At 44.0% G+C, this 127,618-nt stretch overlaps 1 protein-coding gene across 1 annotated transcript; it reads right to left on the minus strand.

Moving 5' to 3' along the window:
* Positions 1 to 52,324: 52,324 nt before the first annotated feature.
* On the minus strand, positions 52,325 to 113,256 carry NAT16 (N-acetyltransferase 16 (putative)). Its single transcript, XM_077470553.1, has 4 exons — positions 113,179 to 113,256; positions 62,579 to 62,923; positions 60,149 to 60,373; positions 52,325 to 59,976 (listed from the first exon to the last, which is right to left on the minus strand). The coding sequence occupies exons 2-4, from the start codon at positions 62,774 to 62,776 to the stop codon at positions 59,425 to 59,427; spliced, it is 975 nt and encodes a 324-aa protein (XP_077326679.1). The 5' UTR covers positions 62,777 to 62,923; positions 113,179 to 113,256; the 3' UTR covers positions 52,325 to 59,424.
* Between the last annotated feature and the right edge of the window lie 14,362 nt (positions 113,257 to 127,618).

Raw genomic sequence — 127,618 nt, forward strand, 5'->3', positions numbered from 1 at the left:
CTGCATCTTGTTTTTTTTAAACATTTTGACACTTTTTTGTGAAATGGAAGGGGTACAATGTACCCGTTACCATTTCACACGGGGGGGGTCTAGGATCTGGGGTCCCCTTGTTAAAGGGGGCTTCTAGATTCCGATAAGCCCCCCGCTCGCAGATCCCCACAACCACCAGGCAATTCATTACATCCGCGAGCAGTTTTAAATTACAATTTTTCCTTTAGAAAAGTCATTTTGCTGCAGTACTGTTCTAAACACTGAGAAAATGCGCTACTTTACAGGCATACTATAGACACCCCCCAGGCACGATATTTAAAGGAATATTTCATTTTTATTGTTTCACTTTAAGCATTAAAAAAGTCACTGCTCCCGAAAAAAACGTCCATTTAAAAAAAAAGATTTTGCATTGATACATATCCCCTGGGGCAGGGCCCAGGTCCCCAAACACTTTTTATGACAATAACTTGCATATAAGCCTTTAAAATTAGCACTTTTGATTATTCATGTTTGTGTCCCATAGACTTTAACGGTGTTTGTGTGTTCTGCCAAATTTTTTGCCTGTTCGTTATGTTCTGGTGCGAACCGAAATGGGGTGTTTGGCCCAACTCTAATACAGAGGTGGGGCAGATGTGCAGAGGGGTGCAGAGGAGAAATTAGGTACATTAGTGGAACACATGAGCAGGGGGTTACAGTGGTGGGACAGATGTGCAGGAGGTACAGTGGTGGGGCAGATGAGCAGAGGGTTACAGTGGTGGGACAGAAGAGCAGGGTGGTACAGAGGTGGGGCAGATGTGCAGGGGGTTGCAGTGGTGGGGTAGATGTGCAGGGGGTTACATTGATGGAGCAGATAAGAAAGGGAGTACATTGGTGGGGCAGATGAGCAGGGTGGTACAGTGGTGGGGCAGATGTACAGGGGGTTACAGTGGTGGGGCAGATGCGCAGGGAGTTACAGTGGTGGGGCAGATGAGCAGGAGGGTACAGTGGTGGGCAGATGTGCAGGGTAGTACAGTGGTGGGGCAGATGAGCAGAGGGTTACAGTGATGAAACAGATTTGCAAGGGGGACAGTGATCTGTGATGGGGAGTTGCAGGAATTGGGGCTGATCTGAGGCATGAGAGTGCAGGATGTTAAGTACTCACTGCTAAAGTACTTTACAACATTTACTTTATAAAAAATCCTTTTCGTGATTGAGAGTGTGAAGTTGAAATTTTTTTTGTTATAAAATCGGCACTCTGAATTTCTTTGAAAACATTAGAGGTTGCCTACCCCTGCCCTAGAGAATTTAAATAACAATTGTTGCACTTTTTTTTGTATGTCACATGGTATTTGCGCAGTAGTTTTTAAAGCACATTAAAAAAAAATTCACTTTATTGAATGAAAAAAACAAAACACAACATATAACTCAATGTTTTTGTAAAATATGAAAGATGATGTTAAGCCGAGTAAATAGATACCCAACAGGTCATGCTTTAAAATTGCGCACACTTGTGGAATGGCGGCAAACTCCGGTAATTAAACATTTCCATAGGCGACTCTTTAAAAACTTCTACAGGTTACCAGTTTAGAGGTACAGAGAAGGTCTTGTGCTAGAATTATTGCTCTCGCTCTGATGTTCACGGCGATACCTCACATGTGTGATTTGAACACTGTTTTATGTGGGCTGACCTACGAATGTGTTCACCACTACGCGCGAGTCCGGGGAGATGGGGTGCTTTAAAACATTTTTTTGTTTTTATTTATTTTATGACTTTTTTTTATTTTTACACTTTCTATTTAAACATTTTTTTTTGATTGTTATTGTTATTGACTGTTATTCCTATCACAAGGAATGTAAGCATAACGAAATAAGCATGAAAGGCCCTCTTTATGGAGAGATCTGGGTTCAATAATACCCCACACCTCTCCTCTACAATGTAAAGCATTAGATTTAAAAAAATAAAATAAAAAATAAAATAAAATTAATTTTGTGCTTAAAAAACAAAACAAATGGCCATGTTTACATTGGGCCGGAACCAGAAGTAGGGTTGCCACCTCATTCCTTTAATTTGATTACGCAGGTTCTGTGGCTAATTTAATGCAGATAAGGCACTAAGGGAGTTTAATTACCACCTTAATCGGCCATAGAACCTGGTGTTTGGTTTTAAAGGGATAAGGTGGTAACCCTAACCAGAAGTGACATCATGACATTGCTCCTGTCCTCCTAGACCATAGAGATGAGTGGAGGCCATCTTATCTCCACTCATCTCTGTTATAACTGCCAGATAGGTTCCCGGAGTTACCGATTACCCAGGTAGGCCCAGAAACCAACAGGAAGCGGTGGGAGGGGGCTAGGGTCGCCACCTGTCCAGGATTCACTCGGACAGTCTGGGATTTGAATCGTGTGTCTGGGTTTCAGTCTGCCTGAAACCCGGACACATTTTTCTGACAGGACTGTGGCTCCCCAAGTAACCGAGATTATGATACACACATAAATCTGTTTCAGTCCGGGAGCTGTGGGCAGCTGTCTGAGGGCAGGTTCGGTATCACTGGGGGGGCAGGCCAATGATGTCAGCAAATACAGTTTGGCCACAACCACTGTTCACCGTGCTATGAGTGTCACATTACTACTCTTCTTGGGGCACCCAAAGGTGTCCCAGGTCTTTTGTAATCCTATAGTGCACACTATAAAAATGCCCTGTGCTGCTAAAGTGTTCGGATTTGGCTTGGAGAAAAGGTGGCAACCCTATAGGGGGCGTTCCCTTCCACCGCTTCTAAAAGCGATCCAGTGGCAAATCCACTGCTGAGACCACTTTAGAGTTAGAGAATCGCTGGCTGAAAAAAACAATACCAAGGATTTGGCATATTGCTGCAACCATAACCCTGGTATTCCACTGCTGACAGAGGACTTGTCTATGGCCCAGTCAGAAAACGGTCATTAATTATGCTACCAAAATGAGTGTGTGTTGTAAATTGCCTCTGGCATTGTTCTTGATTCTTCTTGCTGGAGGCTGCCATTTTTCTGAAGCCCAGAGCCCCTGAACAGCAGTAAATCCTTAGGCTGTTCAGTATCCTGTCACATTTGGCTACCCATCACATTTTGCTATCCGCTGGAGTACGCATGCGCGCCGCCGCCACACAGGGCCCCTTGTGGGCTCGCTTCGCTCGCCACGCTTCGCTCGCCACGCTTCGGGCACGGCTTCGCTTCGCTCTGCATAAATATACTCTAACTCTATGTCCACTTGGAGGGTGGGGCTTGAACCTGGACTCAGGGTTGGAACACATATGACGGCGTTGCTCATGCGGGTCCAGCGGGTAGCCAAATGTGATGGGTCGCCATATGTGACGAAAAACAACGGCACAGTGCTGAAATATAGAGAGAAAGTGAGCATGTGCAGAGCAGGGAGGAACAGTGTATTACCTGGATTTTAATCAGTACATTTCTGCCTCTCAGATAAGTTCCCACTGACACCATTGATCTTTTTGGCTATCTGTAAGGGGTAATTCTTCCCAATGACCACAAGTGTAAGGACCATTCTTCTCACTGACCATCACACTAATGTATCATGAGTTGTAGACTTCTAATTTTTAGCAGGGATTCTCCCGAGACAGGAGAACTATTTCAAGGGTTCCTCTGTGTTGAAAAGGTTGAGAAAGGCTAGACACTTAATTTTAATGTTTTACATAGCTATACCTGCAAAAGGGGCCAGCCTCAAATCATCTAGCAGGGTTTAATTTTCTGACTAAAGTTCCACTTTAAGCTACATAGAGATTAATCTAAAATGACATTCGTTGTAGAACGTGGCCTCCAACCGTAAGACATTATCAGCTGAGATAATTAAATGAACGGCTGAACTAGTCATATCTTTTTTCACTGCTAGGAGCCCTTTATTGCTGTCACCCGCACCGTTTATGGGGCTCCCAGTACCTCTGACGTCATGGCGCCACATGACGTGGTAGAACCTAATTCAGAAGCAATGGTGCCAGAAAAAAGAGATCTCTATAGACTCTATAGTATAGAGTCCTTCAGATGGAGCCACAAACAGCTCCTCAGGAATAATGGCAGCCTAGTGTTGCAAATAAAGCATCTGATTGCTCCCAGACTGATCTCGAGAGCGCACAGATGTCTTCTGAAAAAAAGACGGCACGCAAACAGCTGATCTCCTGGGAGCCAGGCTGATTCCCAGAATCCGAACCTATCTCTACCTGAAAAGCTGAATTTGGAATAGGATTAAAGTTGTTTCCTTCCTCCCTGGGAGACACTAGACACACCTAAATGTATCTAAACATGTCTAAACATAGGAGAAATGCTGCCTAAAAAAAACGTTGTAAAAGCCTCATATTGCACGCTTCAAACGTTTGGCTGTTAATACATTCCATTGGTCAGAATAAATTAATATTTTGACCAATCGTATCCATTAACACTCAAATGCTTGAAGCAGCTAAATGTGCAATACAAGGCTTTTACCATTTTTTTTAAGCAGCTTTTATCCTGCCAGGAGAAAAGGCGTTCAAAGGGGCTAAACAGACACACTGTGGGCATGAGACCTAAAAGTCCTATTTAAAGTGGAAGTAAAAGTTTAACCAGTTCCCGCCCAGACGTCAACACTACTCCTTCCGGGTGAACATCATGTGACATCCTCCCGGTCACGCCGGTTGTGTGTGCCCCTGGGGGCGCGCAGCGCATCACTTGCAAAATGTGTGCATGGTCTAGGGCAGAGGTTGGTGCCAGAAGGGCAGTGGACAGTGTTAGTAGGGCAGTGGATGTGTTAGTAGGGGAGAGGTTGGTGTTAATAGGGCAGTGGACAGTGTTAGTAGGGCAGTGAATGTGTTAGTAGGGTAGAGGTTGGTGTTAGTAGGTCAGTGGATTTTGTCAGTGGGGCAAAGGTTGGTGTCAGTTTTCTGACAGGTGCGTGCTAGCATGAGCACTGGCAACAATTGCCTTGCATCACCTGCGAGTGCCCAGGGTTCCAGTAGCCACAATTGCCCCCTCTATGGCATCTCTTTAATTGGGTGGTAAGAGGACATGTGCTAGTTGGTAATTTGAAAGGGGAGAGAGGGGTCAGACTTTAAATCTGACCCCCCTTCTAGCACAAGTCCTTTTCCCCTCCAAATCCCCCTTAGCATACATCCTCTTACCCCCCGTCAGGGCTGGACTGGGACAAAAATTTGGCCCTGCACTTCATCATGACCGGCCCACTTTAATTTTGAGTGTCCCCACCAGCAGCCCCCTTCACATCAGAGTCCCCATCAGAAACCCCTTCACATCAGAGTCCCCATCAGAAGCCTCCTTCACATCAGAGTCCCCATCAGAAGCTCCCTTCACATCAGAGTCCCCATCAGAAGCCCCCTTCACATCAGAGTCCCCATCAGCAGCCCCCTTCACATCAGAGTCCCCATCAGAAGCTCCCTTCACATCAGAGTCCCCATCAGAAGCCCCCTTCACATCAGAGTCCCCATCAGCAGCCCCCTTCACATCAGAGTCCCCATCAGAAGCCCCCTTCACATCAGAGTCCCCATCAGAAGCTCCCTTAACATCAGAGTCCCCTACAGAAGACCCTTCACATCAGAGTCCCCACCAGCAGCCCCCTTCACATCAGAGTCCCCTACAGAAGCCCCCTTCACATCAATCCCCATCAGAAGCCCCCTTCACATCAGTCCCGATCAGTAGCCCCCTTCACATCAGTGTGTTCTCCCCCCCCCCCCCCCCCCCCCAGTGGCTCCTGTACTGGGTTCTAGGAGATGGAGGATCGCCTGTATTTTCCTCCTGCTGCAGCTGAATGCTGGTGGTGGAGGAGGAGAAGCCGGAAATAAGCTGCTACAGAAGGAAAATATAAGGAATAATTTTCTAGAAAATGCCACCCCTCCTGTTCAGTGTTGCAAGGAGGTACCATGGGAGCATGGGTGGGGTTGCCATTATGACCCCTGACCATATGCCCATGGATAGTGGCTTCTCCAGCATTTAGCAACTTGGCAGTGTAAGGCCTCTTTCACACAGGCGGACCAATTGGGTCTGCCTGTCAGTTTTTTAGACGAACCCTCCGCTTCCCTCTATGGAGTGGCAGATGTAAATAGACATGTGTCCATTGACACCTGCCAACATCTGAACCGATCCTAAAATAGACAGATGGGGGATCCGTTCTCCATCCATCTGGTGGATCAAATGACAGTTGGATTTAAACAGGCAGGGTGTCCGTTTACATCTGACCACCCATAGGGGAAAGCAGGCTGTGTCTGTGTCTGCTTTGCAAAGGTGGAGTGGGTACAGACCTGTCATCTGCCTGCTCTCATTTGCAGAGAAATCCCATGCTGAGCAGGCGGTTCGGCTGGCGGAGTCTGCCCACCTGTGTAGAAGAAATAATGCAAGCAGGGCAGCTTATACAATAGACAGGGGGAATAGGCAGGAAAGTCAGAAAATCCCAGGCCATAGCTGTTGAGACAGCTGTCTGTCCCTGCCCCCCGTGCTCCTCTGGTTCCCCTCCATGCTCCCATCCCCCATGCTTTTCTGTTCCCCCCATGATCCTCTGGTCCCCTGTTCCCCCCATGCTCTTCTGCCCCCCCATGCTCCTCTGGTCCCCCATGCTCTTCTGTTCCCTCCCATGATCCTCTGCCCCCCCCCCCATGCTCCTCTGTTCCTCCCCATGCTCCTCTGTCTCCCCCCTGATCCTCTGGTCCTCTGTTCCCCCCATGCTCCTCTGTTCCCCCCATGCTCCCCTGTTCCCCCCATGCTCCTCTGTCCCCCTCATGCTCCTCTGTTCCCCCCCATGTTCCTCTGTCCCCCCCATGTTTCTCTGTTCCCCCCCATGTTTCTCTGTCCCCCCCATGCTCCTCTGTCCCCCTCATGCTCCTCTGTTCCCCCCATGTTCCTCTGTCCCCCCCATGTTTCTCTGTTCCCCCCTGCTCCTCTAATCCCACCCCCCCCCCCCTTAGCTCTCACCTCCTCTACCCGGCTAACGGTGCGGGTGCGGTAAGCAGACGGGCTGAACAAAAGGTATTATCCTCAGCACTGAAAAGCTCATCATAGGATCGGAAAGACAGCTACACAAAGTTGTAACATAATCTTCCTCGGCACTCAAGATCCTGGTCTTTCCTCCCCCTGCTCTTCCATCCTGTTTGCTGCCACTGAGAATATAGATGGAGAGTGAGGGAAGGAAAAACCAGGAGAACTATTGCTGAGGAAGATTATGTTACAATTTTGTGTGACTTTCAGATGGTATGATGAGCTTTCAGATGGTATGACAAGGACTATGCCTTTATTCAGGCATCTGCTTACTGCACAGCTAGCCAGGGAGAAGAGGTGAGCTCTGCGGGGGGACCAGAGGAGCATGGGGGGGGGGCAGAGGAATGGGGTAGGAGGTCAGCTGAAGAAGGGGCATGAACAGGAGTGGCAGCTGAGTTGGCATTTACAGATACCAACCCCTGTATTCTCCTGCAGCAGCTGAATGCTATCATGGGGTAGAGGAGGAGAAGTGGCCTTTCAGCTGCTGCAGGAGGATCGGTACCAGCTGCGGCGCCCCTCTCAATGCTGCACTCAGGGCACATGCCTGCCTCCCCCCCTCCCCCAGTTTCAGCCCCGAATCTGACTATACAAACTTTGCACAATTTTCTCTACACTTACCAAAACTAGGTAATACAAGGAGTGATCAGCACCTCCCAAACAAAAAGAAATTGTCTATATTCTATCATGTATCCATACATTAACACAATCTTTCTCACAAAGGAACCCTTGAAATAAATTTCAAGCCTCGAGGGATCCCTACTAATTATTTTATACTTACAGATCATCGGATGATAGTGTGAACAGTAAATTACAGAGAATAAATAAAAAATATGGAATGTGTTATTTGTAGCGTTATTGACACTTCTCTTCTAAATATGCTTTTCTGTACAACACAATTAATTCAGTTATAATAAGGAAGCTGAAATTCGAAAACTTTGGCCACCTAATGCGAAGAGAGGACTCATTGGAAAAGTGAGGCCCGGAGTACAGCCCCAAAGTCATAACGGAGGGCCAGCATGACAGGGGTTAATGGGGCTTTAGGTACCTCAAGTTAGGGAAGCAGTGATTAGGTGGGCGGAGCCCTGGAGGGGGAAGGGAGGTAGGATGAGGAAGGGGGGCAGCATCAGTCTACATGGGAAGAGAGAGGAACAGTTTCTCACCCTCCCACCCTACATGTTGTGGTATTTTTCTGTTGGTTTTGGGGACTGGTGCGTCCCTGAGCAAAAGTGGTGCACCTGGCGTGGTGCAAGGTCCTTTTAGGTCATAAGGACACTTAAAAGTTATGGTGCAGGTCAACCGATATGGGTTTTTCTCTGGCCGATGCCAATATTTAGAAATCACGGAGGCTGATGGCCGATATATGATGCAGATTTTTTTGGGCCGATATGTTAGTCAGAAAGTCCAAGAGTATTTTCTGATAACATGCTGCCATCATCTTACCATCAATTTTCACAAGATCCCCTGTGCATTTAGAGCTAAAACACCCCCACAACACCAGTGAGCCACCACCATGCTTCACAGTTGGGATGGTATTCTTGTCGCTATATGCCTTTTTGACCCCTCTTCAAACACAGTGCTTATGGTTGAGACCATAAAGCTCTATTTTGGTCTAACCACTCCAAATTACAATGTGTCTGAAGCTGTATAGTGTAAGTGGCCTTTTTTGTGTGGCATTAGTGCAGTAAAGGCTTCTTTCTGGAAACCGGACCAAGCAGCTCATTTATGTTCAAGTGTTGTTGTATCGTGGTCCTTGAAACAACCACACCATCTTTTTTCAGAGCAGCCTGTATTTCTCCTGAGGTTACCTGTGAGTTTTTCCATATACAACAATACTGTAGCGGGTGCTCCGCCCCCCCCCCCCCACCCCTGCTAATTCCGCTGCTGCTGGGCTGAGGCAGTGACTCCAAGACACTAAAAGGCTGGGAGAGAGCGAGCCTGTCAGCAACTCCCTCTCCTCTTCACACACAGCGGTGCTCACAAGGACAGGGCTGCCCACTCTGCTCCCGCCCCTGCATCTGCATTGGCCGGAAGAACAGACCAATCCAGGGAGGACAGCAGAAGGCAAAGGATTCAGGGACATGTAGTTCTGAAGACAGGAGGCCCTATGCTAATCCCCTGGGGCAGACTACAGCCCCCAGCATGCCAGGAGGGGGAAGAAATGAAACGACACCACAAGGCTGGCAGGGAGCAGGGGGATATCAAATATATGTGCTTGTGTTACATTCTTGTCAGTTTTTATTCGTTGACTGTTTCTGCTGTCAGGTTTACGGCATATGCGCCGTAGACAGCGGTGCCTGTGTTTTGGCAAATATCTCCTAAACCGTGTAGGTTTAGGAGATATTTCTTGGACCTACAGGTAAGCCTTAATCTAGGCTTACCTGTAGGTCAAAGTGGTTTGTAAGGGTTTACAACCACTTTAAGCGGTTAATTGAATCAGCTGAAGTTAGAAGCTGATTGGTTTCTATGCAGAGCTGCACCAGATTTTGCACGCTCTGGTTTTAGTAAATCAATCCCACTATGCAACAAGCGAATCTTGCCTTTTAATGCAAGATCCAATCCAAGGCTTTGAGCAGTTAAATATTTAAGCTTAATGTACACGGGACATTTTTACAACCTCTCTTGAACGATTTAGCGTGACAGGTAATAACCCACGTTGAGCAGCGTTTTGCTGCATTTTGCCGCATTTTCGTTTAGAAGCGTTTGAAGAAAAAATTTATCTTTTTTTTTTTCAAAATAGCCAAAAATGAAAAACACATGTAAACGAAACATGCGTTTCGTTTTCCCCTTTTCGCCTGCGCGTTTAGCCGTTTAGAAGCATTTGGCGCACGTCGATAGAGGCGCCGGTGCCGGAGCGGGGCTTAGTGCCGTGTGCCACTCTACCTGCTGCCCCTTTGCGGAGATTTCTCCCTTAGGGTCTTCAGGAATGCAGTCTGATTTCAGACTGCCTTTGATTCGGGCCCTCCTGGCTCAGGAGGCTCGAGGTGGGCTCTGCCATTCCAGACCCACCACAGAAGGATCCGAGCTTTCCCGTTCTCGAGTCCTTCACCTTCTCCCCCCCCCCCCTCCTTCCCTCCCCCACTTTCCCTCCTCCTCTTACTCTTTTCTTCTCTATTTTCTTCTCTTTTCAGGAGCCCTCGGGGAGATCCCGCCTCTCAGTCTACGACGCATTTCAGCACATGTATCCTGCACCTTGGAACAGCAAACAAGTTCTCCTACCCAGGGTAAGATTGCCATTCCCTACCCTGTTCCCACACTCTGATAACCATGGCTGATCCGCATATTGATAAGACGACGCTCAAGATAGCGTCACATAATACTCAAGGCCTAAACTCCCCTTCTAAAAGACGTAAAGCTCTTCACAGCTACTACATTAGGGGCCTTAATATTGTTATGCTTCAAGAAACCCACTTCCCCAAAAATTATAACCCCACGTTCTTACACCGGAATTTCCCTACCTTCTTCTTAGCAAACGCTGAGGACAAGACGAAGGGGGTCGCCATTTTATTCTCTAAACATACCCCGTTCACCCACATTCAAACCATCAGAGATATCAAAGGGAGATATCTTCTGGTTAAGGGTCTTATTAACGATGTCCTTTTTTCCTTTGTTTCCTATTATGCGCCCAATAAAAACCAAGCTCCTTTCTTTTCGTCCATGCTGACTGCCTTGTCCTCCCACCTGGAGGGTAAGGTGGTCATGGGTGGTGATTCAAACATCGCGTTTGACCACCTTATGGATAAGAGTTCCAATGGTAGATCCCACTTGAAACGTCCCCCTAAACAGAGTCTAAAAATTGCTAAACTTTTTCATTCTCTGGGGATGATAGACTCCTGGAGAGAGCTCCACCCTGATGCTAGGGACTTCACTCACTTTTCAGCTCCACACAGGACATTCTCCCGCATAGATCACATCTTTGTCCACACGGCGGATATCACCTTTTTATCTCGGGCTTGCATTAAAGAGGTTCCATGGTCTGATCATTCAGTCATTTACATTCAGCTCGTGGGCTTTCTAGCTCCGGCGGGCCCCCCCCAATGGCGCCTCAAGGAGTCCCTCCTTGCCAACCAAATACACTGTACGCAACTGGAGAGAGACCTGAAAGAGTTCTTTCAACTTAATGACACTCCTGAAATTTCCCCGGGCACATTGTGGGGGGCTCATAAAGCGGTCATGAGAGGCAAAATTATTCAGCTGACCTCCCAGCTCAAGAAGGAAAAAGCCCAAAGCGTAGTCAATCTGGAACGGGACTTCCAGGTACTGAGTACTGCGCACAAGAAAAATCCATCACCCACTTCATTAGCCAAAATGGATACCGCTAGAATTGCTTTGAATTTGGCCCTGACTTCCAGTGCAGAGAGCCACCTTAAATGGACAAGTGGAAGATTCTATCTTCACACTGATAAATTTGGCCCTCAGCTGGCTGCGAGGCTTTCCCCCCGGCACAGGATCCAGGCCCTCCCCAAAGTAAAGTCCCTATCCGGTAAACTGACCCAAAACCCTAAACAGATTCTAGAGGCCTTCAATAAATTCTATTCTAATCTATACTCGGACACCAACCCCGCTGGTACTCCACAGTTGGAGGCCTTCCTGGACGGTATCGCACTCCCCAGAATCTCAGACTCCCATAGGGAGCTTATGGAATCATCTTTCACGGAGGAGGAGGTTAGAGAAGTCATTAAAGGACTTAAACTTGGCTCGGCCCCTGGCCCTGACGGGTTTTCTACTAAGTACTATAAACAGTTTATAGAAGTCCTGGCTCCTTACCTGGCCCGATTCTTCAACTCCCTCAACAATAAGTCTTCCCTGGATCCGACAGCCAACCTGGCATTTATCTCAGTAATACCTAAACCTGATAAAGACCTAAGCCTAGTGAGCAATTATAGACCTATTTCCCTAATTAATAACGATCTGAAAATAATGACCAAGATTCTTTCAAACAGACTGGGCTCTTTCATAGGTTCATATGTCCATGGGGACCAGGTTGGCTTCATTCCAGGCAGGCAGGGGCCGGACCAGGTGAGGAGAGCTATAGACATAATATCCATCCTCCAGTCGGGCTGGGATGGCGGTCCTCTCCAGGAGGGTTTCCTATTATCCATCGACCTCCAAAAGGCCTTCGATACCGTTACCTGGCCATATTTGTTCCGCACACTAGAGCGATGGGGTTTTGGCCACAAATTTGTCAATACTCTATCCGCCCTTTATTCCCATCCTAGTGCCCGGATCAAACTTCAAGGCCATCTATCAGACCCTTTCCCCATTGCCAAGGGTACTAGGCAGGGTTGCCCGTTATCCCCCCTATTATTCGCGATAGCTATAGAAACGCTAGCAATCTCCTTTAGGACTCATCCTGATATCCACGGCGTGCGCTGTGGCCCCTCCTCGCACAAATGCGCGTTATTCGCGGACGATGTCCTTCTATTCATTACATCACCACTCATCTCCACTCCCAACGTCTTAAGGGTGCTTCATGAGTTTGGGCAAGCCTCTGGCTTGCAAGTCAACATGACCAAGTCAGTAGCTCTCAACGTTTCCGTTAACTCGGATTCGGTAGCAAAACTCCAATCCCAGTTTCCCTTTTCGTGGAACCCAACGTCCATTCCCTACTTGGGGATCCACCTCACCCCGAACATTGGTTTACTCTATAAGCACAATTTCCCCCCGATGTTTAACAAATTGAAGGCGGATCTGGATCAGTGGTCCCTTTATAAGCTCTCCTGGCTAGGCAGAGTTAATGCCATTAAAATGACCCTACTCCCCCGAATCCTCTATCTTTTCCGCTCGCTCCCTATCTCAGTTCCCAAATCCCAAATCAACAGTTTGCATTCTGCTATACTCCGCTTTGTGTGGGGCGGCTCTTCCCATAGACTACCCAAATCGGTTCTCTTCAGACCAAGACGCAAAGGAGGACTTGGACTACCTAATCTATGGTGGTATTTTCAAGCGGCACAGTTGAGCCAGATCTCCTGCATATACTCTAACGGTAAGAAACCGGATTGGGTGGAAATGGAAAGACAAGCCATTCCCAACTTTACCATAGATTTTCTCATGTGGCGACCCCCCAAGTCCAGGCCTCCGATTATGTCACCCACTCTGTCTCACTCAATGGCCCTCTGCGATTCGGTTCACTCCAGGAACTCCCTGACTTCCCCGTGGCGCCCTCTAGCACACATTTTTAACAATCCTCAGTTTCCACCTGGACTTAACGTCAAAACATTTCAATGGTGGCTCAACAAGGGTCTCATTAGAATTGGGAACTACGTCAACTCTAATGGTCCCCTCACATTAGACCAGTGTATCTCAAAATTAGAGATGCCTCTGACCGAGAGATTTCGCTTCCGCCAAATCTCTCACTTTCTACACTCACTTTCCTCTCGTACATTAGGTCCACTGACAGTCACTCTCTATGAACAATGGTGCACATCAGCTGAGGTTATGAGAGGTGGTATCTCCCTGATTTATGCAGCTCTAGCAGATCCACAGGTTAAGACAGGATACATGCTGAAATGGGAGCGGGATCTGGACTTCGACTGGGACCTGGATACTTGGCATTGCAACTTTATGAGAGGGTTCAAGGGGATCATCAACGTCTCTCTAATGGAGGCCAGCCTCAAGGTGATTTCCAGATGGTATTTAGTCCCGCAACGACTTGCATCTATATTCCCCCAATCTTCCCCACTTTGCTTTAGGGGCTGTGGCCACCTAGGATCCCTGATCCATACTTTTTGGGAATGCCCCAGAATCAGAAGTTATTCAAATGGTGTTTTTCACCTCATCCGCAAAGTCACGGGGCTTGGAATTCCCCAGGACCCCAAAATCGCTCTCCTCAATCAAGATATCCCTCGTGCGAAGAAATTCTCTCGAATTTTGGCCCAATTTATCCTTATTGGGGCAAAATTGTCCATTGCCAGGGCCTGGAAATCGCCTAGAGTCTCCCTCCACTATACTAAACGAAAGATTACTTGGATCATGCTCCAAGAACAGACTTCCGGTATAATTCTTGACAAAGTTGACCGTTTCAAGAGCATATGGGAACCCTGGGCGAGTCATGTGGGGATCTCACTTGGTTATAACCTGTTCTCTTTTCCCCCCACTAGGGGTACTCCCTCAGACAGGTCGGGCCCTTCCTGAGGTCTCCTCTCTACTCCCCTTTTTCTTCATGTTATTCTTCTCATTCCTCCCTCCTCCCTCTAACTCTTTCTCTAACCCTTCCTCCCCTCTACCTTTTTTTCCTTATCTGCTTTTGTCCCAACTAACAGAGGCTGAAAATTTGGACCTTGCTCAGAGCGGGCCCCTGCTAACAGTGTTTTGCCTTAGTTTGGGAGGGCTCTGAGTTCCTGACACAGCAAGATCCCGGAAGGGGTGTTGGGGGCTCGGGGCAACTCCTGCCTCAAGTTGACTTTGGAGCCTTGCTCAATGTTGTAATTGAGAAAATTTCAGATATGAGCAGGCTGAGGGGTTTGGTTCCATTCACTCTGCGCTCCACTTTGCAAACTATAGAACTTTTGCCAGTTATGATTGTACCTCTGTTGTGTAAACTCCTTCTTCACGACTCCCCTGCGTGGGAGACCCTCTGTTACATTTTTTATTATGTTTCAATAAAGCTCTTTTGAAACTCAAAAAAAAAAAAAAAAAAAAAAAGAAGCATTTGGCGCTTGAAATGCCTCTAAACTCGACGTCCGAACCCATTTTTTTTTTGTTCCAAAAAAAGCCTCTAAACTTTACCGCTCAGAAAGGACTATAAACGCCCCCTATGTACATGTACTGAGAAGATAACATAGAGGAGAGTTCAGGGGCAACTGAAAAAAATGCCCAACTGCTCCTAAACTCCATTTAGCAGCAGCAGTGCACATGAGGCCTTATAATGTGAAAGAATAATGATTCCCAGTGATACACTTACTGTATGTTTGTGAACTATACACCTCAACAAAAGATATTCCAATACAAAATAACAAATGCTATTAAAATATTTGCTGTGTGGTGGTTGACTTGACACCAATGGGACAATTTTTCAATAATACATACCAACCACTAGGTGGCTCTGCACCACCACCAAGTCATTTTTGGATTTTGACTGCCACCCTTTTTACATGCAGATAATGTTCAGCATGATATTGATAATACACGTCACTTGAGAATTAATTAGCAGATTTGTAAGGAAAAAAATTTGATACTTGTACTTGATGTACCAAAATGTTATTAATAACTAATAAATAATAATAAGTAATAATAATAAATAATAATTAATAAATAACAAGTAATAATAATAAGTAATAATAATAATACATAATAATAAATAAATAATAAATAATAAGGGGTAAAATCTGTCACTATGATGCCAATCTGGCAGATCTATACTTGCTACGTACATCATTCCACTATACAATTAAGCTTTATTTTTCATTTTAATTTTAATCTACAATGGAAATAAATTCTTACATTTTCAAGTTAAAAAGTTAGTGTAGGCAAACAGATACACAACTGCAATCCTTAGATCTGGACCGTCTTACCTGCCAATCAATATGTGATTCTGTTCAGAGAATTTTCAAAACCAACCTGAATATAGGACTATGGAGAAGACCAAACAGAGGTTACATTTTTTTTTCCTTTCCGCAAGCAATATATCATGGATGGTGCTGTGACCAATTGGCAGAAATCCATATCACCAGCACATCATCTTCTCCTATATACTGTGTATATTCATCCCTCCCAACTGTCCCTGATTTCGAGGGACTGTCCCTGATTTGGAGCAATGTACCCCTTTCCCCCTCATTTGTCCCTCATTTTGGGTTGATCCGTATAGGTGTATATAAAATACTTTTTTTATCTTTCGAAAAGTGTTTCCCAGCGCTAAACCTTCCATCCAAATTCTAAATTGCTGCATCTGTCAACTTTAAAAGCCAATATAAAAGAATAGTAGTGGTACAAAAAAAAAAAAGCCCTTGTGGATTTCATTAACCTTTTTTCTTTTCTTTTTTTTGTTATTTCCCCTTTAATAAGGTGTGGCAGGGGGCGTGTCCTATGCCTACATCCGTTTGTTAGTAGGTGTCCCTCGTTCCCATCTCAAAATGTTGGGAGGAATGTATATTACATTATTGGTCACAATAATATATTATTATATTTATTATAACTCCAATCCAGATCCTTCATCAGGTGACAGTGACAACAATATCTAAAAACCCAGTCTTCTTAACCACTTCAGCCCCGGAAGAATTTACCCGCTTCCTGGCCAGAGCACTTTTTGTGATTCTGCACAGAGTGGCTTTAACTGACAATTGCGCGGTCGTGCGACATGACTCCCGAACAAAATTGACGTCCTTTTTTTCTCACAAATAGAGCTTTCTTTTGGTGGTATTTGATCACCTCTGCAGTTTTTATTTTTTGCACTATAAACAAAAAATAGAGACAATTTTGAAAAAAAATGCAACATTTTTTACTTTTTGCTATAATAAATATCCCCCAAAAATATATAAAAAAACATTTTTTTTTCCTCAGTTTAGGCCGATACGTATTCTTCTACAGATTTTTGGTAAAAAAAATTGCAATAAGTGTTTATTGATTGGTTTGCGCAAAAGTTATAGCGTCTATAACAGGGATATGCAATTAGCGGACCTCCAGCTGTTACAAAATTACAAGTCCCATCATGCCTCTGAATCTGGGTGTCATGCTTGTGCTGTCAGACTCTTGCTATGCCTCATGGGACTTGTAGTTCTGCAACAGTTGATTACTGTGTAAATGTGACTGGCAGTGAATTGGGTTAACCACTAGGTGGCGCTGTAGGGGTTAAGTGTGTCCTAGGGAGTGATACTAACTGTGGGGGGAGGGGCTGTGTGTGACATGTCACTGATAACCACTGCCGATTACAGGGAACTGTGATCAGTGACAGTGTCACTAGGCAGAACGGGGAGATGCTTCTTTACATCAGCATTTCCCTGTTCTTCCTCACCGGGAAACGATTGGAGGTATCCCCGCGATCACGGTCATGGATCTCCCGGTAGGCCTCTTAAAGGGCAATATATATATATATATATATGTAGCACTAATCCCCGAAGGAGCTGCTGCTTATTTTTGGGCTTACCGTTACCTTCTGTTCTCCATGTGGCACTTGAATGGATTTTATTTGCAAAACTCAGTCAATTGAACAGTCTTTCAACTTGGGATCAGAGGGTTGGAAAGGAAGTTCAGGTACTCTTAGCGTTAAAAGTCAAAAATGTTGAAGAACTTGCTTACTTTGACTGCATCCAGAGAATAGCCATTCGCAACTGGGTGGTCACTCAGGTTGGACAGTCCCTCTCTCACAAGGCCTAGCAACCAACAAGGTGCTTACTCAGGAACAAGTCTCTGCAACAGACGCTGTTGTAGAACACTTAGGGAAACTAAACTTGAAACACTCTTAGGATACCTGGATCTTTCAGCCAGCTTGGCGATATCCACAAGACCGGATTCTCTCGGTTACTTCAGCCCTTCTAGCCTCTTGTTAAGAAAACCAACCCGTACGTGGTATTCTTCTAAAGCAGGGATCCTCAAACTATGGCCCTCCAGCTGTTGCGGAACTATGCATCCCATGAGGCATTGTAAAACTCTGACATTCACATACATGACCAGGCATGATGGGAATTGTAGTTCCTGAACAACTGGAGGGCCATAGTTTGAAGACCCCTGTTCTAAAGAGTCCTCCCCTGGAATGCTCGAAGTACACTGGGTCTCTCCCGAACCGGAGACGGCACCCAACCACCTAAGAATCCTCCTTTAGTTTCCTTGCCTCGGGCTAGCCAACCCCGAGACATTAAAGTCGGGTGGATCCGCACCCCAGGCCATAGCCTTCCTGGGGGCTGGTAAGGAGGACCAGGACCATGAAGTCAGCACATAATACTGGACCGTAACTCCGAACCACATGACGTCTGTATCTTAAATACCCTGACCTTGCCCTAATAAAGAGTAACTTAAGCACCTAACCAGACCATAGTTCCACACTTGCCACCAGAGACAGTGCCCCCTGTGGCCAGGCTGAACATCTCACAGTCCAGTCAGACTGATGCAGAGGTCCAATTTAGACAAATAAACCTAAACCAAACTGCAGTTTAGGCAAAGTTTAACTTTGAATAATGCATAGCGTGTGCTCTTCAGGAGCCGCCGCTACATATATATATATTAATCTGCCTGTATGTGCTGTTCTGCCGCAGTATATCTGCGTCAGGCGGTTAAATAGTCCCAATAGCCAATCAGCTACAGACCCACCCCCCTCATAGAGTTACCACCCCTAAAAAAAATAAACAACCTACCCAATTATACAAAAACATTGTCTAAAGCTGGCCATACATAATAAGATTTTTTGATCGAACATGCGAAATTCTGAAAAACCATTTGGCACAGTATTTGATGCTGCCATCATTGGGATAAATTTACAAAAGCCAAATAGACTGAGCACTTTGCAGTTGCTTCAGAGCTTTGTAAATGAGGGGGAGCTCTGCTGATTTCCATCATCCAATCATGTGCAAGCAAAAATGCTGTTTTTTTTTTAAGCTTTCCTTGCATGTGATTGGGTACTCTTTGCAAAGTGGAGCTTTACCTCATTTTCTAAGCTCTGGAGGCGTTGTACTTGCCCTTAGTAATGCAACCCCATTGAGTCAACTGATTTTGTTTGGATCTTTTCATCCAGACCTGCTACTTGACTGGATTTCCAAATGTACAGTATTTAATAATGCAAAGAAAACTTTATTTATAATGTACATTTTTTTTCATACCGCATTTTTAGAAGAATACTAATATTTTCATCCGCCAGCATGGTTGTAGTAGATATTTATATATACAGTATCTCACAAAAGTGAGTACACCCCTCACATTTTTGTAAATATTTTAATATAAAAATAAAAAAGTATGTACAAACACGCAATAATATCAGGACCTTTTTTATATATATATGTATATATATATATATATATATATATATATATATATATATATATATATATATAGTATAATTTTAATGGCTGGTTTATTTCCAAGTGAGAGACAGAATAACAACAAAAATATTCAGAAAAATGCATTTCAAAAAGTAAAAAATTGATTTGCATTTTAATGAGCAAAATAAGTATTTATCACTCAGCATGATTTCTGGCTCTTAGGTGTCTTCTATACAGGTAACAAGCTGAGATTAGGTGCACTCCCCTAAAGACAGTGCTCCTAATCTCAGCTTGTTACCTGTATAAAAGACACCTATCCACAGAAGCAATCAGTCATTAATATCTACACCGCTGGCAACAAAAGTGAGTAAACCCCTAAGTGAAATATATCCAAATTGGGTCCAATTAGCTATTTTCCCTCCCCGGTGTCATGTGACTCATTAGTGTTACAAGGTCTCAGATGTGAATGGGGAGCAGGGGTGTTAAATTTGGTGTTATCACTCTCATTCTCTTATACTGGCCACTGGAAGTTCAACATGGCACCTCATGGCAAAGAACTCTCTGAGGATCTGAAAAAAAAAAGAATTGTTGCTCTACATAAAGATGGTCTATAAGAAGATTGCCAAGACCCTGAAACTGAGCTGCAGCAGGTGGCCAAGACCATACAGCGGTTTAACAGGACAGGTTCCACTCAGAACAGGCCTCGCCATGGTCGACCAAACAAGTTGAGCGCACATGCTCAGCGTCATATCCAAGGGTTGTCTTTGGGAAATAGATGTATGAATGCTGCCAGCATTGCTGCAGAGGTTGAAGGGTTGGGGGGTCAACCTGTCAGTGCTCAGACCATACACAAGGAAGTCTCTTCTAAAGATGATGCGCAAGAAAGCCCGCAAACAATTTTCTGAAGACAAGCAGACTAAGGGCATGGATTACTGGAACCATGTCCTGTGGTCTGATGAGACCAAGATAAACTTATTGGGTTCAGATGGTGTCAAGTGTGTGTGGCGGCAACCAGGTGAGGAGTACAAAGACAAGTGTGTCTTGTCTACAGTCAAGCGTGGTGGTGGGGGTGTCATGGTCTGAGGCTGCATGAGTGCTGCTGGCACAGGGGAGCTACAGTTCATTGAGGGAACCATGAATGCCAACATGTACTGTGACATACTGAAGCAGAGCATGATCTCCTCTCTTCAGAGACTGAACTGTAGGGCAGTATTCCAGCATGATAACGACCCCAAATACACCTCCAGGATGACCAGTGCCTTGCTAAAGAAGCTGAGGGTAAAGGTGATGGACTGGCCAAGCATGTCTCCAGACATAAACCCTATTGAGCATCTGTGGGGCATCCTCATAGGAATGTAGAAGAGCGCAAGGTCTCTAACATCCACCAGCTCCTTGATGTCATCATGAAGGAGTGGAAGGGGTTTCCAGTGACAACCTGTGAAGCTCTGGTGAACTCCATGCCCAAGAGGGTTAAGGCAGTGCTGGGAAATAATGGTGGCCACACAAAATATTGACACCTTGGGCCCAATTTGGACATTTTCACTTAGGGGTGTACTCACTTTTGTTGTCAGCGGTTTAGACAATAATGGCTGTGCGTTGGGTTATTTTGAGAGGACAGCAAATTTACACTGTCATACAAGCTGTACACTCACTACTTTACATTGTAGCAAAGTGTCATTTCTTCAGTGTTGTCACATGAAAAGATAGAAGAAAGTATTTACATAAATGTGAGGGGTGTACTTACTTTTGTGAGATACTGTATACAGGCATACCCCATATTTAAGTACACAATGGGGTTTATTTACTAAAGCTGGAAAGTGCAAAATCAGGCTCACTTCTGCATAGAAACCAATGAGCTTTTAACCCCAGCTTGTTCAATTAAGCTTTGGTAATAAAACCTGGAAGCTCATTGGTTTCTATGTAGAAGTAAACCTGATTTTGCACTTTCCAACTTTAGTAAATAAACCCCATTGTGTACTTAAAAGTGGGGTATGTCTGTAGATAGATAGATGATAGCTATACAGTGGGTATAGAAAAAAACATCACCTCCCTTTAAAATAATCACATTTTGTTGCTTTGCAGCCTGAAATTAAGACAGACAGTTTTTGTTTTATCCAGCTGTATTTATTAATTCAACTTATAACATCCAAGTGAAATATAGTACTCCAACATGTCAGAATTTTATTTTCAAAAACAGAATCACTGAGTTACAAAAAGGATTTCAGAATTTTGTTGAACCACCTTTTGCTTTAATTCCAGCCTTTAGTCAGGAGCCATCCCCAAGACAACGTCACCTTATGACAAAACGCGTCGATAGGGGGACGTGTTGACATCACCACGCAGTTCGTAACCCAGAGGATGGGTATTTTTTGTTAGCCGGTTGGCTTTTCTTATCCATGCAAGTTTTAAACTAATTTATGTAAGTGCAATACTTTTTTTTTTTACTCATTAAAGTGCAGACAATATTACACTATGGCCAATTTTTCATTCCGGGTCCTTTATTGAATGGGACGTGATTGAACTCCACAGTGATTGCTAGGAGTATAAGATCCAGTGCAGCGATCCATCCTGTGGTCAACTCTCCATACAAGCATCCGTGCAAGTAAGAGGCCTTGGCAGGGTGCCACTCCTGTCAGCTAAGAACAGGAAACTGGGGCTACAATTCGCACAGGCTCGCCAAAATTGGACAATAGAAGTTTGGAAAAACATAACCTGATCTGATGAGTCTCAATTTCAGCTGCGACATTCAGATGATGGGGTCAGAATTTTGCATAAACAACATGAAAACATGGATCCCTCCTGCCTTGTATCAATGGTTCAGGGTGGTGGTGTAATGGTGTGGGGGGATATTTTCTTGGCACACTTTGGGCCCCTTAGTACCAATTGAGCATCGTTTAAACGCCACGACCATGTTCATCCCTTTATGACTACAGTGTCCCCATCTTCTGATGGCTCCTTCCAGCAGGATAATGCACCATGTCACAAACCTCCAATCATCTCACCACTGGACAATGAGATCCCTGTACTCCAATGGTCTCCACACTCACCAGATCTCATCCAATAGAGCACCTTTGGGACGTGGTGGAACGGGATCATAGATGTGCAGCTGACAAATCTGCAGCAACTGTGTGATGCTATTATATCACTATGGAGAAAAATCTCTCAGGAATGTTTCCAACACCTTGTTGAATCTATACCACGAAGAATGAAGGCAAAAGAGGATCCAACCCGATACTAGAGAGGTGGACCTAATAAAGTGGGATGGTGAGTGTATATATTGTGTTTATCAACCTTTTTTCAGTCAAGGCACCCTTTAGAACTGTGCACAGTCCTGGGGCACACCAGTCTGAGGGCTCGTTTACACCAGGAGGTGCATCCGCGCACGCGCTTTTTTGATTGTGTACGCACATCACATTTTTTAATGAGCGCAAACATACATGCAGATTTTTGTGCAGGAAGGGAAAACGTGCAATTTCGCACGTTACCTCACTCCACCTGGTGTGAAGAAACCCCCTCTCCTAGCACCCCCCAAAATTTCCCCTTCTAGCACAAATCCTTCACCAATTCCCCCCCTCCTAGCACAGCCCCACCTCCAATTCCTTCTCCTAGCACAACCCCCCGCCCCTCCAATTCCCCCTCCCAGCACAAACCCCCCTGCTCCCAAATCCCGACTCCTAGCACAAACCCCCAAATCCCCTCTCCTAGCACACCACCCCCCCCCAGCAGAAACCCCCAAATCCCTTCTCCTAGAACAAACCCCCAAATCCCCCCTCCTAGAACAAACCCCCTAAATACCCCATCCTAGCACAACCCCCCCAAATCCCCCCTCCTAGCACAAACCCCCCAAATACCCCATCCTAGCACAAACCCCCCAAATACCCCCTCCTAGCACAAACCCCCCAAATACCCTGTTCTAGCACAACCCCCCTCCTAGCACAAATCCCCCCTCCAAGCACAAATCCCCCCTCCTAGTACAAACCCCCCAAATCTCCTGTTCTAGAAAAAAAAACCCTCCTAGCACCACCCCCCCCAAATACCCCTTCCAAACAAAATCCTCTCAAATACCCCCTCCTAGCACAAACCTCCCCCAAATTCCATCTCCTAGCACAAACCCCCAAATACCCCTTTCTTAGCACAAACCCCCCAAATACCCCATCCTAGCACAAACCCCCCAAATCCCCCCTCCTAGCACAAACCCCCCAAATCCCCCCTCCTAGCACAAACCCCCCAAATATCCCTTCCAAACACAATCCTCTCAAATCCCCCCTCCTAGCACAAACCTCCCCCAAATTCCATGTCCTAGCACCTCAAATCCCCCACCCCCTAATCCCCCTTCCTAGCTCAATGACCCTCCCCCCAATCCCCTTCCTAGCACAAATGTGGGCTTTGCCCTCTGCTCACTCCCACCCTCCCCCACACACACTCCTCTCCCACCCACAATTTCTGCTACCTTTACTGGAGCGGTGTGGGGAGAAGATAGGGGCAGTAGTCAAATCCTGTACATTGGGAGGAGAGTGTTACTTTGTGTTAAGTCCTGTGTGCAGTGACTCTGCAAGGAGAGAGGGGGCACAGCCCGGGATGTGGCCGCGGGACCCCCAAGGACTCTTTGCAGCACCCCAGGGCTCTGCAGCACCCAGGTTGAAAAACCCTGATAAATCGCGTTTTTAAAGGAATGTTTATATATAAAAATTAAATGTTTATCAGGTAACAACGTTTTAGTGGGTATATAGTTTTATATTTAGAAGAATATTTAAATATACTTCATATGTTCAGCAACCAATGAGGCTGTGGAGGAGATACAGCACATATGGTACTAAAGAGATGGAACTACTTATTAACCCTTAGTCCTTGTACACACGGTCGGACATTCCGACAACCAAATCCGTCGGATTTTGTCTGTCGGATTTTGTCCGACGGATTTTGTCCGACGGATTTTGTCCGACAGATTTTGTCCGAAACTGTTGCATAAACACGGTCGGACAAAGTTGTCAGAAAATCCAATCGTTCAGAACGTGATGACGTTATTTCGTTACGACGGGACTACGTTCAGGCTAGTAGCCAATAGCTTTGATGTAGGAATTTGATCTGAGCATGCGTGGCACTTTGTCCGATTGGAATTCTCTACACATGACCGGAGTATGTCCGATGGGAGCATTTTGTCTGAAAATTTTACCAACAAGTTGGAAAACTTGGTCCGTCGGATACTCAGACGGAAACAGTCTGATGGAGCCCACACACAGTCGGAATATCCAACAAAAACGGTCCGATCGGACACATTCCGTCTGAATCTCCGACCGTGTGTACAAGGGCTAATATATTCTTATTCATAGGAAACCTTTGCACACTTTTTCAATTCTCAAACCTTTTATAAAAAGGAAGATTCGTAGTTCACATATATTGCAATACATCCAGCATGTCCAAAGTCCGGCCCACGGGCCAATTGCGGCCCTTGTTCCGGTTTAATGTGGCCCCCCTGGTAATTTGGATATATATAAATCTTTTGTGGCCCCAAGGGCCACAAAAGATATATACTGTATTTTTTGTCAGCTCTGCCTCAAAGGGGACGGGGAGGGGGCAGGACAAGCGTCGACAGATTACATACAGGAGAATCTCCTGTTTACTTGGTGGCATCTGTAATAGGAAGTGCCGTCTCCTGGGCTGCCATTGGACAACTGTTCTGTCTATCATAGGAGGTGGGACTTTGCATTAAAGAGGCCGATGAGTAAACAGAAGAGTCTCCTGTATGTAATCTGTTGGTGCTCGTCACGCCCCCTCCCTGTCCCCTTCGAGGCTGCAGATGGGCATCGATCAGGCTGCACTTATGGCAATGGTGAGGCTGCATTCAGAGGCTGCATTCATGGCAATAGTAAGGCTGCATTCATGGCACATGTGAGGCTGCATTCATGGCCCATGTGAGGCTGCATTCATGGCCCATTTGAGGCTGCATTTGGGCACATGTGAGGCTGCATTCATGGCATTGTTAAGGCTGCATTCATGGCAATGGTGAGTCTGCATTCATGGCAATGGTGAGTCTGCATTCATGGCAATGGTGAGGCTGCATTCATGGCAATGGTGAGGCTGCATTCATGTAAATGGTGAGGCTGCATTCATGGCAATGGCGAGGCTACATTCATGGCAATGGTAAGGCTGCATTCATGGCAATGGTGAGGCTGCATTCATGGCAATGGTAAGGCTGCATTCATGGCAATGGTGAGGCTGCATTCATGTAAATGGTGAGGCTGCATTCATGGCAATGGTGAGGCTGCATTCATGGCAATGGTGAGGCTGCATTGATTGCAATGGTAAGGCTGCATTCATGGCGATGGTAAAGCTGCATTCATGGCAATGTGAGGCTGCATTCACATCAATGGGGAGGCTGAAGATGGGCACTAATTAGGCTACATTGATGGGCACCGACCCTTATTTTGCTTCACAGTTCTTTATTTAAAATAAAACTGTTTTACTGAAACCTCCCTCTTAACCGCTTCACGCCTCACGCCGATGTACGTCGGCAGAATGGCACGGCTGGGCACAAGCACGTACAGGTATGTTGCCCTTTAAGTGCCACGCCGTGGGTCACGAGCGCGCCGCCAGCGGTGCACTCACGACCCGGTCCTGAGCTCCGTGACCATGGCACCCGTGGACCCATCCCCGCCGGTGTCCCGCGATCGGGTCACAGAGCTGAAGAACGAGGAGAGATAACTGTAAACAAACCTCTCCTCGTGCTTCCTAGTGAGGCTGTCACGATTGTCTGTTCCCTGTTATAGGGAAAGACGATCAGTGACGTCAGACGCCAAGCCACGCCCCCCCCTACAGTTAAAAAACACACACACTTAACCCCTACACTGCCCCCTAGGGGTTAACTCCTTCACTGCCAGTGACATTTTTACAGTAATCAGTGCATTTTTAATTGCACTGATTGCTGTATTAATGCCAATGGTCCCAAAAATGTGTCAAAATTGTCCTACGTATCCGCCATAATGACGCAGTCACAATAAAAATTGCTGATCGCCGCCATTACTAATAAAAAAAAATTATTAATAAAAATGCTTAAAGCTATCCCCTATTTTGTAGACACTATAACTTTTGCGCAAACCAATCAATAAACGCTTATTGCAATTTTTTTTACCAAAAATATGTAGAAGAATACATATCGGCCTAAAATGAGGAAAAAAATGCTTTTTTATATATTTTTGGGGGATATTTATTATATCAAAATGTAAAAAATAATGCATTTTATTCAAAATTGTTGCATTTTTTTGTTTATAGCGCAAAAAATAAAAACCGCAGGGGTGATCAAATACCACCAAAAGAAAGCTCTATTTGAGGGAAAAAAAGGACGTCAATTTTGTTTCGGAGCCACATCGCACGACCGAGCAACAGTTAAAGTGATGCAGTGCCGAATCGCAAAAAGGGGCTTGGTCCTTTAGCTGGAAAATGGTCCGGGGCTTAAGTGGTTAAAGTGAAGGTGCGTTTTATACACCGATAAATACAGTATATCCAAATAACACACCCAAGCTCATCCTTAGTCCTAAGTGGGGCTCAGGGATTCGTTGGGAGCCACAAAAGATATATATATATATATATATATATATATATATATATATATATATATACAAATAATACGCCCAAGCTCATCTCTTCACCACACACAAAGGCAAGAGAATTCTTGTTGGGCAGTGTATAAGTGCTCAGACGAACACACCAAATTTTAATGGTTTAAAGAATGTCAGGCAAAATGGTCAGCCCTCACGCATTTTCACTTCATCAAATCTGGCCCTCTTTGAAAAAAGTTTGGACACCCCTGCAATACATGTTCAAGCTAGCTAACTGCATCAAAGTGATCCCTCTCTGACCACTCCCTACTCTATTATGCAAATTGCCAACGTCTTATTTGCTAAAATAGCATAAGGTTAAGAGCATGGGCATATAGTGCCAATATGGGGCACACACACACAGCTGGAAACATATATCACATATCAGCCTTTAAAAAAAAAACTACAAAAAAAAACATAGTATATAAAAACAATACACACTTAAAAATCAACCATAGCACATTATCCTAATTACTGTGTATAAAAGGAAAATACAAGACCAAGAATCACTCGAAAACATACAGGTGTAAAATTGTTGTGCTAGAATATGGTAATGTTACATACCGTATTCAAAAACACGGTATTTTAAAGCTTTAACCTGAACAAGGGATTTGGACCAAATTTTTTTGCATCAAATTTTATACTGAGGTCTTAATTTTTCATGATTATATATTGTATTTATTTATTTGGTCACATTATGGTTTATATTAATGTGTCACATTTTTAAATATGAAACATTATCATATTCTAGCGCAACACTTTTAAACTCATACATTATTCTAATTATTTAACTTACTTGATTTAAAAGCTGCACCATCTGTAGTAAAAATATTTTTAATCTATTTGTAAGAGCTCCAATACTCCCATAAGTCTTCCATGAAGGTTGTATCTCGAAATACTCAAAACTCAAAATCTCAAAATACTTAAAAATATCTCTTAAAATGTTGTGTGCCCTACGAAGGCATCTCAGCTCTCCGATGACCTTAATACCCGGCAATTTTATACTACCAGTACCTATAATATTTTGCCTAGTCTTTATTACCCTCTGCACTTCACTAATGTCCTAGACCATGCTCATGTTGTGCCACAGGGTGAGGTGATATGTGACAATACACTCTATTGCGCCCCCTCTAGAATGCAAGCAGTATTTCTTGTTGAAGCCCAGCTTTCCTAAGTCGCCTCAGAAAGTACAAATGATGCTGTGCCTTTCCCACCAAACCTGATACATGTGCAGATCATAAAAATTAATCTGTATTAATTGTACCCCAAAACTTAAAATTACTCACCTACTCAACATCTTCTCCATCTTTAATCATTGGGATATGCCCACTAACCACCAACCTCCTCTCCATCTGTAACCCCTTGAATATGTGGCCCAACCCTCAACCTCCTCTCAATCTATAAGCACAGGGATATGCCCCCCATCCTTCACCTTTTTCCACTTCTATAACCACTGGGATATAACCCCCAATCCTCAATCTCCTCTCCATCAAGAACCAATGGCAAAGGCCCCTGAAACTTCAACCTCCTCTCCTTCTATAATCACTGGGCTATGCCCCCCCAACCCTCAACTTCCTCTCCATCTATAACCACTGGGCTATGCCCCCAACCCTCAAGCCCCTCTCTATTTATAACCACAGGGATATGTCACCCATCCTTCAATTTCCTCTCCTTCTATAGCCACTGGGATATTACCTCTCAACCCTCAAACGCCTCTCCATTTCTAACCACTGGAATATGCCCCCCAAACCTCAAGCTCCTTTCCATCTATAACCACTGGGATTTTCCCTCAAACCTCAGCCTCCTTTCCATCTATAGCCACTGGAATCTGCCCCCAACCCTCAACCGCCTCTCCATCTATAACCACTGGGCTATGCCCCCCAAACCTTCATCTCCTTCCCAATTATAACCGCTGGAATATGCCCCCAACCCTTAACCTCCTCTCCTTCTATAACCACTGGGCTATGCCCTCCAAACCTCAACCTCCTCTCCATGTATAAACCACTGGAATATGCCCCCAAACCTTATCCTCATTTCCATCTATAACCAGCAGCACAATTAGTGGTATACAAGGTAAATAATATTGTGCTTAACACACATCTCGATGTAGTACCTATACTTAAAAATATCACAGAAAACTACTCACCAATTCTAACCACATGCAGTCTATTGATTAAAATTCCAAAATCGAATTGCAGATTTAGGATCCCAAGCCCAAAAAAACAAGCTTCATTGGAAAAGTAGCCTAACAAACAGAGGTGAAGTCCACAATCTGACATCATTCGTTTTTCCTCAGGGTGGGAGGGCAGTATGAAGGTCTACAACAGAGGTGTCCAAACTTTTGACCTTCCTGGGCCACATTGGAAGAAAAGTAATTGTCTTGGGCCTCACATAAAATACACAAATAATAAGGAGAGCTGATGAGCAGAAAAAGTCGGGCAGATCACAAGTTAACATTCATTGATATAGATAATGTACCTATCTGAGTAATAAAACAAAATTTTTGTGTAATATTTTTTATTATAAAAGGAAAAGAGGGCAACATAACACGTATCAATATCTGATTCCATGGATGGAGTAGCAATTCCCAATAAATTCTCAAGGTGCTCATCAGATATTTTGGTTCTGATTTTGCATAGCTGCCAACTGTCCCATATTTCCCAGAACATTCAGACCTCTGTCCCGGTTTTACCGTATCCCGGGAAATGTCCCAGGAAATCAATGTTTTCCCAATTTTTCGCTGCTGCCGCTAGAGGTCCACGGCCGGCACTGGTGAATCGTCTCCGCCACCTGCCATTTTACAGAAGACCTGCTATCGTGAGGAAGAAACAAGAGGCGGAATCCAGGCTCTCCCTCTTGGTTCTTCCCTTCAGCCTCCACAAGCTGGTCTTCTGTAAATGGCGCCGAGACCAAATTACCAGTGTCGTCGCTATCGGGGTGTGGCTGATGTAAGGAGGGACTCTGCTGGGGACACCTGATGTAAGGAGGGACTCCGCTGGATACCTGATGTAAGGAGGGACTCTGCTGGGGACACCTGATGTAAGGAGGGACTCCGCTGGGGACACCTGATGTAAGGAGAGACTCTACTAGGGCACCTGATGTAAGGAGGGACTCTGCCTTCAGGGATATAATGACAGTCTGTAGTCTAAAATACGGAAAAATATATCATAGGAATAATATTCATTATGAAACTCCCACGAGCTGATCTTCTGTAAATAGCGCAGAGACCAAATCACTAGTGGCGTCACTATTGGGGTGTGGCTGACGTAAGAAAAGACTCTGCTGGGGACATCTGATGTAAGGAGGGACTCCACTGGATACCTGATGTAAGGAGGGACTCTGCTGGGGACACCTGATGTAAGGAGGGACTCCGTTGGGGACACCTGATGTAAGGAGGGACTCTGCCTTCAGGGATATAATGACAGTCTGTAGTCTTAAATATAGAAAAATATATCATAGGAATAATATTCATTATGAAACTTCCACAAGCTGATCTTCTGTAAATAGCGCAGAGACCAAATCACCAGTGGCGTCGCTATCGGGGTGTGACTGATGTAAGGAGAGACTCTGCTGGGGACACCTGATGTAAGGAGGGACTCCGCTGGACACCTGATGTAAGGAGGGACTCTGCTGGGGACACCTGATGTAAGGAGGGACTCTGCTGGGGACACCTGATGTAAGGAGGGACTCAGCTGGGGGACACCTGATGTAAGGAGGGACTCTGCTGGGGACACACGATGTAAAGAGGCACTCCGCTGGGGACACCTGATGTAAGGAGAGACTCCGCTGGGAACACCTGGTGTAAGGAAGGACCCTGCTGGGGCACCTGATGGGCACCACTTGCTGGGAATTCAGATTTTTAAAATACATTACTGTGTACATTGCTACTGTGGGGGGGGGGGCGTGATGTGAGGGGAGATACAGGACACTGCTATGGGGTGGCAGTGTCCTCTGCCCCTTCAAATCACCTAACCTCAAAGAAGTGTACTCTGCCCCCCAGTATCAGTGTCCTCTGCCCTTCTTCACATCACCCCCCAGTAGTGTCCTCTCCCGCCCCCATGGCAGAATCCTCTAATTCCCTTCACATCACCCCTCCCCCCACGGTAGTGTCCTATGCCCCCCTCCCCCACATCAATGACCTCTGGCCCCCTTTCCCCCCTGGCAGTGTCCTCTGCCCTGCCCCTTCCTTTCCATAGCAGTGTCTGCTGCCCTCCCCCCCCCCCCCCCAATAGCAGTGTCTTTTGCGTCTATAACATCACCACCTCACACATAAGCAGTATCCTACCTGTGTGAGAGTAGAAGGCAGCACAGTTCTGGATGGAGGGCAGGAATGAGGGTTGCCAGAGTGACTTTTCATATTAACAAGCTGGTGATTAGTTGCCGGGACTGCCCTGTGTTCTAGTAACTAATCACCTGCCGGTTAACTTGAAAAGTTATTTTGGCCAGCTCCTCCCGCCCTCCTTCTTGAGCTGTGACGGCGCAGGTGGGGGGAGGGGGAGAAGAACTGGCACCTACTGTAAAAGGTGGGGGTCAGCGGCACAGGGACCTGTTCGCAGTCTACCTGTCACCTGCCCACAATCAATGGGTTGCGCTCCCTCCTCTCTGGAATGTGTATCCCCTGTTTCCATATTCTCTTGCAGTCTCCTCTTCCCATATCCCTCTAGGTTGTGCAGCCACCCTTCCCAGATCCCTCTAGGCTGTGCAGCCCCCCCCCCCTTCTACTATATGTCACTGTAGAATGTGCAGCCCTCTGCCAAATTCCATATCTACATTGTGCAGCCTCTCATTCCCATATACTTCAAGGTTGTGGAGCCCCTCCCTTCCCATATTCCTCCAGGATGTGCAGCCTCTCCTTCCCATATCCTTCTCAATAGTGTATCCACTCCTCCTATATCCCTTTAGGTTGTACTACCCCCCCAATCTTCCCATGCTGTATATCTCCAGGATTTGCACCCCTTCTTGTATGTTTTTAGCATGTACATCCCCACACACACTTCCTGTATCAATGTAGCACTCACCACTCCCATATCTCTCTAGAATGTTTAGCCTCCCCCTCCCATTACAATGTTCCTCTATGATGTGCAACCCCTCTTTCCCTCACCCCTTCCATATTTGCAGCCTTCTACATCATTTAGAGTCTAGGATGTCTAGCCCTTCTAGAATGCACAACCCCCACCAATTGCCAGACCATATCTATGTTGTGCAGCCCCATCTTCCCATATCCCTCTAGGTTGTGCATTCTCCCCTTCCCATATTCCTCCAGGATTTGCAGCCCCCTTCCTGTATCCCTCTAGGTTGTGCATTTTTCCCTTCCCATATTCTTCTAGGATTTGTAGCCCCCTTCCTGTATCCCTCTAGGTTGTGCATTTTTCCCTTACCATATTCCTCTAGGATTTGAAGCCCCTTTCCTGTATCCCTCTAGGTTGTGCAGCCCCCTCTTCCTATATCCTCCCAGGATGTGCATTCTCCCCTTGCCATATTCCTCTAGGTTTTGAAGCCCCCTTCCTGTATCCCGGATGTGCAGCCCCCCTCTTCCTATATCCCCCCAGAATGTACATTCTCCCCTTCCCATATTCCTCTAGGTTTTGCAGCCCCCTTCCTGTATCCCTCTAGGTAGTGCAGTCCCCCTCTTCCTGTATCCCTCCAGGGTGTGAATTCTTCCCTTGCCATATTGCTCTGAGTTTTGCAGCCCCCTTCCTATATCACTCTAGGTTGTGCAGCCCCCTTCTTCCTATATCCCCCCAGGATGTGAATTCTCCCCTTCCCATATTCTTCTGGGTTTTGCAGCCCCCTTACTGTATTCCTCTAGGTAGTGCAGCCCCCCTCTTCCTATATTCCCCCAGGATGTGCATTCTCCCCTTCCCATATTCCTCTGGGTTTTGCACCCCCCCCTTCCTGTATCCCTCTAGGCTATGCTGCCACCCTTCCCATATCCCGCTTGGTTCATCCCAACACCTTTCCATATACTGTATGTCCAGGATGTGCACCCCCTTTCTATATCTCTCACACACACACCTTTTTGTATCCCTGTGGGATGTTCATAATTTCCCTTTCCCATATCCCTCTAGCATTTTTAGCCATCCCCTCCCTTTACCATGCCCCTCTAGGATATGCAGCCCCCTTTCCTGTATTCATCTAGGGCTGTGTAGCCCCCTTGCTCATATCTTTTTAGGATGCCCTATGTCTCTTGGTAAGTACAGTATTTGATCACTAAAACTTACTGCAGTTAATTGAGAGACATTTCTGGGGATACCTGAATATTTAGTTGAAGTTATGTGTAGGGTACAGAAGATAGCAGTGATCTGACCGCATGAGCAGAGGGGGTAAGCATTCTGGGCACATATGCCCACAAATTAAAGTAGAACTATAGGCAAAACTTTTTTTATTTTCATTTTGGATAGAGCGAGGAAGTGTTGTTTTTTTCACTATCTCTGTCCCATTGCAGAGATTTCCCTTCACTTCCTGTCCCATAGCCAATCAGGAAGGGAGAGGGAGCCCCCAAAAGTTAAAGGAATTCCTTGGGGACCCCCCAGGTCACCCGAACTAGTGTCCCCATTTGGAAGATTTCCCCTTTATTATTTTTCTGGGGACAACCCAAAATGTGGGGTTTTCTTTTACTTTCACTTTCACTAATAATGGTAAACAGGACAAACAGAGAGGGTGAGTCTCCCTAATGGGGCACAGACAGCAATAAAAACCGACGTGTGTTCTAATCCCTCTCCACACTATCCAAATCTAAAAAAAAAAGGTTTTGTCTTTAGTTACACTTTAAGTACCATTACTATAGTTCAGAAAAGGGGAATTAGAATTGTATCCAGTTTTTATCGTAATCTCATATTTTAGATGTTAAATGAAATAGAAAGGTAAAATGTATTAACATTAAGCTTTAAAATGGCTTTTATACCAATTATTTATGTTATATTATGTCTTAAATTGTAAATGTGAATGCTGTAATGGTACAGATGGCCCATTTTGAAATTCAGGGACATTTACATAGAGGAAGAAATTACAGGAACAAATCTTCAAAGCCAGGAAACCGATTACAGATGGCATCTGTGAATTTGCTGTGGGCTGATTTATGTGTTAAAAGGAACCTGCCTATATACGGTATATGGGAGCTGCTATTGCTGGGGCACTTGTGAGTAGAAAATCGACTCGAGTATGCCAGCTGCCTGAGGTCAAGGTGCCATTGTCAGATTTCAAGTGACGCTGCAGTTTTATTATTATTATTATACAGGATTTATATAGCGCCAACAGTTTATGCTGCACTTTACAATGTAGAGGGGGGCAGTACAATTACAATATAGGAGGACCCTGCTCATGGAGCCTACAAACTAAAATGGGGGACAGAGTGATACAAAAGGTAATAGCTGGGGGGAATGACCTGATGGAGGTGACTTAGGTACAGTTCTTAGGTGGAGGTAGGGTAGGCTTCCCTGAATAAGTGAGTTTTTAGGGATCGCCTAAAGGTAGGCAGGGTAGGGGCTGGCAGGGCATACTGGGGCAGTGAGTTCTGGAGGATGGCAGAGGCTCTTGAGAAGTCCTGGAGGTGAGCATGGGAGGAGGTAACAAGGGAGCTAGAGAACAGGTCTTGGGAGGAATGGAGAGGACAATTTGGCCGATATCTGCAGATCAGGTTGGTGATGTAGCTGGGAGCGATGTTGTGTATGGCCTTGTATGTTGTGGTTAGTATTTTGAAATTGATATGATGGGTTGGAGAAGCCAGTGAAGAGATTGGCAGAGAGGAGCAGCAGTCATGGATCGGTTAGTAAGGCGTATTAGTCTAGCAGAAGAATTCATAATAGACTGAAGGGGGCATAGCAGGTGTAAAGGTAGGCCAGTGAGGAGTGAATAAGATGTTTTGTGGTGTCTTTAGTCAGGAAGGGGCGAATTCTGGAAATGTTGCAGAGGTTAAGGAGGCAAGATGTAGCCAATGATTTGTTATGGACCTGAGGAAGAGAATTGAACTTAACACCTTGGCGTGTGAGGAGGGACCAATAGTTGTGTCGTTTATCTCAATGGTGAAGTCATGGGGAGGGATCGGGGAGGAGGAAATATTACAAGATCAGTTTTAGAAAGATTGCTTTGAGAAAGTGATGTGACATCCATACTTATATTTTGCTCAGTAAGTTTGTGATGCGTGAGGAGATTGAGGGGATGAGTTGCGGAGTCGAGAGATAGATCTGTGTATCATCAGCATTGAGGTGGTATTGGATGCCATGGGAGGTTATCAACTGACCCAGGGAAGCCTGGGGTACCCCAACAGAAAGAGGACGAGGAGCCGGGGAGATGGTTTTGTATGGTAGGAGGAGAACCAGGAAAGAGCAGAGTCGCAGAGGCCAAGGGAGTGGATTTTGTTGAGGAGGAGTGGGTGGTCAACTGTGTCGAAGGCAGCAGAAAGATCCAAGAGTATGAGTATGGAGTACTGGCAGTTGCTTTTATCAGTTAGTAGGTCTTGGGTGGGTTTTAGTAGGGCAGTTTCAGTGGAATGTTGTAGGCGGAAGCCTGACTGTAGGGGATCGCAAAGGTTGCTGTCAGTGAGGTAGGAGTTCATATGGTTGGGGACAAGGCATTCAGAAAGCTTGGAGGCTTAAAGCAGTGTTCCGGCAAAAAATAATTAAAATTAAAAGCCAACAGCTACGCATACTGCAGCTGCTGGCTTTTAATATTAGGACACTTACCTGTCCTGGAGTCCCGCAATGTCGTTCCTCTCTCCTACTAGCCCGGCAACAGGGAGAGGAGGAGGGAGTCCCGCGATGGAATCATGGGCCGCTGCCGGACTCCCGGGAGTGGGAACAGGATATCTGTGTAAGATAGGTATCCTGTCCCCCCATTGTGGCACTGGAAGGGGGGAGGAATCAGATGAGCGGAAGTTCTACTTTTGGGTGGAACTCCACTTTAAGTTATTCAAACAGTTGGTGTCTAGTGAGGTTTTTTTTTAGTATGGGGTAACCAGTATATGTTTGAGTGGGGAGGGAAAGGTGCTGGAGGAGAGGGAGGGGTTTAAGATGTGGGTTAGAGAGTTTAGAATATAGCAGGAAGGTGGTCACAGTAATTTTGAGGGGACAGGTGATGCTGTGGGCCGTGGAAAGGAGTTTGGCAATGGCAACTTCTGTGGTAACAGGACTGAAGGAGGAATATATCGAGTGTGGTGTTTGACCTGATGTATTGGTATGGGGAGGAAGCTGTGCGCTGGATATCTTATCAGAAAAAATAAATAAAGCCAAAAAGGAGTGAAATAAACATTGCATGCCTGCACCATTTTTAATGATGTTTTGTTAAAGTATCCCTGGGTGGTAATTGTCAAGATTAGGAATATCTGTGTAGCCAGTTGCTGGAATACAGAAACATGGAGATATTTCCCTCTTTACAATCACTTTACTTTTACTTTCTATTGAGATACTGATTTTGTGCAGCATCATTATCCTCTGACCAGCAGGAGGAGAGCTATAGCAGGGTTTCTCCCAGGGTTCCATGGAACCCTAGGGTTCCTCCAGTGGTTGCTAGGGGTTCCTCAAGCAATGAGCAATTTCTTCCTCTCAGATAACTTCACATTGACCTTTTTAATTGTCTTTAAATGGGTAATTCTTACCAAACACCACAAGTTTAAGGAGCATTCTTCCCACTGACCATCACACTAATGTACCATGAGTTGTGGATATAATAATATTTAGCAGGTGTTCCCTGAGAGCAGAATGTTATTTCAAGGGTTCCTCTGTGTTGAAAAGGTTGAGAAACACTGCCCTATAGACTTCAATGCATGGTACTTATAATCCTGGGAATTGTAGTCTGAAACAGCAGCCATGCATTGCAGGAACTGACTTTCTGAACTACAGATTCCAGTGTGCCCTGGGCAGCAGGAGTTAGCAGAGGATTTTTGTTTAAGCGGTAGTTAAATTTGCTTTATGACTTGTACCTACAGGTAAGCCTATAATAAGGCTTACCTGTAGGTAAAATAAATATCTCCTAAACCTGTACGGTTTGCGTGCAGCCACTGACATCAATGGTGCATGTGCTGCGAATGCCCAGGTGAAAGTCTGGTAGGCGCTGCCGGACCTTACCAGGAAGAAGTCTCCCACACGCATGCACGGAAGTGATGTCATCGCGGCTCCGATGCTGCATTTGTCCCCCGCCGCCTCTGCACTGTGAACCGAGCGATCGAACACCACCAATGGCTCCCTTCTCACAGCGCCCCGAGCAGAGTGTCACTGACAGTCAGCAGCTTTCCTACTCTTCTTCGCCACACTGATTGGAGCGCTGAGCTGTGGAGGGGCGGGGAGCGGCCGCCTCAGTGGCTCGCTGAGAGGGCCATCAGTCCAGGTACCTGGCGGATCCAGACTTCATTGTGGTGATGACGTAGTGCCTGGACTGACATTGGGGACGTCAGCATAGAGCGGACTTCCGACTGCTCTCTGCTGAAAACGGGTCACAGGAGTGCAAAACGAATTGCACTCCTGTGACTAGGGTGCCCACAAGTCTCCGCTTGCCCGGGATGGTCCCACAGTTGGCATGTATGTTCCAGGTCCCAGGCACCTTCATTCCCGGGACAATACAGTGTCCTGGAATGAAATAGAGGACACGGCCAGTCCAGCGACCCTACTAACTACATTTCCAGAACTGGTTGCTAGGGCCGCCCCCACCCCCACCTGGCGTCACCTGATGTCACAGACTATCAGACAGGCCGAGAGCGAGGCTCGTGTCTAGTGCTGCACTACTCTCTCCACCCACCTCGGCAATCGGCACCCCTTCCGGGAACCCAGCGGCATTTAGTAGGGACTGATGTGATCTTCACTCTCTAGACCCCCTGGTGCTCACTGTGTTGTCAGCCAAGACCCGGAAAAAAAAATTGAATAATTTGGGAAACAAAAAACTTTTTTTTTCTTTTTTTTTCCTGAAGGCTTTTTTGTTTTTTTCCCAAAAATTGGAAAAATGTAAAAAAGAAAAAAAAATGTGGAATATTTTATTTTAACATGATGAATAAAATATTTTAAGACAAAAAATCATAAAAAAAATGTATGATATGAGATTATTCTAATTTCTGTGCACTGAGTGAGGACAAGCAAGTCCTAGGTAACAAATGCAAGAACAGTATGCATTTTTCCTTTAGGAGGTGCTGTGCTGCTATTGTAACAAGAAAAAGGTTTCAGTTTTGCTTTTGCATGTTAGTGAGTGTGTTTGCTTTGTTCTGTCCTCTTCACTAGGCCTCAAAAGCATTGGAAGAAAATATAGAGCAACAAAAAGGACCTGAAAGTATATACTTAATTAAAAAAGGCAAGAGTTTACATTTATGTGATTCTGAATCCAGAAAATGGAATCATTTAGCTACATTCGTTTTATAAAATTTTGTATATATAATAATTTAATTACCAGTAATCTGGTTCTTCCCCCACTCCCACACACAACCATAGATTATTGTCTTCTTATAAGGTAGTAATTTTTTCTTGTTTTTAATTCCTACTCCCCTCAGAAAAATGGTGAGACCAACATCTAGCATCTGGAGGCTAGAATTTCCATATTACAAGTTCTTCTGAAAAGAAAAATGTGATTTGCAAATATTGTCAGATGAAATATGCATTTCCAAATGCTACCGGGAAGAGAAAACACATTCTTGTATGTAACAATGTATGTGTCCTGTAGATATTAAAAAATTCTTCATGGATCGAAGTGAAGAGGACAACAATGATGACAATGCACATAGTTTTTCTCAACATTCTCGTAACAGAATGACTTTCAATCTTAAAAAAGACAAAAAAGTGCTAATGTAGCATTTTTTTCAATTTTTCCAAAAATTTCATTTTTTTACCCCCCCCCCCCCCCCCAAATTACAGAAAAAAAACAGGGTTTTTTTCCGAGCTTCAAAATTTCCGGAAATTTTACATCTCTAGTCAGCCAGCCCTCTGTGTTGTCAGCCTGCCCGCTGTCAGCTAGGAACGGAAGTGCCCGACTGCTGCTACTTCTTAAGTGGCAGGTGGAGGGTCCAGCGTTGGCATGAGAAAGCAGAAGTGGCAGAGGCTGTCAGGTGTACCCAAGAGGAGCATGCAGTGTCCAGACTCCAGTCCCGAATCTGCTCCTCCCTGCACTTCACCGCAAAGACCGAGGACAAGTGCTTCAGGAAGTTAGTGACACCTACAAGGAACTGCAGTAATCCACACAGGTACAGATAACACGGGACATACACCACAGGCTGGACAGGGCTAATGTCCGGGCTGTGGCAGGGAGAGGGCAAGCAGGACTGGAATAGGGCAGCCGTGAGATGGGTGGTGTGCTCTGCTTCTCCTAACATTGACATGGCATGGATTAATGGCTATCACTCCTCAGGAGGCACCCTGGAGGTACTATCTTAGTGTCTCCAGAGTGCCCCCTTACATCCTCCTGAGTACCCCTTAGTACAGTAGTACTAATGGTGCACTCTGGAGGAGGATGTAAGGGGGCACTCTGGAGGAGGATGTAAGGGGGCACTTCAGAGGATGTAAGGGGGCTCTGGCTAAGTTAGTACCCCCAGAGAGCCCCCTTATACCCCCTAACATCATCCAGGATGCCACCTTAGTGCCACCAGAGTGTCCCTTTACTTCTTCCAGAGTGCCCCTTACATCCTTCGGAGTGCCCCACTACCAAGGTGGTATAGCAGCGGCTGATAGGCTATCAGGGGGTGGTACTGCACTCCTCTCCCTGCACTAACTACCCCCCGCCATACACTCCACACTGCTCTCCCGTACATACTACCCACCTTCATACACTCCGCACTCCTCTCCTGTACATGCTACCCACCTTCATACACTCCACACTCCTCTCCTGTACATACTACCCACCTTAATACACTCCACACTCCTCTCCTGTACATACTACCCACCTTCATACACTCCACACTCCTCTCCTCTACATATTACCCACCTCCATACACTCCGCACTCCTCTCCTCTACATACTCTGCACTCCTCTCCTGCACATACTACCCACCTCTATACACTCCACACTCCTCTCCTCTACATACTCTGTACTCCTCTCCTGCACATACTACCAACCTCTATACATTCCGCACTCCTCTCCTGTACTTACTACCAACCTCTATACACTCTGCACTCCTCTCCTGTACATACTACCCACCACCATACACTCCGCACTCCTCTCTTGTACATACTACCCCCCACCATACACTTCACACTCCTGTCCTGTACATACTACCCACCTCTATACACTCTGTACACCTCTCCTGTACATTCCAACCCCCACCATACACACCACAATTCTCTCCTGTACATACTCTGCACTCCTCTCCTGTACATACTCGGCATTCCTCTCCTGTACATACGCTGCATTCCTCTCCTGTACATACTACCCACCAACATACACTCAGCACTTCTCTCTTGTCCATACCAGCCACCTCCATACACTCCACACTCTTCTCCTGTACATACTACCCACCTCTATACACTACGCACTCCTCTCCTGTACATACTAACCACCACCATACACTGCGCACTCCTCTCCTGCACATACTCCGCACTCCTCTCCTGTACATACTACTCGCCACCATAAACTCTGCACCCCCCCCCCCGTACATACTACCCACCTCCATATACTCCGCACTCCTCTCCTGTACATACTCTGCACTCCTCTCCTGTACATACTACCCACCTCTATACACTTTACACACCTCTCCTGTGTAAACTACCCACCAACATACACTCAACACTGCACTCTTGTACATACTACCCACCTCTATACACTCTGCACTCCTCCCCTGCACATTCTACCCACCTCCATACACTCCGCACTCCTCTCCTGTGCATACTACCCACCAACATACACTCAACACTGCACTCTTGTACATTCTACCCACCACCATACACTCCACCCTCCTCACCTGCACATTCTACCCACCTCCATACGCTCCACACTCCTCTCCTGTACATACTCCACATTTCTCTCCTGTACATACTACCCACCACCATACACTCCGCACTCCTCTCCTGTACATACTCCGCATTTCTCTCCTGTACATACTACCCACCACCATACACTCAGTATTCCCTATTTAACATTACCACATGCTGCACTATATAAGTCATCTCAGTATCAGTATGTATAAGTTGTTTCATGTTACACCCTGCCCGAAAAATTGTCACGAAAAGGTATCAAAAATCCTCTTTTTTGTTTTGGGGTGGGGAGGTGCCCCTGAATGGCAATTTGGAAATGTGGCCATCCTACCTGTGACCCATAGGAGAAGCCCAGCCAAATGAGCCCAGGCTGCACTTCTCCTTTAAGCTTGCTTCCCTCAATTGTGTCCATGAGTAACAGAACAACATAGTGAGGGAGACTGAAAAAAAATCAAAGACCATCAAAATGAATCTATTGAAATTTTTTATGATCATCGTTGATCGAGAAAAAGGCAGAAGGCACTGCTGCAAATTGTCAGTTGCTGGATTTGTTGATCTGTCTTTCTTTGCTCTTAGCTTGTTGGGCTAGTTGAGCTTGTTCTGTAATTTCAATCACTCTTTCAAGGGTTCCTTCAGGTAGTTTTGATGCCAAGCCAATAAGTGCCTATACTGTTTAAAATTCAGTAATACACTGTCTCACCCTGCTCTGCACATGCTCAGTTGCTCTCTATTTGTAGGCACAGTGCTGAATTTGTAGAAGCTAATATGCTGACAGTCTAATGATTTACTGCTGCTCAGGGGCTCTGGGCTTCAGCAAAATGGCAGACTTCAGCAGGAACAAACAGGAACAATGCTGGAGGCAATTTACAGCACACACTAATTTTGGTAGCATAATTAATAATGCAAAATGTATGTCCCTTGCTAAAGAACATTATTTGTATTATTTGGGAAAAGTAAGGATTGATCAGAGAGGGATCACTTTGACACAGTTGGCCATCTTGAACATATATTGCAATGCAGGGGGTGAATACATACACACTGAAAAATAATTTTATGTATATGTTTTTCTAATTTTACTTCACCAACTTAGACTATTGTATTCTGATCCATCACATATAAGTCAGATTAAAAAAAACATTGAACTAAAGGCTTTAATGTAACAAAATAGGTAAAAAGCCAAGGGGGTGAATAATTTAGCTACTTTTGCACATATATATATATATATATATATATATATATATATATATATAGAGAGAGAGAGAGAGAGAGAGAGAGAGAGTATATATTATGATATATTGCAATGCATTCTTTTTTGCATTTCCATTTTCGGTCAGTAGGTGGTGCTCTTGGCATCTCTTCACTTATTTTCTGGACTAGTCACTCCTGCTTTGGTAAAAAAAAAAGTCTGTTGTTTGTAGAGCTTATTATTAGCTACAATATGATTTACACACAAAAAGTGTTGAGATAGAACTCCCACAATCCACAATCCTCCCACAATGTAGAGAATGTTTTTGAAATCTGGGTAGAAAGACACAGCGATGATTCACTCCTGCAACGTCAGAAGCTCAGGCAAGATGATAGAACAGCACATTTAAAAAAATATCAATACAGGAAAAAAAATATTATTAGAAATAAGACGTGACCCCCTCACCCCCCCCCCCCCCACATTTATTTGATTATTATATCTTATCATATCATATTACTATATTATATTATTACTCTGATTAACTGTGAGCTTCTAACAATGTGCATTAGAACCTACAAATGTCACTGCCTCAATGTCACTGCCTAAAAACGCATGGCTGCTGAGAGGAGTAATGAGGCAGAGTGCTGTGATGTTTTCAGGAAGCTATGTACAGCACCCTGTCGTAGAGTGGCCACGTGTTTCGGATTGTCTGGGACAGTCCCGTATTTTGTAGGTTGGTCCCGGGTACCTTTCTTCCGGGACACGGTATTGTCAGTGGGGATCCGAGCTGTCACTGGAGATGAGGCTGAGGGGCCGCCCGTTGTGTGTCAGTGGAACTATTATTTCCCTACACAATACATGTAACTGACACCCGAGCAGCCGCATAGCCCTGCCCAGGATATGCCCTCTGCTCATGCCCCCTCTGGCCATAGCAGGTCCACCGTCACGCTGTATGATACATCACAGCTCATGGCTCTCATCCTTGACCCACCAGGCTTCGATGCCATCCACCCCGGTGTGTGTGTGTGTGTGTGTGTGTGTGTGTATCGGTGCAGCACAGCCCAGCCCTCTGTTTCCACAGGACTTCCTGAAATGGGGGGAGACTCTGGGGGAGCAGCCCCTGATTCGCTACCAGAAATAGGCATGGCTAGATGGCCAGTTGTCACTCCAGATGGAACAGAACTTAGACGAGAATAGAGAATTCTTTCAAATTTCAAAACCTCCATTTCAGGGAGAATAGAGACACTGGGACACTTAGTCCTTCACTTTTGAGGAATGTGACCCACCTCAAAAGTGAAGGATCTCAGGGGTTCATGCTGGGACTTATAGTCTTTCAATTTTGGGGAGGAGCCACCCCCGCCCCAAACGTTGGCAAAAAAAGGTATCAAAAATCATCTTTTTTTGGGGGGTTCTTGAATGGTAGTTCGGAAATGTTGTCACCCAACCCTGCCAGCCCTTCCCACCAGCCTGCTTTGCAAAAAAAAGCACAGAGACCCACTGACGACACCATGGGGTTTAAAATAAGATATGTAAAGAAAATGGAAATGTTTTATTTAAAAATGTAATCTGCATGTTGATGAGGGAGGGAAAAAAAGGAACCAGAGATGGCAAAATATTCAGCTTAGGGGTGTACAAGCATGGTATGGGTCATAGTCCTCCAGCCATGTGGACTTAAATCTACACCCTTGCTGTATTGGACTGGTGTTAATCCTTGGAGGAACTTTAGATTAGATATAAGAAATAAGGAACACCTTATTTCTTATATCTAATCACAAGAACAAAAATGTAAGATATTACAGTTCACCAGTCAATTGTGGTGGGAGCATTTGTTTTTTTTCTTTTTGGATAAAGTACATTTCCTGCAAGTACAGAACATACCTTTTGATCTCACCAAAAGTTGTGTGTCCTTGTAACTTCCTAAAAACTCAACTTAAATATCAAACAATATCAACATGAATAAATCTGTGAATCAGCAATAGTCTGATTTGGCTATACCCTATACAGCAATTAATTACAACTTGGTGAGTTGTACCATTTTGAGCCCTTAAACCAATTGGGGTTGATTTACTAAAACTTGTGAAAGATAATTAGTGTAGCGCTAAATATTAAATATTCCAATATGTGAAATAATGTAATAAAACACACCACAAAACGATGTACAAAAGGTGAGTAGCAAAAATCTAATAAACGTAATTTACATTAAAAAACTTGACTCCAATTTGTCATATGAAAATAGTCTGTGTAAACATAAATGTACACATATAAGTGTCCAATAGAATAATGCCAGACACAGAAAAATCTGGGAATACAAATGGTGGAGGCTGTAACAGGTTGTCTGAAGTCACATCAACACCAACTTGCTATCCAGAATCGCATCAACATCAACCACTCAAGGATGAAAGGATGGATACTCTTACCGATATAGTTGGACACACCTGTCTTACGACAGTGGGTCAACAAGGCTTGTGATTGCAATCTGGTTACCGTGTGTGAACAACCATTGGGTAGATCCTGGTGAGGGGTCCTCGATTTTCTATCTCCAGATTCCCAAAATGCGGACCCTCCAAAATGGATGTTTCAAGGACAGGTTCTCCTTTTTCTCCTCCTCTCCTTTCTCCTCCAATGCTTACGGTAAAAAATATGAGAAAAACAAAAACAGAGGGGCTCCGAATGGTGCAGGTCAAAAAAAACAATACATTTATTATATTGTATCATAGGCTACATATGACACACCAAGAGATTTTTTTAATATTTAAGAAGTGATCACGAAATATAAAAAAATATAAAATCTAAAACGAAATATAAAATGCGGTTGTTCACACACAGTAAACCAGATTGCAACCACAAGCCTTGTTGACCCACTGTCGTAAGACAGGTGTGTCCAACTATATCGGTAAGAGTACCCATCCTTTTATCCTTGAGTGGTTGATGTTGATGCGATTCCAGATAGCAAGTTGGTGTTGATGTGACTTCAGACAACCTGTTACAACCTCCACCATTTGTATTCCCAGATTTTCCTGTGTCTGGCATTATTCTATTGGACACTTATATGTGCACATTTATGTTTACACTGGCTTTTTTCATATGACAAATTGGAGTCAAGTTTTTTAATGTGAATTACATTTATTCTATTTTTGCTACTCACCTATTGTACATTGTTTTTTGGTGTGTTTTATTACATTATTTCACATATTGGAATATTTAATATTTAGCGCTGTACTAATTATCTTTCACTTTATCCAACTTTGTTTGTTTGAGTGCCAGCCGCTCATCACGTTTTTATATTGTAGCGCAGTGTTTTTCCTTTTACTAAAACTTGTGACTGCAAAATCTGGTACAGCTCTGCATAGAAACCAATCAGCTTCCAGGTTTTTCTTTTTTTTATCAAAGCTTAAGCCCTTGGCGCCAGCTGCATGCAAATATGAAGTCTCTCAGATGGGCAGGCCTTGCCACTGAGCGGCCGCATATTTGCATGCAATAGTGGCACAGTTATTGGAAAGTTAGCAGCAATCTTGAGTTTTCTGATCATGTGACTGCCATAACAGCCAATCACGGTGGTCACATGACCTTAAGCCCCACCATGCCTCCTGGGATTCTAAGGCGGCTCCAAGGTGTTAATTGAACAACCTGCAGTTAGAAGCTGATTGGCCACCATGCACAGCTACAACAGATTTTGCTCCTTCCAGTTCTAGTGATTCAACCCCAATACAATTAAGCCCAAAAGGAGGAGATCTTTGAGCCTCTAAAATTTGTTGACCATTCTATGTTATAATTTGTGAACTAATACTAATATTAAATGTTTTTTCGACTCTCACACTGTTTGGTGCTCTCATTAGACGTTATACACCTGAATCTTCAAATCTGGGGGACACCCCATTTTTGTTGATATCATCCTTAGCCAATGCAATGTGCCTGATCCCAATTTGATTATTTTTTTTGAAAAACGTACTCTACATGGCGACACATTTGGAATCTATTCATGCAGACTTCTAAACCGATTGAAAGGTTTACTTTAACCATGAATACAACATTGAATTATATGACTTCTGGGCTACTAAGTCCTCAAACATAACTGATGCTAAAGGACCCGGTATTCCATAAGCAAATGTGTTATTAAATTCTGTGCTCACAGTGGATAAGGAAACCTCTAATGGACAACAGCCAATATGGTGGTTCATCTGCCAACAACATTCACCATGAACAGTGACTAAATAAGCACACAAAGATAATTACACAGCATTTTTTTTTTTTTTGAACGTTATTCAATCTTTTTAAAATCAACATTTAATGGGTATTATTGATATTACTCAGGTTCTAATTTTACCGAACTCAGAGAAGCAAAGACAAAACTTTTGGATGAACAAAAAGTACTACATATAAATACCAAATGTGGGGAAGAGAACAGGAAGCCAACAAGAAGCCAAGTGACTATAATAATAACCTGGGGGGTCATCCCCCCAAAAAAAAACTTTACAACAAAAAAAAAATTAAAAGAAGAAAAAAGGATGACCACAAGGTAAGTATCTATCCATATAAAAAACACAATTTATTTTGTTACAAAGTGATTAAAAATATCAAAAGATAATTATCAAATAAAAGTTAACGTTAAAAATATTTCACAAAATGCTTTGTCCTGATATGTCTACGTGTTTCACAATTTGTCTGCTTCTTCAGGACTATGTTCAGGAACATAGGTATATTGGGTGCTTTTCTTTATCTATACTCAGAAAAGAATTTATAAATATAAATAAAATACCAAAAGTACATAGTAATAGATATACCACAAGTTTCTATATCTCATACATCATCACAGTTTTTTCTGTCCAATGAGGAAGTAGAAACAAAGAAAACAAATTATATTAATATACTGTATAAAACACAACATATAACTTGCATATCACTCATTTGATATGCAGGTTATATGTTACGTTTGATATAATTAATATCTTTTTTCTCTTGTTTCTACTTCTCCTTTGGACAGAAAAAAGCATTTATTTTTTTCAATGGTGATGTATGAGATATAGAAAAATTTGGCGTATTTATTAGTATATGCTTTTGGTATTGTTCTGTTATAAATGGAATTTCTTTCTGATTGTAGATTAAGAAAAGCACACAATATACATATGTTTCATGATACAGTCCTGAAGAAGCAGCCAATCCAGGAAATGCGTAGACTTATCAGGGCAAAGCATTTGGTGAAATATTTTTAATCTTAACTTATATGGTCTCATTATATTTTTAATCACTCTGTAACAATAAAAATTGTGTATTTGCATATGGTTGGATACTTTTATGGTGGTCATCCATGAAGTCCCGTATTTCCTCAGGTCTGTATTGTTGGTAATTAGTAGATCCAGTAACGCTTTTTTTCTAGTTGGTGCGTCTACCATCTGACCCATGAAATTGTCCTGCAAGACATTTGGGAACTGGCAAGCCTTAGATGAATGCGTGGTTCCCTCTCCACCCAGTCTATGTCTGGATAATTAAAATCCCCCATTATGATAACACTTCCCATCCTTGCGGCTAATCCAACTTGCGATAGGAGATCCGTCTCCCCATCCTCCCTCAGGTCAGGGGGCCTATAGCATTAGGGGTATGACTTAGGGAGTTGTCAACCTAAAACAAGTGCACAGTAACTGAGCTGCATTTTGACACATTAGGTAGTTAACCTGGATCAGCATGTTGGTCCTGGAATTCACATCTTAAAAAAGTAATTGGCACCAACTCATATTTTTCTCCTCAAAGGTTGCTTTAAAAGGGGACCTCCAAGCTATTGTCTTCATTGTGTCAATAGTGGACGCGTTAAAGAAGTTAGTAGTTAGTAGTAGTAGTTAGTAGTACGCAGGCGCTACCTCTCTGGGTGTTAAACTGACCTCTGATATTACAACGTTGTACAGGGTTAACTATACTCCCCTCTATAACTTTATTGAACGGGAGCTGAAAAATTGGCAAGCCCATGATCTTTCCTGGATGGGTAGAATAGCAGCAGTTAAGATGATAGTTCTACCTTGCATACTATACTACTTTTGGTCTCTCCCGATCCCAGTTCCCTCTGTTTTTTTCCAAAAGTTGCAATCTTTAATCCATAAATTTTTTGGGAAAAATGGGGGTAGCTGGATGGCTCTCTCCACTCTATATATATCCAAGTGGGAGTCCCCCACTTTCTGCGCTATTATAGAGCGGCCCAACTGGTCCAGCTGTATCAAATTTATGCTGAGATGTACCAGCCTGGCTGGGTTCAGCTGGAAGCACAGGCTAACCCGACTCTCCCCCTGAATCTCTTAAAGTGACTTCCAACAAGGGAGCGTTGGATGGTTTTAAGCCCCTCTCTATCACACTTCTTACGTTTGTTGAACATGCAAGGTGCATAGGCATGCAAATTATACCCTTTAAAATCCCCCCACACTCCAGTGGCCCCCCTCTTTAATAATCCTCACTTCCCCCCAGGGCAGCAGATCCAGCAATTTACCCGGTGGGTCAACAAAGGCCTCTACAGGATAGTGCACCTCATAAGGGGTAGAGACAACTCACCTATTTTATGGAAACACTAAAGATGGCCCCATCATAGACTTACCACCTATGCCAAATAACACATTTCCTGCAGTCCCTAAACAAGGATAAATCTGACATAACCAGAAGGACCCTATTTGTGAAAAGGTATATACATGGCACTGATTCATGGGGAGGAATAACAGACTTATACACCCTGTTCAATGGCCAAGGTAATAGGCCTTCCTACTAAAGGGCGTGGGAATTAGACCTGGGTTAAACACTTGAGGAGGAGATGTAGATAAAGTGGTCGACCATGGTGCATAAGGGCATACTCAATGCTTCCCCTGTGGAAGCAAACTACAAAGTCTTATCTCATTGGTGCGTCGTCCCAACAAGGTTGGCAAAAATATAATAATATATCCTGGATCATGGTGAAGGAAAAATTGATCAGTATCTATAAAGATAAACAAGCTAAGTTTGAAAAAGTATGGAACCCCTGTATTGCGTACCTCCAGTCCCCCTAGCTGCTGGACCACCCTGGGGATTGGGGCCCGGGATGAGGGGCCTTTCTCTTTCCTTTTCTTTCTTTTATTTCCTCTTTCTCTCATTTCTCTACCTACTTTACTTTTTATGGTTTCTATTATAAACTAATGAGTCTGTTAGGTTGCTGATGAGGGACCACAAAGCCTCCCTAAACCTCTTACTTCTTCATAAGTGAAGTGGCCTGCTATGAGACTTCAGGGTTATTTCCTGACAATGGGGTATACCTACCTCACCATGTATATGGATGTGAGTGCCCTACAGCTTATTAGAATGTTACTTAACAATTATTTCCAGTTATACCCTTTTTTATCTTACTTTAGTAACCAGTTACTTCTGGGCTCGCAGTCTTAAATTTGTGGTTGCTCTTTTAGACAGAGCCTGAATGTTAGGCCAAGTTCCTTATAACTTTGCTGTTCCTTGGTCACTACATTATGGCTCATAGGGGGATGCTCTTTGACATTTATTTGACAATGTATATGCTTTTGTAGACTGTGTAAACTTTGCAATAATAATTATTGGAAAATAAAAATTTGTCTTCTTGGCATTGTACTGTCATTCTACATGGTGTCATATTGGAAATTTTTTCATGGAGACCTAAAAGGTATTGAAAGGCCTACTTTATCCATGAATACAGCAACATATAACATGAATTCTGGCCTGCCAAGTCCCCAGCCCTATCCAATAAAAAAAAAAAAACACCCGGTAGTCATTAAGAATAAGTATTATTAACTGTTATGCTCAAAATGGCTAAGGACATTTCTTAAGCGGTGGCTATTCTACCAACAACATTCACATGAACAGCAACTGGACAAGCACACACAAACAAAAAAAAACACACACACACACACACACACACACACACAGGAAATGTTTCTGGAATCTTATTCAATCTTTTTTTTAAATCAATAATTTCTAGATATTCTTGACATTACTCAGTTTCTAATGTAATCCAACGCAGAAAAGGAGGGAAAATTATTTTGGCTGAACTAAAAAGACTTAAAGATTTGACAATGTGTGGACACAAGTCAGAAAGAAGGTTCATTTTGAGGACAGATTGCAACGACTTGTTTCAGTGCATAGGCAAGGGATGGAAATATAAGGTGTATAGCAAGTTTGGGGGAGGAGGGAGACACAATTCATATGCCAAGTACTTATTTAGGAATGCTTAATTTAACAAAACAGACAAGTAAACTCAAGCCACCTAATGTAAATGGATGAAGATAGAAGCTTCTGAGATGTCAGTACCAACTAGTTTTCTATAAGTGCAGATTCCAGAGCTGGCATCCTCGTCTTTTCTTCATGACTATAGCTGGCCATACATTATACAATTTTCATATTTAATTTCCTTTAGATATACCTTTAACTATGTAGTGCAAGGGCCTGCCTGATAGCATACAAATTCAAAGTGTTTGACCTCATATTATATGGTTTTGGTTAATCTAAAGGAAAATTGTACCAGACAATTGTATAATGTGTTGCCAGCCTTAATAATTTGTCTACCCAAAAGAAGTGTACAATCAGAACACCTGAGCTGCATTCAGACACATTAGGTAGTTAAGCCAGGGTCGGCTTGTTGACCCTAAAATTTGAACCTTAATAAAAGTCATCAAGCCCATATTTTTATGCTTAAACGTTACCTTTAAAATAGACCTAAACTCCAAGCTTCAGTCTGCTGTGTATTGTTACAGAGGTATGAGGCTGAATAAAAGAATGTTGATTAATTTGCCTTCCTGGCATGAGACTGTCATCAGATTACATGGTGCATCTTAGGAATGTATTCATAAAGGCTTGCAAACCCAGTGAAATGTCTACTTTATCCAATGGGTACAACAATGCATAATGCATTTTGGGCTACCAATTACTCATCCATAACAACTGCAAAAGTATCCGATAGCCCATAAGCATTATTAAGCCCTATGCTCACAATAGATAAGAACACTTTTATGTAACTGATGGCCATAGCAGTGGCTCTTCTACCAAAAAAATTCAAAATTAGGGAGTAATTAAGGAAGATGAGTAGAAAAATTACATTTTGATAAACTAGCCCTCCTGCCATTATACTGTCTCTCCACATGTTGATGTTTTAGGAATTTATTCATGAAGACTTGTAAACCTATTAAAATATCTACTTTAATTATTGGTACATCAATGCAAAACATGAATTTTGGACGGCCAAGAGTCCTCAGCCATAACCAATGCAAAAGGACCTGGAAATCCAAAACCAGTGTCGGAACAAGGCCATTCAGCACCCAGGGCAAAGATGCCAAACTGCCCTGATGAGCAAGCTTGGGTGATCCTAGGCCAAGAAGTCACTTGCTTGTCAAAATCAATGCTGCTGTCACTACTCCTGTCAGCCTTGTAACAGAAGGAAGGTGCCCACATCCCTACAATAAACCCAGGGAAGCCGCCCCTCCTGCCCACTCCTTGTCCCGGCCCTGTCCCTAAGCATACGAATGATTAACTGCTTTTCTCACAATGGATAAAGACACCACCTATAAATTACTGACAGGCTATAGAGGGGACTCTTCTACCAACGGCATTCGACTAAGCAACTGGAGACGCACACAAAGAAAACCACACCAGAATTTTTTTTGGAATCTTATTCAATCTTTTTAAAATCAACATTTTCTGCATAATATTAACATTACTAATGTTATCCAACGCAGAAAGGCAAGGACAACAATTTCGGTTCAACTAAAAGGACTTCAAGATTCCATAAGGTATGGACAATATTTAGAGAAGAGGTTAATTCAAGGACAGCAAAGACTTGTTTAAGTGCATAGGCAAGGTATGGAAACACAAGGTGTGTAGCAAGTTTGTAGGAAAGGGACACACTGAATTTGTATGGCAAGTGCTTAACTAGGAATGCTTAATTCAACAAAATAAAAAAGTAATCCCAAGCCCCCAAATGTAAACCAATGAGGATAAAAGCACCTGAGATGTCAATGCTGACTGGTTTCCTAAAGGTATTGGTTCAAAAGTCATCATCTCTTTGTTTCTTTGTGACTCGTCTTTATGACTCGTCAACCCAAAAAGAAGTGTGCAATCAGAATATCTAAGCTACATTAAGTTGTTATGCCAGGATCCGCATGTTAGCCTTAGAATTTGCACCTAAAACAGTCATCAATGGCATTGACCCATATATTATCCTCAAAGGTTGCCTTCAAAGGGGACCTAAACTCCAAGCTTATGCTGGGCATCATGAGGGAAGTGTTAAAGAGGTTGAGTAGAGTAATGGAATGTTAATGGACTGGCATGACCAGGAGATCCCGCTAAACACCAGTTCTGAGTCATGTGATGTTAAGCCACAATGAATCTGATGTCAACAGAGACTTTATCCAAATGGCTGTCAGGTAGCATGGCCTAGTGATGGGTTTAAGTCATATGACCCAGAAGTGGAGTGTTACAGGATCCAAATGTAGACCAAACGGGTAAGTTGATCAACTTTCTAAAATACTTCCACCCCTAAAATGAATCCCTGATTATTTATAAACCTGGAGATCAGGTCCACAACCTTTCTAAGATATGTTACATTTTCATTTCATTCAACTGTAACAAATTATTCCTCACCCTCTTTATCATCCCATGCAAGAAAAAGAGGAATGCTGAGAAACTACTTATGTAACCAGTTTCCAACAAAATGGAGGTGTTTAACGAAAAATAAAGCATATATACAACAGAGCATTGCTGGATACAAGCCTGCACCTAGAGAAAGCAAAATTCACATGGACCATATCCCCATTAATTTTTAATCATTTCCTTTTTTTTTTTTTTTTTTTTTAATGTGATGGGAATTTTCAGATACAGTTGGGAATATTTTTTTTTACTGTGCCACATAAGTTTGCTTTTTTTTCCAAGGATGATCCAAATTCATGCTGGCCACATCCCGATCAAATTTTTATTTTTATTTTTTCTTAAATGAAAGGGGACTTTTTTCAGACAAATCTGGGAGTGTTTTTTTTTATGAATGTGCCACATACGTTTACTTTTTTTTTTCTCCCAAAGATGATCCAAATGAATGCTGTCCAGTCCCCCATCAATTTATAATCATTTTTTTTTTTTTTTTCAAACGTGATAGGAATTTTCAGACATATTTGGGAGTATTTTTTTCAATGTCACATATGTTTGCTTTTATTTCCAAGGAAGATCCAAATTCATGCTGGCCACCTCCACATCAAATTTTTAATTTTAATTTTTTTTTTTAATGTGATGGACATTTTTCAGACACTTTTTTTTTAACCTGTGGATGTGGATATGTTTACTTTTTTTTTTTTTTTCAAAGATGTCCCAAATTTAATACTGGCCACTACCCCATCATTTTATAATCATTTTCTTTTCTTTTTTGTAATGTGATGAAAATTTTTAGGCAGAATTTGAGGATTTTTTTTTTTTTTTAAGAGCCAAGCACATTTACTGCGTTTTTTTCCCAAGATGATCCAGACATTGTGATTACAATGAAAGTTACATTCGCTTCTTACAAAACTTCACACAAGTGATTTTCCTTCTTCGTGAAACAAACATAATTTCATTACACTACACACGCTACAACCCCGTCGCTTCTCTTTTTTAAAACAACCTGAAAAAAAAAAAAAGGATTTAACGTGATGGCAAAATGCCCACATGGCATTTAATTTTCTGTAGATGCAATTGGAATTTTGAATCAATTAGCACTGTGGGTGCCGCAAGGTTTTTTTAGTTTTTTTTGTGCTTTTTATTGGCAGCTGTGGGCTCTAATAATGTGCTTAGAATGAAGTGCTTGTGTTCACTGCTAAGTGCTTTTACAGTTGTGTGTGCTAGTCTTGAGCCAGGGATTGTGTGTTTGAAGGGAATCTATTAAAGACTTTGTCTATATACCTGTGAAAGAGACCAGCGTCATAAATAATCTTACTAGTATGTACTATTGTTTTTGTTTTTTTCTTTAAACTCTATGCATAATTTGTAAATACAGTATATACAGGTATATATATATATGCATAAAGTCAGGTTCTGCTTACTGCTACAGTGTAGGAACAGTTCATTGCTGATCCTCATATCAAGTATAGCAGACTATTTGCTAATAGACTCTATGTAGGCTCTAATGACCTGAAAGCACTACAATGCTCATGGCAGCCAAAGACCGTATGATCTAGGCTTTCGAGGCCTTAGATCCCATAAGGTAGATCAGAAGCAGCTTTATGTTTATGGCAAGTGAGAGGTAATTTTTAACTTAAAATAAGGATGTGGTTTGGCGATGCTGACATGTATACATGTACTCTTTTGTGTGAACTTTAAATTTTGGTGCAAAATTCCAACAGTTGTGCCCCTACAAGCTGTGAAAGTGTGTTTCTAGTTGCATGTCTGTAGGCTTTGGTCATCTGCTTATTTTTGGGAGTGTATGGGTGATAGTTTTGTGTTTAAGGTAGCTGTAGGCTTTGTCCATAGGTTCCCATAATAAGCCAACGGCATGTACCTACAGTATTATACCTAGGTTGCTTGTCTGAAGTTTCTAGAAAGGTAGTCCAAGTTCTGGGAGACTGATGTTAGAAGAGATTAAGTTAAATGAAAGATATAGGTGGAAAGATACATTTTTACATGAGAGACAGAGTGACAAAATCCCTTCAAAAAGGGCTAAACCCCTGTACACACGGTCGGAGATTTCGACAACCAAATCCGTCGGATTTTGTCCATCGGATTTTGTCCGTCGGATCTTGTCCGAAACTGTTGCATACACACGGTCGGACAAAGTTGTCGAAAAATCCGATCATTCAGAACGTGATGACGTAATTTCGTTACGATGGGACTACGTTCAGGCTAGTAGCCAATAGCTTTGATGTAGGAATTTGATCTGAGCATGGGTGGCACTTTGTCCGATCAAAATTCTCTACACATGATCGGAGTATGTCCTATCGGACCAGTTTGTCGGAAAATATTTCCAACAAGTTGGAAAATTGGGTCCGTCGGATATTCCGACGGAAACAGTCCGATACATACCACACACAGTCGGATTACCCGACAAACCGGTCCGATAGGACACATTCTGTCGGAATCTCCGACCGTGTGTACAAGGGCTAACTAAGCAAGAACATTCATCATTCCAAATTGTATTACTTGGTTTTCTAAAAAATCTATCTCCAATCTTGCTTTTTTTCTATTTTTGGATATATCGGGAAGGGTTAGAACCTTTCTCGTGTATTTAATTTCTACTTGTACAAAGTGTAATGAGTTTGGCAAAGCAAAGGTCCAGGAGTCCAACATTTTTTAATATTGGTATCAAGTCATACCAAGAAAACATAAAACAACCAGTGTGGTTCAGGACCTCTCCCTTTCTTCAGGGCTATAAAACACATACAGAAATATTTTAATGCCTTGAAGAAGAGTGAGATCTTTGAGCACCTGAAATGCATTGGCTGCTTTATGTTTTCGTTTATGAACTATAAAAATACTTTGATATTAAAGAACTTGGACACCTAGACCTTTGGTTTGGTGTTCTCATTAGACTTTTTACATGTTGTTCTTCAACACTTGGTCCCCTCTTTATTAAAGAGTACCTGTTTTTGTTAAGAGCAGACACACTGGAGCCACTGTTCCCCCAGTATGAATGTGATTAACCTACTGATAAGTAGAATCCAGCTCCTCATTTTCGCATGTTTAGGTTTTTGACTTCTGTCTTGGGTCTTGTTGGGGAGATGTCCCGTCTCTTTCTGTCTTGGTGAATTGGGGAAAATCTCAAGCTGTGGCACAGGCAGCTACAACAACATGAAGAATGTTCTAATCTTCCTCTACTATACTAAGAAAAAGAGTGCTTTGCTCCCCCGTGTCCCTCTAGGAGGTCTTTCTTACTTCTTGACCTGCTAATATATTGTAACAGGGGCTGGAAGTGAAGGACAAAGTCAAATTGGACAGAGAACAGTGAAAAAGATGCTTACCCTTTATCATTCTATCAAAAAAAAAAACGTGTTTTGAGATACAATTGAGATGGCTTGAGATACCAGCCTCAATGTACCCCCAACAGGTCATAATTTTAACATTTCTCTAAACAGTGGTTGGGCAATGATCCTGTTCATGTTCTTCTGGTGATACTTGAACTTGGGTCTGTCAAGGTTTATCGCTGTCTATCTCCCCACTAACGCTTCCTTATTTGAAGCTGAACTAAGAAAAACACTTTGATGAGAAGTAGGATTTAACTTCCAATGGCTTCCAAATATGCCTGAATATTGGAAGTTTGGTCAAGATGGAATCAGACACGTCATGTTTTATTGAGTATTCAACAAGTAAGCAAATAAATTGCACTGGTTGGATGTCTTTTGAGTTATGGGACAAATCCGTGCTAATCAATTAAGCAAACACCAAGGTAGTGTGTGTGGGGAGGAAAGGCATGTAGCCTGTAAATTATACTTTAAATATATGTACCGCAACACTAAATTGTAAGTGCATTTGTACTTACAATTTACTCTTAGCCATCTGGCAAAGTCCTGCCAGTGACTGGAGCTTCCTGTGATGGTGTGAGAACAATGCTGCACTGCTCTTCAACTCAGAGCAGAGTTGCCACACTCATGGAGGCTGTACCTACTTTTCACTACAGTGGGATGAAAAAAATGTTGCAGAGGGCTTGGTTATCAGCATTATCACAGCTGATTCACAAGTGCGTATCTTCTCAATCATTACCTAGTCAAACCCACTGCTTTCTAGTTTGACAGCACTCCGTGTTTTGATGCAACCCCCCCACTGCATGCTGCAGTGTCTGGAAGGGGGAGCTTGTGTGACACAAATGAAGGAGGATTTGGCTCCGTCAGGGAAGGTAAAGGAAGATTTTTTACTTTATGAGGCTTGTGAATCAATACTTGGATTTGGGACTTTTGGGACTGTCATACCGGAGCATTGAAATGTACTTTAGCTATTGGTTGAATTAGATGAACTTGTGTCTTTTTTCAACCAGACTAACTACTAACTATGTATGTAATTCTTCCAACTCACCTCTTAAAATTCTTAGTTTGAAGCAGAGAGGAGAATAAAGGGACAACATGTAGTCTAGAGGTCCAAAAGGTCATTCAGACTACAATTAGATTGAAGGGTTGAAACCAGGAGTGAGTACTCGCTAGATATGGCACCAAAACAGAAGATGGTCAACCAAGTTTTATGCCTTTTGAGTACGTTTTGTTACCATTTAGGAAATTATAAGCTAGTTATTTTTCATATAATAACTTTTCTGTCATTATTTATCTTTTTTAAGAACTTGTTCTATCACTATCATCTGTTCATGTGCCTATATAATATCAATAGCTATCCTTTATATTATTTTCTTTGTTTTTTGGTTGCATTTGTGAAAAAAAAACTCAAAACTGTACAGACACCGTAAATCCACCCAGACTGGATTCTTATATTTTGTGGTTGCTACGGTGGTATTGTTATACACCAATATTGCCATCTATGACCCCTCCCTCAGACCCCCACCCAACTAGGGTTAATGCTTTAAATGTTTTATACATGACAATGGCACTAATCAATCCGAGTGACTGAGTTGTTTCTTTCGAAATTCCTGTTTCCTGCATGAGGATTGATCCTGTAAGAGAGAAAAAAAAAAAAAAAGGAGTATAACTTAATAATTATAGGACAGACTGTTCTATCTTTATGGGCAAAGATCTACAGTAGTGACCTCAGGAGCTGACTACATGATAGTCCAGTGTTTCTATGTAATGTAGTGCTGGTATTATTTTAAAGCAGGATTACAAGCAGGATTTTAGTGACTATCCTATGGTCAATAAATATTAAAACCTATTCATATTTTGAAATGTTCTAGGCACATTTTCAAAGGAGAGGAAGCCAAGTTACGGTCTAGCTTTAATGGGTATGCAAACCAGTGATATCAGAGGCACTTTATAATCATGAAAATGCAACCTGTCCCTTCTCTAGAGACCATTGTCATTACTGGAACTTCATAGTCATTAGAACACAGCCCTTCTGTTCTCTAGAGATCAGTGACATCACCGAAACGTCATATTCATAAGAACACAGCCCATCCAATTGCTAGAGACCAGTGACATCACAGAAACGTCATATTCATAAGAACACAGCCCGTCCAATCTCTAGAGACTAGTGACATCACAACACTTTATGTTCACGAGAGAACAGCCCTTCCAATCACTAAAGACCAGTGACATCACTGACACTTCATAATTATGAGAGCACAGCCTGTCCAATCACTAGAGACCAGTGACATCCCCGAAAACGTCATATTCATGAGAACACAGCCCTTCCAATCACTAGAGACCAGTGGCATCACAGCACTTCATATTCATGAGAACACAGCCCTTCCAATCACTAGAGACCAGTGGCATCACAACCATGAGAACCCAGGACATCCAAACACGAGAGACCTGTGATATAACTGACACTTCATATTCATGAGAACACAACCCGTCCAATCACGAGAGACCAGTAACATCATTGACACTCCATATTATCGAGAACACAGACTGACCAATCACTAGAGACCAGTGATATCATTGACACTTCATATTCATGAGAACACAGCCCTTCCAATCACTCGAGACCAGTGGCATCATAACACTTCATATTCATGAAAACCCAGCACATCCAATCACGAGAGACCTGTGACATCACTGACACTTCATAATGATGAGAACACAACCCGTCCAATCATGAGAGACCATTAACATCATTGACCCTCCATATTATCGAGAACACAGACTGACCAATAACTAGAGACCAGGGACATCACAGAAACTTCATATTCATGAGAACACAGGCCGTCCAATCACTAGAGACCAGTGGCATCACTGAGACTTTATATTAATGAGAACATATCCCATCCAAGTACTAGAGACCAGAGACATCACCAACACTACATTTTCATGAGAATATAGCCTATGCATTTAGTAATGATCAAAAAGACCACATATTCAGGAGAATATGGAGAATTGCTTCATGAGCAATGGTTAAGTCCACAACCTGGCTTCCTCTTCTCTCTAGGTAACCACCACATGTTAAAATCAGTATGTGTAGTGCAAATTATTGCATACTTCTAAATATTTCTCCTCTACAGGTAATTATTGCACATAGCTACCTGATGATATATCTCAGGTACCTATCTACATGTATTCTACAAAAGGTGTATGTGTATGTATATATACATACATTACAGTGCATTTTTCTTACCCTCCCTTGCTCTTTTTAAAAGTGCAATAAATATATAAATATTTTATCACACACCCAGTTATCTCAGTACAGAGTACAAAACCCCCAACCCACCCTTATTTTGTTTCAAACTCCCCTACTTATACTGCGTATAAATAAATATATTATATATACACACACAAACACTCATATATACCCTCACATGTATAGTGCAATGTTAGCAACATAGTACAAAAGGGAAGGCCTCCTTCTTGTTGTATATATACAGCTGAAGGCAATGGTATCTTAAAAGCGATTGCTAATTTTGTATGTTACCATTATTTAATCCTCTCAGGAACTAAGGAAAATAGATTTAACGCACCTCCCAGTATGTAAAAATAAGTGCCACAAATTACCTTATTTTGGTGCAAAAATTGTTAACTGTTAGAAAAAAAAATATTAGGTAAAAAAAAAAGCTGGGGTTTCATCAGGGACGACATGAAATATTACTTTGAATTACTGTTATCTGTACAGGGAAGCATACTGGTTATTGAGCATAATCTATGGTTTTGTTCTGTAGGAGAATGACATATGTACAGTAGCGGCAAAAAGTGTATAAGGGGGTGTAGTATCATGGGTCAACATGTACAGTATGTTTGATGTGTAGGCTCAGCTAAAGAAGGCTGTTAGCATTACTGAGATGGGGTCATTCCTGCCCCCTTGCTGTAAGTAGGGTATGAATCCCCTCTATATATCTGCTTCTAGGAGATATTGCTCTGTGTACCCTTTGTCCAGCTTTAAACCTAATACATTAGTGCAAAAATCAGCCATGGGCCTCCACATGTTAGGTGGCAGGAACAGCTGGCATTTTACATCTGCTGGTAACAATGGCACATGTGCTGCTAGGTGAGACAGCAACTGCTCTTGTGCCCCCCTTAAACCAGAGCCAAAGACATCAATGTTGAGGTAGAAGCAGAGAGGCCCTGCCGGTACAGGGAATGGTGCGGTGCACAGAGAAGCCACCCTTGGCCGAATGCTGTCATCTGCCATCCAGCGAATAGATTTGCGGCGGAGCAGGTCATGATTGCCAGGCAAGGCTTGGAAGGGCTGCCAGTCCTGGATGAGTGTTTGATTGGGCAGAAGATCCTTCAGTAGGCCCCCACGCTCCAGGAAGACTCCTTGGACCTCTTCAGGAGACAAGAGGATGGGTGGAGAAGGACGTGATGGCCCAGGGGGTAGTGGAATGGAAGATAATCGGGAGGAGAGTTCAGGTGCATTCAAATGAACAAGTAGTATGCCCTGGTAAGGAAGGTAATGAAAAGAAAGCATAAGAGGGGAATAGTTTGATGGAAAATGGGACATGAGGAAAGGACAGGGAGACAGAGAGAAAAAACATATTTCAAAATAAAGCTGGAATAATGTAATGTCCTGTTCCACCACAGTTTTCTACTGTTGTTCCATGCAACTTTACCTGTTTAGAAATTACTTTGTATTTGTTAAGTTCCTTTGGAGTCAGCTTGTCATCCCTGGTCAACCTAATTACTTTGACACTTGGGTATCGATGTTTCACCAGCTGGCAACCAAACCTCTGAAGCACTCCAGCTATTCCTCTGCCTCTCTCCCAGGGTGCCACACGGAGCCCTTCTAGAAGAGCTGTTTCCCCTCCATCCACCACAAACATAGAGATGAGGCCAATCTAAAGCAGGGGGGAGAACAAAAACATCAGGGTTCCATATGTGAACACTCTACTCACATTTACCTTAACTCCAGTATCCACCTTTATTATCAAATTGGACACTGCAGGTCAAGGGCCAAAATAAACAACAGCCTGATTTTTTCATTTGTAGCTATGCCTATCCCTAATCAAAGTCCCTTACCTGATGTTATCAACCTGTAGCCAACATTTTGGATCATGTATTAACCTCAGTTCTGATCAGGGTAACAATTCCTATGGGTTGTAGTGATTGCACCCCAATAACATGATATTTGCACCTCTGCCTTTACATTTCCCCATGTAGGCTGATAGACAGCATAGCAACCCGTTATATCACGCCTAATGAGTATTTTGCAGAGCAAATCTCCTCCCAGTATTACAGCATGCATCTACATTTGCTTACTATCGACTGTCTCTTAAAGTGAAGCTCCAGTCTCCTAAGCAATTCTTTAACAAAAGCATCCCATGAATCTTAGTACTCAACTATATAATTTGCATATTGTCATAACTGTCTTCATACTTTTTTAATTATAAATTTGTTATTTCTTATATCATCCTGGCAGGTAGTGGCCATCACAAATGTGGGCATCTGAATCTCGCTCCTGTGTATTTCCAGGATTCTGTGTAGCTGACTACCCACCATGCACCTCCCAATCTCACGCCTGCGCAGTGATGACACTGAGTGGCACACTTTCTTGATTACAGGTTGCCATAGCATCAGTGGCGTCGGCTGAAGTTATTGGCCAATTGTTATGGCAACCTGTCAATCAAAAAAGAACTTGGATGGCAAGTGTGGCCAGGAGGACTTCCGAAGACTCCTGGGATAGAGGACGCTGATATCCCAGGAGTCCAAGGGAATTGCCTAATGCCAAAATTGCCTAGACGACCAATACCGAAAGTGCCGCCTAAATACATTTAAAAAAAAATAGTATATTAATTTACGACTGTACTGTGGGTGGGCATTATGATCTGAGGAACATGTCAAAATGAGTGGAACTCCGCTTTAGGCGATTTCTCTTCCTAGGCTACATCTCTTGAACTTGAAAGAGGAAGTGAAATCGGTGAAAACATTTTATAAGATGATCTTGCTACTTTTACCAATTAGTTCTATAAGTCAACATTTTCGGGGGACTTCCTATCTTGTGTCCTCTGCTTTAAGACCCCTGAGTAATAAAAATGTTGTCATAACTGTCTTCATACTTTTTAATTATACATTTGTTATTTCTTATATCATCCTGGCAGGTAGCGGCCATCAGAAATGTGGGCATCTGAATCCCGCTCCTGTGTATTTCCAGGATTCTGTGTAGCTGACTACCATGCACCTCCCAATCTCACGCCTGCGCAGTGATGACACTCAGTGGCACACTTTCTTGATTACAGGTCGCCATAGCATCGGTGGCATCAGCTGAAGTTATTGGCCAATTGTTATGGCAACCTGTCAATCAAAAGAGAACTTGGCAAGTGCGGTCAGGAGGGCTTCCTAAGACTCCTGGGATAGAGGACGCTGATGTCCCAGGAGTCCAAGGGAATTGCCTAATACCAAAATTGCCTAGACGACCAATACCGAAAGTGCTGCCTAAATACATTTTAAAAAAATAGTATATTAATTTACGACTGTACTGCGGGTGGGCATTATGATCTGAGGAACATGTCAAAATGGGTGGAACTCAGCTTTAAGCGATTTCTCTTCTTAGGCTACATCTCTTGGATTTTGAAAGAGGAAGTGAAATCGGTGAAAACATTTTAGAAGATGATCTTGGTACTTTTACCAATTAGTTCTATAAGTCAACATTTTCGGGGGACTGCCTATCTTGTGTCCTCTGCTTTAAGACCCCTGAGTATATTATTATTACTGCACATAAAATAGTCAGGATGCCTACAGATACTTTTTTCTATCAGAGAAAATGCAATGAAGATTTTGACAATAAGGTTGATAATCATTGATCTAGATGCTTGAGAGAAACCTGTGGCCAATCTTAAAAAGGCTAAACATTGGTGGTTTAACATTTTTCCCCTAAACATATAAAGCTGCAACATCAAGTTAGGCTGTGTGTAATTGTTTCATTTGTTCCCTATTGCTGGGGAATTGACTTTCTTCATTCTCAACATTACTTAGCACTAAACACTAAACAGAAAACCTGTAGGAGGAGCAAGTTCATATGTCTGTTGGTGATGACACATCCTTACAACATCTCCTTTTTTCTTGGCCAGTACCACCATCCGGTCCTTCTCGTTCACCCAGCTGTGATAGCGACTTGGCAGATAATCCAATCCTCCATATATCCCATGAGACATGGACACAATTTCTTCAAATTCCTTCTCTGTGGCCAGCACAAATTCTAGGTCCCCATCTTGGGGGGCACCAGGAATCGCTTCAAGCTTCATGTGGGAGCCACTGGAGCAGGGGAAATTATGGAAGAAAGTGAGGAAGCCACCAAAACCTCAGCAGAAATTATGGACCAACCAAGTGGCAGGAAGGCTCAAAATCTTGTCAAAAAATATAAATCCAGGGAGTGAGTCGTTACAGGGAATCTAAAAAACAAAAGGCCCAGTCATAAAGAGAGACAGAAAAATAATAAGCAGACCTACGATCTATAAAGTGGATCTAAGCTCTACTTTCAAATTATTTCAGCCAACATAAGATTTTGGTCACGTGACCAACAAAGTAACTTTGAGCTGTATTGTGTCATGAAAAGGTAAGTATTTCAGATCTTTTATTAGTATTACTGGATAATGATTAGATAATTCATTGATTTGGCTTCTTTTGAGACTCTTGGACTGCAGTAGTAAGATCTCCATGATGAAGTTCCAACATCTGCCAACACCCTCTCCACGGTCTCACCCCAATATAAAAAATCTTTCAGCACAAGCAAGACCCTCTCAAATGACCATGGCAGGTGGGCAGTCAGGAAGGACAATATAGTAGTCTCACTTTAATATCCAAATAGACAAAAGAAACCAATTGTTAGTTTAGTGCCTCACAATATATCCAAAATGGAAGTATTGCCATTTTTTGTTCAAGCTAAGAAGATTTACCCTCTCTATTTGTCCTGATAACCATTGTCACATTGTGTCAAGTTGTTATCGGAACAAGAGGCGAGGGGAAATCTTCTAATGGTGACATATATGAATTTGAGTTACTCACTGTTGTGTCTCTGGGACAGAAATTGAAGGGAAATCTCACCATAAAATAAACTGACAGGAGTCTACACCTTTCCCTGCTCTATCCAAAACTAACAAACAACTTTTAGCTATAAATACACATTAAAGGCACTACTGAATAGTTGTTTGTGGTCCAAAATTTCTGCCGCAGTCCACAATTTAGACAGTTATAAGTGGGGAGAAGTGGAAAATTCTAATGGACAACGGCCTGACCAATATCGCTTCATCCCCTGTTGTATCAGAAACATTTGGTGTTTTTCCATTTCATTATCCAGTCTCTGGTCATTAGTTTACACTCTTCTCACTCACACATCTAAATGTCAATTATTCAATAGACCTCATCATTTTCTTCTACTGCCTGTCACATGCTAATAGGAACATAGGCACGTGAGTGAACGAATCAATTCTACAACATAAAATGACACACAGGCACAAAAATGTATCATATGAACCCTGCAGGGTGGAAAGTCACCGGTAATTGTCCTTCCGATAGGGTACTGGAAATTATATTGACTTAAGGTAGATGTAAACTCAATTACTAATATATCTCATGTAAGGTTTAATATGTTAGGCCACGTACACACGAGCGGACTGTATGGCCTACTTAGTCCGTCATACAATCCGACGGACAGTCCGTCATACTTTCGAATGAACGGACTTGACCACACACGGATGCACAAACAGTCCGTCGAAAGCTTGCGCGATGACGTGTACAGCACGTACGACGGGACTAGAAATAGGAAGTCCAATACACAGCAATGCACCCTTCCGCCGTGTAAATCCTTTCTGAGCATGCGCCATTCTTAGTCCGTCGAACTAGCCTACTGACGAGCGGATTGTCCACTGAAACCAAAGTATGACGGACAGAATTACGGAAATTCCGAAATACTTAGTACGCCAGACTGCACGCTGAAAAAGTCCGCTGAAGCCCACACACGAGCGGACTGTCCGCTGAAATGTGTTTCGACGGACTAAGTACGCCATACAGTCGGCCCGTGTGTACGCGGCCTTAATGTAACTTCAAAAGTTGTTTCCAGTCATTTTAAAACTTCAGTGTTAATAAAATAATCCCTGGTGATCCTCCCATGAAGATTCTTGTTTGGGGACTTCCTGTTATAGAATGACAACTGTCTCTCAGTTGGGCTCCTGTATGGTCATCCTGTCACATTTCCTCCCACAAATGGGTAACATGCAATTGTTCAATTACTGTACTGTGTAAAAATTCCCATTGCCTACCATGACTTTCCTGGAGGCGCTAGTTTCACAATATCTTACCATCAGCACAAGTGATGGGGCCCTTTCCCCTGACCTTTTCGACTGTATTTTAAAGGCACAGTCTAGTGCTCTGCCCAATTTACCCCCTGGAAAGCTGTTTGTTCCCCTCTACCTTTGGCTTTAAGTGCTTTCAGAAGCACATGATGCTAAGACAGCTGGGCACCCGGGGATTACTAAAGCTTTTTCTTTGGTTTCTTGTGGGCTTTGGTAGCCCTCTCTCCAAAAGGACTTCTGTTCCTATGTAAAAGCTTGCAAAACCTGTCCTGAAAAGTCAGGCCCTCTGGCTTATCCCTACCTTTGCCTGTCCCTAAACGTCCCTGGACGCACATCCAGACTAACTTGTCCCAAAGTTCTGCTGTCTATACACCTGTCAATGCTGTCCAGTCTGTCTCTACACCTGCCGATGTGGTCCAGTCTGCCTCTCCACCAGTTATTCTGGTCCAGCCCATGCCAATTGAGCCTCCTGCTTTTTCATATTCTGGACTTTATGTAACCTTGCCTCACCCTACTGCAACTACCCTCTGCTCAAACCTAAGAAGTTCCAATTATCCTTTGGATAGACTGTCTCATGCAGCCAGGTGGTGCCCTCAACCTTTTCTCTAAGCCACATTCAGCCTGTGTTCCAGCTATCGTGCTTGACTCCAGTGGCATATCACCTGCTATCCAGCCTGACGTTACTAGTTCTCTGTCTACCGTCTAGTTTGGCTGCATAGACTTTCTGCTAACCAACCTGACCTTGCTGATCCCCTGACCGATGCCTAGCCTGATGGTCTGGTGCTGGATGCCCAGCCTAATGATCCTGTTCTGGATGCCCAGCTTGATAGTCCTGTGCCAGATGCCCTGCCTGATGATCTTGTGCTAGATGCCCAGGCTGAAGTTCCTGTTCCGGGTGCCCAGCCTGATGGTCCTGTGCCAGATGCTCCTGATGGTCTGGTGTCTAATGCCTGATCTGCCTCTAAGGGTCTGAGGGGCTCTCCTCAGAGGGGGATAATCTAAGCAGGGTTTAACACTCCAGTTCCAAGACAGCTGTTGGTCTTATTCCAGCATCCTGGTTTTGGATGTAATTTATGCTCCCTGTCTGTCCACCTGCAAGGTTATTGATGCAAACCACTTTGCCTGTCTGCCAAGTGCAAGTATCGGTTTACTGTGCTCAGTTTGCACCTGCCCTGGCATGGTAGCCAGGAACTTTTGCATTGTGTATAAGACCTGGGGTCAATCAAGTACCGGTAGACCTGCTTGCCTTATGGGAACGGGGCTGCTATGGGTGAAGAACACAAAAGCCGAACACAAAAGCCAACTATAGTGCCTGACCACCTGCGCTAGGCGTGTGACATTATAATGGAAAGACACACCTCCAGTAAATAGTTGGAATTACTGTAGTTATTGGTGTATAACACTCACTTTTTCACCATGAAAATCGGGTGCAAACAGCGTGTGCGTGTTATACGCCAGTACTTCAATTTTAGCTGCCTCGGAGTGGACAGGGAAGGGGGTGGAGTGAGCGTCATCAGATTACATACAGTGAAAATCTCCTGTTTACTTGGCGGCCTCTGTAATAGGAAGTCCCGTCTCCTGGGCTGCCATTGGACCACTGTTCTGTCTATCATAGGAGATTCTCACTGTATGTAATCTGTCGACACTCATCCCGCCTCCCTCCCTGTCCCCTCTAGGCTGCAGATGGGCAATGATCAGGCTGCACTGATGGCAAAGGTAAGGCTTCTGCATTGATGGCAATGGTGAGGCTGCTGCAATGATGGCAATGGAGAGGCTGCATTGATGGCACTTGTGAGGCTGCAGGTGGGCATTGATCAGGCTGCATTGATGGCAATGGTGAGGCTGCAGATGGGCACTGACCCTTATTTTACTTCCTTATTTAAAATTTAAATTTTTTTCCTGAAACTTCCCTCTTAAAATTAATGTGCGTGTTATACGCCTGTGTATGTTATATGCCGATAAATACGGTAGATCTTCTAAATTCGGATGCTATATGTTGACTATGTGGATAACAGTTTCTTCTCAAAGAATGACTATACCAAGGGCTACCTCTCCATAATAAACTGTACAACAACACATTAGTCCTTGCCCAAAGGAATAGTCGGGGTCCTCAATATAAATACATGTTGGCCAATGGCCATATATATTCATGGATAAACTGTACCATTCAATGGCCAAAAAAACCCCTGTAAGCAGCGCAGTGTTCCTCCATTTTAAATCGCAGTTCAGGCCTCAAAAAATTTTTTTTTAAAGTCAGCAGCTACAAATACTGTAGCTGCTGACTTTTAATAAGGACACTAACCTGTCCTGGGATCCATTAATGTTGCCTCCCTGAAGCTGATTCCATCGGCTTGGGTGCAGGCGCCACCATTGCAACTAAGGGAAACTGGCATTGGAGCCTTCAGGCTTCACAGCCGGTTATCTACTGCACATGCACGAGTTGTGCGGCGCTTTCTGAATGGCCCTGTCATCTTCTGGGACACACAAAGGTCCCAGAAGGCAGTGGTGGGGGGGGGGGGAGGGCTCGAGGCAGAAGAGGAAATTACGTACCTGGACGCGGACCTTTGTACGTAACGTACCTTACCGCTAGGACCGTTATACTTAAAAAAAGGTAAGAAAAAAATAGAGAAGAAAAAATATATCCTAGAAAGATGACAAGTTTACTGCATTATAAACCACTATGGCAGTTAAAGAGGAGTTCAGCCGATTTTTTTTTTTTAAGGTCAGCAGATACAAATACTGCAGCTGCTGACTTTTAAAATAAGGACACTTACCTGTCCAGGGCGCCTGCTGATCTTGTTGGCTCTCGGGTGCTGCTGGCGCCATCTTCAGTAAAGGGAATCAGGAAGTCAAGCCTTGCGGCTTCATTTCCTGGTTCCCTACTGCGCATACGTGACTCATGCTGCTCGATACCACTGGTCCCTGCTGTCTTCTGGGACCTGTGTGTCTCCCAGAAGACAGCGGGGGGGGGGGGGGGGTCGGAGAAGGTGCCGCAAGTAGCGTAGATACCCATGGGTGTCTCAGGTATCTATGCCAAGAAGTGGGCACAAAATACCTGTATTAGACAGGTATCTGCTCCCCCCCTCTCCCCTGAAAGGTGCCAAATGTGACACTGGAGGGGGGGGGGTTCCGAAAAGCGTAAGTTCCATTTTTGGGTGGAACTCCACTTTATACAGTAGATTGAGGAGGATTAAAGGGATTGTAAAGTAAAACATTTTATTTTTTTTAAATAATAAACATGTTATACTTACCTCCACTGTGCAGCTCGTTTTGCACAGAGTGGCCCCGAACTTGCTCTTCTAGGGTCCCTCAGCTGCTGTCTCTGCTTCCTCCCGCAGGTACTTCTCACGTTCATGCGAGCTCCCTCGCATGGTGAGAAGCACCTGCGGGCACGCTCCCGTGATACAGCCGGCGGCTATAGCCACTCGCTGTATCACACGGCCCCGCCCCCCCGGCGTGCTGCGTCATTGGATGTGATTGACAGCAGCGCGAGCCAATGGCCGCGCTGCTTTCAATCCATCCACTCCAGCCAATCAGCGGCCAGGCTAAGCGGCGAAGAGGACAGCAGGGGCGAGCGCGGGATTTTCGAGGGGTCAGGTAAGTAAAACGGAGGGACTGGGGCGCCGGCAGTGTGAGATGTTTTTCACCTTAATGCATAGAATGCATTAAGGTGAAAAAACATTTACCTTTACAACCCCTTTAAGGAACAAGGGGATTTGATTCCAAAAAAAGCCCATCCTTTTAAAAGCAGAAGTAAAGTTAACTAAAAAAATATATAAATCTTCTTCCTGCAAGCTAAAGTCATAATTTTCTAGTATGCAACACATACTAGCACATTATGAAAGACTTATTTTGAAACGAAGCCCTCTAGATTAACATTTTCACCGCTGACAGGGCTTCCATTTCCAGGTTTGCGGGCTCTGGTCCTTTAAATGGCCGAGCCATGATGACGTAACTCCCACACATGAGCGAGGGAGTCAATGTTTACAACACAGGGCTCTGAAGGAACCGCATGCGCACACCATTCCTTCAGAACACATGTGCCAGTAACGTCACCGGCTGCACGTTTAGGAGATATTCCTTGTACCTACAGGTAAGCTTCATCATAAGCTTACCTGTAGGTACAAGTGTCCAATGGGGCTTTAATGCCACTTTAGGTGAGGATAGTTAAAAATATTTCCACCAGTCATCAGATTGCTAGTCATCATGAAGCAGCTCTGACATGAGGAGGCAAAGCTCCTTCATGCTCCTCTACCAAGCTGGCTGCCTCCACACAGTGCAGAACAAGGCATGGTCAGTAATGGAGAAAGATCAGCCGCGGGGGGGTCTAAAGAAGCCTCTCTCAACCAAGGCTCCATGGAAACCTAGGTTTTCTCCAGAGGTTGCTAGGGGTTCCTTGAGCAATTTCTGCCTTTCAGATAAATGACCACGGTCTCCAATGATCTTTTTTTAGCTATTTGTTAGGGGAATTCTTCCCACCAAGAACCAGTATAAAGGGACCATTCTGCAAAGGACCACTAAGAGAAGGGGCCCTTTCTACCGGTCACTAACAAAAGGAAGCAATTCACCGACCACCAATGTGAGGGAGCACTACGATTTTTAGTGTTTGCATTTCTTTTTTTGGCCCATTGTTATTATGATCAGTGTTGTCATTTTTATGGCATTCGTCATTTTTATTCTTGCTGATAATAATTTATTAACAAGCGTTTCTTGAGACCTGAAAGTTATTTTAAGGGTCCCTCCTTGTTAAAAAAAAAAGGTTGAAAAAGGCTGACCTAAAGGCAATAATGGTGATTTGTCTTTTGCCCTCTGCTTTTCCTTTTTTGGTCACGGTTTCCGCAATAATTCCTCTTTGACTGATAGGGAATCTAAGCCTTCTTACACTGAGAGCTGAAAGTGTTTAATTCTCTACACCCCTCTCCGGCCACTTTATTAGGTACACCTTGCTAATACCGGCTTGGACCCCCCTTTGCCTTCAGAACTGCCTTAAATCTTCGTGGCATAGAATTAACAAGGCGTTTTAAACATTCCTCTGGGATTTTGGTTCATAGTGACATGATAGCATCGCACGGTTGCTGCAGATTTTTCGGCTGCACTTACATGATGCGAATCTCCCTTTCCACCATATCCCAAAGGTGATCTATTGGATTGAGATCTGGTGAGTGTGGAGACCATTGGAGTACAGTGACCTCATTGTCCAGTGGTGAGATGACTGGAGCTTTGTGACATGGTGCATTATCCTGCTGGAAGGAGTCATCAGAAGATGGGGACACTGTAATCATAAAGGGATGGACATGGTCAGCAACAATACTCAGGTAGGTTGTAGTGTATGCTCAATTGGTACTATGATAGGGTGACCAGACATGTCCCCAGACATCGGTTTCCGGGGACAGTCCCCGGATTGAGGACACTGTCCCCGAACCAAGTCTGTCCCCGGTTTGGATTTGAACAGGGGCTGGGGCAATTTCGAAGAAGGTCAGTGCAGAATTAAAAAAAAAAAAATCACAATTACTCCCCCCCCCCCCGCTCTGCCTCTCCTACCAGCTTAGGGGGTGGGGGTGGATTTTTTTCATTATCTGTGCTGGCCGGAGCGGAGGGAATATTTCTTGAGTTTCAGGTGCATACTCGTTCCGCTCCTGCTCGCTTGTTCTTCTGCCTTGGCTCAAGTCCCGACCAGCCACCTGCCCATCTCCTTGCCTTCCCTGGCTGGAGTGATCTTCTTCTGCTCCCCACCCAGTAGTAGCCGGGGCCCGGAGATTAAGACTTGACAGGCTTCAAGGCAACGGGCAGAGAGTCGCTTATTGCCGCCATTACTAGTTGAACAAAAATATGTCCCCAGATTTCATTTAAAAAATCTGGTCACCTTATACTAAGGGGCCCAAAATGTGCCATGAAAATATCCTGCACACCATTACACCACCACCAGCCTGAAGAGTTGATCCAGGCTTTCAAGTTGTTTATGCCAAATTCTGACCCTACCATCTAAATCATGGGTCTTCAAACTACGGCCCTCCAGTTGTTCAGGAACTACAATTCCCATCATGCCCAGTCATGTCTGTGAATGTCAGAGTTTTACAAGGCCTCATGGGATGTGTAGTTTTGCAACAGCTGGAGGGCCGTAGTTTGAGGATCCCTGATCTAAATGTTGCAGCTGAAATCAAAAGTCATCAGACCAAGAAACGTTTTTCCAGTCTTCTATTGTCCAATTTTGGGGAGCTTGTGCAAATTGTAGCCTCTGTTTCCTGTTCTTAGCTGACAGGACTGGCACCCGGTGGGGTCTTCTGCTGCTGTAGCCCACCTGCTTCAAGGTTCGATGTGTTGTGCGTTCAGAGATGGTATTCTGTATACATTGGTTTTAACGAGTGGTTATTTGAGTTACTGTTGCCTTTCTATCATCTCAAACCAGTCTGCCCATTCTCCTCTGACATCAACAAGGCCTTTTCCTCCACACAACTGTCAATCACTGGATATTTTTTATTTTTTGGACCATTCTCTGTAAACCCGAGAGATAGTTGTCCGTGAAAATCCTAGTAGATCAGCAATTTTTGAAATACTCAGACCAGCCCGTCTGGCACCAACAACCATGCCACGTTCAAAGTCACTTAAATGCCCTTTCTTCCCCATTCTGATGCTCTATTTGAACTTCAGCAAGTCGTCTCCATCAACCACATCCGGATGCCTAAATGCATTGAGTTGCTGCCATGTGATTGGCTGATTTGCAATTTGTATTATCTAGCACTTGAACAGGTGTACCCAATAAAATGTCCGGTGAGTCTATATTAGCGGTTTGTGTGTATGTAAACCTTTTTTTGAAGATTTGAATATTCATGTCATTGCAGCTGCTGCTGATTGATTGAACTTTACTGGTTTATATCAGCAATAATCTACCCGGGGACCCCTTTAAACTTTCCATAGGCTCATGTTGAAAGGGAGCTCACCATGTTTGCCAGCTGCACAAAATGCAAAAAGTAAAAAAAATCAGGACAAAATGTTCCTTTTCTAAGAGACACTTGGATAAATTTAGAGTCAGAGGGAAGTAGTGTCTCATGAGCATCTCATAGCCAAATTGTATCCATTGTATTAAAGTGGAGCTAGACTCAAACTTTTAGCCCTTTCCCTGCCGGAGCCATTTTTTCATTTTTTTGCACACATGTTAAAATGCACATTTTATGCCTGAAGATTATATAAAAACCCCCAAAAAACATCATATATTTTCTGAAAGCATAGACCCTGGAGAATAAAATAATGGCAGTTGCCATTTTTTATGTGACATAATTAATACCATACTATCCATTAAGGGAGTTGCTAGGTCTACAAAAGATCTGGGGCTAGAGCCCATAGCAGGGTAAAAACAGAAAGTCATACGCTTGGGTGAGCATACACAGGTATATAATATACGTGTGTGTGTGTATATATCCCCAGAGAGCCCCCCACTTACACCAGGGTCCCAAGAGAGCCCCCCTTACATCAGGATCCCCAGAGAGCACCACCTCCCCTTGGGGACCCCTGCAGAGACTCGGGGCTATAGCCCCAAAAGCCACCCCCTAGCAACACCACTGCTGTCCATTGCATCTACTTTCAGTAAAAAATGCACTCAAATTGGTTTTAATGCATGTAAACACAAAATAATACCAAACTTTTGGGGTAAAATATAAAAAAAATGAGGTTGCCCTGAGTAAGCAGATACCAGATATGTAAAGCCTCAAAACTGTACGCACCTGTAAAAAACTACAGTGGCAAAAATTGTTCATGGGCAATGCTTAAAAAAAAAGAGTTAACAGAAAATGATGACCTTGGAAAGATTGCTTTCATTTTCATAATGTGTGGCGCAGACATCTTTTTCATACGTATGCGCGTCCATTGCAGCTTCTCTTCATATTTGCAGGGGCATAGAGTATGGGGCTTTTAACATTATTTGGGGGGGGTGTTCTTGATTTTAATTTAGTTTATTAACGTGATTTTTTTTCAAGCATTTTTTTTACTATATTGCTATCACAGCATAGTACAGGTGACAGGTTCTTACTTAAACTAGAAATCAGAGTTCTGTCAGACCTCTAGTGTCACCTCTGTACTCAGTTGAAGCTGATCAAGCACAGATTGTACCATAATGACCAGGGTTGACAGCTCTGAACCTGGAAATGCTCAGAGTTGAGCACTTCCAAGTTCATACTTCATAAGAAAGATCAGCAAGTAGCTATTCCCTTCCCTCCCATCGTTCTCTATCCTGACAACCACCATGATGGTCCTGGGTGACCAGAAGAGACAGGTAAGCCTGGAACTCATGTCAGGGGAAAGGCACGGAGGTCGAGGCAAGGGATGTTCTCTGTAAAAATGCTCACACCAACTACATAGGACAGTAGCCTGCAGAGAAAAGGTAAACCAATCCCCTGCTGCTATAGGAGCTGAGAATTTGTTTATATGCCGTAGCTGCTGCTGATATAATAATTACATTGCTGGCAGTAGTGAAAAGGTTGAAGGATCCCTTAAAAAACAGGCCTTTGTTAAAGCCCAAGTCAAAAACGATATTGTTTCCACCCCTAACCCGTCCTACTAGGTTTTGTGAAGCCAGATATACTCACCTAAACCCCCCTCTTGCTGCTGTTTCTGGATCTGAGGGGCTGTAAATCCAGAGCAGGTCCACAAGACAGTGGGAGTGGGTCTCTGCACCCATCTGTCCCACATCTAGTATAAATGGGCCCTTAAGTCCCAAAGGGTAAGCTTTATCTGTAGGTCTGCTTTATAAGTACCCCGTGACACAATTGCACCTATTCTAAGGGCACCCCAATATAAACCTGTTCAATAGATTCCCTTATGCCTTTTTAGAACTAAAATTCTTATGTAGAATAATGTAATATATCATTTGTTATTTGTTCAACTCAAAACTGTTTTAATGAGTTTAATTTAAAAAGCAAACATACCCCCTGAGCCCATCAGAGGTACCACCTGGCGAACACGTGCCACTGATTAAGGAGCCGGCATCTAACGGCAAGTATGATTTCTATCTCCTTCTGAACTATATTTGCCTCTGTGATCTGTAATTCCCATCCAGCCATTGTGGATTTTTATGTGAAATACCAAAAGTGGGTCACAGCTTTAGGCTACTCTGAGCAAATGGAGAGAGGAAAGAAGACAGATGAAAGGAGAAGAAGAGAAGGAGAGACCAGGGGGAAGAGGACAGAGAAAGAAAATGTGCAATAGCGGAAGAGAGACAGAGAGGGAAGAAGAGGAAGAGGAGAGTAAAAAATACACAGAGAGGAGGGAGAGACGAAGATGAGGGATGGAGAGAAGAGAGGAAGAGAAGGGAGGTAGAGGAGAAAGAATGGAGAGGAGAGACAGAGGAAGATGAGGGATAGAGAAAAGAGAGGAAAATGAGGGATGGAGACGAAAGAGGAAGATAAGGGATGGGTGGGATTGAAGAAGATGAAGGATGGAGAGGATTGAAGAAGATGAGGGATGGAGAGGAGAGACAGAGGATGAAGATGGATGTAGAGGAGAGAGTAAGATGAGGGATGTATTTCTTATTTTCGGAATTTAAATAAGAAATTCCGAAAGAAATGGGAACAACGGAAACTGTTCAAATTAACGAAGAAATATAACGAGGCAGTAGGGCTATAGGAGGGGGGGGGGGGGTAGGATGCTTTCTGTATATTATGTTCTATATTTTGTGTATGGAAAAAAAATACTAAATAAAGATTTAAAAAAAAAAAGATGGGAGGGATGTAGAGGATTGAAGAAGATGAGGGATGGAGAGGAGAGACAGAGGATGAAGATGGATGTAGAGGAGAGAGTAAGATGAGGGATGTAGAGGATTGAAGAAGATGAGGGATGGAGAGGAGAGACAGAGGAAGAGGGATATAGCGGAGAGAGTAAGATGGGGATGGAGAGAGTAATATGAGGGATGGGCAGGAAAGAGGAAGATGAGGGGTGGAGAGGAGAGACAGCGGAAGATGAGGAATGGAGAGGAGAAATAGAGGAAGATAGGGGAGGAGACTAGAGATAAGTGATGGAGAAGAGAAAATGAGAGATGGAGAAGAGAGATAGAAAGCTGTGTGGTGAGGTAAAGAGAGAGAGAAATATATGAGAGAAGGAGAGGAGAAGGAAGGGAAAATAATGGGTGGAGAGGAGAGATAGAGAGAGAGAAGAAGATAAAGGATGAAGAGGGCAAAGGAAGATGAGGGATGGAGAGAAGGAGAGGAAGAGGAGCAATCGAGAATACAGAGAGGGAGGAGAAGGTGTGAGGGAGAAGACAGAGAAGATAAGAGATTGAGAGGGGAAAAGAAAGAATATGAGAGAGAGCAGAAGATGGAGGATGGAGAGAAGGCATGAAGAGAAGGGTGGAAATAAGAGACTGAAAAATATAAGGGACGGAGAGAGGAGAGGGAGGAAAAAGAGGGGAGAAGAGAGAGAGGGAAAGATATGAAATGGAGAGAGAGAGTAAAATGAGGGATGAAGAGTATAGAAAGTGGAAGGTGGCGAGGGGAGAGCAAGAAAAAGATGAAGGATGAAGAGGAGAGAGAAAGATGAGGGATGGAGAGAGGAGAAAAGAAGATAGAGAGGGGAGAGAGGAATATGGGGAATGGCGAGAGGAGAGATGAAGACGGGAGATGGAGAGATGGGAGATGGAGAGTGAGAGAAAGATGGGAGGTTGTAGGGAAGAGAGGAAAATCAGAGCTGGAGAGGAGAGACAGAGGAAGATGAGGGATGGAGACTAGAGATTAGTGATGGAGAAAAGAAAGTGAGGGAGATGAGAGATGGAAAGGAGAGAGAGGAAGCTGTGATGTGGGGGTAAAGAGAGAGAGAGAAAGATGAGAGAAGGAAGGGAACATAATTGATAGAGAGGGAGATCAGTGATAGGTAGGACAGAGAAAGGAGGAGAAGGGATGGAAACGAGAGAGAGGTGAAGATAAGAGATGGAGAGGGGAAGGGAAAAATATGAGATGGAAAGGAAAGAGAGCAGAATTGGAGGGATGGAGAGAAGGCATGAAGATAAGGGTGGAGATGAGAGAATGAGGAAATTAAGGAATGGAGAGATGAGATAGAGGGAAAGATGTGAAATGGAGAAAGAGTAAGATGAGGGATGGAGAGGATAGAAAAGGAATATGAGGGGTGAGGCGGGTGGAGAGGGGAGAGAGGTAGAGAAGATGAAAGAAGAAGAGGAGAGAGAAGTGAGAGAGCAAGATGAGGGATGGGAAAGAGAGAGAGGAATATGAGGGATGGAGAGGATAGAAAGAGGAATGTAAGTGAAAGAGAGCATGGAGAGAGGAAAGCAAGAGAGAGAAAATGACAAAGGATGAAGAGGAGAGGAGAGGGAGAGAAAAAGATGAGGGTTGGCGACAGGAGAGAGGAAGATTAGGGATATAGAGGGGAGAGAGGAAATGAGGGATGGAGAGATGAATATGAGGGATGCAGAAAGGAAGATGAGGGATATAGATGGGAGAAAGGAAGATGAGGGATAGAGAGGGGGGAAAGAAAAATGAGGGATGGAGAGAGGGGAAGACGAGGGATAGAGAGGGGAGAGAGGAAGATGAGGGATGGAGAGGGGAAGATGAGGGATGGAGAGGGGAAGGTGAGGGATGGAGAGAGGAAGATGAGGGATGGAGAGGGGAAGATGAGGGATGGAGAGAGGAAGATGAGGGATGGAGAGAGGGGAAGATGAGGGATGGAGAGAGGGGAAGACGAGGGATGGAGAGAGGGGAAGACGAGGGATAGAGAGGGGAGAGGGGAAGATGAGGGATGGAGAGGGGAAAATGAGGGATGGAGAGGGGAAGATGAGGGATGGAGAGGGGAAGATGAGGGATGGAGAGGGGAAGATGAGGGATGGAGAGGGGAAGATGAGGGATGGAGAGGGGAAGATGAGGGATGGAGGGGGGAAGATGAGGGATGGAGAGAGGGGAAGATGAGAGTTGGAGAGGGGAAGATGAGGGATGGAGAGGAGATGAGGGATGGAGAGGGGAAGATGAGGGATGGAGAGAGGAAGATGAGGGATGGAGAGAGGAAGATGAGGGATGGAGAGGGGAAGATGAGGGATGGAGAGGGGAAGATGAGGGATGGAGAGGGGAAGATGAGGGATGGAGAGGGGAAGATGAGGGATGGAGGGGGGAAGATGAGGGATGGAGAAAGGGGAAGATGAGTGATGGAGAGGGGAAGATGAGGGATGGAGAGGGAAAGATGAGGGATGGAGGGGGAAGATGAGGGATGGAGAGGGAAGATGAGGGATAGAAAGGGGAAGATGAGGGATGGAGAGCAGGAGATGAGGGATAGAGAGGGGAGAAAGAAATATGAGGAATGGAGAGAGTAGAGAGGAAGATGAGAGATGGAGGGGGAGAGGAAGATGGGGGATGGTGGAGAGAGAGGAAAATGAGGAATGGAGAGGAGTGACAAGATGAAGGATGGAGACTAGAGAGGAGTGATGAAGAAGAGAAAGTGAGTAAGATGAGAGATGGAGAGGAGAAAGAGAACGCTATGAAATGGGGTAAAGAGAGAGAGAGAGCAGCGATAGGGAAGACAGAGATTGAGGAGGAAGGGTGGAAAAAAGAGATAGAGAGACAGAGAGAGAGAGAGAGGAGGAAGGGTGGAAAAAAGAGATAGAGAGACAGAGAGAGTGGAAGATAGGAGATGAACATGTGAAAGGAAAGAAGATGAGATGGAAATGAAAGAGAGCAGAATATGAGGGATGGAAAGAAGGCATGAAGATAAGAGTGGAGATGAGAGAGTGAGGAAGATGGGTGATGGAGAGAGGAGAGAGAGGGAAAGATGTGAAATAGAGAGAGAGTAAAATGAAGGATGGAGAGGATAGAAAAAGGGGTAAATCACTCATCATCCTCTATCTTTCTCCATCCTTCATCTTTATCTCTCTCTTCTTCATCATTCATCATCCTCCCTCTCTTCTCCATGCATCATCTTTCTCTCCTCTCCATCCCTCACATTCCTCTCTCTCCTTCCCATCCCTCATCTTCCTCTCTCTCTTCTCCATCCCTCACCATCCTCTATCTCTTCTCCATCCTTCAACTTCCTCTCTCTCCTCTCCATCCCTCATCATGCTCTATCTCTTCTCCATCCTTCAACTTCCTCTTTCTTCTCCATCCCTCCCTCCACCCCTTTTTCTATCCTCTCCATCCTTCATTTTACTCTCTCTCTATTTCACATATTTCCCTCTCTCTCCTCTCTCCATCACCCATCTTCCTCACTCTCTCATCTCCACTCTTATCTTCATGCCTTCTTTCCATCCCTCATATTCTGCTCTCTTTCATTTCCATCTCATCTTCTTTCCTTTCCCATGTTCATCTCTTATCTTCCACTCTCTCTGTCTCTCTATCTCTTTTTTCCACCCTTCCTCCTCTCTCTCTCTCTCTCTCTGTCTCTCTATCTCTTTTTTCCACCCTTCCTCCTCAATGAGGGATGAGGGAGAGAGAGGAAGAAGATGAAGGAAGAAGAGGAGAGAAAAAGATGAGGAAGATGAACAATGGAGGGATGGAGAAGAAAGAGGAAGTTGAAGGATGGAGAAGAGATAGAGCATGATGAGGGATGGAGAGGAGAGAGAGGAAGTTGAAGGATGGAGAAGAGATAGAGGATGGTGAGGGATGGAGAAGAGAGAGAGGAAGATGAGGGATGGGAAGGAGAGAGAGGAATGTGAGGGATGGAGAGGAGAGAGAGAAAGATGATGCATGGAGAAGAGAGGGAGGATGATGAATGATGAAGAAGAGAGAGATAAAGATGAAGGATGGAGAAAAGATAGAGGATGATGAGTGATGGAGAGGGAGAGGAAGAGGAAGATGGCGGATGGAGAGGAGATAGGAAAAAAGAGGGATGACGAGGAGAAAGAGAGGAAAATGAAGGATAAAGAGGAGAGATAGAGGAAGATGAGGGATGGGAAGCAGAGAGAGGAAGATGAGAGATGGGAATGAGAGAGAGGAAGATGAGGGATGGAGGAGAGAGAGGATGATGAGGGATGGAGAGGAGACAAAGAGGAAGATGAGGGATGGAGAGGAGAGAGAGGAAAAAGAGGGATGAAGAGTAGAGAGAGGAAGATGAGGGATGGAGAAGAGAGAGAGGAAGATGAAGGATGGAGAAGAGAGAGAGTAACATCAAGGATGGAGAAGAGAGAGAGAGGAGGATGAGGAATGAACGGGAGAGAGAGGAGGCAAGGGGATGGAGGAAAGAGAGGAATATGTAGGAAGAGGTTAAAGAAAATGGAAGGTGAGAAATAGACAGGAGAGGGATATAAAGGGGTGAGACAGAGAAGAGGGAGGGGGTAGGAGGGATGGAGAACAGAGAGTAAGATGAGAGATGGACAGGGCAGATTGGAAGAAGAGGGATGAAGAGGGGGAGAGAGTGGGGGAGGGGGTGAAAGGAGAGAGAAAAGAAAGAAGGAAATAAGGGATGGATAGAGGAAAAGAAAGATGGGGGATGGAGTAAGGAGACAGAGAGGGAACGGAAGGGTTAAAACAAAGATAGAGAAGAAGAGGAGGGATGGAGAGGAGAAAACGAGGATTAGATAAAAGATGGGAAGGTGGGGTGGGATGGGGGAGAAGACAATGAGAGTATCAGAGGACAGAGGGGGTATAGCTGCCATTCCTATCGCATCCAGTAATTAATGAATGGTGACTCAAGCCTATGGTGTGTTGGAGCGATCACGGGATCACACTGAATAATGAGGTGCGAGAGCAGCCGGAACGATTGGAATTAAATGGAGGGGGGAGCGGGGTACGACATACAAAACTTTCTGACTTTCTGTTTACTAATTCCAACCATTGATTGATAGACCTGTTTTTTTTGTTTTGTTTTTTTAAACTTCACTCTCTCAATCAACATTGTTTTTTTTTTTTGTTTTTTTTTTTAATCCTTATGCTGCTAGCTAGCTAATAAATAGATAGGAAGGTACAGTATATTATATTTCAGTGTTTTAAAGATTTTCATTGTCGTCTGTACCCCTGCTGGGGAGATTCACCCAACTATTTCAACTGGCGATCAATGTCACTGGGACAGAAAGGGCAAAGCCTAAATTCTAGAGCGGAAAAAGAAAAAAGAGAAACTGCGACAGGATCAAAAAATACAACTATAACTATGTGCATAAATCACATCAAAGTGACCGTGAATATTGTAAAAGCTGCATTTCTCCTGCATAACATCAACACAGTAAACAAAATTGGAAAAAAATAGAATTGTGCTAAAATTAAAAAAAAGATAATAAATACCAATACATACAAATTGATGAATTACCCCACTGATTTGGGAGATAATCCAAAATCTGGCATGAAGTGATAAAACACGTGTGTTCATGAGCAAGAATAGTAAATCTTACATACACCAAAACACGTTAAATATGAAACCTTGAGATCCAAATTAATAAAAACTCAAAATCAAATAGATCAGGTGAAAAGTAAATGGAAAAAGCACAAGTAAATAGTGTCTGATCATATATATAATGAAAATATGTGTGGCATCCACCCGTGTAAATAAATGAAGCTAGAAAATAATAGAAAAGTTCATCAGAAATTGTAATGAATCTTCAAATGTTGGTGCGGAGAAGATTAGTGCTCGATCCACCACCGTTGTGTATAAAGCTACTTCTTACCAGAAGCCTGTGATCCCCCGTTACAGAGGATCCAGGGAAGCCTGTAATAATAAATGCTCTCCGGGGTATATCAGATGGGACCAAATTGCTTCACATCACCTGTGATAATCATCCAATCGAACGATCGTGGGCCCCCCATTACAGAGGATCAGTGCAGGCAAATGCTAAAAGCATAGCTGTGACTTCTGAATGCACCGATCGTGCTGGCTCACCAACTACTCTCCAAATAGCCTCAACGGTAGATTCATAGAACATTTAGAGAAAACGTAGATGCTCCGATAGTGTAAAACCTTTGGTTTATTAGAACATTAAAACAGAAAAAACACTTACAAAAATCGCATCTTATAAAGCCTGAAGTCCGAAGTGCCAGCCGGACACGTTCGGACAAACCCGTCTTTCAGGATACACGGCAGTAGCTTGAGGTGACGTCAGCATGTCATCCTACTCCGCCCTACTTGTTTCATACTAGAAATACGTCTTTCAGTCTCTGACCATCGCCTGTATTATGTCCACACTCTCTGACCATCCCCTGTAGTATGTTCACACTCTCTGACCATTCCCTGTAGTATGTTCACACTCTCTGACCATCTTCTGTATTGTGTCCACACTCTCTGACCATCTCCTTTATTATGTCAGCAGTCTCTAACCATCTCTTATATTGTGTACACACGCTCTGACCATCTCCTTGTCAGAAACCATGAAACAGACTGAGACAGAAGTACAATCAAATCACACTTGTTTATTAATAAAAAGCTAAATAGAAAAAAGCATAGTCAAGCATAGCCAGAGTCCAGTAGCCAGATCGGATAGTCAGCCAGTCCAAAGTTCAATAACCAGATCGGGTAATCAGCCAGGCCAGAAGTCAGGGATCCAAGGAGAGCAACTGCAAGCAGGATAAGAAGCCAGGAGGGGTGTCAGCAAGCCAGTCTTGAAACAAACAGCAGGAGATGGATCCTTGTGATGTGACCAACGTGAAGGCAAAGGAAAAAGTGAGCTGGAAGGCTTTAAATAGGCAGGTCAGACAAGCATCATCGGGAACAGCTGGTAACTGTGTAAAGAGAAAAGAGCTGGCAATTAGCCGACAGTTGAGCAGCCAGCCCAGAGGAGGAAGGGCTAAGCCAGCCCTGACAGTACCCCCCCCCCCCCCCAATGACCCCTCTCCCTCGGAGGGCCACCGGGCTTGAGGGGAAACCGTCTATAGAACTCGCGGAGGAGGACAGGGGCATGTATGTCAGAGGAGAAAACCCAGGAGCGTTCCTCCGGACCGTACCCCTTCCAATGCACCAGGTACTGTATGTGCCCACGGAACCTACGGAAGTCAACAATGGATTGTACCTCATATTCCTAATGGTTCTCAACCTGAATAGGGTGAGGACGTGGCACCGAGGTGGTAAATCGGTTACAGACCAACGGTTTCAATAAGGAAACATGAAACACATTTGAGATGTGCATACTAGGACGAAGGTCCAAAGCTACTGGGTTAATCCTGTGAAGGATACGGAAAGGCACAATAAACTGAGGTGCAAACTTCAGTGAGGGAACACGAAGCCGGAGGTTGCGAGATGACAGCCAGACCCTGTCCCCAACCTCGTAGGAAGGCGCAGGCAGGTGTCTGCGGTCAGCATGGAGTCTGTACCTATCATTAGCATGACGCAAAGCCTCCTGGACTTGTACCCAAGTGGACCACGGAGATGCTCCTCTAACGCAGGAATACTCTGCGGAACAAACGACTCAGGCAACATGGAAGGTTGGAAACCATAATTCGCCATAAATGGAGACAAACGGGAGGCAGAATTCAAGGCACTGTTGTGAGCAAACTCTGCCCAAGGTAATAGGTCAGACCAGTTGTTATGATGGTAAGAAATATAGCAACGTAGGAATTGCTCCAAGGACTGATTGGCTCGTTCTGCGGCCCCATTAGACTGCGGGTGATACGCAGAAGAGAATGCAAGCTGGATTCCCAACTGTGCACAAAAGGCTCACCAGAACAGGGAGACAAACTGACTGCCCCTATCCGAGACAATCGCCTTGGGTAGCCCATGTAAGTGAAAGATCTCCCGAGCAAAAATGGAAGCCAGTTCCTTAGAGGTGGGCAACTTCTTAAGTGGAATACAATGACACATCTTTGAGAACCGGTCAACCACCATAAGGATAACAGTGTTGCCTTGGGAGTTGGGCAATTTCACAATGAAATCCATAGACAGGTGAGTCCAGGGCCTCTCTCCATTGGGTATGGGTTGTAGGCGGCCCACTGGAAGGTGTCGTGGAGTCTTACTCTGAGCACACACAGGACAGGCAGCTACGAAGGCAGTAACATCAGCCCATAGACTAGACCACCAGAATTGTTGGGAGATGGCCTAAATGAGTTGATTCTTCCCAGGATGGCCAGCTGCCTTGGGAGAATGGTAAGTCTGGAGCACTGCAGTACGGAGACTCTCTGGGACAAAGCAGCAGTCACAAGGTTTATCAGAAGGAGCATGGACCGGAGCAGCAAGAATTTTGTCACCCAAAGGAGAAGTAAGACTGGTGCGAACCGTAGCCAAGATATGATCAGGAGGAATCATAGGAACCGGAACCGACTCCGACTTGGAAGTGGAGGAAAATTGTCGTGACAAGGCATCAGCCGGTACATTCTTAGTATCGGGTAAGAATGAGAAAATGTAATTAAAGCTCGACAAGAAAAGAGCCCACCGCGCCCTTCCGGGAGAGAGTCGCTTAGCCTTAGACAAGAATGTAAGATTCTTATGGTCAGTAAGAATAAGAACGGGCACAGTGGTACCTTCAAGGAGATGTCTCCATTCTTTCAGGACTAAAATGAGCGCCAACAGCTCTCTGTCACCAATCTCATAATTGCACTCAGCAGGTGACAATTTCTTGGAAAAGTAGCCACACGGATGCATAGCGCTCTCGGAGTTAGGATGTTGAGCCAGAAAAGCGCCAAATCCAGTCTCAGAAGCATCAACTTCTAGGATAAAAGGCAATGTAGGATCAGGATGTGCCAACACAGGAGCAGAAACAAAGGCAGCCTTGAGAGTCTCAAAGGCCTTAATGGACTCCGGAGACCAACTCTGAGGGTTACCGTCCTTTCTGGTCATATCAGTCAGAGGCTTGACAAGAGATGAGAAGTTACGAATAAACTTCCGATAGTAGTTGGCAAAGCCCAGGAAACGCTGCAGAGGACGTAAACCCACGGGTCGAGGCCACTGTAGGACTGCCGACAGTTTCTCTGGGTCCATCGAAAAACCAGCAGTGGAAATGACATAGCCCAGGAATGTAACCTGTTCACGATGGAACTCGCACTTATCCAGTTTACAATAGAGATTGTTCTCTCTTCGTTTCTGAAGTAAACGACAGACATCTGTGTGGTGGCTCTCCAGGGACTTGGAAAATATGAGGATATCATTGAGATAAACCACCACACACAACTGCAACAAATCTCAGAGGACATCGTTAATAAATTCCTGGAAAACTGCCGGGGCGGTACAAAGGCCAAAAGGCATTACCAGGTATTCATAATGGCCTGTTCTGGTATTAAATGCAGTTTTCCACTCGTTGCCCTCCTTAATGCGCACGAGATTGTATGCCCCTCTCAGGTCAAGCTTTGTGAAAACCGTTGCTCCCTTGAGGCAGTCAAATAACTCTGTAATAAATGGAATCGGGTATTCTTAATCGTGACACGATTGAGACCCCTATAATCTATACAGCCTAAAAAATCCTTGGAAAACAGCGCTGTCCCAGGAAGAAGTCATTTTTGACGAAACGACGTAGGGTGAGCGGCGTGCTGACGTCACCGCCATTCCCCGTTGACCAGGAAGGGCGGGCAGTGTAAACAGGAGAGAGCCGGCCGGCTCGTGGTTATATACACGCTTGTACTCAGCTGGAAATCTGTGAGTTTGTTTTTTTTTTTTTTATTACGTTCGGATTAAAAACCCTTTTATACGGAATTATGCTATGGGAGCCTTTCTCTTTTTTTCTTACCAAATAATTTATGGTGGAATGTGAGACGCTCTAACAAGGAGCCATAAGAGTTGGAGACGCCAGCAGAACCCATTGGAGAGATCAGGAGCGATCGTTTTGTTTTCAAGCCTGTATGATCTCCCTAAAAAGAGATCTTGTCAGCTGGTAAGCCTTACTGAATTCGGTGGTGGATAGAACTCTCTCTTTGGGCGCACCTGCTATACATCTAAAGGGTGTTTTAAAGAGTCACTTCAATGGACTGAATTTATTTATTTCTTTGTGTTTTTCTTCCCCTTGGACTTTTTATGTGTTTTAATTTTGAATAATTTTTGCACAATGTTCGGTTACATACACTGTTTAGTATGTGATACTAGGATTTAATATGTCACAATATCATTTCTTTAGTTTTTTCACTTTATAAGTTTTAGCGCAGTTTTATTTTTTGGCTATAATCTATACAACCTCTCAGTTCACCGCTCTTCTTTTTCACAAAGAAGAAACCAGCACCAGCAGGAGACGACTCGGACTTGCGAATGAAACCTCGAGAAAGTGCGTCAGCAACATACTCCTCCGTGGCCTTATCCTCCAAGACCAACAAAGGGTAAACCCGGCCACGAGGAGGTATGGCACCAGGTTGAAGGTCAATTGCGCAATCATAAGGCCGGTGTGACTTTTATCAAAGACATCGCCAAAATCACGGTACTCCTCTGGCAGGGAGGGGAGTGAAGCGGTGCACATGACCTTGGATACCTTCAGGAAGCATGTCTCACTGCATTGTGGTGACCAGGAGAGGACCTCAGCACGGAACCAATCAAAAGAGGGGTTGTGCCTCTGTAACCAAGGATAACCAATAACCAGCAGAAATCTGGGTGAGGAAATAACTTGGAATTGGATTATCTCATGGTGAAGAGCCCCTACGGCCATGGACAACGGAACCGTCTCATGGGTCACATGGGCAGGCTGTAAAGGTCTCCCGTCAAGAGCCTCAATGGCAAGTGGAGTGTCACGCAGCTGCAGTGGAATCGAGTGCTGCAAAACAAATGCAGCATCAATGAACAGGCCTGCAGCCCCAGAGTCGATTAGAACCTGTATCTCGATGGACGACTCAGCCCAAGAAAGGGTGACCAAAACCAGGGGCTTATCCTTCTGGATAACTGGGGATGAAACAATGCCACCTAAGGTCTGTCCATGACAGGACCTCAAGGTTCGGATGTTCCCTGGACGGGTAGGACAAGATTTCAAAAAGTGACCTGCCTGGCCACAATAAAGGCACAATCTCTCCCTCCTCCTAAAGGCTCTCTCATCCGCAGAGAGACGCGTGAAGCCCAGGTGCATGGGTTCATCTTCGCTGACCAACTCGGTACCAGGAGGCATGGGAGGTGAGGGAGGCATGGGTGGGACTACAAAGCTCAGAGGCAAATGTAAATGAGGCTTTCTCTGAGTCTGGAGTCAATGAGGATGGCAAACGAGATCAAGCTCTCCAGCTCAGTGGGTATATCTCGGGCTGCTATCTCATCCTTGATGGAATCCGAGAGACCATGAGAAAAAGCAGCCACGAGGGCCTCATTGTTCCAAGCAACCTCTGCTGCCAGAGTACGGAATTCAATGGCGTAGTTGGCAACAGTACTCCTACTCTGTTTGATGGACATGAGGCACTTGGCAGCAGAAGCGAAGCGTGCGGGAACGTCAAAAACCCTTTTAAAGGAGGCCACAAACTGAGGGTAACTCAAGACAACAGGTATGGGCGTCTCATATAGAGGGTTAGCCCAGGCCAAGGCTCTCTCAGAAAGCCAAGATATCACAAAACCTACTTTGATTCTGTCCGTGGGAAACGTCTGGGGCGAAGTATATCTCAACCTGATTGAGAAACCCTCTGCATTGAACTGGATCGCCCCCAAATCGCTGGGGAAGTGGAGCAGAACCAGACATACCTCTTATAGAGGTAATACACGAGGCGGGTGCCTGCACAGAGACTGGCGCAGCAGCAGGGACAGCATGCGACTCAGGTTGTACCGGAGCAGCCACCGTGGGGGATTCCAGGTGAGCCGTGCGATTCAGGAGCATTTGTAGCGCCAAGGCAAACTGATCCATGCGGTGATCTTGCTCATCCAATCTGGAAAGAATATTACCAACAAGTGGATTGACTGTATCTTCTGAATTCATGGCCTTCGCGTACTGTCAGAAACCATGAAACAGACTGAGAAAGAAGTACAATCAAATCACACTTGTTTATTAATAAAATTAAAAAGGTAAATAGAAAAAAGCGTAGTCAAGAATAGCCAGAGTCCAGTAGCCAGATCGGGTAGTCAGCCAGTCCAAAGTTCATTAACCAGATTGGGTAATCAGCCAGACCAGAAGTAAGGGATCCAAGGAGAGCAACTGCAAGCAGGATAAGAAGCCAGGAGGGGTGTCAGCAAGCCAGTCTTGAAACAAACAGCAGGAGATGGTTCCTTGTGATGTGACCAATGCAAAGGCAAAGGAAAAAGTGAGCTGGAGGGCTTTAAATAGGCAGGTCAGACGAGCATCATCGGGAACAGCTGGTAACTGTGGAAAGAGAAGAGAGTTGGCAATTAGCCGACAGCTGAGCGTCCAGCCCAGAGGAGGAAGGGCTAAGCCAGCCCTGACACTCCTGTATTATGTATCATATTTACAATCTCTGACCATCACTTGTATTTGTATGATGTCCACACTCTCTGACCATCAACTGTATTATTTTCTCAGTTTCTGACCATCTCCTATATTATATTCACAGTATCTCACCATCTCTTGTATTATGTCCACGCTCTGACCATCTCCTGTATTATGTCCTCAGTCTCTGACCATCTCCTTTATCATGTCCACAATCTCTGACCATCTCCTGTATTATGTTCACACTCTCTGACCATCTCCTGTATTTTGTCTGCAGTCTTTAACCATCTCTTATATTATGTCCACACTCTCTATTCATCTCCTGAATTATGTTCACCATCTCTGATCATCTTTTCTATTATGTTTATAGTTTCTGACTATTTCTTGTATTTTATCCACAGTGTCTGACCTAGTGGCGGCTGGTGCTTAATTTTTTGGGGGGGAAACCTGACCAAACAAACCTGATCCCCTCACTCCCCCCACCAAACGTTGCTCGATCACCCGCTCGATCGCTGCTTTGCTCGCCCACCAGCCCCGCACTTACCCCATCCAGGTTGCAGCTTCGGTGGATTCCCCCCTGCATCTCCTCCCAAGTCCCTGCGGTCACATTTCCTCCCGGCCAATCAGGTCTTAGGACTCAGGACCCACTTCCTGATAGGCCAGGAGGAGAAGCAGGAAGACATTAGCGAATATTAATTTGCTAATGTCACACAAGTGGGTGTGCTCGGGCGCAGTGCTCTACATCCCGAGTCCACATTTTTGAAGCTAATATGAGCCTCAGGCTCTAATCACATGCTTTAAAAAAAGCAGATTAGGGGCTGAGCACATGGATTAAGGGCACAGGGGGGAATCAACCGACCTTGTAGTCAGAGTCTTCAAGTAGGAAAATGTGATAACCCTAACAACCAAGGCCTGAGGTGTGCCTTGGTCTAGCTGGTCAGTATGCCTGAAAAGAGGGCAAAAAGACACATATTTAGGTGAAGAAGGGTAGGTAACAATCTGTCAAGTAGAGAAGTGCACGCCCGGATGGCAACAGTATATATATATCCGGTAAGTATCCGCTATGACAGGAGAAAACCACAGACTATCACTTAGTGTTATGAAGGAACCCCCTATTGAACCCACAAAGCTGCCCAGAACCCAACTAATGTCTCTTGAAAGATTGGATTGAGCCTAATGCCTGAGACAACCCAGACATGAGAATGAACTGCTTGTGATGAGAGGATACGTGGGGGAAAGGGAGCAAGGGCTGACTCAAGGAGCCCCTTGAAAAATAATGGCCGAGAAAATCGAAATACTTCAAAACGGACACCCATAAGTGCTCTGTTAAATGCTCAAAAACTCCTGGCCTACCTATACTTGGTATGGGGAAGTGAGAGGGTGAGCTTCAAAAATGGGCGTACCTGCAGGAGTGCAGGGGTCTGAAGTGTTGGATTTGGCAGATATGGCCAATGCGCTATGGCAATAAGAATCGGTAAACATGGAGCAACCATGCCAGACACACCGAAACTGGACCCACATGATTTGTCGTGCTTCTGCTAGTGACCTGACCATCGAGTCCTGAACAGGTGAAGGAGTAGCTTCCAGCATTATCTATCAGCTCGGATAGCCAATATACCCCCCCCAACTGTAGCAAGTGCTGAATCATGATATCCCCAGACGAGTATTTTAATCTACAGTTTCCACAGGAAAAGAGAGCAGCCAAAGTAACAAACAATATTGGAACTTGCCATGGACACCCGGTGGGCCAACCCACTACACACAGACCGAAGGTGAAGAACCAAACCAAACCCCCTTGGAAATTACTTCCTCCAGAAACTTGATCAGAAATTAAATGACTGTCTGCTGGACCAAGATACTACACATGAAAGAGTCTGAGGAGACGGTGATGAGGCCCACGTGCAGGGCTGTCGAAAGGCTGGATGGGAGATTACCACACAGCCCCTGACAAGCAACAATCCCTGGCTCAGAACTATTGAACCAGAAGGCTTTTACAGGAATGTTGGAAGAGCAGGAGCTGGGTGTGCGCCGACACCCCGCCTCTGACCGGGCAAACTTTGAACACCTCCATCCTGTCTGGCAATTGTAACAGTTCGTAAAGAGCATATTAGCCCACATGAATCTGCGTTTAAAGAATAAAGACTAGAACATGTCTCATGCTGATAGATGAGAGTGCTGGGACAGAACAAACTCCGCAATATGCTGAAGTATGGACCAACTTTTCGACAACAGAGTGCTACCATGCTCTGAGCTCCAACGTGGGGTTGAAGGGATGAACCTGTAGTTGCTACTGTAACGTGCAGCATGCCCAAGCCCAAAGACACATAACTTATAGAAACAACTGAGAACAGATAACCAGGCATGAGAACGCCACCCCTCTTTGCCTACCTGATAAAGGATGTGAGTAGTAATCACCAGACCAGAGCGCGTGTATGAGTCTGATGCCGCCCTCCCCAGTGTAAGCTGCTAGTGAGCCCGAGTAACCTGAGGAACACTCAGGGCTAGTGTGCCCACGGACTGTGGTGGGTAGTCGTACAGTTGTAGTGAAATGAAACAAAATGAAATGAAACAAAAAACATGCATCGTATGACGTGTGCTATGTGGGCGAAAAGATTGTGGTCAATGATCATTAAAACGAAACCTGAGCCCATATGGATCTGTAGACGGGACAGATCCTGCGATGTGAGCACTAGCCAGTTAACCCAGGTAAACACAGAAACATGAACGAAAGGTACGATGAGACATGGAAACAAACGAAGATGAAACGGCAGTTGATGTATGCCAAACTGCATGACACCGGCCTGCTATGACAGATCATGTTACGACATGGCCGCTGTAACATGGCCACTGTGAAAGAACCCGCTGTAACAGAAATGCAGAGACTGCACGCAAGGCAGAAACGCTATGGCAGAACGCTAAAGCAGAAAACGCTATGGCAGAAAAAGCTGTGGCAGAAAATGCTGAGACTGAAGGCTATGGCAGAACACGCTATGGCAGAAATGCTGAGGCAGAAACGCTATGACAGAAAATGATATAACTTAACGCCGAGGCAGAAACTCTATGACAGAAATGCTGAGACTGACACGCTGGGGCAGAAACGCTGAGATAGAAATGCTGGGGCAGAAACGCTACGACAGAAATGCTGAGACTAAAACGCTGAGACTGAATCGGTGAGACAGAAATGCTGTGGTAGAAAGGCTATGAAAGAAATGCTGAGACTGAAATGCTGAGACAAAATTCTGGGGCAGAAACGATATGACAGAAACGCTGAGATTGAAACGCTGAGACTGGCATGCTGAGACTGACATGCTGAAACTGACATGCTGAGACAGAAATGCTGGGCAGAAACCCTGAGCAGTGAATGCCAAAGAGGCGTGTGGGCCCCCCCCACGATGCCCAAGTGAGTATCAGGAGGTGAGCAGACGGGGGAGTGCCCCCCCATGGAGCCGACGTGAGAAAACCGGGAGGCGTGGGGTGTCCCCTCCATGATGCCCGGCATGAGTACCGGAAGGTGAGCTGGCAGTTGGCTCCCCCCCTCCATGGAGCAGGCGTGAGAAACCATACGGCCCCCCCACCCACCCCCTGAAGCTCAGCGTGAGGACCGGGATAAGCAGGCAGGCAGCCCCCCTTGACGATGCCTGGCGTGAGTACCGGGAGAAGTGGGCGGACGGGGCCCCCCCCCATGCTGCCTGGTGTGAGCACCGGGAGGGGATCCGCCACGAGCCTCCGGCAGCCGACCTACCGCTCGGTAACTAAACCGGAAGTGACCCAGAAATTATGTCCAACCCTGCAAGCGATTCCAACACTGGACCCGACAGGGGAGGAGGAATAGGTACCCTCAGACTCCTCCCACAAACATAGGCTGGCCTCCAGCCAGCCTTTGTATATATCTTGTAATATGTGCATAGCCTATGATCATGTTTTATTATATTATGTCTGCAGTCTCTATCAGTGTTAATTTTGACATCAAATTTCAATCTATTATTATTATTATTATACACGATTTATATAGCGCCAACAGTTTACGCAGTGCTTTACAATGCATAGGGGGACAAGACAATTTCAGTACAGTTCAATACAAAAAGTAGAGCTTACATTCTAAAAGGAGGGGGTGGTGGTACAAAAGGTAATAGCTGCAGGGAATGATTTGATGGGGGTGGCTCAGGGACAGTTAGGTGGGTGTGGGATAGGCTTCCCTGAATAAATGAGTTTTCAGGGATCCCCTAAAGGTGGACAGGGTAGGGGCTGATCGGATATACTGGCGCAGGGAGTTCCAGAGGATGGGAGAGGCTCTGGAGAAGTCCTGAAGGCGAGCATGGGAGGAGGTAACAAGGGAGCTAGAGCGCAGGAGGTCGTGGGAGGAGCGGAGGGGATTTAGCTTTACTCTTTTGTCTAAAATGCATTTTAGTTTCAGTCATATTTTAGTCATTTGAATTGTTTTAGTCATATGTTAGTCGACTAAAATAGTCCTGATTTTGCATATGAAAATATTTTCATAGACAAAATTAACACTGATGACTATCTACTGTATTATGCCCATAGTCTCTTACTATCTCTTGTAACATGCCTATAATCTTTGGCTATATCCTGTGGTATGTCTGCTCTCTCTGCAACGTACAGAGCTGTCAGGACCTTTAGTATTAGCACCATTTTATCCTAACTGCTTCTTTTTAAAAGGATGATTTACTTTGCTTCACCCCCAGTCTGCAAAAGCATTACCCTGCAGCAATGACATTGGGAATAGTTTAAGCTCCTCTAATAATCCACTCAGGGTTTACCCTAATTTGACCATATATAAGTAGATTAAATGCACCATTTGAGGACATACAGCATATTTTTTTCAAATTTTGAGATGAGGGGAAATACAATTTCAGAACTTTAAACTGTGGATACTAGATGGCAAGTGCAGGTTTTATATAAGGGATTCTCATCCAGGGCCCTTGTTTCATCACATATGGTGACCTATCACATTTGGCTACCCACTGGACTGCGCATGCGCAATGCCGCCATATGCGTTCCAACACTGTGGTGATCTGCGCTTGCGCAGGATTTTGTGGCCACACCCCCAAGTTCAGGTTCAAGCCTTACCATCCAAATGGACATAGAGTTAGATTATAATTATGACGAGTGAAGCGTGGCGAGCGAAGCAAAGCCGTGCCCGAAGCGTGGTGAGAGAAGCGAGCCCACAAGGGGCCCTGTGGCAAAGTGGTCTTCCAACTGTGTTTGAAAACGCATATGGCGGCGTCGCACACGCGCACTCCAGCAGATAGCAAAATGTGATGGCCGAATGTGACGAAAACACCCTCTCTCTATCTCTCGCTATTCTTTATGGGGCCAATATGGTCTGTCCTCCCTTTTTTACAGTTTATATACTTAAATACTTTCTTGCTCTCCTCTGCTTTGTGTCTTTCGTGTTCTATCTTAGCTGCCCTAATTGCACCCTTAGGCCGCGTACACACGCGGGGACTGTTCGCCCAACTTTGTCCGTCAAACAGTTTCAGCAAACAGTCCGCTCAAAATTAGCATGGACGGACATGGCCACACACGACGAACGAACAGTTTGCTGAAACCGTGCGCGATGACGTGAACGTCCCGTCGTACGTGCCGAAAAATACGACGTCCTATACACTGCATTATAACTTTCGGCGTGTAAATCCTTTCTGAGCATGCGCGGAACTTAGTTTGACGAACAAGCCTACACACGAGGGGACTGTTCGCTGAAACAAAGTTTCAGCGGACAGTTTTTCGGAAATTCCGAAAAACCTTGTTCAGCGGACTGTTCGCTGAAACTGTCCGCTGAAAGCCCACACACGAGCGGACTGTCCGCTGAAACACTGTTCAGCGGACAAAGTTGGGCGAACAGTCCCCGCGTGTGTACGCGGCCTTACATATCGTGTTCCATTCTTTATAAAGTCTGAATGCTATTGATGATACCTCAGCCTTGTATTTTTTGAAGGCCTTCTCCTTTGCTTTTATATGCATTTTTACATTGGAGCCATCCAGGACTTTTGTTCACTCTTTTAAGTTTATTTCCCAATGGGATGCACTGGCTAATGCCCTTATTTAATATGCTTTTAAAGCAAACCCATCTCTCCTTGTGTTCTTTGTTTCTAAGATTTTATCCCAATTTCTATCGTCTAGCAAGGTTTGTAGTTTAGGGAAGTTGGCTCTTTTGAAATTCAGTGTCTTTGTGTTCCTCTTGTGTTTCCTATTTGTGTGATTTATACTGAAGGCAATTGACCTGTAATCGCTGTTTCCTAAAATGCCCCGTATTTCCACATCCATAATCAGGTCTGTATTGTTGGTAATCAGTAGATCCAGTAACGCCTTGTTTCTAGTGGTTGCGTCTACCATCTGACCCATGAAATTGTCCTGCACGACATTTAGTAACTGGCAAGCCTTAGACGAATGCGTGGTTCCCTCTGCCCAGTCTATGTCTGGATAATTAAGATCCCCCATTATGATATCCCTCCCCATCCTTGCTGCTAATCCAAATTGTGATAGGATGTCCCCCTCCCCCTCCTCCCTCAGGTTAGGGGGCCTATAGCATACTCCCAGTATTATTTTCCCCTTAGCTTCATCCCTTTGGAGCTCTACCCATAAGGATTCCACATCCTCCCTAGCTCCCTTAGTGATGTCATCTCTCACGTTAACTTGTACATTATTCTTGATATATAGGCATACCCCTCCCCCTTTTTTACCCTCTCTATCCCTGTGATAAAGGGAATACCCTTGAATGGTTGCCAGGCAATAATGAGAGCTGCTTAACCAGGTCTCTGAAATTCACACAAAATCTAAAGCCTCCTCGTTCAACAGTATCTCTAGTTCACCCATCCTGTCCGTCAGGCTCCTGGCATTGGTGAACATGCCATGTAGTTTAGACCGGTCGCATACTGTCCTCTTTTTGGGTGTTCTGAGACTGCAAATAAACTGCAGCCTGGGTGCCAGATGTGGCCCTTTTATTGCCTTAATCGGGCCCTTGGGGCATTATTCAACCAACTTACACCTATGATGGGGAGCTGTTCCCCCTACTGACACCATCAACGGGGTACTAATCTACTTGTTGGTATAAAATATGGGGCACTATTTATCTTATTAGGATCGATGATGGGGCACTGATGCCAGGCCATTTTCTATTCCCACTAGTCACAGTCCAGTCTCCCTAAAGCCTGAAGTACAGTAAACTGGCCCTTTGCTTGGAAATTTTGAAGACAACTGGGTTAGAGGATCAATCTGCTCAAAAGTGATGGAGCTTGATGGACTGAGTCAGCCTCCGGACAATTATATGTCTTGGGTATTTTCATAAGTTCTCCTTGCCATATTTATTCTGTCCATCTGGAAGTTTTGGGTGTTTCCCGCTCATCTTTGTATGTTTCATCATATAAAATAAACATAAATTCTTTGTTATGCTTTGTACCTTGCTCCAAAATGTTATACTTATGAACCCTGGTAAGGCACTCCTCAATCTAAAACCATATGATCTTGCAAAGCATCAGTTCACCCTCATGAGATTTGTCCTAAAGGCCACAAAACAGACCATTGTGAAAGCATGGCTGTCCAATACACTCAAGTTTCCTAAGGTTATTTCCATGGTCTATTGGACTCATATGACAATATGACTAAAGTTACGGTAATTTGATATCCATGAATTCTTTTTTTTTTTTTTACCAGGTCTGTGATCAATAAAACCATCTGTAGCACCCCCCTTGTACAGTAGGTAAATTTAGTTGGGCTCCCACTGTAGCCAGAGGAGCCAGGGTTCATTTGATAAGAGTTAGTTTGGCAAAGCTCCAAGAACTGAGTCTCTGTCACCTCCCCCTGGCTCCTAGAAACTCCTGGAGAGTTCTAGAACTTAGAGGGCAGAGGGACAGATATGAGTCCTGTATATTTAGGGGGTCTCCACCAATCTCTGGGTGAAGACAGCCCGGAAGGTGAAGAGATAGGCCATATGTATTCTGGAGCTTGGCCATGTGGGAGCAGAATCCAGGGTCCATTGGCCTGGGAGGGTACCCCTGTGTTGGGGGGCTCTACATCCAGGCAAAAGGAGCCAGAGAGGAAGAGGTATGGATCAGCAGAGGAAATCTCACACCCTTTCAGCCTCAGCTAGGTTTAGCTGAGACAACCTGGGAGCCATCGGGAACTGTCCAGCAGGAGGCCTGTTCAGCAGTCGCATAGGGTACAGGATCTTTACAAGGGACTGAGTGAGTAGCTTCATTTGTTTGTACACCAAAGAGCTAAGTGGGGGGGGGGGGGGGGAATGTGTGCTAGAAGGGATGATTGGGTGGGGGGGGGGGGGTTGGTGCTAAGAGGGGAAATTTGTGGGGGGATATGTGCTAGAATGGGAGATTGGGGGAGGGAAATGTGGGCTAGAAGAGGGGAACTTGGAGTGGGTGGGAGAGTATTTGTGCTTGAAAGGGATATTTGGGGGAGGGGTGGAATTTGTGCTGGGGGCATATGGGGAGAGAGAGGATTTTAGCTAGGAGAGGGAGTGGGGGGCAAGATTTGTGCCAGGGGGATTTTAGCAGATTTCAGCAAGGGGGCAGATTTGTCTGGGAGCATGCAGACTAGTTATTTTTCTTTTTTGGGTGCAATTTGTCATGTTCACCCTGGGCTCTAGTTGACCATGTCCTGGCACTACAGCCAGGTGCAATACCAAGCTAGCTATCTACAAGGGGCAGTTTAGAGCCAATAAAGCCTGTACAACTACCCTGCACCTCTTGCTTGGAAATCCTAATGAGAAGCCAGGTGCCTTAGCATTATTCTCTAAAGATAGAGTACCTGTAGACAGACATTGAAGTTGTGCTTTACCACTTGGGCAGATCACTTTTCCTACACGGAAACAGCCTTTTTCAACAGTCTAGTCCTCAGTTAACTACAGTTCTGAGAAGCACATCCCCATCCAATTTAATTCCCCTAATAATATGAGAACAAAACAAAGCCCTTGGACTGGTTTCTGTCTACTGAGTGCATACTGAACATTCCAGTTGCCCGGTTGTGCATGTAAAGGGGAACCCCAAAAAAAGGGGGTAGCACTACACATCTATGGCTGAAGAGGTCTTTAACCCCCAAAAGCTCCAGGGCACTCGACCCCCACCCCCAGCCCAAGCTAGCCATACATCCCTTCCTTTTTGCCGTTTTAATTCTTTCTTTCCTGCTACCACCCATTGAAAGTGAAGTATCCACCATGATGACTTGCCAATACAACCCATTTTCATAATGTACAATGCTGTACTATAAATATGGTGTTCACATAATGACCAGCTTCCAGATATGCCCATCACATTCTGTAACTGTTTAATTTTTTTTTGCACACATTTAAAAAAAATGTTTTAGGCCTAAAGATTAGTTAAAACTTCCAAACACTATATACAGTGTTTTATTAATGTAGAGACCCTGGAGAATAAGATAGTGATAGATTCATATAATTTATCAAGTGCAAATTTTCTGTGAAAAATACACTGATGGTAATTTTAGGGCACAAAAACACAATATATTAACCAATTCTTGATAAAATATAGAAGATGAGGTAGTAAATAGATTCCAGACAAGTCAAGCCTTAAAACTGTGTGTGCCTGTGAAATGGCGACAAACTTACTAGGTAGGGAAGAGCAGCGAACATGCGTTCATTGTCCCCCCTCCCCTCTACCCAGTGGCACCCTCCATGCTGATCCTGGGTTCCCACGTTGGGAACAGCAAGTGTGCAGAGACATTACCAGTAGAGTCCCTGAGAGGTAGAGGAAATAGGTGGTTTAACTCTCCAGCATCCACCAAAAACTGAAATATCAGTTTTGGGTGAACAGTCCCTTTAATGCAACACAATGCACATCAATTCATGCATTTCTGCTATGAGCCCAGCCTTACTATTGCTGCAGCTTATGGATCACACTTTAAAATAAGGTAACACGGTACCCATTGGCTAATGAAGGGAAGACAGGGAAAAGATTACTGATGGAGGAAGGGGATATATTGGTGCTTAGATCGTTCTTCCCACTGATCACCAATGTAAGGAGCATTCTACCAACTGATCAGCAATGTAAGGAGCATTCTTCCCACTGATCACCAATGTAAGGAGCATTCTTCCCACTGATCACCAATGTAAGGAGCATTCTTCCCACTGATCACCAATGTAAGGAGCATTCTTCCCACTGATCACCAATGAAAGGGTCATTCATCCCACTGACTACCAATGTAGGGAGCATTCTTCCCACTGATCACCAATGTAAGGGTCATTCATCCCACTGACTACCAATGAAGGGAGCATTCTTCCCACTGACCACCAATGTAAGGAGCATTCTTCCCACTGATCACCAATGTAAGGAGCATTCTTCCCACTGATCACCAATGTAAGGAGCATTCTTCCCACTGATCACTATTGTAAGGGTCATTCATCCCACTGACTACGAATGTAGGGAGCATTCTTCCCACTGATCACCAATGTAAGGAGCATTCTTCCCATTGATCACCAATGTAAGGGTCATTCACCCCACTGATCACCAATGTAAGGAGCATTCTTCCCACTGATCACCAATGTAAGGGTCATTCATCCCACTGATCACCAATGTAAGGAGCATTCTTCCCTTTGATCACCAATGTAAGGAGCATTCCTCCCATTGATCTCCAATGTAAGGGTCATTCTTCCCACTGACCACCAATATAAGGAGCATTCTTACCGCTGATCACTATTGTAAGGAGCATTCTTCCCAATGATCACCAATGTAAGGACATTCTTCACATTAATCACCAATGTATGGAGAATTCTTCCCATTTGTCATCAATGTAAGGAGCATTCTTCCCATTGATCACCAATGTAAGGAGCATTCCTCCCTCTTATCACCAATGTAAGGAGCATTCTTCCCTCTTATCACCAATGTAAGGAGCATTCTTCCCTCTTATCACCAATGTAAGGAGCATTCTTCCCTCTGACCACCAATGTAGGGAGCATTCTTCCCTCTTATCACCAATGTAAGAAGCATTCTTCCCTCTTATCACCAATGTAAGGAGCATTCTTCCCTCTGACCACCAATGTAAGGAGCATTCTTCCCAAAGATCACCAATGTAAGGAGCATTCTTCCCATTGATCACCAATGTAAGGAGCATTCCTCCCTCTTATCACCAATGTAAGGAGCATTCTTCAATCTTATCACCAATGTAAGGAGCATTCTTCCCTCTGACCACCAATGTAAGGAGCATTCTTCCCTCTTATCACCAATGTAAGAAGCATTCTTACCTCTTATCACCAATGTAAGGAGCATTCTTCCCTCTGACCACCAATGTAAGGAGCATTCTTCCCTCTTATCACCAATGTAAGGAGAATTCTTCCCTCTGACCACCAATGTAAGGAGCATTCTTCCCAAAGATCACCAATGTAGGGAGCATTCTTCCCAAAGATCACCAATGTAGGGAGCATTCTTCCCATTGATCACCAATGTAAGGAGCATTCCTCCCTCTTATCACCAATGTAAGGAGCATTCTTCCCTCTTATCACCAATGTAAGGAGCATTCTTCCCTCTGACCACCAATGTAAGGAGCATTCTTCCCTCTTATCACCAATGTAAGGAGCATTCTTACCTCTTATCACCAATGTAAGGAGCATTCTTCCCTCTGACCACCAATGTAAGGAGCATTCTTCCCAAAGATCACCAAAGTAAGGAGCATTCATCCCATTGATCAACAATGTAAGGAGCATTCTTCCCATTGATCACCAATGTAAGGGTCATTTATCCCACTGACCACCAATGTAAGGAGCATTCTTCCCACTGATCACCAATCTAAGGTGTGTTCTTCTCACTGATCACCAATGTAAGGCACATTCTTCTCACTGACCACCAATGTAAGGAGTATTCTTCCCACTGATCACCAATGTAAGGAGTATTCTTCCCACTGATCACCAATGCAAGGGCCATCCTTCCCACTGATCACTAGGGATGAGCTTCGTGTTCGAGTCGAACATACGTTCGACTCGAACATCGGCTGTTCGCCCGTTCGGCGAATTCCGAACGTTATGGACCGTTCGTGCCAAATTCGTGTGGCGCTCATGGCCCACAATGCACTGCGATGGCGCAGTGCATTGCTGGCCCATGATTGGCCAAGCATGCACTGTGACCCCGCATGCTTGGCCAATCACAGCGCCGGCAGCGAGGAGAGCCATGATTGGCCACAGGCAGGATGCCTGTGGCCAATCATAGCTCAGGCTGTGTAGTACACGCCCCACACTATATAAGGCCGCCAGCGCGGCGGCCTTGTGTAGTGTGTTGGCATCTGTAGCAGTTAGTGGGTGTTCTGTGTACCTTCAACACAGTATAGACCGATCGTTATCGGCCGATTTTTCGTTCTTGTTCTTCTGTAGTGGTTGTTGTCTGCGTGCCCTGACCGCAGTATACACCGCTATATTCATCTCTATATCTAGCGATATATCTATCTTTTATAATAGAGCTGTCAGTCAGTGTTAGGAGATTGTGTGTGCTGTCTGCATGCTCTGAACCCAGTATACACCGCTATATCCACCTATATTGCTAACTATCTTGCTCGTTTTAAATAGAGCTTTCAGTCAGTGTTAGGAGATTGTGCGTGCTGTCTGCGTGCTCTGAACGCAGTATACACCGCTATATCCACCTATATAGCTAAATATCTTGCTCGTTTTAAATAGAGCTTTCAGTCAGTGTTAGGAGATTGTGCGTGCTGTCTGCGTGCTCTGAAAAAGATGGACGGCAAAACAAATTATACAGGGGTGATAACCCTTCCCTATGTTTTCCAAAAAGCTTAAAAATAGTTTTTTTGACTGGAGCTACACTTTAAAAATGTACCAGTTGAAAATTACAAACAGATTCAACTTAACACAACAAACCTACACAGTCCCTGTCTTGTTTGCACCGCCTGTATACTGCTGTTCTGAGTATATAGGGCCTGGGGGCCACACGCATTTCCTTTTTTTAATATGGGTACGGGGTTCCCCTTAATATGCGTACAAGACCCAAAGGGGCTGGTAATGGGCAGGGAGGGCTACCCATGCCATTTTTCTCAATGATTTTCAACCATATTGCAGGAACCAGATATAACATTAAAACCGCAAGCAGTTTTAAATGACGTTATTTCCGTAAAATGTAATTTTGTGCAGGGACTGTTCTAAACACGGTAAACACATGGCACTTCACAGGCATACTACAGACACCCCCCAGGCACCATATTTAAAGGAATATTTCACTTTTTTTTTTTTTCACGCAAAAACATTTCTTTCACGCATGGTTAATGTTTGGCTGAAGCCATTTATTATCAATCAACTGTGTTTACTCTTTTAAAATCATAATCACAACAGAAACTATCCAACTAACCCTGCTCAAAAGTTTACATACCCTGGTGATTTTGGCCTGATAACATGCACACAAGTTGGCACAAAGGGGTTTGAATGGCTATTAAAGATAACCATTCTCATGCAACCCTTTAAAGAAAAACTATACTTTCTATTCCTACCCCCATAAATCCCTCTCTAGGATTGATCACATATTTATCCGAGTAGCATCTTCCCCGATACTTCTACAATCTAGCATTCACCCCGTTTCATGGTCAGATCACTGTGCAGTGGTTACCACAGTATCCTCGTTGGTACCCCGAACTAATGATAAAACCTGGTGCATGAATGAGGCACACTTAACTAACCAATCGTTCTGTCTCGAAAGACAGAAATGGATCTCCTTTTAGCAGAATCTGCAGATAAGGTTATCCGTAGATCCAGCCATGCAATATACACTAAGGCTAATAAGCCGGACACCTTTTTGGCCTTGCAGCATTGACGACCAGACAGGGCTTACAAACCTACACGGCTAAAGCTGGCGAACGGAGTCCACACCAGTAACCCAATTAAAGTGCTCTCTGAGTTCCTAGCCAAATTATATGAAGCGACGACCTCTTACTCATCAAATCAAACAAGAGACACTATTCCAAAGTTTAACACTACTCACATTCTCTGAAACAAGCCGTGAGTCCATGGAAAGCCCAGTCTCAGTTAAAGAGGTCCTCAACGCCATAAAGACACTCAAGCCCAACAAACGCCCAGGTCCAGACGGCCTTCCCAGTAAATATTACCGAAAATTCGCGGATATTCTGGCTCCCCTCCTTGCAAATTCTTTCAATTCATTACTAAAACAACACACATTCGGGCGAGACACATTAACAGCAATTATCACTATGATCCCCAGACCCAATTCAGACAATACCCTCTGGTCCAATTTTAGACCTATATCATTATTAAACGTGGATATTAAAATCCTCGCTAAAATTTTAGCCCTGCAGCTCAATCCAATCATTGGGGGGCTAATACACAAGGATCAGGTGGGCTTTATACCCCGAAGACAAGCCAATGATAACATTCGCCGCGCCCTCTTATTACAACACATGGCAAGGTCCCGTAAAATTCCAAAGCTATTGTTATCGCTCGACATCAGAAAAGCATTCGATACACTTTCCTGGTCCTATCTACACTATATACTGCAGAGATGGGGCTTTGGCTGCATTTCTTACAGTGGATCAAAGCCCTATATTCTCAGCCCCAGGCCTACGTAAAATACTCAGGGTTCTGCTCTGAATGTTTTTCGATTCAGATAGAAACCAGACAGGGCTGCCCCCTATCACCGTTACTTTTTGCCCTCGCCATTGAACCTCTTGCTGCTATGATCAGAGCGAACCCGCATACCCAGGGCCTGGAAGTTGCCTCCTCAACCCACAAATGTTGTGTGTTTATTCGCCGATGAAGCCCTATTGTTTGTAACCTTTCCACATACTACTCTTCCAAACCTTTTGCAACTCCTAGGCAAATTTGCAGTATCCTCGGGTTTAGAAGTTAACCAAACAAAATCTAGAGCCCTTAACATATCTCTTTCAACAGTAGATTTTCATAGCTTGCAGGCGAACTTCCCCTTTCTATGGTCCACTACGTCCATACCATACTTGGGAATTAAACTGACCAGTAACCCTTCCTTCCTATTTCAGACCAATTATCTACTGATGCTGAGCCACCTTACCTCCTTACTCAATACATGGCAGCCCCTATGTGTCTCATGGCTTGGACGCATCGCACTTGTCATGATGTCATTACTACCCAAACTTCTATACCTCTATAGAGTACTCCCAATTGCAATCTCAACATACTTCCACCAAGTGATATAACACCAGGTATATAACTACATATGGGGTCCACAAAACCTAGAGTACCTCGGTCCGTTCTAACTCACAGCAAACTCAACGGAGGTCTAGGAGTACCAAACTTTTTGATATATTACCACGCAGCCCAGTTAGCACAAATTACACTTTATCACGCAAAAGCTGAAACACCTTTGTGGGTTGCCCTGGAGGCAATCGATCTTTTTCCCCTCACGATTTCTAATTTGCTCTGGCTACCCAAATCTGTTTATAGATCTGTTACGAACCCAATAACATGGCACTCCCTAAGCATATGGGGCAAGCTCAGCAAACGGCGCCGATTGATCGCGCATGCGCGATAGACACTATACACCCTATAAAGCATGAAAGGTGTACGAAAATGGCCGCTCCAGATGACGTCCGTGTGACGAAACGCGTAGGGCGTGGCCAGGCAGCGTACACCTCGAGCTCAGACGGAGATTGCAGAGCGGGAATTTTAAAGCTGTACACACTACCGCACTTTTAAACTACTTGTTTGTGAGTATTTTTTACCTATTTGCTGCAATAAACAAATTTTTAAAACGGTATCACACTATGGATGTGCCTCTTCTCTACTCTATATAAACGTGGCATATTGCACTCACGGAGGAACGAGGGATCCCTAACCTTTACAGCTGAAGGAAGCCAGAGAGCCGCACAATAGCTAATATTGTGAAAGTTGATCCACCCCGGATGGGGTCCTCCTTCCGGTGAGAGCATAATAATTTAATACCCTTTTAAGCCACCGAATGTGAAGAACACGATTGGAAAACATCACTCCCCTCCTTTTTGCACCTGCGGATTTTTCCGCCACCTAATAGAGACTTGCTTCATCACGTCTAATGTTTACAATTTGCCTGCATTTTTTGCACATCTTTTGCACTATTTTTTGCACGTTTTTTGCATATTTCTATCTCTATTTTTCTAATCCTTTGCATTATATTATTTTATTATTTTATTACATTTATGCTTTATGTGTATGGTATTTAGGTTTCATATTAATTTTATTAATTTTTATATAGCATCACTAGCAGACTTAATACCAGTTTATACTACCACTGTGATATTTTATTATTTTGTGGCACTTTATTATATTTTTCTCACGGTCATTTTACCAGGTACCACACCTAGTCCCAACTTTCTGTTTCATATGAATTTATTCGCACCTGCACTTTAGCATTGCATATTGCTATAGAGATAAGTATAGCATAAGAAAGTCACAGGATTTGCCATACCGTGATCTATTGCAACTGTTGTGCATTATTGTGTGTTTATTATTTTTTGGATATTTTTTATATATTTTTTGTATTTTTGTTTTTTGTTTTTTCATAATTTTGGTTTTTGAACCAGCACGCTGAGTAAATATATATTATCTCTGCCCAAAACTAACCAGCACGTTAGGAATTACTCTCACACATGTGAAAATTGACTAACACATTTAGCACACTTTTGTTCACATATTTTATATACCAACCTAATGGTAACCCCCACATATAGGTATAGCGCCACATCTATTATTTCCCTTTGTTTCTGCACCTTTCCACCCCCGGGTGGAAATCAATAGAGGCTGCTCTTACCTTTACACTTTTATTCACTCTTAAGGTTCCATAGCGCAACCCACCCCCCATTTATTTAAGCTCAGCAAACCATTCATTCTAACCTCTCCACACGCTCCACTAATGTCTTTCCTTAGCAACCCACTCTTCTACCCGGCTTCGGCTGAACCCTCCTCCTTTTAAGCTTGGGCACAAGCGGGTATGACACGCATTTATGTTCTGGTTACAGGTGACTCCATGAAGACATTTACAGCACTGCAGACGCAGGCACAACTTCCGTCACGGGAGTGTTTTCGTTATCTCCAGATCAAGCACTTTGTCCAAACAATCATTGGATCCAGTACAGAACTGGACAGCTTGACTATATTTGAGAACATATGCAATTCAGACCTGCATGCCCTGGGCATCATCTCCTGCCTCTACGCTCACCTTATACACCCCCCCCCCCCCCAGCCACACTCCCGTCCTATGCTCTATGATGGTCTAAAGACCTAGCTATAGATTTAGATGCCGAAGACTGGTTAAGCATATGGTCAAACACCAAAGCCTCAACTCAAAATATTGTTGCCTCAGAGGCTAACTATAAAGTTCTCATGAGGTGGTAATTGGTGCCAGTAAGAATAGCCAAGTTCCTACCGTCTTAGCCCCCAGTGTGTTTCAGGGGCTGCGGCAGAGAGGTACCCACGTGCACATCTGGTGGACGTGCCCGGTCGTGCAGCGTTTCTGAGTGACAATATTTCAAATGGCTTCCGCACTACTGCAACAACCCTTCGTACCTGACCTGTCCCTTGCCCTACTGAATCACTCCTCACAGGATTACACCAAGGCTCAACTATGCCTACTTCTACAACTCACAACGGCAGCTAAGCAAACGATAGTGAGAGCCTGGAAAGCCCCAACTCTAAATATTGCTGAAGTAAAGAATATGGTCACCCGGGCCATACATAGCAAAATCGATGCCACTGTCCTAGACAAAATCCCCCAACATCTCAAAACCTGGGGGCCATGGATTACCCACTTTATGGCACCTGAATTTGACAAACGCCTTCTCGAACCCTGACCTCCCATGGGCCCCTTAATAAATGTTAATTGATAAAGAGCTCTTGCTATCCGGTGTGGGCCACCCGACCAGGAACACACCCCCCCTTATTTCTATTCTCCCTGCTTTCTTACCAAGAGCAGCTCTTTTCCTCTACCTCTCTTTCTCAAACTCTCTTCTGTCCCCACTCCTAGTAATTCCCCCCCTATAATTCTATATGCCCCGCTGGTAATGATGCTAGATGTCCCTGTGGCATATCCGTTGTCATGCATCTCTATCCACAGAGTACTGTCATGAAAGAACCTTCGTGTAATGTTGCGCTTAGGCCCCTGACAACTATAAAGTTAGAGCTAAAATTTTGATTGTGAATAAAGCTTCTGTCAGCATTACCTGAGTGTTATGTAGGACTTTAATCTGTAATCACCCTTTTTCTTTAACTGAATGTGCTCTGCTCAATGTAACAACCACAAGCTGAATTGTATGTACCAGTACTTGTTACCTGTTTGATACCAATACAATCTTTGAAAAGAAAGATAACCATCCTCACCTGTGATCTGTTTGCTTGTAATTAGTATGTTTGTATAAAAGGTCAATGAGTTCCGGGACTCCTGACAGACTCTTGCATCTTTCATCCAGTACTTCACTGACGTTTCTGGATTCTGAGTCATGGGGAAAGCAAAAGAATTTTCAAAGGATCTGTGCAAAAAGGTAGTTGAACTGTATAAAACAGGAAAGGGATATAAAAGAATATCCAAAGAATTGAGAATGTCAAACAGCAGTGTTAAAAATCTAATCAAGAAGTGTAAAATGAGGGGTTCTGTTGAAACCAAATCACGGTCAGGTAGACCAACTAAAATTTCAGCCACAACTGCCAGGAAAATTGTTTGGGATGCAAAAAAAAACACAAATAACTTCAGGTGAAATACAAGACTCTCTGAAAACATGTGGTGTTTCAGATTCAGGAGGCGCTTGAAGAAAGATGGGCTGCATGGTGGAGTCACCAGAAGAAAGCCATTACTGTGCAAATGTCACAAAGTATCGAGTTTACAATATGCCAAACAGCACAGAGACAAGCCTCAAACCTTCTGCCACAAAGTCATCTGGAGGGATGACACCAAAATTGAGCTTTTTGGCCACAACCATAAACGCTTCTTTTGGAGAGGCATCAACAAGGCCTGCAATGAAAGGTACACCATTCCTACTGTGAAACACGGAGGTGGATCGCTGATGTTTTGGGAATGTGTGAGCTACAAAGGCACAGGAAATTTGGTCAGAATTGATAGCAAGATGAATGCAGTATTTTATTAAAAAATAATGGAGGAACATTTGCATTCATTAGCCAGGAAGCTGTGCATGGGACGTATTTGGACATTCCAACATGACAATGATCCAAAACACAAGGCCAAGTCGACCTGTCCTTCGCTACAACAGAATAACGTGAAGGTTCTGGAGTGGCCATCTCAGTCTCCTGATCTCAATATCATTGAGCCACTCTGGGGAGATCTCAAACGTGCAGTTCATTCAAGACAGTCCAAGAATATCCAGGAACTGGAGGCTTTTTGCCAAGAGGAATGGACAGCTTTACCATCTGAGAAATGCCAAAAGACTTCAAGCTGTCATTGATGTTAAAGGGGGCAATACACAGTATTAAGAACTGGGGTATTTCAACTTTTGATCAGGGTCTTTGAGTAGTTTACACGGTTGATTGATAATAAATGGCTTCAGCCAAACACTAACCATGAATGAAAGAAAAGTTTTTGTGTTATCATTCATAGTCTGAAAAATGGCCAAGAAATCCTAAATTCTGCCAGGGTATGTAAACTTATGAGAGCAACTGTATTTGTTTTTTCCATGGTTGGACTCAGATCTCTGACCTGTAGTACAGTGGTCATCAACCCTGTCCTCAGGGCCCACTAACAGGCCAGATTTTATGTATTAACTCAGGGAGATGCAGACTAGAATACCGCAACCCCCGAGCAGCAAATGATACCACCTGTGATGTAGTTCAGTTATCTTGCAAACTTGGCCTGTTAGTGGGCCCAGAAGACAGCATTGGTGACCACTGTTCTAGTAGATAGCACACAGATTTCTTTGGCCTTTATTAGATATCAGATGAAGTTCTTGACCTCTAATAGACATTAGATGCAGATCTGTGCCCTCTAATAGATATCAATCCAGATTTTTGACTTCTAATAGACATTGAATGAAGATTTTTGACCTCTAATAGATATCAGATGAAGATCTATGACCACCAATACACATAAAAATCCAGATCTTTGACCTTTATTAGACATCAGACATAGTTCTTCTGACCTCTAATAGACATCAGATGAAGATCTTTGACTTCTAATAGATATCAGACCCAGATCTGTGACCTCTAGTAGATATCAGAAGAAGACCTGAGACCTCCAATAGACATCAGATGAAGATCTGTGACCTCTAATAGATATCTGATGAAGATATTTGACCTATAATAGATATCAGACCCAGATCTCTGACCTCATAGATACCAGATGGATATCTTTGGCCTTTATTAGATATCATATGAAGATCTGTGACTTATAATAGACATCAGAAGAAGATCTTGACCTCTAATAGACATTAGGCGCAGATCTGTGTCCTCTAATAGATGTCAGCCCAGATTTTTGACTTCTAATGGACATTAAATGAAGATGTTTGGCCTCTAATAGATATCAGACAAAGATTTTTGACCTTTATTAGACATCTGCAGATCTGTAACCTCTAATAGACATCTAACCCAGATCTGTGACCTGTAATAGACATCAGAAGATATGTGACTTCTAGTAGACATTCAAAGAAGATTTTAGCCATTAAACAGACATCAGATACAGATCTTGTGACCTCTAATAGACATCAGATGAAGATCTTTAACCTTTAATAGACATCGAACCCAGATCTGTGACCTCTAACAAACATCTGATGAAGACCTGAAACCTCTAATAGACATCAAAAGCAGATCATGTGACGTCTAATAGACATTGGAAGAAGATTTGCAACCTTTAATAGACATCATACCCAGATCTGTGACCTCTAACAGACATCATACAAAGACCTGAGACCTCTAATAGACATCAGATGAAGATCTGTATTTTCTTATAGACAGAAGAAGATGTGTAATCCTTAATAGACATTGGATCCAGATCTGTGACCTCTAAGCCCTTGTACACACGGTCGGAGATTCCGACGGAATGTGTCCGATCGGAGCGTTTTGTCCGATATTCCGACTGTGTGTGGTATGCATCAGACTGTTTCCGTCGGAATATCCGTCGGACCAAATTTTCCAACTTGCCGGAAATATTTTCCAACAAAATGCTCCGATCGGACATACTCCGATCATGTGTAGAGAATTCCGATCGGACAAAGTGCCACGCATGCTCAGATCAAATTCCTACATCAAAGCTATTGGCTACTAGCGTGAACGTAGTCCCGTCGTAACAAAATAACGTCATCACGTTCTGAAAGATCGGATTTTCCGACAACTTTGTCCGACTGTGTGTATGCAAACAGTTTCGGACAAGATCCGTCGGACAAAATCCGACGGATTTGGTTGTTGGAATCTCCGACCGTGTGTACAAGGGCTAATAGATATCAGACGAAGACCTAAGACCTCATAGACATCAGATGCAGATCTTTGACTTCTTATAGACATTAGAAGAAGATCCGTAACCTTTAATAGACATCGGATCCAGATCTGTGACCTCTAATAGATTTCAAACAAAGACCTGAGACCTGTAATAGACTTCAGCTGCAGATCTTGTGAACTCTAATAGATATCAGATGAAGATCTGTGACTTCTAATAGACATTAGAAGATCTGCAACCTTTAATAGACATCAGACCCAGATCTGTGACCTCTAACAGACATCGTACTAAGACCTGGGACCTCTACTAGACATCAGATGAAGATCTGTGACTTCTTATAGACATTAGAAGATCTGTAACCTTTAATAGACATCGGATCCAGATCTGTGACCTCTAACAGACATCGTACTAAGACCTGGGACCTCTACTAGACATCAGATGAAGATCTGTGACTTCCAATAGACATTAGAAGATCTATAACCTTTAATAGACATCGGATCCAGATCTGTGACCTCTAATAGATTTCAGACAAAGACCTGAGACCTCTAATAGACATCAGATGCAGATCTTGTGAACTCTAATAGATATCAGATGAAGATCTGTGACTTCTAATAGACATCAGATGAAGATCTGTGACTTCTTATAGACATTAGAAGATCCGTAACCTTTAATAGACATCGGATCCAGATCTGTGACCTCTAACAGACATCGTACTAAGACCTGGGACCTCTACTAGACATCAGATGAAGATCTGTGACTTCTTATAGACATTAGAAGATCCGTAACCTTTAATAGACATCGGATCCAGATCTGTGACCTCTAATGGATTTCAGACAAAGACATCGTACTAAGACCTGAGACCTCTAATAGACATCAGATGAAGATCTGTGACTTCTTATAGACATTAGAAGATCCGTAACCTTTAATAGACATCGGATCCAGATCTGTGACCTCTAATGGATTTCAGACAAAGACATCGTACTAAGACCTGAGACCTCTAATAGACATCAGATGAAGATCTGTGACTTCTTATAGACATTAGAAGATCTGTAACCTTTAATAGACATCGGATCCAGATCTGTGACCTCTAATAGATTTCAGACAAAGACCTGAGACCTCTAATAGACATCAGACGCAGATCTTGTGAACTCTTAATAGATATCAGATGAAGATCTGTGACTTCTAATAAACATTAGAAGATCTGTTACCTTTAATAGACATCAGAGCCAGATCTGTCATCCACTGAGAGGTCAAGGAGCCAGATTGATACAAGCAATCATGTCATAAAGGGGTTAACTAACAAACACACATTTCTAATATACAGATATTGGAACACAAACATGTCTAATACACAGACATCATGGTTTGTGTATCTTTGAATATATAGACATCAGGAGGAAGATGTCTGCAATATACAGACACCTATAGTACACAGATGTCATATTATAGACATCAGGATGCAGACCTTCCTAATATACAGAGCTCTCTAACACACAGACATCAGGATAGAGACTTCTCTAACAGACATCAGGATGCAGACCTTCCTAATATACAGAGCTCTCTAACACACAGACATCAGGATAGAGACTTCTCTAACAGACATCAGGATGCAGACCTTCCTAATATACAGAGCTCTCTAACACACAGACATCAGGATAGAGACTTCTCTAACAGACATCAGGATGCAGACCTCTTTAATACACAGAGCTCTCTAATAAGATTCATATGCTGGGTTTCAATGCCATTCAGCATCCATCCAGCAGAGGGAGCCAGTGTACTTGATGCAGGCTGCACTGAACTTTGGGAAATGTAGTCTGGGAATAGGATCTTGCATAAGAGTAATTGAAGTGATGGACTACAACTCTCAGGTATAGACTCTTAACAAGAAGGAAAAGGACCAGCTTTCTCTGGGGTGCAGAGAAGAGGACTTTGTTTTCCTGAAGGGGACTGGAGAGGGCACATCTCAGATCCTTTGTGTGCATTTGCTGGCAGTAGTCTGTGCCTGTGTGTGCATTCCCTGGTGACAGACTAAGGACTGGATAACTGAGGACCAGATTGCTCTGATAGCAGAGCCAGAAGGGGTGCAGACAAGTGACTGACTAAGGTTCACCGTGTTACCAGAACTGGTGAGCAGCTGCTGCTACTGTGATTAATTTTAATGCTGCTAGCAGATCAGGAGAACATAAGACCGCCTTTCTATCCAGTAGTCTAAATTCACTGCATGCAGAGTTTTAAAAGGACGGTACAGATATGCACCATCTAAAAGACTGGGCCCCACCAATTTGCTGACTGTAAGTTGCAAGTCAGGAGCCAACACAGGTAATAGTAGCCCGAGGTACCTCTCTAAGGATATATATATATATATATATATATAAAACGGTATAAAGAGTGCACTCTGAGACGTTTATTGACCAGAGAGGCCACTAAGTGACTTATTGCTCAGACTGTCCATTGGGTTGTCTTGCTTAGCGGTGTAGTGGTTTACACTGAGCTGCTATAACCCAGTAAATACCTCATTCAGCTTACTGTGAGTGAAAAGTGCTTACATCGGTTATTGCAGCATCCCGTTATCTAACCAGTTGAGTCAGAGGGGACAAGGCTGGTCAAGAGTTGTGGTAAAGAACAGAGAACCCGTTATACCAAGCGCCTCCTCCAGGGGAAGCACTACACACAGATATCAGGATACACACCTCTCTAATATACAGAGCTCTCTAATACACAGATATCAGCATACAGGCCTCTCTAATATACATATACCAGGATATAGCCCTCTCTAATACACAGATATGAGGATACAGCCCTCTCTAATACACAGATATGAGGATACAGCCCTGTCTAATACACAGATATCAGGATACAAATCTCTCAAATACACAGGTATCAGGATATAACTCTCTCTAATACACAGGTATCAGGATACAACCATCTCTAATACACAGATATCGGGATACAGAACTCTCAAATATACAAGGCTTTCTAATACACAGACATCAGGGTACAAGAACTCTCTAATACACAGGTATGAGGATAAAACCCTTTTTAATATACAGATATTAAGATACAGACCTCTCTAATATACAGAGCTCTCTAATACACAGATATTAGGATACAGAGCTCTCTAAAACACAAAAACCAGGATATAGATCTCTCTAATACACAGATGTTGGGAATTATATCTCTCTAATATACAGATATCATGATACAGACATTTCTATTATACAGACCTCTCTAATATACAGAGCTCTCAAATAAATAGATACCAGGATAGAGACCTCTCTAATATACAAACCTCTCTAATACACAGATATCAGAACCAGACCTCCATAATACACAGATATCAAGATACGAATCTCTCTAATACACATATATCAAGATACGGATCTCTCTAATACACAGATATCAGGATACAGATCTCTCTAATACACAGATATCAGGATAGAGACTCCTCTAATACACAGATATCAGGATACAGATCTCTCTAATACACAGATATCAGGATACAGACCTCTCTAATATACAGATATAAGGATGGAGACCTCTCTAATATATGGATAATATAGAGCTCTCTAATACACAGATATCAGGATACAGACCTCTCTAATACACAGACCTGTCTTATATACAGGTATCAAGATGGAAGGTTTTTCAATATTGTCAGCTCTCAGGGCCAAGCAGGTCCTGATTTTCCATCTCCCGCCATCACACCTCTGATAATCATTTTAAAAGTCTCATCTGATCACTCCTCCTGCGACTCTATAATGGGATTATTAGCGCTCCCCGAAGACCGATCTGACAAGGATGCCTCCAATCCACAGACATCACGACACAGACAAGTCTTATATACAGACATCACGACACAGACAAGTCTTATATACAGACATCACGACACAGAATTCAGGTCAAAGGCATCGTTTTCAGGCATTATCTGATATACAAGCATTCCTAATAAAGAGATATGAGGACACTGCTATCTCCTAATACACAGATATCAAGACACTGAAATCTCCTAATACACATATATCAGGATATTGCCCCCTCCTAATACACAGATATCAGGATCTTACCCCCTCCTAATACACAGATATCAGAATATTGTCCCCTCCTAATACATAGATATCAGGACAATGAAATATCCTAATACACAGATATCAGTACACTGCCATCTCCTAATACACAGATATCAGAATATTACCCCCTCCTAATACACAGATATCAGAATATTACCCTGTCCTAATACACAGATATCAGAATATTACCCCCTCCTAATACACAGATATCAGAATATTACCCTGTCCTAATACACAGATATCAGAATATTACCCTGTCCTAATACACAGATATCAGAATATTGCCCTCTCCTAATACACAGATATCAGAATATTGCCCCCTCCTAATACACAGATATCAGAATATTACCCTGTCCTAATACACAGATATCAGAATATTGCCCCCTCCTAATACACAGATATCAGAATATTGCCCCCTCCTCCTAATACACAGATATCAGAATATTGCCCCCTCCTCCTAATACACAGATATCAGGACACTGCCATCTCCTAATACACAGATATCACGATATTGCCCCCTCCTAATACACAGATGTCAGGATATTACCCCCTCCTAATACACAGATATTAGGACATTTGCCCTCTCCTAATACACAGATATCAGGATATTGCCCCCTCCTAATACACAGATATCAGGACACTGAAATATCCTAATACACAGATATCAGTACACTGCCATCCTCTAATACAAATATATTAGGACATTGCCTCCCCCTAATACACAATGATCAGGTGCCATTCATTCGATCATGCTGAGTGTACCGTCACGCCGGCGGTCGCTGTCCTTGGTATTCTCTGTGTGTCTCTGTTCTTCTTTCTACCTATATCTGTGCCCTCCCTCCCTCCCCCTCTGAAATCCCTCTCCCTGCTCCCCTCCCCCTTTATGGAAGAACCAGCATCCCCCCTCCCTTCTCTCCGCATTCACCCCCCCCCCCTTCCTTCCTCCATGGCTCCCACTTTCAGCTATTCACCAGCTTTCCTGGGAGGAGTGGGCACACACATGGGCACAGGGATAGGGAGAGATGCTGGGCTGACAGTGATGCTGAAGAATGGGAAGGCGCAGGATGGTGAGGGAGGGGGGGGGGGGGAACGCTGCGTTCCCTGGGTGACAACACGTGCCAGACCCTTGCCAATCCACACAATAAAAGGGAGGCTTGTACCAGGCTTCTAGAGATGGGGCAGCATTACCCGGGCACAAGCTCCTCGCCTTCTATAGTCCATGCACAAGGGGCTCACCCCAGATGCCAACAGGGGGAGGGGCATGGACAAAGGAGTAAAATCTAAATTCAGAATTTAAATCTCTCAGCAGCTCCCGGATGTATGTGTGGGGCCTTCTACAAAAAAGATAAAAGGGAGGGTTGGCTGGTATTCTGGATGCCCTCCAAGTGCCCCCTAATCGAATGCATTGAGCCTAATCACTCAACACAAAGGAACGCTTAAAGCTGAAGTTTATTCTGCTCATATTTTGTCCTCCCTGGTTCCTCGTTTCCCTCGTCATCATTGAAATGTTTTAGTAAAACCTCTCTTTTTTCTTTACATCACTTATCTTATTAGCAATGACATCATCACTGGGTCTCTCTGCTTCTCTATGCATTTCAGGCAGATCATGGCTGGTGGGGGCTGTATATATATAGCCAGTTCCTGAGAACATAGATAGATAAAATAGATAAATACTTTATTGTCATTGCGATGCAAATTACAATGAATTTCTATGAAATGCTCCACACATACAGTAGGGAAAATAATTATTTATGCAGATTTTGTAAGTTTGCCCACTCACAAATAAATGTAGGGTCTATCATTTTTTACCATAGGTGTATTTTAAATGATAGAGACATAATATCAACCAAAATCCAGAAAAAAAACACACAATACAAATGCTATACTTTGAGTTGCATGACTTATGCCACGTACACACGACCGGACTTTTTGACGGACTAGGTCCGACAGAATGAATCCGTTGGATATTACGATCGTGTATGGACTTTTAATTCCCCAAAAAAAGTCAGACGAACCTAGAAATAAAACATGTTTCAAATCTTTCCGATGGTCGAAAAATCCATTAGTCTGTATGCTAGTCCGACGGACGAAAACTGACTCTAGGGCAGCTATTGGCTACTGGCTATGAACTTCCTTATTCTAGTCCGGTCGTACGTCATCACGTTCAAATCCATAGGACTTTGGTGTGCTTGTGTGTGGTCAAGTCCGTTCGTGCGGAAAGTACGTCGGAACCCCGCCGAAAGTCCGTCAGGAAGACCGTCGGACCTAGTCCATCAAAAATTCGTAAAAAAAGTAGTACTTGGTGGAGAATCCCTTGTTGGCAAGTACAGAGGTAAGACGTTGGTGGCCAGGTAGTTGGTAGTTGGTGGCCAGGTAGTTGGTAGTTGGTGACCAGGTTTGCAGACATCTCAGGAGGGATTTTGGTCCACTCTTCTTTACAGATCTTCTCTAAATCCTTAAGGTTCCTTGGCTGTCTCTTGGCAACTAGAAGTTTCAGCTCCCTCCCCCATAAATTTTCTATAGGATTATGGTTTGGAGACTGGCTAGGCTACTCCATGACCTTAATGGGCTTCTTCTTGAGCCACTCCTACGTTGCCTTGGCGGTATGTTTTGGGTTAATGTCATGCTGGAAGACCCATCCATGACCTGTCTTCAGTGTTCTGGGTGGGAGAAGAAGGTTCTCATCCAAGATTTTACTATACATGGACCTGTCCATTGGCCCCTCAATGCGGCAAAGTTGGTCTGTACCTACTGTAGGGGTGGTGACTTAAGGTCATAGTCAGCATTTTTATTCCTCCAAACATGGCAAGTCCTCCTCCTCAAGGTGGCACATGTACAGCCATGCCAATGAACATCTAAATGATTCAGAGAAGGATTGGGAGAAAGTGCTGTGGTCAGATGAGACCAAAATTTAGCTATTTGGCATTAACTCGACTCTCTGTGTTTGGAGGAAGAAAAATGCTGACTATGACCTTAAGAACACCATCCCTACAACAAGCACGGAGGTGGAAACATTATACTTTGGGGTTGTTTGTTTGCTAAAGGTACATGATGACTTTGCCGCATTGAGGGGGCCAATGGACAGGGCCATGTATTCTAAAATCTTGGATGAGAACCTTCTTCCCTCAGCCAGAACACTAAAGATGGGTCATAGATGGGTCTTTCAGCATGACGGTGACCCAAAACATGCCATCAAAGCAACAAAGGAGCGGCTCAAGAAGAAGCACATTAAGGTCATGTAGTAGCCTAGCCAGTCTCAAGACCTTAATCCTATAAAAAAATTATGGAGGAAGCTGACAACCAAGAATCCTTAAGCCCCTGTACACACGGTCAGAGATTTCCACAACCAAATCCGTCGGATTTCGCCCGTCGGATTTTGTCCGCCGGATCTTGTCCGAAACTGTTGCATACACACGGTCAGGCCAAGTTGGCAAAAAATCTGATCTTTCAGAACGTGATGACGTAATTTAGCTACGATGGGACTACATTCAGGCTAGTAGCCAATAGCTTTGATGTAGGAATTTGATCTGAGCATGCGTGGCACTTGGTCCGATGAAAATGCTCTACACATGATCGGATTAGGTCCGTCCGGCCCAGTTGGTCGGGAAATATTTCCAACATGTTGGAAAATTGGGTCGGACGGAGATTCGAACGGAATCAGTCCGATGCATACCACACACAGTCGGATTATCTGACGACACGGTCCGATAGGACACATTCCGACAGATTCTCCGACCGTGTGTACAAGGGCTTAGGGTTTAGAGAAGATCCTGAGATGTGTGCAAACCTGGTCACCAACTACAAGGAATGTCTTACCTCTGTGCTTGACAACAAGGGTTTCTCCATCAAGTACTAAGTCATGTTTTGCTTGGGGATCATATACTTATGCCCTGTACATACGGTCGGACATTCCGACCAAAAGATCCGTCTGATTTTTTCCGACGGATTTTGGCCGAAACTTGTGTTGCATACACACGGCCAGACAAAGTCGATGGAAAATCTGATCGTTCTGAACGCGGTGATGTTCGCTGCGTACAACGGGATTACGTAGAGGCCAGTAGCCAATAGCTTTCGTCTCATAATTTATTCTGAGCATGCGTGCCACTTTGTCCGTCGGAATTCTCTACAAACGATCGGAAAAATTCAGATCGGATTTTGTTGTCGGAAAATTTTAGATCCAGCTCTCAAACTTTTTCCGTCTGAATTTCCGATGGAAAAAGTCCAATGGGGCCCACACACGATCGGATTTTCCGCCAACATAATCTGATCGAACCGTTTCTGTCGGAATTTCCGACCGTATGTACAGGGCATAATTTTACTGAATTGCAACTTAATTTATAGCATTTGTATCATGTGTTTTTTTTGGGATTTTTGGTTGATATTCTGTCTCTATCATTTATAATACACCTATGATAAAATTAGAGACCCTTCATGTACGTAAACATATAACAACCTCAACATACACACACACACGAACATAAAACACAGAAACCCCTACCACAGAAAATCACAGCACCCTACTAATTTTAGGAGCCCTCAGTCCTGATGCAAGCAGTGGCCTGGCACTTGACAAGAATTATGCAAGCATCTAAATGCTGTGATTGGTGGGTGTCAGCCTGGAGGAGTGGGCGTTCCTACATTACATTGCATGTAATGTGATGCTGAGCCTCCATAATTGAAATAAATGAAATTCAATGAATGAAAGGGGCAGGTCAGAGACCGTCAGGATAGGGAGAAAAGTACTAGATGATGATGGATGTAGCTCTTCCAGGAAATAAGGCGGGCTCTCTCTGACTTGCTGCAGCTTCTGAAGCACATTGTGAGAAGCACACATTATATAGTGAAATAAGAATACAGCAGAGGAGCCTGTACAACCATACAAGAGTGAAGAGAAGGTTAGAATCCAAACTTACCTGATGCTGTGTGACCCTTCACCCAAACCTAACTCAGAGCGATGCGATTATTAATATGTATCTCAAAGTCGTCACTTCTTCCAGGCTGATGGCATCTCTCAAGGTTTGTATATTTGAGATGTAATCAACCATTTCAGGCTAGAGAAAGGCTGTAGTGTTATTAGAGTAGAACCCTAACTGGGAGAGGTTTGTGATAGCACAGTGTATCAAAAACAATATCCATTTATTTCGTAAAACATTTTTTTTTTCACATTTTTCTTAATTCATATTGCAGCTCAGTGCTGCTGATCTCCTCCATTCTCTTTCAGCAACTTCCTGTCTACGATCTCCTCCAGTCTCTCCAAGCCACTTTCTGTCTACATGCTCTCACTCCAGCTCAGCTGTACATTGTTACTCTGGATCAGTGACAACAGTGGACCATGGAAATGCAATGTATGCTGTGGAACTCTTGAGTGAAAGCCTTTATACTGTATATAGACCCACAGTAGGAGAAAACATATGAATCAATTATAAAATAGCCACAAATTCCAAAAAAGAGGAAAGGATACAATTGTTGTTTTACAAATAAATGTCTACTATATCACAACGGATTCCCAGAGCACCAGGGGTTCCATGGGTTATCTAATGGTACAGTACAGCAGACACAACTTGCTTTGAAGCTCCCTTTGTCTAAATGAAACTTCCAAATAAGACTATTAACAGAGATGTCACCACACTGATGACTAAAGATAAGTTTGTAGACAACAAGTTTGCTTCAGTACTGCTGACAGTGATACAATGTGTGTATCACAAAGGATTCCCAGAGCACCAGGGACTCTATGGATTATCTAAAAATACAGTACAGCAGATACATCCTGCTTTGAAGCTCCCTTTGTCTAAATGAACCCTTCAAATAAGGCTATTAATAGAGATGTCATTGTTGATGACTAAAGATACGTTCATAGACAACAAGTTTGTTTCAGTACTGCTGACAGTGATACAATGTTTGTATCACAAAGGATTCCCAGAGCACCAGGGACTCTATGGATTATCTAAAAATACAGTACAGCAGATACATCCTGCTTTGAAGCTCCCTTTGTCTAAATGAAACCTCCAAATAAGGCTATTAATAGAGATGTCATTGTTGATGACTAAAGATACGTTCATAGACAACAAGTTTGTTTCAGTACTGCTGACAGTGATACAATGTTTGTATCACAAAGGATTCCCAGAGCACCAGGGACTCTATGGGTTATCTAAAAATACAGTACAGCAGGTACATCCTGCTTTGAAGCTCCCTTTGTCTAAATGAAACCTCCAAATAAGGCTATTAATAGAGATGCCATTGCGCTGATGACTAAAGATAAGTTCGTAGACAACAAGGTTGTTTCAGTGCTGCTTACAATGATACAATGTATGTATCACAAAGGATTCCCAGAGCACCAGGGGTGCTATGGGTTATTTAAAAATATAGTACAGCAAATACAACTTTCTTTGAAACTGCCTTTGTCTATGAAGCCTACGTTGTCTAAATGAAACTTCCAAATAAGCCTATTAATAGGCAAGAAGTCATTGCGTTGATGACAGATGGTAAGTTCTTAGACAATGGGATTGTTTCAACAATGATACACTGATGACTAAAGATAAGTTTGTAGACAGCAAGATTGTTTCAGTACAGCTTACAATGATAAAATGTATGTATCACAAAGGCTTCCCAGAGCACTGGGGGTTATATGGATTAGTTAAAAATATACTAAAGCAAATACAACTTTCTTTGAAACTCCCTTTGTCTAAATGAAACCTCCAAATGAAAGTATTAATAGGCAAGAATGTATTTTATATTAACCTGTTTCGAAAAGAAAATTTTTTTTTCGATTTGTATTTTTTTTATTTGTAAATATACTTTCAATTAATTAGGAAAACGTTAAAAAAAATGCTTTAACTGGGTCATTCACCAGCTTAGTTTGGGATTTGGTAATGAAATGTTCAGCAGCTGTCCGCACTGCGCTGTCTGTCTTGAATTCAGCCTGAATGCAGATCTGTGGGCTTGTATTGCACTAATGCCGGTGTTGTGCCATATAGTGTCCGGCCATCATATAGCGTCCGGACCCGTACTACGCATGCGCAGTACGGGGCGGACGAAGCTTCGGAAAATCTCCGAAGTTGAACGGCGCCTGCGCCGTGAGTGGAGGTGGTGGCCCCACCATCCAAGCGGACATAGGGTTGTGAATATTAGAGGGCCCCCTCGCGGGCGAGCTTCACTCGCCACACTTCGGGCTCGGCCTCGCTGCGCTCGGCTCTTTTATATTCCTACTCTATGTCCACTTGGATAGTGGGGATGGAACCTGGACTCACGGCGCAGGCGTCGTTCATCCTCAGCAATTTTCGGAATCTGTGTAGCTGTGTACTGCGCATGCGCAGTACACAGCGGACACTATCGGATGGGGGACCTTATATGACAAGAAACCGGCACCGGTCAGTTTTTGGGCAATTTCTTACCATTCACTTGTCTCCACAGGAAGGAATACAGAGAGTTAAAGAAAAAAAAGAGAGTTTTACAAAGTAAGCAAATGACCTGGCTGGTTTGTTTCTACGCCTCTGTGATTCTTATTTGCAACTTTGCAAAGAGATGTTGGCCCTGCGTGCCGGGCAGGGGGTTGAATTTGCATGAAGAAGGCAGATGTTCCTGACATGGATCCAGACACTGGATCAGGAGATGTGACAACTTCAACCCTTTCCTCTCTCCAGGAGTCCATAACAGACACCAATAGGAAACATTTACCTACCAAATGCTTTGTAAGGTAATGCACACAGCCTGGAATCCATAGAGGGTGTCATAGACACTCTTAAGAATAGTGTATTGCCTCCACATTACACATGTCGGTGCCTGCAGCAGATTCATGTAGCTGTAGGAAATATAATTTATCACATCATGGGGGGCAGTGAGGTCATAACATGGACACTGCCTTCTGAGTGCACATATAGTTGTGTAGCTGACAACATCCTGGCAACCAGTGACACTGTGTATCCAACAGTGTTCTAGCAACTAGTGATGCTGTATAGCCGACAGCATCCTAGTAACCAGTGAAGCTGTGTAGCTGACAACATTCTTGCAACCAATGATACTGTAAAGCTGACAACATCTTAGCAACCAGTGACGCTGTGTATCCAACAGTGTTCAAGCAACCAATGACACTGTATAGCCGACAGCTTCCTAGCAACCAGTAACACTGTGTAGCTACAAAGAATTACCGCTCTAAGGTAATGACTTCTCCCAAAACAGCTGTCTCCACAATCCCACAGGGTGCTGGCTCTGTTTGCAACAGGAACTGAAGTAGAAAAGATGTAGCTGGATAGCCGCACTCCGAATTATTCAACTTTATTTCAAAAATGTAATTAAAATCATAGCATCTAGGCTGGTAAACAGACTAACTGCACAGCCGCTGACATGTTTCACACTGAACACCATGCTTAGTCATAGCTGTGTAGCTGACAAAATACTAGCAATCCGTGATGTTGTATAGCCGAATATGGTCTAGCAACCAGCATCTTAGCAACTAGTAATGCTGTGTAATTGATAGCGTCCTAGCAACCAATGATGCTGTGTAGCCAAAAACATCCTAGAAACTAGCAACCAGTGAAGCTGTGTAGTTGGCAACAACCTAGAAACCACTGATGCTATATAGCTGACAATGTCCTAGCAACCAGTGTAGCTCACAACACCCTAGTAACCAGTGACACTGTGTATTCAACAGTGTCCAAACAACTGGTAACGCTTTGTAGCGGACAGCATCCCAGCAACCATTAATGCTGTGAATCCAACAATGTCTAGCAACCAGTAAAGCTGTGTGGTTGACAACTTTTTAGCAACCAGTGATGCTGTGTAGTTGACAACAACCTAGCAACCATTTACTCTGTATAGTTGACAATGTCCTAGCAACCAGTGATGCTGCATGGGTGACAATCCCCTAACAAGCAGACGAAAGGGGACACAACTGACTTACTGTTCAGGCCAAAGTGCCATCCGCTATAGATACAGTAAGGCTCATCAATACCTGAAGGTTATTTCAAAGGTTTCTCCATGTTAAAAAGGTTGAGAAAGGCTTGTCTACTGCAAAAATGTATTGGTTAGGGTGCCTAGGCTGGCCCTATAAGGAGACCATGTTACTCGACGTAAAGGAACACTGATTGTACAACTTACGTACAAGAGAAGGTAATGCAAGTTATATTGATATTTTTTTTTAGGTTTAGTTACACTTTATTATTCTGAAGAATCCATGTCTTTGTTCTCTTACTTCTTGTTCTTTGAGGTATTAGTGTTCTGTAAAGGGGGAATGTGTCAAAAATGTCCATTCTTTAACTCGTTCTTATCTAGACTCAGGGGTGGTGGCCTTGTCTTAACAGCGTACTGTGGGCACAAGGCACTATCCTACTCCCACTTGCATTTGGTGGCCCTGTAGATGAGAGGAGAAATGAGAGACCCCTTTGGCTCCAATCACACTTGTGCGACTCGTCATGCAACTTTGGGCATCGAAGTCACATGACAAGCCGTTCCCCATGTTTTCCAATGACAACCATTCATACATGTGCGACCTAAAGTTGCAGTGACAAAGTAGTTCATGCACTACTTTGGTCTGACTTTCATGCAACTTGAGGGTCATAGACTTTAATGTTAACCCTCAAAAGTTGTATGAAAGTGGTACCTGAATGTTATACAATACAATAGTTGTGCAAGGGTTGTCCATTATCACTGGTCAAATCCAAAGTCGTATCCACGTTGCACCCATGCAAAGTTACCCCAAACGTGCACTCCAACGTCGACGCAACTTTGGAGTCATACAAAGTGTGAATGAAGCCTCTAGGAAGTGTGTAAAAGAGCCCAGCATCCTAAAACAGGGGGGTATGACTAGTCCCAAAAATGCATAAAGTCCTTCCACCGCTCTAGGCTTCCCCCCTAAGGGGGAGCGAAATGAATTAAGGACCCACCGCCACTATTGTCAGCCAAACAAAAAAATCTGTAATAACTCTACTCATGGCAACTCAGGAAGCTCTCTGCTCTCCTAATATACCCTGACCTAGGGTGCCCCTCTTCTAGCAGGAGCAAGGCTGCCATCTACTCCCCTACTAAGTTACATGCCAGCATACAGGACAAGAGAAGTAGTACTGTGCAGAATCCACACATACAGAATAAGAACAGATACTGACAATTACACCCAACACACAGGACAAGAGAAGTGGTACTGTGCAGAGCCCAATAATACAAAATAATAACAGATACTGAGAATTACACCCGGCAAACAGGACAAGAGAAGTGGTACTGTCCATATATACAGAATAAGAACAGATACTGAGAATTACAACTGACGTACAGGAGGACAAGAGAAGTAGTACTGTGTGGAGTCCATACATACAGAATAAGAACAGATACAGAGAATTACAACCGACGTATGGGACAAGAGAAGTGGTATTGTGCAGAGCCCAATAATACAAAATAATAACAGATACTGATAATTACACCCAGCATGCAGGACAAGAGAAGTGGTACTGTGCAGAGTCCATACATACATAATAAGAACAGATACAGAGAATTACAACCGACGTATAGGAGGACAAGAGAAGTGGTACTGTGCAGAGTCCATACATACATAATAAGAACAGATACAGAGAATTACAACCGATGTATAGGAGGACAAGAGAAGTGGTACTGTGCAGAGCCCAATAATACAAAATAATAACAGATACTGAGAATTACACTCAACATACAGGACAAGAGAAATGGTACTGCGCAGAGCCCAATAATACAAAATAATAACAGATACTGAGAATTACACCCGGGAAAACAGGACAAGAGAAGTGGTACTGTGCAGAGTCCATACATACAGAATAAGAATAGATACTGAGAATTACACCCGGCATACAGGATAAGAGAAGTAGTACTGTGCAGAGTCCATACATACAGAATAAGAACAGATCCTGAGAATTACACCCAACATACAGGACAAGAGAAGTGGTACTGTGCAGAGCCCAATAATACAAAATAATAACAGATACTAAGGCCGCGTACACACGTGGCGGACTGTATGGCCTACTTAGTCCGTCACACAATCCGACGGACAGTCCGTCATACTTTCGAATGAACGGACTTGACCACACACGGATGCACAAACAGTCCGTCGAAAGCTTGCGCGATGACGTGTACAGCACGTACGACGGGACTAGAAATAGGAAGTCCAATACACAGCAATGCAACCTTCCGCCGTGTAAATCCTTTCTGAGCATGCGCCATTCTTAGTCCGTCGAACTAGCCTACTGACGAGCGGATTGTCTGCTGAAACCAAAGTATGACGGACAATATTACTGAAATTCAGAAATACTTAGTACGCCAGACTGCACGCTGAAAAAGTCAGCTGAAGCCCACACACGAGCGGACTGTCCGCTGAAATGTGTTTCGGCGGACAAAGTAGGCCATACAATCCGCCCGTGTGTACGCGGCTTGAGAATTACACCCGGCAAACAGGACAAGAGAAGTGGTACTGTGCAGAGTCCATACATACAGAATAAGAACAGATACTGAGAATTATAACCGACGTACAGGACAAGAGAAGTGGTACTGTGCAGAGACCATGCATACAGAATAAGAACAGATACTGAGAATTACACCTGCTGGCATACAGGACAAGAGAAGTGGTCCTGTGCAGAGCCCGATAATACAAAATAATAACAGATACTGATAATTACACCCGGCAAACAGGACAAGAGAAGTGGTACTGTCCATATATACAGAATAAGAACAGATACTGAGAATTACAACCGACGTACAGGAGGACAAGAGAAGTAGTACTGTGTGGAGTCCATACATACAGAATAAGAACAGATACAGAGAATTACAACCGACATATGGGACAAGAGAAGTGGTACTGTGCAGAGCCCAATAATACAAAATAATAACAGATACTGATAATTACACCCAGCATGCAGGACAAGAGAAGTGGTACTGTGCAGAGTCCATACATACATAATAAGAACAGATACAGAGAATTACAACCGACGTATAGGAGGACAAGAGAAGTGGTACTGTGCAGAGTCCATGCATACAGAATAAGAACAGATACTGAGAATTACACCTGCTGGCATACAGGACAAGAGAATTGGTACTGTGGAATAGTAAAGGCTCCCTGGAACATAATAGGAGTTAGATGGTAGGATGTGAACTGTTATTATTATGGTGGGAGTGCCAGGAAGAGGGACATATGAGGATGGGAGACCTTGGTGATGGTGGGTATCCATGCAGACTGCCTGGCATTGATCATCTGTATATACATATATACATTGTAGTGTACAGAGGGAAGGAGAGCTGAGAAGAGCGGAGGGCGAGTGGGTGGCAGGGGTGAGTGACTCACATACAGTAGATTGGGGAAGACGTGCGGGGGTGCAAACTACAGGGCGCAGAACACAGGAATGTGATAAGTAGATTGAGAGCGGAATAAATAGCTACACAGAGAAAGGGAACAAAGACGAGTCAAGACTGGGAGGAGGAAACTAAATACATTGACTTGCGTTACATAGCTGGCATTAGTAGCAGTCATGCATGGAGGAACAACAGATCATTTAATTACCAAGTTCTTGGAAAAAAAATCCTATACTAAATAGCCTCAAACACACTTACAATACATCATGTAAAGCTGACCATACACAATACAATCTGACGGAACAATCTTCTTAAAGCTGTTCATATACTATACAAGCTAATTCTACAATCCCTGTACAATGTCATAATTTAACAATCTGTCATATGAAGAGACACCTGAATATTTTATTCAGTTAGTATCAAATCAGGCCCCTGCATTACATAAGCTGGTCATATAGGGATTGCAATTCAGCTAGTTGTTGTTCCGCAGCAACCAGCCTAATTTTGATCCATCTATGGCAGTACCTGTTCATGAGAAGTCAATTGAACAATTGAATTCTTACAAACAGGACTGCTGGACAATTTCAGTTTAATCATTGTATTCTGACAGCGGCTAAGGAGTCCCGATGCCAGAATACAAAGGCACAGCAGGAAAGATTCCTCAAATGTATGGATGAGTGATATGATTATGGCCAGCTATAGTTGATTGTAGTTCTCAAGATTATACAATCATGTTGTATGGTGTATGGCCAGCATCAACTGTGTAGCACCGTCTAAAGCCGCGTACACACGTGGCGGACTGTCTGGCCAACTTAGTCCCTCAGACAATCCGACGGACAGTCCGTCATACTTTTTGAATGAACGGACTTGCCCACACACGGCACTTTTTGAGCGGACTAATACGGCGGACTAAGTCCGCCATACTATCCGCCCTACTTTTGAAATGAACGGACTCGCCCACACACGCGGAGGAAAGTCCACTAATTTCGAGCGCGTCTCCAGGTAGGCGGGGCCCGCGAAGGAGACGTCGCTGACCCCGCCGCCTGGTATGGACTTAAAGGGGAACCAACCCATGTGACATAAAGCCATGTGACACCGCCCCATTGTCCCTATATAAGTGGCAGCGGAGCGCGTCCCTAGCATTCCGGCCGGAGAGAGCGTCGAGGCAACATCTCCTGGAGAAGAAGAAGAAGAATGGAAGGCGGCGGCGACAGCGGCGACGGCGGCGACAGAAGACCGGGCCACCGCCTGTAAAAGAGCTATAAGAAGGCGCGGTGGCCCGGCAGAAGAACCGAGGAGGGGGACAAGACCCCCGAAGTCGGGAGAAGAGGCCGGCGGCGAGGAAGAAAGCCAGACTCCTCCGCTAGCAAAAGAGCTACAAGAAGATAGCGGAGGAGTCCGGCGAGAAGACCCCCGAAGACGGAAGACCCCCGGAGCTGTGCAATAAAATATTTTAACCCTCTGTCCAGATCTACCCAGATATTTCACCGGCAACGCTAGAGAAGCGAAGGAAAATGAAGGAGATTACCTCCTCCTTGCAGTCTGCCCACATACGGTACCGCTGGGGTTTCCCATTCAAACTGATCGTGCCTCATAACGGTTCTATTTACATAGCCTCTACGATATCCGAAGGCAAAGATATTTTGGTGAAGCTGGGTCTCCTGGAACGACAACGTTCACCCCGTCACCCACCGACCCCACGACCATCCCCTATCTGGGCTACACCATAGCCTCAAAGAGACAGAAGGTCTCGCAGACTTCAACCACTACCGGACGTTTGAGGTCTGATTCTCCGGACCGTAACCTCTTAAGAAATCCTCCCTTCGTCTGTCCTTGGACCTTCCAGTGTCCCCATTTTCTAACGCTCAACAAGTGCTCGGCTACTATATCATCTGTTTTCTCCATGTCCCGGGAGGCTGAAGAAGTTGACTTTGTTTTTTCGTTACTTCTCCTGAGTCTCACCCTCTCTGACATTCGTAGCTGCGCTTCCCCCCTTCCATACCTGCACACCATTCCTCACGTATCCTTAGTCCCAGTGACCTGAGTTTCAGGTTATTTGATCACGCTCATCTCGGATTAGTCTCCCAGTAGGCTAACGATCTTCACCCACTGTGGGACATGTGTGTAGCAGGTGGCAGTTGGGCCGCAAGGCCTGGTAGTTACACAATTTTCTTGATCTGGCTGGACTTTCCACCCAGACCCCATAGAGTGTTACGTTTTCTTTTTCTGTTTTTGTTTATTTGCTTTGCTGACTTCACGACGGAATGTGTTTTCTTTGACTATAAGCTCGTGGCTGATGGATCTCCGTTTCATACCGGACCTCCTGATGGCCCCATATGTACTAGATTTGGCCTGATATTGGCTGATACGAGCCCCTCTGGTTCTGGACTCAGCCATTTTAATCTCGATTCTCCCTGCGGAACACCCGCACCTTTGCGGTTGAACACTGGCTGATATGGGTCTCCATGTTGTCTCACATAATGTGAGAGGCTTTAACTCCCCCCATAAACGGAGGAAAGCCTTCCGATACTATAAACGTATTGGGGCGGATATCATTTTACTACAGGAGACGCACTTCTCCTCGGGGGCCTGCCCCACATTTTTTGATAAGTCATATAAATTACATTACACTACTACGTTTGATTCCAGGACCAGAGGAGTGGCAATTTATATTCGTAATTCTGTTCCATTTGAACCCTCGCATGTGTTTAAAGATCAGGATAGCAGATTTTTAATTGTTCAGGGTAAATTACAGGGTAAGGAGGTAACGATTGCTAATCTGTACGCCCCTAATAATGCACAGAGTGCCTTCTATCACCTTTTCCTGCGTACTCTCGACAGATACATCTCCCCCCACCTGATAGTGGGTTGAGATTTCAACTTAGTGGCTAATCCCGTGGAG

The sequence above is a fragment of the Lithobates pipiens genome, unplaced genomic scaffold (genome assembly GCF_037356315.1).
Source record: "Lithobates pipiens isolate NorthernLeopardFrog02 unplaced genomic scaffold, aLitPip1_a1.2 Scaffold_8, whole genome shotgun sequence".
In the NCBI taxonomy this organism is placed as follows: Eukaryota; Metazoa; Chordata; class Amphibia; order Anura; family Ranidae; genus Lithobates; species Lithobates pipiens.

What these genes read in the sequence shown, in the direction of transcription:
- NAT16 (XM_077470553.1), bottom strand. Translation starts at nt 62,776, where the DNA reads ATGAAGCTTGAAGCGATTCCTGGTGCCCCCCAAGATGGGGACCTAGAA. An exon ending in CCAAGAAAAAAGGAGATGTT is followed by an intron (nt 60,374 to 62,578) that starts GTAAGGATGTGT and finishes CCCCTGCTTTAG; the next exon opens with ATTGGCCTCATCTCTATGTT. An exon ending in ACAAAGTAATTTCTAAACAG is followed by an intron (nt 59,977 to 60,148) that starts GTAAAGTTGCAT and finishes CTTCCTTACCAG; the next exon opens with GGCATACTACTTGTTCATTT.